The following is a 144,179-nucleotide window of genomic DNA, read 5'->3' as shown; positions in this document are numbered from 1 at the left end:
ACCAGAAATGTCCCCAGACTTTGCCAAATGCCCCTGAGGGTGACGAAATCATCCTTCATGAAACACAATAGATGCAAATCTAAAGGAAATAAGTCCTGAGTATTCACTGGAAAGACTGAGGCTGAAGCTGAGGCTCCAGTACTTTGGCCACCTGATGTGAAGAGCCAGCTCATTGGAAAGGACCCTGATGCTGGGAAAGATTGAAGGCAGGAGGAGAAGGGGGCGGCAGAGGATGAGATGGTTAGATATTATCACCAACTCAACGGACACGAATTTGAGCAAACTCCAGGAGAGAGTGAAGGACAGGCAGCCTGGAGTGCCACAGTCCACGGGGTCTCAAAGAGTCAGACATGACTTAGCAACGGAACAACAGCTATAAAAAAATTCTAGTTACAGTGAATATATTCTACTTTAATGTGTATGGAGAACATCAGTCTATGTCTAACATGTAACTCACCTCACCTCAGATCAATTGTAAGAAATATTCTGTCAAAAAAGAGAACCACTGGATGGTGGCTGTGGCCTGTGGCTTCTACAGAAAACATCCCAAAACAAACCAGAGAATCTGACCCCCAATGTAATACACTTGATAGCTTCCTGCCTCTATTTCCCCATCTGTCTTTTGGGACATAGGCTACAGGAATAAAGCAATACATTGTGGGAAGCAATTTGACATGCAAAGACTCATTGGCGTAAAAGTGAGGAGCAGACATTACGTCATAGACAGCACCACCCCGAAGCCGCATGTCGGGTTTTTGCCTAACCTTGCTGAGACCATACAGCTTTCTGATTGAACTGCCTCGAGTCCCGAAGATTGCTCAAACTCTTGTGTTCCCACCGGGCCTCTTTTTAATGTCAGCCTTGTTTAAGACCTTTCATTTTACTGTCACCGAGAGAACGTCCCATTTAATTCATACCAGATGCTGAGTGAGTCGTCATGAATCAATACAACATCATCCAAAACCCACCAAAATGAATCATAAGGACAAACAGGACTTTTTCTCCCCGCAAAACAGTGACTAAAATAGTGTTTTGCCCTTTTAGGAAAAAAAAAGAAAAAGGAACAAGGTTAAGACGAAGCTTTGGGCCCTGCTTGTGTAACACATGTGTCCGTGGGTGTGAAATGGTTAAACTGTGTGTCTCCAGCAAGGCAGCGTATGGGGCCTCCAGCTGAGCCAGACAGAGAGGGGGTGAGACTTGGACATCGGGGGCTCTAGACGGGGGTCCGGCGATGCCCAGAAACTCTTACGTAATCCTGTCTCCATCCAAGTGGCAAGGGTGTCTGAGACTCAGAGTTTAGGAATCTCTATCATGGAGGGGGGCTCTTGGGAACTGTGGAGGGTCTTTCAGGAAATGAGCATCTAGAATCTTCTCCTGGCAGAGCCGACAAGATCCCTAACCCTTGTTTACTCAGTCCTGCCTGTTCTCCAGATTCTGGGAACAGCAACTGGATTACCTACAGGAGTCAGAGATTGTGTCTGTCCTCCCCGGGATGGGAGGGGCTGGGCCCACCGAGGCACTCTCTCCTGGACTCTGACCTTTGAACGCAGAGAAGAGTTGGGGGCTGACACACCCCCGTAGTGGCTGGATGAGACTCTCAACTGGGTTCTGCTTCTGTCCCCAAGATGTCCCTGGTTCCTGTCCTTTGCAGATTAGGTTCTTCAAGTTTCCTCTTTATTATGGGTTGTCATTGTTCAGTAGCTAAGTCATGTCTGACTCTGTGACCCCATGGACAGTAGCCTGCCAGGCTCCTCCGTCCTTGAGATTTCCCAGGCAAGAACATTGGAGTGGGTTGCCATTTCCTTCTCCAGGGGATCCTCCTGACCCAGGGATTGAACCCGTGTCTTGTACACTGGCAGGAGGATTTTTTTTTACCACTGAGCCACCTGGGAAGCCCTGTATTATGGGAGGGACTCCTACCCTTCCAATGGATTTCCTTTGTGACAAGGTCAGTGTCTGTTGCTTAACCAGCACAGCACCACATCCCTGCTGTCAGAGGCACCGAGGGCCTTGTGTCCCACACCATATCCTGAAGACTCCCGCAGCAACCTGAACACACAGGCTGCAGAGCTGTGCTCAATGATATTCACAAGCTACAGTCAGAAGGTCTCCCCTCAGTGGAGGCAAAATGAGAGCAATGGAGGCCGAGAGCTCCCTGCAGTTACTGTATCAACACTGATCAAGGAAGTGAATCATCAAATGATATGACATATATGTGGAATCTAAAAGAAAAGTGAAAGTGAAGTCACTCAATCGTGTCCGACTCTTTGCGATCCCATGAACTGTAGCCTGCCAGACTCCTTTGTCCATGGGATTTTCCAGGCAAGCGTACTGGAGTGGGTTGCCATTTCCTTCTCCAGGAGATCTTCCCAACCCAGGGATTGAACCCGGGTCTCCCGCATTGTAGGCAGATGCTTTACTGTCTGAGCCACCAGGGAAGTATAAATATGGCATAAATGAGCCTATGTGCAAAACAGAAACAGACTCACAGACGTAGAGAACAGACCTGTGGTTGCCAAGGGAGAAGGGAGGAGGAAAGGGACAGACAGGAGGTTTGGGATTAGCAGACGTGAACCATTACATTTAGAATGGATAAACAACAAGGTCCTTACAGGGAACTGTATTCAACATGTGATAAACCATAACAGAAAAGGATGTAGAAAAAGAATGCATATTTGTGTGTAACTGAGTCACTTTGCTGTACAGCAGAGATTGGCACAAACATTGTAAATCAGCTATACTTCAATTAAAATAAATAAATAAGTAAAATTATATTTATCAAGATTTTTCTACTTAAAAAAATAAAGGAACTGAATCATTGATGCGGGTGGGTGAGGGACTCAGAGGTGGACCAGTGGACACCTGAGACCTGTGGCACCAGAAGAAGAGCAGAGAGCCCCTGGGGGCCCTCCAGGTGTCAGCAGTGCTCCATGGAGGGGCTGGGCATACAGGCTCTGTCCCAGGACCCCCAAGCCCGTGTGCCCCCCAGGGGTCTGTCTGGATTGTGCCTCTGGACCCAGGCATTCTCTGGTTGTTTGGCAACCGTACCAAGTGCCGCCTAGCTCCCCACTCCTACAAGGACTATCTCCATTCTTGATTCTTTCATATCTCCATGGCCCTCCCTTGCCTCTCACTCCCAGCAGAACGTGAATTTCTAATTCCGCAGAAATAGTTTAGACCATCATATGGGGACTCTTTCAACTTCCCAACACCAAACCTGCACGGTTCTGCACTTGAACTTGCCCTGACTTGTGCTTTTTGGATATGTAGCAGCATCCCTGGCCTTGTACTAGATGAGCCCTGCTTGTAGCGCCCCCAAGAGGTGTTGATCAGGCACGTCTCCAGACATTGCCAAATGTCCTAGGGGTATTAAGTCACCCAGGTGAGAAGGCTTTTTGTTTGTTAGTTTGTTTTTAAATATATATATATATATATATATATTTTTTTTTTTTTTTTGGCCGTGCTGTCTTAGTTGTAGCATGTGAACTCTTTGTTGTGGCATGTGGAATCTATTTCCCTGACCAGGGATCGAACTCGGGTTCTCTGCATCTGAAGCTCAAAATCTTAATCGATGGACCCCCAGGGGAAATCTCTAGGTGAGAACTCGACCCAGAACAACCTCTGGCTGCTCTGTCTTGAATTTGTAGCCCCCATCGGCCCCACAGGAAGTGCACACATAGAACCAACCTTCACCTACCTCTCATATAGAGCAGTTTGTAAAAGCCAGGCCACTGACAGACAGCCAAGCCCCCGATGTAGACTTCCTCCTCTGGTTCTAGACACCACACTTCAAGTTCTCCAGTTGGCCCCTTAGTTGATTTCAGAAAGCAAGAAGTGCACCCCCCCCCCCCCCCAGCTTCTCACCACAGTAAAAGCCTCTCCTCTAGAAATCTCCTTTGGAGGGTCTGGTCCTCCCTGGGGCTTTCCATCCATCCTCTTTATAAGCTGGAAGTGGGCGGTCAATATAGTGACTCAGAGCTAGTTCTCAGACATTTCCCCTTCCAGTCCTGCTGAGGTGGTCTAGCATCCCACGTAGGAACAGTGGAGCGGCTGCCTTCCTTGCAGGGACCTCAGCCAACAGAGAGGCAGAAAGAGCTTGTAATAGGTTTAATATTATTATTTAACATCCATGTGTTCCTTAGAAGTGCCCTCTCTCTTCCTCTCAGGATCCTTTCTCACTTCGATTTAGTCAACCTCTCCTTCCTGATTGGAACCTTCCCACTGACATTTAAACAGATTTAAGACACTGCCATTAAAAAAAAAAAAAAAAAATGCTTTGACCACAAAGCTCCTTGCAGCTACCACTCTAATTCTTCTCCCCTTCAAAGCCAAACTAGTGGAAAAGCTGTCTACACCCACTGTCTCCCTTTCCTCACCTCCCACTCTTTCCAGTCTGGCTTCCACCCTCATCAGTCCCCTGAAACAGCTCTCACCAGTGTGGTCAGCGATTTCTGCAGAGCTGAGCTGAGGCCCGAGTGCAGGAGGCCGACCCAACCCCACTCAGGACACTGGCCACAGGAACAGTGGCTGGGGATGGTTGATGGTTGGCATTACCTGGGGGGAACCACAGATGATAGAACGGAACTTCTGAGATGTTCCAGAAAGAACATTGGGCCTTGAGTCCTGGGAAAGTGCCCCCACCTCCTTGCCCTCTTTCATTCATTTGGTCTTGAATGAATCCGGCTTGAGTCAGGCCCTGAGGTAGGCACTTATGTTACACTTCGAAGGATCGAGGTGTGGTCTCTACCTTCACGGAGATACCCGTCTATTTAGAGGAGTGGGAATTAGTCAGAGTCATGAGAATACACCATGACAAACTGGGCATTTTATAGAGGAAAAGTGCACAGTGTTGAATGATAGGATCTGATCTCACTAGAAGGAAGACCTGAAAAGAGATTTCGAGGCTGAGATCAGACTGATGGGTAGGAATTAGCTAGTCCAGGCAGAAGGAGGAGGAAGACATTAAAAGCATTGGGAGAGACCAATACAACATGTAAAGCACTTATCTTCCCATTTAAAAATAATTAATCAATTAATTTTTAAAAAGGATTGGGAGAAAGGGACTTCCCTGGTGTTCTAGCAGCTAAGACTCTGCACTTTCGAGGCAAGGGGTGCGGGTTTGGTCCCTGTGTCAGGGAACTAGACCCCACATGCCATGAGGTTCATCCAAAACAGCGTTAAAAGAAAAAAAAAGTGTTGGAGGAAAGGAGTAAGAACAATATTCCCCCCAGAGACCAGGGAATCCCCTCCCCCAACCCAGAAACTTGAAGTGGGTGGGGGAAGAGGGGTGAGATACGTTGGATGGAAATTAGATTTTTGTCTCTGCCTCACAGTCTTCCTGCCATGACCTTCTCCTGCCTCATTCTGAGGGACATTGGCCCCCTGGGGACCCTATATGGTTAACCCCTTTTATTCCCTTTTAGCTCCCAAGGCTGTGTGTTCATGGCCTGGCTCCTGCCGGTTCTCCTATAACCTGAAAGAGGATGTTCCACAGAGTTCCACACAGGCCTTACTCTCATCCCTACCCACTTCTTCCATGACACTCTCTCCCAGTTTTATAGACTACCACTCCCACCACATCTCCAATCTCAGAAATCTCTCCCAGGTTTTCAGGGGGTGTTTTTATTTTGTTTGTGGCTGCATCACTCGGCACCAGGATTTGGCTCCCTGACCAGGGATCTAATCTGTGCCCTCTGCAGTGGAAGCTCATAAGCTATAAACACTAGACTGCCAGGGAAGTCCCAAGATCCAGGTTTATAGTCTCATTTGCTCAATGGTCAACTCCATGCAGACACCCTGCCACCATTTCAAACAGTAGATTGTGGTTTTAAAATGTAACCTTCACTTTTGTTGAAAGACAAATAGACAATAATGTAATGTCACCTTTTTTTCCCAACAGTGATTAATAAGAGATCAAGTAAGACAATCTTGAATACAGCTTGAGAATTTGACCCAGACCTACAGAAACTTGGTGCAGTTGTGAGTCATGAATAGTCTTTCTTTACCACGATAAAGAAGCTGAAATGAAACAAAGAGCTTTGATTAGCTGATTAATCAAGTTGGAGCAAGCTCCTAGTAAAGCTAAATTTAACTGTATCCCAAACTGCAGACTTCTTCCTTTATGATTTCTTCCAACTCAGTGTAATTGGATCGCTCATTCTGTGTGCTGGCTATGTGAGGGGGACCATTGTACTTTTCTGTGTATGTTTGAAATTTTTCATAATAAAAATCTGAAAAAGAAATAATCTCTCTCTCTTAAAAAAACAAAAACAAAAACTGGTCTTAACTGGCTGGTTAGCACTTATCTGAACATAATCCTTCACCTCCTGGTTTGAGAGAATTGCCTGGACTTTCATGAGTACGCTTTTTGCAGGAAACATAGGACTGTGCACTGAAGCTGCAAATGACATCATCAATGAATTATTTTTCCTTGTGCTCCTTTTCTTTGTTCTTCTAACCATATGTGTATATAAATGTGTGTGTGTGTGTGCGCTCTGAGAATTTCTGAGCAGGAGGAAGTGGTTCAATCTGCTTGTCTCTGAGCAGCTGTTGGCTTTCAGAATAAAGAAGTGACTGCCTCCTTTCTGATTCACATGCAATATGAAATTTGCTTTCATCCACATCTAAATTTAGATGCCTGTCTTCTCCCCCTCTAAAACTTAATCCTCTTCCCCATAACACTGCAGAAAAAAAATTGGCTTCACCATGGTGTTTAGGTTAAAGATACAAGAGGAGTTTAAGTGTTGAGTGCAAGAAACATCAAGGAGAGAATGCAAACTGGCATAAACCTGATGCGGAGAAAACTGCATGTGATGAAGACACTGTACAGCCTCTGTGGGCATGAGGGCTGGAATGGCAGAGCTCTACCGCCTAACAATTACGGGCACCATTGTGATGCATCTAAGAGCTCAGCCCTCCCATTTCTTCAACCATAACTTTTATTCTTTCCCACACCTTCCCCCCACCTAGCTTCATTTTCACAGAAAAAGACAATCTCTCTTGACCAAAATCTGAATTTTTTAATATTATCAGTTTGCACATTTCACCCACTTTGTTTAAATTTTTATTTTGACACAATTTGAAACGTACAGAAAACCTATGAGAACAGTGTTAAGGAACCATGATATAGCCTTTACCCTGGTCTTACTTTTACTTTTCCTCTATTTTTCTTTATTGCTAAGTCTTGCTGATTTTATCGATTTCATTAATCTTTACAAGGAAACAATTTTTGTTTTTCTCTTTTTTTTCATTGGCTTTCTGTTTCACTGACTTCTGCTCATTTTTATTAAATTTCCTTTCTTCCTGCTACTTTTTTTCTTAAAAAAATTTTTTATTGGAGTATAGTTGATTTACAATGTTGTGTTAGTTTCAGATGTACAGCAAAGCGAATCAGTTATACATACATATATATCCACTCATTTTTAGATTCTTTACCCATGTAGGCCATTACAGAGAACTGAGTAGAGTTCCCTATGCTATATAGTAGGTCCTCATTAGTTATTAATTTAGAAGGTAATGGTACCCCACTCCAGTACTCTTGCCCAGAAAATCCCGTGGGCGGAGAGCCTGATAGGCTGCAGTCCATGGGGTCTCGAAGAGTCGGACATGACTGAGCGACTTCACTTTCACTTTTCACTTTCATGCATTGGAGAAAGAAATGGCAACCCACTCCAGTGTTCTTGCCTGGAGAATCCCAGGGACAGGGGAGCCTGGTGGGCTGCCGTCTATGGGGTCGCACAGAGTCGGACACGACTGAAGCGACTTAGCAGCAGCAGCAGCAGTGTGTATATGTCAGTTTATTCCTGTTACTTTGGATTTAATTTGTTCTTTTTCTAGCTACTTAAAGTGGAAAGTTATTGTTCAAAACTTTTCTTCTTCTGTAATATAAGCATTTAAAGCTATAAATTTCCCTCTAGGCATAGCTTTAGCTATATCCCACATATTTTGATATGTTGTACTAGCTTCCAGTTTAAGATATCTTAAAATTTCTCCTATGATTTTTTGATTAGTAGTGTGTTATTTAATTTCCAAATACTTGGGGCCTTTCTAGATTTCTTTTATAACATATTCCATAAAATATCAGTGCTTTAATATTTATTTATGTTATCATCCAGCATATGGTCTATCTCAAGGAACATTCTATGTGTCCTTGAAAAGAAACATCTGTATTCTGCAGTTACCGGGTATAGTGTTCTAGACACAGACATGGACAGAAGAAAGATGATGTTAAGACACAGGGAAGACAGGCTCCAGAGGGAACTAACACAGCCAACACCCGGATATCACACTTCCAGCCTCCAGAACAATGAGAAAATAAACTTTTGTTGTGTAAGCCACACAGTCTGAGGTACTTTGTTACGGCCCTGTTAGCAAAGTTATATAGCTACTGAGTGCACGCATTTAGGATTATTAAATCTTCTTGATGGATTGAATCTTTAATCAATGTGAAATTTCTCTTTATATCCAGTAGTATGCCTCATCTTGAAGTCTGAATGTCTAATATTAACATGACTCTACTAGCTTGTTTTTTTAAGTTAATTTATTTTTTAACTGGAGGATAATTGCTTTATAATAGCGTGTTGGTTTCTGCCATATATCAACATGAATCAGCCATAGGTATACATATGTCCCCCATCTTCTTGTGTGTTCTTATTTTTGTTTCTATTTCATCTTATTATGTGTATTACATATGCATAATGTATTTTTCCATCCTTTTACTTTTGCTGTATCAGGGTCTGTATATTTAAAGTGTGTCTCTTTGGACAGCAGAGATTTGGGTCCTTTGTATCCAATTTGATAATCTCTGCCTTTTAATGGAAGCATTCAATTCATTTTACAACTAATGTAATTATTGACACAGTTTGGTTTAAATCTACCATCTTGCCATTTGTTTTATATTTGTCCTACCTGATTTTTGTTCTTCTGTCTTCAATTAGTTAAATATTTTTAGTAGTCTATTTTATTTCCTCTATTTGCTTTTTTAGCTCTACCTTTTTGTATAATATTATCAGTTTAGCTCTAGGGGATTACAATATATGCTCTTAATTCACTACATTCTGCAAAGCCAAAGACTTCTTTTCAGCAATGTTTCAGTGAAGTTTTTTGCTGGTAAACTTTGATGTGTATCTCAAGCTTCTGTGGCAACATGGTTTATCAGGGGTGGTTGCTTTCTTAAGTTGGGTTCCTAAAAGCACATGTTGAAACAGGAGGGAGGTACAAAAGATGTATTAAGGAAGTGTTGCCGTCCAAAACCTTGGCTTTCTCTGCCCACCGAAGCCGAATGAAAAATACAGAGAAAGAGTTTAGAGGAAATAGAAAGGTGGCTTTTATTCTCAGCCGGCAGAGAGGGGAATGCGGTAGGCCCATGACTTAAGAACTGTGCCCCGAGCTATGAGGGGTTTAGGGGCTTATATAAGGCAAGGGCTCGCAGTCAGGAGTTGGTGATGAGAAACAAAGGTGATAGGATCTTGATTTCTTCCTCTTGCATTGTTTCAAAGACAGTCATAAACTGGCTATCAGCTTACTCAGTTACAGCAGCCCAGTAATTGAGTCTGACAGTGGCTCAGTGGCTCTGCCACCTTCTTTCTGATATGTAACTACACAGGGAAGGGTGTTGTAAGGATAAACACCAGAAAAGGGGTGTATTTAGCAAAGAGTCAAGGGAAAAGAGGTGTGAAGTGTAGCTCCTGCAGAGTTAGGGGGCAGAAAAGCAAACTTAGTTACAGACATGCAGAGTTAGAAGCAGTTAAAGTAAAAAAAAAACCTAGGAATGTTCAGGCATGCTCACTGTTCTCTTATATTCTTTGTTCTCAGTAAAGGGAAAGAGAAAAACTCATTCCTCTTTTTTCCTTTTCACTGCAACAGAAGTGCTCCAGGGAAAACAAGGGAAGGAATGGGGAAAAGAGGTATAGAAAGGGAAGAAGACAGGAAGAGTATGATGTTGGCCAAGCTCCAACTTCAGACTGATCCAGGGGGTAGTTCTGAAGGGTAAATTATACCTCATGTAGTTCATCCTTCTTAAACAAGAGATCTGTACTTTCATACTCCTGAACCAATCAGTAGCATGGACCCAGTAGGGGGGAGAACACAAACTCCCAGGGAATTTCTGTTCCGTTTGTGTGACGGTGTTCAAAGTAGCCCCCACAGCCCAAGGGAGATCCTCTGAACGAAGTCTCAGTTGTAAGCCATTAGAAACCCAAGGCATGGAAGCTGGAGGATGACAAAATAGAAAGGGTCAAAGGAATTGATATTGTGATTTATAATAATAAATATATATTTGGGCTTTGACCCTGTTCCTGGCATAGGGCTCCTAAAATCCTTGGGACTTCCTATGTGATAAAAACACCATAAAGGTGTCTTTTCAAGTTGTGTTAATGAAGTGACTTGGGAAGCTGTTGGGTCACCTAAGGATGAGCTGGTTGCCAGGGGAACAAACCATGTGATTAGAGGTTTGGAACTTTGAGTTCCACCCCCTGACCTTCAGAGAGGGGAGAGGGGGTGGAGATTGAGTTCAGTCACCAATGGTCAATGATCTAATCAATCATGTCTAGGTAATGAAGGTTCCATAAAAACCCCCAAAGGACAGAATTTGGAGAGTTTCTGGGCTGTTGAACCTGTGGAAACTCAGGGAGAGGTGCTCAGATGGAAGCTCTGCACCCTGCCCACACACTTTGCCGTGTGCATCTCTTCTATTTGACTGTTTCTGAGTTATATCCTTTTATAAAACACTGGTAATCTACCAAGTAAAATATTTCTCTGTGTTCTAAGCTGCTCTAGCAAATTAATGAAATCCAAGAAGGGGTCATTGAAACCTCCGATCTTGAGTGGTTGGTCGGAAACCCAGGTGAAAACCTGGAATTATGATTGGCATCTGGGGTGGGGGAAAGTCTTGTAAGATTTAGCCTTAAACTATGGCTATCTATCTTTAGGCAGGTAGTATCAGAACTGAGTTGAATTGTAGGACACATAGCTGATATGGAAGAGTTGCTTGATATATGAGGGGAGAAAACACACATCAGAATTAGAATCAGAGGGACCCAAGGGGACGTAGGTGAAGCATCAACAGCATTTGCTGTGATAGGACAGTTATGAACAAAAAGCCCTGACAAAATTTCCCAAAAAAATGCTTTGCACAACTTCAGCAGAAAGTCAGTTAATACATGATTTCTTTTCAGTGTGTGCCTCTGGGAGCACAGTGGGAAGTTTCATGGGCCAACCCATTAATATATCAAGATGAGAAAATCTTGCCTCTTTGATAACCACTCATCTTATACTCCCAAGAACTAAGGGCAAGATCTAGGCCATCTGACTCAGGTTTCTGCGTATATATTGGCCAACATAGTTTTTAAGATACTATTTTGTCATTTTACCCCCTTGATGAATCTACAGTGAGAGTTGACAGTTAAATTCTTGCTGTTTCTGAAAGACTTCCAGTTTGACCTGAAGTGTGTGTTCCATTATAGTAAATAATAGTAGTATTTCAAATCTGAGTGTGGTAACTTTTCACAGCTCTTTGATGATGGGAGTATATTATATTTTGCACATGGTGATATTTTTGTATATCCCATGAATATGTGATCAGTATTTGTCCATCTGGATGAAACCAAACAGAATGATTCCGTTGTGGATTGTCCCCTCCCATTATATCCTTAAAAGTGGCTGACATGACAGTACTACCACTCACGAAACATGTTGGAACACACTGATAACTTCTATCAGACTTCCTTTATCATACCCACCACTTAATTCACGTGAGCCATCCCCACCGATCTTGCCAGTAAAGTGAAGATTCTTGGGCGCCATCAAGTGGCCATCTGGGGAATGAAGGTGAGCTGGTTGAAGACCATTTGGCCTCAACAGATTTCCCTGTAAACTTGGAGCCTGGTTTCAGAGCAGAGCAACATTCAAGAAAGTTAAAGTTTCAGAGGAGCCTAGTTGAAAGGTGAAGAAAATAAAGTCATGGCCTGAGAAGAGAGGAAATGGTTGCAGTAGCCATGGCATTTTGACTTGGAGCACCTCCTAAGACTTCTTTAGAAGACAGTTAGAAGGCAGGGAAAGTCATTAATCCAAAGATATTTGGAGACTTTTTTTCACTTTGTTGCTTTCCAGTTGGCCACAAATATGAGCAACCCCAAAGTCAGCTGGAACAAATAAAAATATTGGCAGATTTATATGAAGGGTGTGTGTTTTGAGGAAAGCAGTCAGTTCATCACCTACGCAGATGTCACACATTTAAGGAGAACATTGAAGGGGAACAAGCACTGAAACCGATGAACAGATCCATCTGTGTAAACGTCGACGGTCAGACGTCCTTCCATCTTTCTCCTCTGCCCTCGTCAGCCTAGATCACCATCACAAGAAGGTGGCTGCATTTCCAAAAGAAAGTGACTCCGTGGGGGTCTGTGAGGGGGAATGAAGAAACTTTTCTCAGAAGTTTCCCCAGGAGATTCCTCCCCATATCTCACTGGCAGAACTGTATCCATATTGAACCAATCCCCATTCAGGGGAATGGTACCCAATTAATCAAGATTTGCCCTGGAACTGGGAAGAGTGGCAATTTCTAAGGGAAGAGGGTTTTGTATAGAGACGTCTGCAAGAAATCAAGATTCTGTTACAAAAAAGAGGGGAGAAGGGTTGTGTAAAGACAAACAGGTGTGTTTTCAAAAACAATAAGACAAATACGAGGTTTTGAATATGTTGGAGTTGAAAGTGAAATTGCTGGATTTAGTTTGGGACAATGTGTAAGGGTAATATGACCAGCCAAGATGAGTGAAATTTAATACTAATATACCTGGACAGTAGATAGGAATCGTATTTTGGTTTTCAGAAGGAGTGCTGTACCTGAAGAGGAGCAGACCTCTCCCCATTTAGAGGTAGTCATGGACAGATATGAGAGTTGGCTCATAAAGAAGGTGGAATGCTGAAGAATTGATGCTTTCAAACTGCAGTGTTGGAGAAGACTCTTCAGAGTCCCTTGGACTGCAAGGAGATCAAACCAGTCAATACTGAAGGATATCAACACAGAATATTCATTGGAAGGACTGATGCTGAAGCTGAAGCTCCAGTACTTTGGCCACCTGATGGGAGGAGTTGACTCATTGGAAAAGATCCTGATGCTGAGAAAGTTTGAAGGCAAAAGAAGAGGGTGGTAAAGAATGAGATGGTTAGATAGCAACCCCAAGTCAGTGGACATGAATTTGAGCAAACTCCAGGAGATAGCGGAGGACGGAGGAAGCTGGTGGGGTACTGTCCCTGGGGTCACAGAGTCTGACATGACTTAATGACTGAACAATGAACAACACCAAAGACAAAAACAGAAGGAGACTCTAATGAGATAGATGGCCTAATCACTGTCTGTAGTTCTAGACAAAACACAGTTGAGAGGCACATCTGGTGCTACCAATTGTAAACAGAGGATTATAACAGCAACGGGAAATTGTCTCCATTAGTCTTTGTACAATAAACATAAATATTGCTTTTTAATGGCAGAAAAGAGTGAATTGTTTACTATAGAATCAGGGGTACCTAATGCATGGGCTGACAGCACTTGTTTAAGGGAAGAAAATCCATTTAGATTTTAAGACCTAGGTAATCATTTAATGTGGTTATCTTGAGTTAGATGCAGTAGAGGTTTTATATTTGAAGCATAATTTAATATTTACTGTCGGCAAAAGCCAGACATGTCCAAGAAGGTATGCATTTGTGAGACTGTGGTGAGCCCAGGTCACTTAAGGATGGCTACTTCCCTAGAAGAAAATAAACATCTCTTTTTTTATTTTTTTACTGATTTGTCATGTCCAACTAATGGGCTTGGGACAGGCATAATTGTAATTTATTTTAGAGTATTTGTGGCCCTTGACAGCACAAGAAGAAAGAGAATAAGAAATCTCATTTGGGCCTTCTAGTGAGGAGGAGGCCAACAGAAGGCTGTTAACTTATTGGATGAGAACAGTTTCCAGGAAACGTTACATTATTTAAAACACTTTTAAGAACTAATACAGGAGTTGCAGGCTGAAACTGCAGATTAAACATTCACATCTAGATTCATTCCCTCTAAAACTCCTGCTAAAATCATAGTAATTTTTTTAAACTACAATATATCTACAAAGATAAGAGAACAGAGAAGACAGCAGTAACAAAATTTTGGAAGTTAGACAGCAGAAGAGAAATGATGACTTTTAGCAGATCCAGGAAGAGACAGGTCCTGGACTAGTAGTGGGCAAAAGTGAAAACCAACCCAGTTAATATGGAATTCTGAAAAGACAGCCGCTGACAGAACCAGGTATCTCTGGAATTGGGAGTAAAGAAGTGTATAAATTAATGAGGATTGGGCAAAAGCAGTTTGAAAGATCCCTAGACCCCCCCTACCACACTGCATACATTTGGCCTGGATTCCCTATTACTTCACTCCTGATGACCATATTTTCTTTTAATTCCTTGAACACATTTTGTTTTAGGATTTTGAACACATTTATAATATTTCCTTAAAGTCTTTGCTAAATTCAGCATCTGGGCCATCTTGCAGTCAGTTTCTATCAACGCTTTTTTGTTGTTTTACCATGGTTCACATTTCCTTGTTTTTGTTTTTGACATATGTAGAAATTTTAGATAATTTCATTGACACCGTGGCTGGTACATTTTAGAGGCTCTAGATTCTGTTATCTGCTTGACTTCTAGCATCTATTTTACCCTCAACTTAGTAGCAGTCTCTCTCTGGAAAGCCTCAGGTAGTCTTCTCCTATACATGTGCATCCCAGACCTGAGCCAAGTATTCACAGGGGACCCCCCCCCCCCAACACACACATAGATTTTTGCCTCTCACACCTCATAGCAACATCTTTGTGAGTGCCATGACCTGTAGATTGTAGCTGTTTCAACAACCCTGAGCTCTGATCTGTCTCTTCAACTCGGCAAAGCATTCCTACTCTGCTAGGACTTCAGCTTGCTGTGCTATGGTTGAAAACTGTTCCCCAGCAGAGAACAAAAATGATTTGGGGGCACATCTAATGAGTTTCCCTTCTCTCAAGGGTCAGTGTCAGGTACTGTCTGTTGTCCAAGGCAAATGAGAATGGTTGCCCATATTTTTTTGTCCAGTTTATGGTTGTTTATGGGAGGGAGGCTAATCTGGTACCAAAGATTATATCATAGCTGGAACCCTTCCTGACCTGATTTACTTTTAAAAATATATTTATTTGGCTGCACTGGGTCTTAGTTGTGGCAAGCAACTTTACCAGTGACATGTGAACACTTAGTTGTGGCATGTGGGATCTAGTTCCTCAACCAGGGAGCAAACCCAAGCCCCCTGCATTGGGAACATGGGTTCTTAGTCACTGTACCCAGAAACGTCCCTTACCTGATACACTTTCATTTCTTTCTGTTATCGTCCCTTCCCCTCCTCTTCATCAGTTTAAGCCAGTTCTGTGTTTATTGGCTCAGAGGAAAGATGAAGTGGTAATGAAAGTAGGAAACAATAGTCCAAAAATATGGTTCAAAAAAACTAAGCCTATTGAGAAGGTAGGGTTCTCTAAGGAGATCAGATATCAGCCCCTTAAGCCTTAAGTAGGGAGAAAGAGAAATGAGAGATCGATTTCTAATGGCAATGGTGAAGTGGGTTCAAGAAAACAAAGTCCTGGGCTTCCCTGACAGCTCAGTGGTAAAGAATCTGCCTGCCAATGCAGGAGACACAGGTTCAATTCCTGGTCCGGGAAGATCCCACATGCCATAGAGCAACTAACCCCACATGCCACAACGATTGAGCCTGTGCCCCAGAGCCCGAGCTCTGCAACAAGAGAAGCCTGAGCACTGCAACAGAGAGTAGCCCCCTCTCGCTTCACCAAGAGAAAGCCAAGCGCAGCAATAAACACCCAGTGCAGCCAAAAAGAAAAAAATAGTAAAGAGCACCATTATATCTCTTTATGTAGAGCTTCACATCCCTGATTTCATTTAAGCTCATTTCATTTAATGAAAGTCCTTTACTTCATACTCCCTCTGATGCTTCTTCTGACATACTGATGTAGCTGCTTGAGGAAAAAATGCTATTAAAAGTATACATTTACTCCATGCCGGGCAGTATTATGCTAAGGGCTTTATGTCACTTAATCTTCATGCTAAAGCTGTGAGATATATACTATTACTTTCATTTTGCAAATGTGAAAACTGGATTTCAGAGTTAGACAATGAACGTGATTTTTAGATTCAAATCCACTAGAAGCTTTACTTTATATTACTTGCAATCTGTGGAAGAAAACTAGGTCCAAGAGTCTAATAGGAGTGTCTGTGATACGATTCACAAAGTGAGTTTACTTACAATTTAAGTAAACAAATTCCCTTGTATCTGCTACAACAAGCATTTGAAGATGAAATGAAGAATCTTCTTGGCTAAATATTGTATGCTGGGAAGACATCAAACAAAAACTTTGTAGTTAGCATTGTTCTTTCTATTCCTTTATCTTTCTGTACTTTAGTTTGGATATTTTCTATTGGCCTGTCTTCAAGTTTACTAATCTCTTACCTCTGCTGCATCTGGTCTGTTGCCCAGCGCATCTGAATGCTTCCTTTCAGATATTATTAATCCTAGAATGTTCATTTGGTTTTTATATATTTACATATTCTCTATTGAAATTTCATAGCTTGTCACCACTTGTTCATTGATCCTACTATTTTCTTTAACATATTTCAATGGTTATTTCATTGTTAAAATTTAGTTTATTGAAGTATAGTTGCTTTACAATGTGTTAATTTCTGCCATATGGCACAGTGATTCAGTTTTATGTATATACATTCTTTTTCACATTCTCTTCCATCATGGTTTATCACAGGACATTGAATATAGTTCCCTGTGCTATGCAGTAGGACCTTGCTGTTTATTCATTGTATAAATAATAATTTGCATCTGCTAATCCCAAACTCCCAATTCATCTCTCTCCTACCCTCCTCTACCCCTTGACAACCACACATCTATTCTCTATATCTGTGAGTCTGTTTCTATTTCATAAAAGTTTATTTGTGTCATATTTGAGGTTCTAAACATAGGTGACATCATATGGTATTTTCCTTTCTTTCTGACTTACTTCACTCAGTATGACAACTTCCTAGTCTATCCACGTTGTGGCAAATCGCGTCACTTCATTCTTCTTTATGGCTGAGTAGTATTCCAGTGTGTATATATGCCACATCTTTATCTGCTCATCTGTCAATGTGTGTTTGGTTGCTTCCATGTCTTAGCTATTGTACATAGTGCTGCAATGAACATTGGGGTACATATATGTTTTTGAATTATATTAATAGTTTTTTTCTGAATATGTGCCTAAGACTGTGATTGCAGGATCGTATGACAACTGTATTTTAGTTTTTGGAGAAGCCTCCATATTTTCTGTAGTAAAAATATGGCTGCACCAGTTTATGTTCCCTTAAATGGTTATTTTAAAGTCCTTGATATCCAGATCAGATATGGGTCTACTTCTATTGCCTCATTTTCCCTCTTGATTATCAGTTACATTGTCCAGTTATATTAGTTTCCCACTACTAGTTAATAAATTACTACAAATTTAGAAGTCTAAGACAACAGTGATTTATTATCTTATAGTTCTGTGGGTCAGAAATCTAAAATCAGTCTCACTGGGCTAGAGTCGAGGTGTCAGCAGGGTGGGACCCTTCTGGAAACTGTAGAGAAGAATCCTTTTCCTTGTCTTTTTCAACTCTGATGGCCACCTGCATCCTTAGGCTTGTGACCCCTTGTTCACATAACTCCAAACTCTCATTTCCATCCTTCCACCTACTACTGATTCTGACCTTGTGATTTTACTGGGCCCACCTGGATAAGCCACGATACTCTCTCCATCTCAAGATCCTGAATCCCATCAGCAGAGTCCCTACAGGTTCTAAGAATTAGGACAGACACATATTTGGGAGGACATTGCTCAGTCCACCATACTGAATTTTTCTATGAGTTGTAATTTTTTTTATCATATGCCAAATATTGTATATGAAAGAATCACAGACACTGAAGTTAACCATATTCCCCACTAGTGTGCGTGTGCTCAGTTGTGTCCAACCCTTTGCAACCCCATGAACTGTAGCCCGCCAGACTCCTCTGTCCATGGGGTTTTCCAGGCAAGAACACTGGAGTGGGTTGCCATTTCCTACTCCAGGAGATCTTTCCAACCCAGGGGTCAAACCCACGTCTCTTGCATCTCCTGCATTGGCAGGCAGATTCTTTACCAACTGGGCCAGCTGGGAAGCCCATTTCCCCCTAGAGGGTTGACTTATCCTCTGTTAGACAATATATCTTAAAGGGATGGATGTCTGAATGAAATCAGGAACTGAGCTGAGTTGGGGTGAGCTGCAGCTTTAGTTGGATTCAGTCCACCTCTGATTTTAGTTATCTTGACTGTGAGATCTATCTTGCGTTTTTGCAGGCTTTTCTCCCCAGACTCCACCCTCCAATTACCAAACGACTGTAGACCTTATGCTACCTTTCCAGCCCAGGTCCCCAGCCTGGTCTACCCCAGCCCCCAGCCTGGTCTACCCCAGCCCCACCATCATCACCCGCTAGTCTACCCTATCACTCAGCAAATATCCCATAGGAAAAAGAGCCTCGCATCTAGATTCTGGTCTATGATAGGAGCCTGAGTGGCCTCAACAGTTCAGTGTAAACCAAACCCAATCTTCAGCACGGCAGTGACTGAGGGGAAAAAATGACCAACAATCTCAGCTCATCTAGAATGAGATCTTCCTTCTCTGCTCCTACTGCTCTCTGAAGTCTTTTTTAAATTTTAGTTTATTTTATGTATTTTGGCTGTGCTGGGCTTCATTGCTGCTTGGGCTTTTCTCTAGTTGTGAGGAGCTGTGGCCACTTGCTAGTTGCAGTCACGGACTTCTCATTGCAGTGGTTTCTCTCGGTGTGGAGCACAGGCTCTAGGGCATGTGGGCTTCAGTAGTTGCCACAGGTGGGCTCAATAGTTTCTGCTCTTGGGCTCTAGAGCACAGGGTCGATAGTTGTGGTTCACAGGCTTAGTTACTCTGAGGCATGGGATCTTCCCGGCCCAGGGATCAAACCTGTCTCTCCTGCACTAGCAGGTGGATTCTTTACCGCTGAGTCACCAGAGAAACCCTCTGATGTCTTTTAAATTGTGAGTTTTGTAATTTATCCTTTTTTTTTTTTGCAAGTTGCCGCACAAATGAAGACCTACTGATACTGACTACATCCTACACAGAAGCAGAAGTTCTTTATGGATAACATTGGATATTCTGGGAAGAACTTTGCAGTTACCACTGGATATCTCAGAAAGCTTCTTGCATCTTCTTAGCAAACAGAACAAAAGACAGACTATGCATAACTTTAAATTTAATTAAGATCTTTCCCCATCTACTTGGTCTCTTGACTGTGTTATGTTTACTTTGCTCCCAAGTGGCTAGAAGTGTAAATATACTTATCTTACATAGTTTGAAAATTTAATGTATTTGGTATAATAGGATTTGTTCTTATTAAGGCTTATACAATACCACTGCAACCTCTAACTTTTTATTTTAAATTATGAAATTAATACTATTAAAAGGTAGCAATCCCAAATGTACAAGCATAAAAAGATATGAAAGGATAGAAAGTGAAGCTATGGAAGCTGCTATTTTATGCCTAACATGTGTAGCTGAGGCCACACATGGCCCCTAGCACTGGCTGCTTGGAAAACGCCCCTAGGTGGAGAGGGGTTGCTCTGTTTTCTTAGATTCTGCATTTGTCTATTGAATGTCTACTAATCACAAGGCCAAACTAACAGCCAAATTTGTCTAGCTCTCCTCTGGGATCTAAATCAAGGCCAGATACCAGACATTTAGGGACAGCTCCAAAGCCCTAAAGTTCAAAAGAATTCTTTAAACTAGCTGATCCTAAACTATTGGGTTGGAAGTTTCTTAGAACTTCTTGGCTAATCCAATACTTTCCTTGATATACCTGCCCTTTCCTGGAGAAACCCTGGGAAAGGCTTTGACTGAGGCATTCCCCTTGTTCCTTTCTGACTCCTGACCAAACCTGGTGCTTCCCCATATGGCCCCATGTGGTGTTTCTTGGGAAACATAAGTAATAAATTCTTCTTCGAATGGCATGACTTCTTTCCATGCCATCACTCAGTCACTTCCAAAATTTAAAATTCTGCAGTTATAGTTGAGACAAGAACTGCCACTGCTGAACCCCAGCCTTGTGCATGTGTGTGTGTCTGTGTGTGTGTGTTAAAGCATATGTGATATAAAATTTACTATCCTGACCATTTCTAAATATACAGTTCCACAGCATTAACTACATTTGCATTTTTGTGCACCCACCGCTACTGTCCAACTGAAAAACTTATCACCACCCAAAACAGAAACTCTGCCTATTAAACAGTAACTCCTCATGACATCTCCTCACCCCAAATCCTAGGAACCATTAATCTACTTTCTCTCTCTGAATTCTAAGTACCACATGTAAGAGGAAATCATAAAATATTTGTCCTTTGGTGACTGACATTTCATTTAGCATAATGTTTTTGAAGTTCATTCATGAGTTCAGTTCAGTTGTTGTCATGTCCGACTCTTTGTGACTCCATGGACTGCAGCATGCCAGGATTCCCTGTCCATCACCAACTCCCGGAGCTTATTTAAACTTATGTCCATCAAGTCGGTGATGCCATCCAACCATCCCATACTCTATCATCCCCTTCTCTTCCTGCATTCAATCTTTCCCAGCATCAGGGTCTTTTCCAATCAGTCACTTCTTCACATCAGGTGGCCAAAGTATTGGAAATTCAGCTTCAGCATCGGTACTTCCAATGAATATTCAGGACTGATTTCCTTTAGGATTGACTGGTTTGATCTCCTTGCAGTCCAAGGGACTCCCAAGAGTCTTCTCCAATGCCACAATTCAAAAGTATCAATTTTTTGGCACTCAGTTTTCTTTATAGTCCAACTCTCACATCCATACATGACTACTGGAAAAACCATAGCTTTGACTAGATGGACCTTTATTGGCAAAGTAATGTCTCTGCTTTTTAATATGCTGTCTAGGTTGTTCATAACTTTTCTTCCAAGGAACAAGCATATTTAAATTTCATGGCTGCAGTCACCATCTGCAGTGATTTTGGAGCCCCCAAAAATAAAGTCTGTCACTGTTTCCATTGTTTCCTCTTCTATTTGCCATGAAGTGAAAGCCGGGAGAAATATCAATAACCTCAGATATGCAGATGGCACCACCCTTATGGCAGAAAGTGAAAAAGAACTAAAAAGCCTCTTGATGAAAGTCAAAGAGGAGAGTAAAAAAGTTGGCTTAAAGCTCAACATTCAGAAAACTAAGATCATCGCAGCTGGTCCCATCACTTCATGGGAAATAGATGGGGAGACAGTGGAAACAGTGTCGGACTTTATTTTTTTGGGCTCCAGAATCACTGCAGATGGTGACTGCAGCCATGAAATTAAAAGACGCTTACTCCTTGGAAAGAAAGTTATGACCAACCTAGATATCATATTAAAAAGCAGAGACATTACTTTGCCAACAAAGGTCCGTCTGGTCAAGGCTATGGTTTTTCCAGTGGTCATGTATCGATGTGAGAGTTGGACTGTGAAGAAAGCTGAGCACCGAAAAATTGATGCTTTTGAACTGTGGTGTTGGAGAAGACTCTTGAGAGTCCCTTGGACTGCAAGGAGATCCAACCAGTCCATCCTAAAGGAGATCAGTCCTGGGTGTTCATTGGAAGGACTGATGCTGAAGCTGAAACTCCAATACTTTGGCCACCTCATGTGAAGAGTTGACTCATTGGAAAAGACCCTGATGCTGGGAGGGGTTGGGGGCAGGAGGAGAAGGGGACGACAGAGGATGAGATGGCTGGATGGCATCACCGACTCGATGGGCATGAGTTTGAGTAAACTCCGGGAGTTTGTGATGGACAGGGAGGCCTGGCATGCTGTGATTCATGGGGTCGCAAAGAGTCGAACATGACTGAGCGACTGAACTGATGGGACTGGATGCCATGATCTCAGTTTTCTGAATGCTGAGTTTTAAGCCAACGTTTTTCACTGTCCTCTTTCACTTTCATCAAGAAGCTCTTTAGTTCTTCTTCACTTTCTGCCATAAGGTTGGTGTCATCTGCATATCTGAAGTTATTGATATTTCTCCCTGCAATCTTGATTCCAGCTTGTGCTTCATCCAGCCCAGCATTTCTCAAGATGTACTCTGCATATAAGTTAAATAAGTAGGGTGACAATATACAGCCTTGACGTACTCCTTTCCCGATTTGGAACCAGTGTCTTGTTCCATGTCCAGTTCTAACTGTTGCTTCTTGGCCTGCATACAGATTTCTCAGGAGGCAGGTCAGGTGGTCTGGTGTTTCCATCTCTTGAAGAATTTTCCACAGTTTGTTGTGATCCACACAGTCAAAGGCTTTTGTGTAGTCAATAAAGCAGAAGTAGATGTTTTTCTGGAACTATCTTGCTTTTTCAATGATCCAACAGATATTGGCAATTTGATCTCTAGTTCCTCTACCTTTTCTAAATCCAGCTTGAACATCTGGAAGTTCACATTTCACATACTGTTGAAGCCTGGCTTGGAGATTTTGAGCATTACTTTGCTAACGTGTGAGATGAGTGCAATTGTGCGGTAGTTTGAGCATTCTTTAGCATTGCCTTTCTTTGGGATTGGAATGAAAACAGATCTTTTCCAGTCTTGTGGCCACTGCTGAGTTTTCCAAATTTGCTGGCATATTGAGTGCAGCACTTTCATGGCATCGTCTTTCAGGATTTGAAATAGCTCAACTGGAATTCCATCACCTCCACTAGCTTTGTTCATAGTGATGCTTCCTAAGGCCCACTTGATTTTGCATTCCAGGATGTCTGGCTCTGGGTGAGTGATCATGCCCTCATGGTTATCTGGGTCATGAAGATCTTTTTTGTATAGTTCTTCTGTGTATTCTTGCCACCTCTTCTGAATAGTTTCTGCTTCTGTTAGGTCCATACCATCTCTGTCCTTTATTGTGTCCATCTTTGCATGAAATGTTCCCTTGGTATCTCTAATTTTCTTGAAGAGATCTCTAGTCTTTCCCATTCTATTGTTTTCCTCTGTTTCTTTGCATTGATCACTGAAGAAGGCTTTCTTATCTCTCAGTGCTATTCTTTGGAACTCTGCATTCAAATGGGTGTATCTTCCCTTTTATCCTTTGCCTTTTGCATCTTTTATTTTCTCAGCTGTTTGTAAGGCCTCCTCAGACAACCATTTCCCCTTTTTGCATTTCTTTTTCTTGGGGATGGTCTTGATCCCTGTCTCCTGTACAATGTCATGAACCACCATCTACAGTTCTTCAGGTACTCTATCAGATCTAATCCCTTAAATCTATTTCTCACTTCCACTGTATAATCATAAGAGATTTGATTTAGGTCATACCTGAATGTTCTAGTGTTTTCCCCTACTTGTTTCAATTTAAGTCTGAATTTGGCAACAGGAGTTCATGATCTGAGCCACAGTCAGCTCCTGGTCTTGTTTTTGCTTACTGTATAGAGCTTCTCCATCTTTGGCTGCAAAGAATATAATCAATCTTATTTTGGTATTGACCATCTGGTGATGTCCATGTGTAGAATCTTCTCTTGTGTAGTTGGAAGAGAGTGTTTGCTATGACCAGTGTGTTCTCCTGACAAAACTCTGTTAGCCTTTGACCTGCTTTGTTTTGCACTCTGGGGCCAAATTTGCCTGTTACTCCAGGTATCTCTTGACTTCCTACTTTTGCATTCAAGTCCCCTATAATGAAAAGGACATCTTTTGGGGGTGTTAGTTCTAGAAGGTTTTATTGTTCTTCATAGAACCATTCAACTTCAGCTTCTTCAGCATTACTAGTCAAGACATAGGCTTGGATTATTGTGATATTGAATGGTTTGCCTAGGAAACGAACAGAGATCATTCTGTCGTTTTCGAGATTGCATCCAAGTACTACGTTTTGGACTCTTCTGTTGACTATGATGGCTACTCCATTTCTTCTAAGGGATTCTTGCCCACAGTAGTAGATATAACGGTCATCTGAGTTAAATTCACCCATTCCAGTGGAAGTCAAGAGATACCTGGAGTAACAGGCAAATTTGGCCTTGGAGTACAAAATGAAGCAGGTCAAAGGCTAACAGAGTTTGCCAAGAGAATGCACTGGTCATAGCAAACATCCTCACCCATCTTGCCTTTTGCGGTGGCAGAGTAGAAGGACATGTGCTCATCTCCTGGGAGAACTCCAAAATTACAACTCGCTGCTGAACATCCATAGAAAGGAGAATGTTGGATCACACCAAAAAAGATACCCCATGTCCAAGGGCAGAGGAGAAGCCCCAGTAAGACAGTACAAGGGGCAAAATTGCATTTAGAATCAAACCCCATACCCACCAGAGATGATTGGAGGGCTCTAATAAACCTGGTGAGCACCAGGACACAGACTGAGCCAGAACTGTGTTTGAGTGTCTCCTGTGGAGGTATAGGTCAGCAGTGGACTGCTGCAGAGGCAGGGGCTCTGGGTGCAGTAGTGGGTATGGCATAAGTCCTCTTGGAGGAGGTTGCTGTTAACCCCACCATAGAGCTGCCAGAACTTACACAGGACTGGGGAAACAGACTCGTGGAGGGCACAAAGAGAACCTTGTGTGCACCAGGACCCAAGAAAAGGGAGCAGTGCCCCCACAAGAGACTGACCCAGACTTGCCTGTGAGTGTTCAGGAGTCTCTAGTGGAGGCGTGGGTTGGCAGTGGCCTGCTGTGGGGTCAAGGGTACTGAGTGTGGCATTGCATGGACCTTTTGAAGGAGGTTGCCATTATCTTCATTACCTCCATCATAGTTTGGCCTCAGGTTGAACAACAGGGAGGGAACACAGCTCCACCCATCAACAGAAAATTGGACTGAAGATTTACTGAGCATGACCCTGCCCATCAGAACAAGACCTAGTTTCCCCCTCAGTCAGTCTCTCCCATCAGGAAGCTTCCATAAGCCTCTTATCCTTATCCATCAGAGGTCAGACAGAATGAAAACCACAATCACAGAAAACTAACCAATCTGATCATATGGACCACAGCCTTGTCTAACTCAATGAAATTATGAGCCATGCTATGTAGGGCCGCCCAAGACAGACGGGTCATTGTGGAGAGTTCTGACAAAACGTGGTCCACTGGAGGAGGGAATGGCAAACCACTTCAGTATTCTTGCCTTGAGAACCCCATGAACAGTATGAAAAGTTCATTCATGTTGTGGCATATATCAGAATTTCATTCCTTCTTAAGATCGAATAATATTCCTTTGCATGTATAGACCACATTTGTTTATCCATTCATCTGCCAATGGACACTTGAATTCTTTCCACATTTTGGCTATTGTGAATAATGCTGCTATGAGCTTTGGTGTACAAGTATCATTCTCTACATAAGAGCCAGAAAGAATTTTCTAAAATGTAAATTTATTCAGTCCCTTCCCTCATAAAAACCTTCTATGGTAATGGTGAATTAAACCACAATGAGATACCATAGAGTAACTACAGATAGCTAAAATGGAAAAGATTGACAATTCCCAGTGTTGGCAAGGATGCAGAAAGTAAGAAACTCATATGGTGTTGGTGGGAGTGTAAAATGGTACAATCACTTTGAAAACAAGTCCATTTTCACCAAAGTTACTCCATGACTCAGAAATTCCATTCCTAGGTACTTACCAAGAAAAATTAATGCACTTATTCACAAAAAGATTTATACAAAGGCATCCATAGCAGACTTATAATAGGCAAAGGGAAAAAATTAAAATGCCCATCAGCAGATGAATGGATAAATAAACTATACTGTGTTCATACAACTGCAGACTATTGTTAAAGAATAATTTTTAAAAATCTAGTTTAATCAAGGCTCTCACATAGATATAAAATGAATGTATCAAAGGTTTTATTAATATTTAAGACATTAATTATTGAGACTCAGGAAGATATTAATACAAAGTTCAAAGAAAAGTTCAAAGTACTGCAGGCAGGCACATAATAAATGAGGAATAATGAAATGCTTTACAAATAGATGCAAAACCTGGCAGGACTGATGAAACGCACAGTGCAGTAATAAAATACATTGCACTGAACACAATTTGCATTTCTATACACAATAATAGATCTTTAAAAAAACTAAGTTATTTCCATGACAATGAAAGGTATGGAACACTCATCAAGTCAGATATCCCAGAAGGGTGTGCAAGCAGCACCACGGTTTCACTGGATACTCAATTTTTAAACCATTTCAGAGCTCATGTTTTTAGACCATTTCAAAATTTTTGTTTTCCTCTACATTACACAGTAATAAAAGAGAATGAACTACTGGTACACAGACAGATGAAGCTTGAAGATACTATGTTCAGAAAGGAAAAGGGCAGAAATTAACTCCACAATGGAAGTTCCACAAGGGAATCTTATTGGGTGCTGGAAATGGTATATAACTTGAGTGGTGGAGATACATTTTTATGTATGTATGTATTTATGTATGTATGTATACATAAACATATTTTATATATGTATACATAGCTATATGCATATATATAAAAATCACTGATTTTACTTAAGAGTAGTACACAAACATCTCCCTATCTCACTTGCCCCCAAAACCAACAGTTGCTATTTGTCTTCAGAGTGAAGTCCAAACTGACGTGTGTCATCTGTTTCCTCTAATGTGTAATTTCTATTTCCCCCTTTTCGGGTAGTTTCTTAAAGCTGCCTTACATAGTTTTTCGTCTCCTGGCCTTTGCCTACAGATCATACATGCTATTTATCTCTCAGCCATCAGCACACCTTTTGAAATCCTCACCTAACCTGACAAATCTGCTCTCCTAGGTACCTCTGTAACATAGGTCAGCATTGTTACCGCTTGTGTTGTCGTCATAAAGTGTACAAGTGTCTGCCTCCTCAAAAGATGTCTAAATGAACGTAAGGACACTCTCCAGGGCCTGGCACAATGCCTGGCGCTGGACAAGAGCACGAAGTTGAAAGACAGTGAAGAAAAAACAAAAGGAGAATTCAGGCAGTGTGTGGTTTGGGCGATCTCACCTGAGCGTCAAACATTATTGACTTCTAGAGAGGATCCTACTTGTGGGTACCCTTTGAATTTAAAGGGTTACCGCTTTATTCTTTTGGTAAATTTGTCACTCTTTGTTCTTTATCCCTATCCTGCTTCCTGTCTGATCATTTTGCTATTAAAAGTCTGCTTAGCTGACTCTGCTGTTGCTTTTTTCCTACAGTAATTCAACAGGGATGTGTTCTGATTGTCCCATTCGGCTTTGTTTCCGAACATTTAAAAAACAGATTTAGATAGCTAATGGGAAGCTGCTGTAGAGCATAGTGAGCTCCACTCTGTTCTCTGTGATGACCTAGAGGGGTGCCATGGGGGTGGTGATGAAGGAGGGAGATTCAAGAGAGAGGGGATATATGTATACATACAGCTGCTTCACGCTGTTGTACAGAGGAAACTAACAACGTTTTCCTAGAAAAAGGAAATAAAAACCTAGCAGATTTCACTCACAAAATAGGACTGAAACAGATTTCTCAGGTTTTTTTTTTTTTTTTAAGGAGAAATAAATTCATTTCTTTAGGAAGTAAAGAAAATCTGGCATCAGAGGGCCCACAGTACCCTGATGGAAAAAATCACTTGGAACCTCAGTACCTACTGCACATGTCCCTGCATGCATCTGAGTTTGACACCCTTTTCTCCATCAGTGACAATTTCCAGTTGCTCACTTAGAAGACACTGTGTGGGGCAGAAGCCTGCATTACCAAGCAGGTGGAGAGAACAGGAGTCAAAGTCTCAGAGACAGAACCAGAAAGACCGGGGCTCAGAGCCTTGCCGGGGCCTATGGGAACTAAAAAATCTCAGGCTCCCCTTAAACGCGGGGGTTTTCAATTCAGCCACAGTCGAGCTCCAGGGGCCTTTCTCATCGACAGTCTTTTGCAACACACTCCGTAACTCACTAACAACAAAGGACTCTGCCAAGGCCGGAAGCCCGGGGGATTAACCGTAGTCACCTGACCTCGAATTCCGGGCTTTGATTGGGTTTTGCGAATACGTGCCCCTCTCGGCCCTGTACGCGGATCCCGCCCCAGCAGCCCACGGGGCGGGGGACAGGTGCCACCGAGGGACAGTATTGGTCGGCTTCTTCAGGACGCAGCCAATCGGAATCTGTCGGCTTCCGGCGCGAAATGAGCTGGCGCGCGGCGCCGGGGCTGTGGCAGCAACGCGGGTAGTTTAGATCCTGGTTCCGCCCGCTTCGACTTTCGGAGAGGTGAGTTCCCGCGCACGCTGACTTACCTGTTGTCCGCCTGGCCCAGCTCCGTTCCTGGCCATCCGGCCCAGGGATGGAGAGGGAGGCCTCTCCGGTTCCTCCCGTTGTCTCCCTTGGTTCGGCTAGGCCGGAGTCCGGAGTCCTCCAGCCCCGCGAGCGGCATGAGAGGAGCGAAGAGACGCACAGGGATCCTCAGATGCGGAAACAGAGGCCCGGGGGCCGGGGCTAACTTTACCAGGCTGTCCCAGGGCGTCGGGGGCAGAGCCAGCCTAGCACCCACTATATTCTTGTTCGTGTGCACCAGTGCCTGCCCTGATGCCTGGCCCAGAACAGTCACTGTCTAGGTTTCTGGCACTACCCCGTTTCTCTACCGAGGGAAAACAAAAACATTGTACTTTTCTAAATGGCCTTCCACAATCGTGAGCCAGGCAGTGGTGTTTTGAGTGTCTGCTGTGTACCACGTGCCCGACACCCCGTTATCTTAAAACTGTAGCTTACCCCCAGCAAAGGGAAATGGTTAAGGGCACAGACTGGATCAGATTTCCTGAGTTCAGATGCCGGCCCCTGCACATACGAGGTCTGTGACTCTCCCACTCTTACTTAAAGTGCCTCAGTTTCCTTCTCATATGAAGAAGATGACCTATTTTATATCTTGGAGTTGTTAGTATTGAACTGACTTAATGCTGTAGATGCCGGTAAATACTTCATAGAATACTTACTACTTAGTAAGGATTCTTTTATCACCACCCAGAGAACTAGATAGGATTGTTCTCGCTTTAGCCATTGAGACTAGAGCACAAACAAGTGTCTTTGTGAAAGGGCGTTTGGTGATTAAATGCTAGAGATAGGATTTAAATTAAGAACTGACAGACCCCAAAACACCTTGTACAACAGGGGGATTCCTCCTGTACCCCTTACTTGCCCTCAGGTTTCCTGGGACTTTGGGCGTCTAATAGCCTGAAATGGAGCAGGTACCTGACCGCTTGGGCTTCCCTGGTGGTGAAGAATCTTCCTGCCAATGCAGGAGACTTTTGATCCCGAGGTTAGGAAGATACCCTGGAGAAGGAAATGGCAACCCACTCCAGTATTCTTGCTTGGGAAATCCCATAGATGGAGGGGCTTAAGTTTGGCGGGCAGCAGTCCATGGGTTCCCAAAAGAGTCGGCCACAAGTTATGGAGAAAAACAACAGCCTGACAGCTCCTGGTGCCACCAGTGTGGATAAATAGCACTCCTGTGCCCCTGTCAAGACTAAGGAGCAATTTATGTAACTGATTCACTTTTATCTACAGCAGAAACTAACTCAACAGCAATTAGACTTCAATTAAAAAAAAAAAGGTTAAGGGACATAGTGAGAGAGGTTAGGTGAGAGAGCCGAAATTAGAGAAGGGAGAGGCAGAGTATTCTGTGTGAAATAATAAATAGAATTAAATTGAAACAACATTTAGTTAGCCAGGCTGCTAACTGTCAAAAAGTAACTTATAGTCTAGTAGGAGGAAAGGAAATTTCTGGATCTTGAATCATTTTCAGTGTCAGTCTCCATGATAGCCACCTTATGCATAGTATTTCTCATCCTCCCAGCAACTGGGAGCTATTGCCTTCATTTTACTGATGAGGAAACCCAGGATTTAAAAATTGGAGAAAGATGTTAGATGAGCAGTAAAAGAACAATGTGCAGGGAAATTATACACGTCCACTTTAGGATAGTCACAATCTCTGAAGAGGAAGATAGGGGAAGTGAATAGAATTTTAAATATATCTGAAATGTTTTATGCCTTTAAAAGAGAGATAGGATAGAGTTTGGACTTTCCTGATGGCTCTGTGGTAAAGAATTTGCCTGCCAATACAGGAAATGCAGGTTTGATCCCTGGTTCTGGAATATTCCCCTGGAGATACCCACTCCAGTATTGTCTGGGAAATCTCATGGACAGAGGAGCTTGGTGGGCTACAGTCCATGGGTTCTAAACAACAACAGGACAGAACTTAAATTCTTAAATTTGGTTGGTGGGTACATGGGAACTGTTCTATTTTCTGTACTTTTCTGTATGTTTGAAATATTTAAAATAAAAAATTTTAAAGGAAATATATAATATAAAATTAAATATAAACACTGTATTAAATATAGTAGTACTAGTTAATTATATATTTTAATATGTAATATTTTTCTTTGAAGTATAGTTGATTTATAGTATTGTGTTTGTTTCAGATATACAGCATAGCAATTCAGTATTTTTGCAGATTATACTCCATTAAATGTTATTGCAGGATAATGGTCTAAGTCCACCCATATTGCTGCAAATGGCGGAATTTCTTTTTTTTTTAATGACTGAGTATTATTTATGTCTGTGTGTGTGTGTGTGTGTGTGTATACACCACATCTTTTTCATTCATTCATCTGCTGATGCATTACTTCGATGTTTTGGCTGTTGTAAATAGTGCTTTTATGAACATTGGGATGCATGTATCTTTTTGAATTAGTATTTTCATTTTTTCTAGATATATGCCCAGAAGTGGAATTGCTGGATCATATGGTAGTTCAGTTTTTGAGGAACCTCCATATTGCTTTGCTTGATGGCTGCACCATTCCCATCGATAGTATACAAGGGTTTTCTTTTCTCCACTTTCTCTCCTATATTTATCATCTGTAGGCTTTTTGATGACAGCCATTCTGACTGATATCTTGAGTCAGATATCACTGATATAATGAGGTGTTATCTCATTGTTTTGACTTGCATTTTCTCTCATAATTAGGAGTATTGAGCATCTTTTCATGTACTCGTTAGCCATCTGTATGCCTTTGAAAAATGTCTGTTAAAGTCTTCTGCCCATTTTTTGATTGGGTTTTTTGTTTACTTAGCACCACTTGTTGAGGAGACTCTTCTCCATTGTATATTGTTGCCTTCTTTATTATAAATTAATTGATCACAGGTGTGTGGGTTTATTTCTGGGCCCTCTATCCTGCATTGATCTATGTGTCTGTTCTTATGCCAGTACTGTGCTGTTTTGATTTCTGTGGCTTTGCACTGTAGTCAGAAGTCTGGGCGAGCAATACTTCCAGCTTTGTTCTTTTTTCTCACAATTGCTTGGGCAGTTTGGGGTCTTTTATGATTCTGTATGAATTTTAGAATTATTTGTTCTAATTCTGTGAAAAATTTCATGGGATTGCATTGCAGCTGTATATTATTTGGGCTATATTTTGTATTTATTTCATTTAAGGGAAGAAAGGATAGAAAAAGAGGTCCATGGGTAACTGCAGAGTATTTTGGGGAGCAAAATGCCAAAAGCCATTGTGGGTCTCCATTGCTTGGAGCTTGATACATGAGGCCTTTCAACGGTCTCCTCTAATCCTTGTTAGTACACACCAGTCTTTGCACAAGTAGTGCATTGATTACTCCTCACAACTTCCACCCTGTCTGAAAGGTTCCAGTTGTCCTTCAGGATCCAATTCAGTATTCTTTGGAAAGCTGCTCTATGATTTTCCTGAATTTTACCTTCATCTGGGAAGTCATAAGACTTTTAAGAAAAGATTTTATTGTAGGACTTAACCCATTCCATTATAATTATTTATTGGCATGTCTGTTTCCTACTCGTCTAGAAGCTCATTGAGGGTAATAATTATGTCTTGCCTATCTCTGTCCTCTAGTGCCGCCTACAATCCCTGGCACAGAGTGAAAATACAGGTTGAAATCAGCTAGTGAAAGGTCTTGGCATTATGACATAGGGACTTTGTTCTTAAAGAATAGCAAGGAACTGTTGAGTTTACTTTATCTAAAAAGTCCTATATCTTAATGAACCATGTTCTCAATATCAAGAAAAATTTTGCAGTTATAATCCCATCTTTCACTCACTTCAGCTGTTTTTATTTTCTCATGAAATTTAAATTTTAAAATTTCTAAATAACCTTAGTGTATTCAAAATTTGCTGTTTTTTTCCACAGTTTTAAATTATTCCATGTAGCTTCTCAGTCTTTGTGGTTGTCATTTATCTTGTAAAATATCACAGTATTCGTTTCTCCTTCTTGTTTTAATAGGTGTGAAATGTTGCCTCATGCTATTAATTATTAGAAAAGTTGAACATTTTTCTGTAAGATTATTTTGTATGTGTATATTCTGGTTAACTGTGTATTTATACTCCCTGATCATTTGTTCTTCATAGCTTCATGTGTTTTTAATATTAATGCTTTATTTGTTATTTGTTGCTGTTTTTTCAAAAAAATTTGTGTGTGAAAGTAGATACATTTTTTTAAGTACATTGTGTGTGTGTGTGTATATGTATATGTATAAAGAATTTAGAGTTTAACTTTATATTAAAATTATGTAAATGTAAAGAGTAATTATAAAACTGTAATTACATGTAACTGTCACCCAGATGAAGAAATGTAACATTATCAGTACCCCCAGAAGTGTGCATCCCTCATCATAACATCCTCCCTACACTGGAGATAACTATTTTCCTGTTTTTTATAATAATAATTTTCTTATTAACTTATCCACGTATGAACCTGTAAGTTTTGTAGTTAATTCAGTTTTGCCTGGTTTTGAACTCAGTAAGTGACTTGATGGTTTATGTTTCTACTTTGTCTTTCTTCTTTGATTCAATATTATGTTTGTGAGATTCTTCCATATTGTAGATACAGGTTTTCCTTTTCTTCTTTAATTTTTTGGCCATGTCGTGTGGCATGAGGGTATTAGTTCCCCAACCAGGGATTGCACCTGTGCCCTCTGCATTGAAAACATTGAGTCTTTACCATTGGCCCACCAGGGAAGGCGCAGATATAGGTTTTCTAATTTTTTTTTAATAATTTAATGATTTGTAATAAAAGCTTATTTTGTTGCCATAGAATATTCTGCTATATGATTGTGCCTCAGTTTATCCACCTTGCTTTTGATGACGTTTGGGCTGGTTTCAGATTTTGGCTATTAATGTTGCTCTGAATGTTCTTGTATATACTCCCTGCTACACACATTCTTTAGTTTGTGTATAACTAATAGTAGAAGTACTGGGTCTAAGGATATGTATAGGTTTTACTTTTCGATCCGAAGCCAAATGGTCTTCAAAAGTGGTTGCACTCCTACCCGTGTATTAGACTTTTCATTGCCCCACATCCTTTCTAATATTTGATACTGTGATTTTGTTTTTTGCTTGTCGGGTAGGTGTATGTATTTTCTTATGGTTTTAGTTCCCTGGATTATTAATGAAGTTGAGCACCTTGTATTTATGGACTATTTCCTCTTTTTTAAGATGACTCTTCAAGTATTCTGTCTTTTCTGTGGAGTTGTCTTATTCTTGTTTTGTAAGAGTTATTTTTACATTCCAGATAGTTTTTATTTGTTATACGTATTGCTGATACCTTCTCATCTGTGGCTCTTAAAAGTGGATTTAATATAATTTTAGTCAACTATTTTTAAACATTTTTATTATGAAAATTTTTTGACTTTTTATTTTATATTGTAGTATAGTTGACTAGTGGAGGTGATGGAATTCCAGTTGAGCTATTTCAAATCCTGAAAGATGATGCTGTGAAAATGCTGCACTCAGTATGCCAGCAAATTGGGAAAACTCAGCAGTGGCCACAGGACTGGAAAAGGTCAATTTCATTCCAATCCCAAAGAAAGGCAATGCCAAAGAATGCTCAAACTACTGCACAGTTGCACTCATCTCACATGCTAGTAAAGTAATGCTCAAAATTCTTCAAGCCAGGCTTCAGCAATATGTGAACCGTGAACTTCCAGATGTTCAAGCTGGATTTAGAAAAGACAGAGGAACCAGAGATCAGATTGCCAACATCCGCTGGATTATCGAAAAAGCAAGAGAGTTCCAGAAAAACATCTATTTCTGCTTTATTGACTATGCCAAAGCCTTTGACTGTGTGGATCACAGTAAACTGTGGAAAATTCTGAAAGAGATGGGAATACCAGACCACCTGACCCACCTCTTGAGAAACCTATATGCAGGTCAGGAAGCAACAGTTACAACTGGACATGGAACAACAGACTGGTTCCAAATAGGAAAAGGAGTACATCAAGGCTGTATATTGTCACCCTGTTTATTTAACTTATATGCAGAGTACATCATGAGAAACGCTGGGCTGGATGAAGCACAAGCTGGAATCAAGATTGCCGGGAGAAGTATCAATAACCTCAGATATGCAGATGACCCCACCCTTATGGCAGAAAGTGAAGAGGAACTAAAAAGCCTCTTGATGAAAGTGAAAGAGGAGAGTGAAAAAGTTGGCTTAAAGCTCAGAAAACTAAGATCATGGCATCTGGTCCCATCACTTCATGGGACATAGATGGGGAAACAGTGAAAGCAGTGTTAGACTTTATTTTTTGGGGCTCCAAAATCACTGCAGATGGTGATTGCAGCCATAAAATTAAAAGACACTCCTTGGAAGGAAAGTTATGACCAACCTAGGTAGTATATTGAAAATCAGAGACATTACTTTGCCAACAAAGGCCCATCTAGTCAAGGCTATGGTTTTTCCAGTGGTCATGTATGGATGTGAGAGTTGGACTGTGAAGAAAGCTGAGTGCCGAAAAATTGATGCTTTTGAACTGTGGTGTTGGAGAAGACTCTTGAGAGTCCCTTGGACTGCAAGGAGATCCAACCAGTCCATCCTAAAGGAGATCAGTCCTGGGTGTTCATTGGACGGACCGATGCTGAAGCTGAAACTCCAATACTTTGGCCACCTCATGCGAAGAGTTGACTCATTGGGAAAGACCCTGATGCTGGGAGGGATTGGGGGCAGGAGGAGAAGGGGACGACAGAGGATGAGATGGCTGGATGGCATGTCCAACTCGATGGACATGAGTTTGAGTAAACTCTGGGAGTTGGTGATGGACAGGGAGGCCTGGCATGCTGTGATTCATGGGATTGCAAAGAGTCGGACATGACTGAGCGACTGAACTGAACTGAACTGAACTTTGATTAACAATGTTGAAAGTTGATTAACAATGTTGTGATAGTTTTAGTTGTTCAGTGAAGTGATTCAGTTATATATACACATGTATCTATTCTTTCTCAAATTCTTTCCCCATTTAGGTTGTTACATAACATTGAGCAGAGTTCCCTGTGTTACACAGTTTGTCCTTGATGATTATGCATTTTCAATATAGCAATGTGTACAATCCCAAACTCTTAAGTTTTCTCTCCTCCACCCTACTGTAAAATAATACATATTATATTTCATGGAAAAAAGTGCAGAAAACATCCAAATAAACTGTGTTGTTTGGTCGCTAAGTCACGTCCAGCTCTTTTTTGTGACCCCATGGACTGTAGCCTGCCAGGCACTATCTATGGGATTTCCCAGGCAAAAATACTGGAGTGGGTTGCCATTTCCTTCTCTAGGGGATCTTCACAACCCAGGGATCATATTCTTTACTGCTGAGCCACCAGGGAAGCGCATAAGCTTTGTAGAAATGAGTTAACATAGTAGGCCTCAGAATTATCCTTAGAAAGACCTGCATGCAAGATTGGCCCTTGACTGGTGTCTAGGAACTCGGCTTTTGGAACCTTTCCTAAGCTATTAAGGTCCTTTTGCCTACGTGGGGCATTAACACTTGCTTTCATTCTGAGAAGCTGATGTTTTGTGGTTAAAGGGTTCCTGTGTGACCAGCCCTAGATAAAGACCCTAACCATTGCATCTCTGGTGAGCTCCCTAGGGAAGAGCCATTGCGCACATGTAGCTACGCTTTCCTTGAGAGAGAGCATGCTGTCTGGGAGGGAGAGAGTGTGTAAAGCCAGCATGGATTCCTACGGACTCTCGTGTCTTTTCCCCTTGCTGATCTGATGGTGTGTCTTTACCGCTTGCTGTAATGAAACTTAGCTGTGTGTTGGGACTGTATGCCTGGGGGTCCTTCGTCACTGAACATGAGGGCGTGGTCTCTGGGGACCCCACCAATAGCAGCTTAATGACATGTATCAAAACAAACACCTCTGTACCCATGTCCCAGGTTAGAACATTGCTAGCACCTTCAAAAGCCTCCTCTCATCCTCATCCCCAAAGAGAACAATTATCCTAACTTGTGTGCTAATCAGGACCTTGCTTGCTTGCTTGTGTTCAGTCGTGTCCAACTCTTTGCAACCCCCTCTACTGTATCCCACCAGGCTCCTCTGTCCGTGGGATTTCCCAGGCAAGAACACTGGCGTGAGTTACCATTTCCTCCTCTAGAGGGTCTTCCCAACCCAGGTATCTAACCTGAGTCTCCTGCATCGCAGGTGGATTCTTGACCACTCTGCCACCTGGGAAGTTCAATCAGGATCTTATTTTTCTTTATATTCAGGTGTCAGGTCTTGAAAGTGCAAGTCGCTCAGTCATGTCCGACTCTGCAGCCCTATGGACTCTAACTTGCCAGGCTCCTCTGTCCATGGAATTCTCCAGGCCAGAATACTCAAGTGGGTTGGCATTCCCTTCTCCAGGAGATCTTCCCAACCCAGGGAGCAAACCCAGGTCTCACGTATCACAGGCAGATTCTTTACTGTCTGAGCCACCAAGCAAGTTATTTTAAACTAGTTGGCACACAGAAGATTCTTAATTAAAATGACAGTTCAGTTTTTCTTATCTTTATCTTTTTTGTTAGAGCTTTTTATATCTTGTTTGATAAATCTCTTGGTGATTATAGAATTATTCCATATTATTTTCCAGAAACTTTATTGTTTTGCCCTTTACATTTAGAGCTGCAATTCACTTGAAAATGATTTATGTCTGTGGATTGAAGTAGGGTTTAAATTTCATTTCTTCTCATGTAGATATCCAGTGCCCTGGCCCCATTTACTGAAAGACTCCTTCCCTAGTGTTCTGCAGTGCCACTTTTGTCATAAATTAAGTGTCTGTATATTGTGGACACTTATATTGTATATAAGTGTCTTGCTTGTGGATTCTTTAGTCTCTTTAGACCAGAGACTGGTCTATTTGCCTATCCTTGCATCAGTATCTCACTGTTTTTAAAGTAGGTTTTTAGTAAGTCCTCATATGTCTGCTGGCGCTAGTCTTCTGACCCTATAGGTCTCCAAGAGTGTCTTGGCTATTCTGGGAATTTTGCATCACCATATAAACTATACTCTCAGCTATTAAATTCCTTCAAGGGAAAAAAATAGAATTTTGATTAGAATTGCCTGAAGTTATACATCAGTTTGCGGAGAATGGGCATCTTGACAGTGTTGTCTTCCAGTCATGACTGTGATTCAAATGTTTGTTTACTCCTTGTGGGCTTCCTACGTAGCTCAAACGGTAAAGAGTCTGCCTGCAATGCAGGAGACCTGGGTTCGACCCCTGGGTCAGGAAGATTCCCTGGTGAAGGGCATGGCAACTCACCCCAGTATTCTTGCCTGGAGAATTCCACGGGGTCTCACAGAGTCCTTTGATTACTCCTTAATTTCTCTTAATAATTATTTATAATTTTCTGAACAGAATCATAGACATAGTTTGGTAGATTTATTTTTTGGACTTTAACATTTTTATGCCATTGTAAGTGGTAAGCTTTCTGAAATTTTCTGTTTATTGGTGGTATATATAAATAGAGTTAATTTTTGTATGCTGACATCATATCCAATAGTCTGCCTAAACTCACTGCATTTGTTTTCTGCTGTAACAAGTAACCACAAATTCAGTGGCTTGAAACAACACAGATTTATTATCTTACAGTCTGTAGTCCCAAAGTTGAATGGGTCTCGTTGGACTAAAATCAAGGTGTTGGCAAGGCTGTGTTCCTTTCTGGAATCCCTCGGGAAGAATCTGTTTCCTTGCCTTTTACATCTTCTTGAGGCTTTTCCCCTCCGTTAATCTGAAGATCTTCTAGTCGTTCTGTATACACACTTGTCTCATTTGTGAATGTTGATGTTCTGCTTCTTTCCCGTCCTCCTGTACCGTTTATTTACTGTTCTTGCTGTGCTGCTTTGGCCTAAACTTCCAGTGCCCATCATATGGAAGTAGTGAGAGTGGGCATCCCTGTAGTGTTCCTGATCTAACAGGAAAAGCTTTCTAAATTTCATCCCACTGGATGGAGACTTGTTTATTTTTTAATTGTATATCCCCTCTATAGGGTTAAGGAAGTTCCCTTTTATTCCTTCTTTGATAAGAGTTTTCATAAAGAATGGATCTCATTGTGAATGGATACTTATTTGATTTTATTGTATGCTTATTCTGCAGCTCTTGAGAAAAATCATAAGATTCTTCTGCTTTAATAATTTGATTTACTAACGTTGCCAACCATGCATTCCTGAAACAGTGCAACTTGGTCATAGTATATTTTATACATGACTGGATTTGGCTTGCTAACATATTGTTTGGGATTTTTTGAAGCTACATTCATGCATGAGAATTGACTTGTAATTTTTCTTGTTAACTGCCCTTGCAGAATTCTGTACCAAAATTATGCTAACTTCATAGAGTTGGGAGGTTCAGTCTTTCTGTACTTTTGAATCATTCATAAAATTTGGGATTTTAAATAAAGTATTTAAAAATTAGAATATTTTATTGTCATAAATGCTCAGAAGAATTCACCAGCTCTTGGATGTTGATAGTATCTTTATGGGTAGATTTTTAACCACAGATATTTCTTTAAAATAACTGTAAGGCTGTAGGCTTTCTGTCTTTTTGAGTGAATTTTGATAACTGTGTTTGTAAAGAAATTTGTCCCTTTCATCTAAATTTTAAATTTCACTGGCTCAAAGTTGTTCCTAACAATCTATTATTTATTTTAATGTCTATATTATATGTGATTGAGTTTCTTCTTTTAGTCCTGATAGTGAGTTATTCATCCTTTTTCTGTTGTTTTTGATAAGTCTTTTCACAGAACAAACCTTGTTTACTGATTCTATTATTTATTCATTATTTTGGCTCTTTATAATTTTCTTCTTTCTATGTTCATTGGACTTATTTTGTTTTTCACTTGTGAAAATGAAAAACATATGAGATAGAATAGTTAAGGCTGTGCATTTCCCTGTAATTGCATCTTTAGTTGCATAGCACAAGTTTTTTATATGTAAACTTTCATTATTGTTCAGTTAAAAAATATATACTAATGCCCACTTCGTTATCATATTTGATGCATGCTTTTTTAAGAAGTATATTCCTTTATTTCCAAACATAAGGATTTCCTGGATCTCTTTCCTCCTTTCTCTTTTTTTACTTTGAAAAACTAAAGTAATTTTTATGGAAAAATTGTAGGATTAGTCCAATAATAACATATCTACTCAAGTATGCATTTTACACTCATAAAAATAGTTCATGTTATCAACCTTAAAAATAAAATGGTTATTTTACTGGCAAAATGAACTTATTCAGGAATGGCAGAGGAATTGCAGTTTAGGACGTGCAAACTATGGCAAACCACAGGTAAGCCTGGAAAACATAGGAGAACAACCTCACTTTATATGGAAAAAGAAGTTGGAAAGGGATGCTCTGAACCCAAGACCATTGGAGGAAAGCAAGAGTTCAGAGTGGCTGAGTTGCAGATCTCATTGACTGTGCTGTTGCTTAACAAGGAGAAAATTGGGTGATAAAGTAAAAAATAAAGGAAAAATTGGGTGATAAAGCTTCCTGCCCAGGAACATAAAGCAAGCTGTGAAGGAAGGTACATGTGAGGAGAGCACCCCCTTCAAGACTTTGCAACTCTGTTTTCAGTGAAATTTCTCCTTTTTAAAATTTTTGCAATATGTTTGGTCACAAAGAAAACATTAGTATATTTGCAAAAGTACAAATATTTTGAACTGTTCTTATCATTGTACAACAAAACTAGAAATTTAGAATTTTTTTTTTTAAAGGCAAAGGCCCTTCATCTGGAAAATTAAAAACTTTCTATTAACGTACTGTCGGATACAAGGGAAATACAAATGGAAATAAAGGATTCTTGAAAATTAATGAAATGAAAACAACAAATCAGACTCTGTAAGACACATATAATGAAGTGATGAAGGGGGGAATTTATAACTTTAAAGCCATTATAAATGAAGGAAAGAAAATAGATGAACTAAATTGCAAGCTTGGAAAGTTAGAAAAAGGACAACAAAGTAAACCAAATGAAAGCACAGGAGGCAAAAATATAATAAAGACAGAAGCAGAAATTAATGAGATAGAGAACTGAAAAACATGATTAATCAATCAAAATCTTGTATCTTGAAAAATTTAGCAAACTAGTAAACTACTGCCTAACTTAAGAATATAGGCGGGGGGGGGATTGGGCTTCCCTCGTGGTCCAGTGGTTAAGAATCTGCCTGCCAATGCAGGAGACACAGGTTTGATCCTAGTCTGGGAAGATCCTACATGCCACAGAGCGACTAAGCAGTGCGCCACAACTACTGAGCCCAAGCACTGGAGCCACTACTACAGGCCTAGAGCCCACGCTCCACAGCAAGAGAAGCCACCAGTGAGAGGCCCACGCACTGCAACCAAGATAGCCTCTGTTCACCCCAACTGGAGAAAGCCCATCTGCTGCAACAAAGACCCAGGGCAGCCAAAATAAAGATTAAAAAATTAAAGAAAATAGGGGGAAGTTGCAAATACAAAGTGACAAATGGGGAAAAACCCACTGATAGAAATTTTTTAAATTATGAGATTAATTTGCATACCTCTAAACATATTTGAATATTTATATGAAATGGGTTCAGTTCAGTTCAGTTGTATTGTGTCCGACTCTTTGCAACCCCATGGACTGCAGCATGCCAGGTCTCCCTGTCCATCACCAACTCCCGGAGTTTACTCAAACTCATGTCCATCGAGTTGGTGGTGTCATCCAACCATCTCATCCTCTGTCGTCCCCTTCTTCTCCCACCTTCAATATTTCCCAGCATCAGGGTCTTTTCAGATGAGTCAGCTCTTCACATCAGGTGGCCAAAGTATTGGAGTTTCAACTTCAACATCAGTCCTTCCGATGAACACCCAGGACTGATCTACTTTAGGATGGACTGGTTGCATCTCCTTGCAGTCCAAGGGACTCTCAAGAATCTTCTCCAACACCACGGTTCAAAAGCATCAATTCTTCAGCACTCAGCTTTCTTTATAGTCCAGCTCTCACATCCATACATGACTACTGGGAAAACCATTGCTTTGACTAGATGAACCTTTGTGGCAAAGTAATGTCTCCGCTTTTTAATATGCTGTCTAGGTTGGTCATAACTTTTTTCCCAAGCAGTAAGCGTCTTTTAATTTCATAGCTGTAGTCACCATCTGAAATGGGTAAAGAAATACAATTTGACAAAATGGATCCTCATAAAGATTACAAGTTAAATAGCTCAATTTCCATAGGATAAACAAAGTTTTGTAAGAACCATTTCATTGAAAACAAAAAGCAGTAGGTCCAAATGGTTTCATAGGGAAAATTCTACTAAACTTCCAGAGTCTAGGTAACCACAATGCTAATAAATTGTTTCAGACCAATGAAGGGAAACTTCAAATAAACCTTGTTCGGCACTTCGTACTACAGTTACTGATCTAGTCATCTGCCTCTCGTGCTCACGCTCAGCTGTGTCCGACTCTTTGCAACCCCATGGACCGCAGGCCGCCAGGCCTTTCTGTCCATGGGATTTCCCAAGACAATACTGCCATTTCCTCCTCCAGGAGGTCTTCCCGAACCAGGGATCGAACCCTTGTCTCCTGCATCGCAGACAGATTCTTTTACCACTGAGCCACCAGGGAAGCCCCAAGTAATCTGTCTCTAGTTGTTATCAAACAGCTAGAGTGAAGTAAAATTTCCAAAACACTTCTCAGTCTTCTAGATGCTCCTTGAGTTTGCCTGTTTTGAAGCTGTTTTGTTGACCTATAATAAACTGCACATATTTGAGTTATGATTTGATCAGCTTTATATATAAGATATCATCACCACAATCGGGTTAGTGAACATACCCATCTCTCCCAAAAGTCTCCGCATGCCCCTGTGTCATGCCTCACTCCTGCTCCCTTTCCCCCAGTCCAGAATCTATAATATATATAGTCCATATGTGAAACAATTTGAGTGTCAACATAAATAATGACAGTGTAGATTACAACCCACTGAATAAATGAAGAGTCTTTACTGATAGAAAACAAATAGGGGAGACAGGAAAATTCTTGATAGTAGCATGCCAACTACTAAATGGTAATGCCAACTGCTAAAGAATGACTGGGATTAGAAAAACCTTCATTATATAATCATATTATTTCTTCAGGTATGAATCATCAATGGATATGAAAACAGGTTTTTTTTCCAATTATCTTTTTATTGCTGATTTCTGGCTTAATTACAACTGGTTGGAAGCATGTCATTATTATGTCAGTCCTTTGAAATTTGTTGAGACTTGTCTTGTGACCCAGTACAGGGTTGGTTTTTATAAATGTCTGTTCTTGAAAAGTGTACATGGTGTAGTTGTCAAGTTTGTGTTATTCAAATTTCTGGATTGTTACTGATTGTTTACTTACTTGTTCTGTCATTTATAAAGAGCTAATTTTAAATCTACTATAATTACAGGCTTTTTTCTGTTTCTTCTTGTCATTCTATCAGTTTTGCTACATGTATTTTTGCAGTTATTTTATGCGCCATACCAATTTAAAGTAGTGAATCTTCCTGGTGAATTGAATTCTTTATCATTATATTCTTTGTCTCTACTGAAGCTTTACGTCTTAAAATCTATTTTGTTTGATATGAATATAGCCATCAGCTTTTTTTGGTCAGTTTTTGTATATTTTTTCCATCTTCTTACTTTCAACCTTTACACCTAATTTTTTACATGTGACTAATAATCTGCAAATATTAGATACCGTTTAAAGAATTCAGATTGTAATCTTTTAATCAAGGCAGTCTGTTTACATTTATTATAAATAATAAATTTTTGGATTTAAGTCTATTACCTTTTTTTTTTCTTACAGGTGAAGTTTTTTGTTTGTTTCTTTGTTTTTAATCATTTTTCCCTTCTAAATTTTAAGTTACATACTCTGCTTTTGTTCTTTGGTAGTTACCCTAGAAAGTGCAAATGCATATTTATGCTCTCAAAGTTTTAAGCTTATCAACACCTTACACTCCTCACAGACAATACAAGGGCCTTGGAACACGTTCACTGTCTTTGCCTCCCTCATTTATGGGTCATCTATTGTTGGGTGTTTTAACTATTTTTTTAACCCCACTGGACATTGTTATTATTTTGTACAGTCAAGGTTTGCGTACATTTAACTGAATGTTCGCCACTTTCTTTGTCCTTCAGTTTAGCTGTTATCCATCCAGGCTCACTTCTCTGCTACATGAAAGTACATCCTTCGGAATTCCATCTAGTGAGAGTCTGCTGGTGGTGAACTCTTGGTTTTTGATTATCTGAAAATATCTTGATTTTGCCTTGATTATTTTTTAGTTTTTTTTTTTAATGTGGACCATTTTTTAAAAAAGTCTTTATTGAATTTGTTACAATATTGTTTCTGTTGTCTGTGTTCTAGTTTTTTGACCACAAGGCACATGGGATCTCAGATCCCCCTACATTGGAAGGCGAAGTTTTAACCACAGGACCACCAGGGAAGTTCCCTGGCTTGACTTTTTAAATAACTTTGTTAGATATAACTCACATACCATAAAATTCACCCATTTTAAGTATAGAATTCAGAGGCTTTTAGTATATTCACCTGTGCAGCAGTTGTCACACTGAATCTTAGAACAGCTTTGTCAGCCCAAAGAAAAACACCACACCCCTAGCCATCAAACCACGATCTAACCAGCACTCCTGCCCCAGGCAATCACTAATTACTCTATAGGTTTGCTTATTTTCAACATGTCTTGTAAATGGGATCATACTATATGTTGTTCCTTATGACTGTCTTCTTTCTCTTAGCATAGTATTTCAAGGTTCATCATTATTGTAGCATTTATCAGTACTACATTCCTTTGTACGCCCAAGTAATATTCCATTATATGGTTACCCACGTTTCCTTTATCCATTCATTCATCAGTTGATGGACATTTGGGTTGTTTCTAGTTTGGGTAGTTTGGGGCTATTATAAATAATGCCCCAATAAGCATTCAGATACAAGTATTTGTTTGAATACCTGTTTTCAGCTTTTTTTGAGTGTATATCTAGCAGTGGAGTTGCTGGATCATGTGGTAACTCGGTGTTTAACTTTTTGAGGAACTGCCAGACTGTTTTCTAAAGTAGCTGCACCATTTTACATTCCCACGACAGTGGATCAGGGTTTCACTTCACATCCTCACCAATACTCTGTTTCTTTCATTATGAAAAGTGAAAGTGAAGTTGCTCAGTTGTGCTCCTCTGTCCATGGGATTTTCCGGGCAAGAGTACTGGAGTGGGTTGCCAAATGGAGTGGGTTCCATTTCTTTCTTTCATTATAGCCAGTTTAAAATAACAGCCTTATTGTGATGTAATTTACAATTCAATCTCAATTTTTGAAGGATATTTTTGCTGGGAAAAGAGTCCTAGCTTACTTTCAGCAGATTGAAAGATACTAATCCATTGTTATTGTCTTTTTTTTTTTTTTTTTTTTTTTAGTGGAAGTATAGATGATTTATAATGTTGTGTTCTATTCCAGTGTCTTAGGATTTCCAATTTTACTGAAGGGAAATCTACCCAAAAGTCTATCCAAGTACTGCATGATTAGGGGAAGTCCCTGACAGTCCAGTGGTTGGGACTCTACACTTTCAATACCAGGGCCCAGGTTCATTCCCTGATTGCAGAACTAAGATCCCACAAGCTGCTTGGTATAGCCAAAAAAGGAAAGGAGGAAAAAAACACCCCACAAATTCTGCAGTTGATGTATTTTGGTATGGATTTCTTTTTATGTCTTGCTCAGAATATGTTTCCTTTCTTGAATCTGAAGATTTGTGTCTTTCATCCTGGAAATGTTCCAGCTGTTATGTTTTCAAATATTCTGCCCCAGTTTCTCCTCTTTCTGGAGCTAAATTTATGTTAGACTTTCTTACTCTATCTTCCATGCCTTTTAACTTCTCATATTTTCCATCTGTTTTCTTTATCATTCTGTGTATGCATCTATTAAGTCAGAAACTATAAAGGATCTTAAATTTTACCCCATTTTTCAGCTCACAAGTTAGCCAGACACATACAGAGATGCTTACACATGTACTGATGACTCAGGACACCTGGGTGAGGGATACAGATGATTTCTTATAGCAATACCTTGCATTCATTCCCTACACCCTAATTCCCACAAGGTGATGTGATAAGAGCTACATGATACCTGTGCATACAGTTGAGTGCATCCCAGGAAAGGAACCCCAAAATTCAGAGACTATGAGCACTTGAGGTTTTCTGGCATATCTTCCAGAGAAATTACTTTTTACCGTGAGATGTAGGGAAGTCTCCCCTGGCTGAGAGAGGAAGGGACCTTGAGTTTTATTGTCCTGAATGTAGGGAAACGTCTCCAGGGAGAGAAAAGAAAGGGCATTATCTTTGCTACTATGAGATGTCTCTGGGGAGTGTGTGACCCCAAATTGCTCCAGAGGAATACAGCCACCAAGGCCATTTGCTACTTAACATGTCCTTTGCTCAGAAGGCTTGGACCATATAGGAGGGTGAGAAATCTGTGGAGACAGATCCTGGACACTTTCTTCTGATTTTCCCCCCAGGTTACTAATTTCCTCTTCAGCTCTGTGTCATCTACTGAAACAGTGTACTGGTTCAAAATTGGGAAAGGAGTACATCAAGGCTGTATATTGTCATGCTACTTATTTAACTTATATACGGAGTGCATCATGTGAAGTGCTGGGCTGGATGACTCAAGCTGGAATCAAGATTGCTGGGAGAAATATCAGTAACTTTAGATGTGTAGATGATACCACTCTAACAGAAAGCAAAGAGGAACTAAAGAGCCTCTTAATGAGGGTGAAGAGGAGAGTGAAAAAGCTGGCTTGAAACTCAACATTCAAAAAACTAAGATCATGGCATCCGGTCCCATCAGTTCATGACAAATGGAAGGGGGAAAAGTGGAAGCAGTGACAGATTTTATTTTCTTGGGCTCCAAAATCATTGTGGACGGTGATTGCAGCCACAAAATTAAGCTGCTTGCTCTTTGGAAGGAAAGCTATGACAAACCTAGTGTATAGTCAAAGCTGTGGTTTTTCCAATAGTCATGTACAGATGTGAGAGCTGTACCATGAAGAAGGCTGATCACTGAAGAATCTATACTTCTGAATTGTGGTGTTGGAGAAGATTCTTGAGAGTCCCTTGGACTGCAAGGAGATCAAACTAGTCAATCCTAAAGGAGATCAACCCTGAATATTCATTGGAAAGACTGATGCTGAAGCTCCAATACTTTGGCCACCTGATGCTAAAAGCTGACTCACTGCAGAAGACCCTGATGCCGGGAAGGATAGAAAGCTCTAGGGTGTGGCAGAGGAGGAGACGGTTAGATAGCAATCACCAGCTCAGTGGCCGTGAATTTAAGCAAACTCTAGGAGATAGTGGAGGCCAGAGGAGCCTGTATACTGTAGTCCATGGGGTTGCACAGTCGGACACTACTGAGCAACTGAGCAGTCTCCTGTTCTGCGAAGTCTATCTGTTGAATTCTGAAGTTTGGTTATTGTATCTTTCATTCCTAAAAGTTCTGTTGACAAGGTCAATCTAACAGTTGTGTTTCCTGCAGATATTTTCAAGCTTGTCTTTTATTTTTGTAAACATAAGTTTAATAGCTTTATGCTGCTGTGTCTGATACTGTTTATTTCTGTTACAACTAATTCTCATTCCTGGCGCCTTGTTTCCATTTTATGCTTGACTATTTCTGTTCGCTACACATTGTCCTGTGGTAACTATTTAAGGCATAAGATAAAGGGCTTGTCCTCCAGAGACATTTTTGCATTTGTTTCTGCCAGGTGCTTTGGGGGTAGGATTGCTTTAGTCTAAATTCATGACTTGAATTTTCTTTTTAAATATGTGATTGATAAAAATTGGGTTGAAAAGATTTTCTTAGGCTTGTGGTTTCAGGGTCTCTCCCACTCAGCACCTCACCAATTGGCAACTTTATTTGTAGATACCTAGGGATAGAGGTGGGGTTTAATTTTAGTTTACCTTTGCCCAAATGATAGAGTGCTTTGGGGTGACGATATTATGGGGAAACAGTTCCCCCCATGGTTTTGCCCTGATTTTGATTCTGTCCATCTTTTCCCTCCAAGGCTAGCAAAACTGATATTCAAATTCTCAGAATTAGACAGCTGTCCTCAGGACAAAAACAGCTGTCAGTATTCTCCTTACCTCTCTGGATTCTCACTTTTGACTTGATCATTTTATCTTGTCAGAAATTTACTATATTTAATCATTTCTTTTTTTTTTTAACTTTATAAAAAATTATATTTTATATTGGAGCATAGTTGAATAACAATGTTATGTTAGTTTCATCTGTACAGCAAAGTGATTCAGTTATGCATACATACACATGTATCCTTTTTCAGATTCTTTTCCCTTTTAGGTTATTACAGAGTACTGAGCAGAGTTCCCTGTGCTATACAGTAGACCCTTGTTGGTTATTGGTTTTAAATAAAGTTGTGTGTCCATGTCAATCCCGAACTTCCAGTCTATTCCCCCCACCCCGTATTTAATAATTTCTTATTTTATCCAGCACTAATCTAGTAGGATCAATTGTCAATAAGCCTTTTCTGTAAGGGGCCAAATAGTAAATGTTTTAGGCTTTGTAGGCTAGACATTCTCTGTAGTAAGTTCCCAACCATGCAGTATGTGAATAAACAGGCATTGTGTTTCAGTAAAACTTTATTTAAGAAACACAGGCTGCAGGCCAGCTTTGGCCTGTAAGTCATAGTTTTTTCAACTCCTGATCTAGAATATATTGTGTGCTCATTATGTCAATAACATTTGTTAAATATTGGTTACTTTCCTTCTTTTGTTATGTTTCTCTCATTACACACTAAACATTATATTTTAGTTTTTTTTTTCAAAGTTGAGTACCATGCTGTTTAAATTAGTTACACTTAATATGATTATAATATTTCTAATTCTTGTTCCCATCCCATTGTTATTTTGTATTCTTGCCTCATGCTTTTGTCAAATGAAGTGTTTTTGTTGAGTTTTGTGAAATATTCTTGTGGTATTTTAATTGGAATTTTATTAAACTCACTAATATAGGAAGAAATATCTTTGCTATATTTAAACCTTTCTTTTAAGAATATGAAATATATTTCTTGATCCAAATCTTTCTTTATTCTTCCCAGTAATATTTGGTCATTTTCTTTATATCATGAAGATTTATGTCTTTTGTTAGGTTAATTGGTAGCTTAATTTTTCATGCTATTGTTAATTGAACACTTTTTAAAAATTATATTTTCTAGTTAGTTATTACTATTACATGAGAATACATTTGACTTTTGTAGATTTGTATTTATCTTTTATTTACCCATTTTGCTGAAGTTTTAATTGTCTATTGTTAATGACTGATTTTCTTTGGATTGAGTTAATATTTAATCAGATTGTCTACATGTAATGATATTCTCATCCTTTCTAGTATGTTCCTCTTTTTGCATATTTTTGCATTGGCCAGAATGTTCAGCATGAGAGTGAAAATAAGAAAACAGTCTCATTTTTGCCCCTATTTTTAATGGATTCACCTTTATTGTAAAATATAAGATATTGTGTTGGGTCTTGATTTTAAGTACTTCTAATTTTATGTTTTAGTGTACCTAATAGAAATGATTTAACAGACACCATTTCAAATATACATTGATAATACATACTGTATGAATCCATATATATGAATCAAGAAATTTAAGAGCAGGCAAAACTTATCTATGGTGATAAAGTCAGATAGTGGTTATATATAGGGTGTATTAACTGGGAAAGAGCATGGGAAAGCATACTAATGTGCTAGAAATGTTCTGTACCTGTTCTTAAAAGCATTACTGCTGAAGGCTGTGGAGTAGGAAAATTATGTCCTTGCTGCCATGCTTCAGAATATAACTGATGAGAGGATGCCACCCTGTGAGGAATAACCAAAGAGCAGTGTAGCTTGAAAGTAGGGAAGGACACATTAAGGTTGAGATGGTAAAGAATCTGCCTGCAATGCAGGAGACCTGGGTTCGATCACTGGGTTGGGAAGATCCCCTGGAGAAGGAAATGGCAACCCACTCCAGTATTCTTGCCTGGAGAATCCCATGGACAGAGAAGCCTGACAGGGCTGCAGTCCATGGGGTCGCAAAGAGTCAGACACAACCGAGTAACTAACACTACTACTGACTACGTGCTAACTGTGAGTCCACAGTGTATCACTGCAGTTACAAAACATTTAGTCAAACATGTGTACTATTGAGATGGTTAAATATACATATCCAATCATGCCGTGGAGTAATGTTAGAAATCTTTATTATAGACTCCTGTGGCTAGTTTTGATCAAAAAATAAAAAACGTATGAAAAATTTGCAGAAGGATGAGACAGGAACAGTAAAACCTGAGAAGGAATGTGAGGAAAGGTTATGTAATGATGCCGTGGACCCTTTTGTCCTGCTTTGTCTTAAGGCTGAAGGACTGTGTGCCTCTGCTTCCGGGTCATTGGTGGAGGTTGGTGGTGTGACTTCAGTCTTTTTATTCTGTGAAAAACTTCCATATTGGACCGGGCCTTGGAGAAAACATACTTCTGCAAAAGGCCAGTGCTTTTAAACTGGATGTAAAATGGGGAGGTGCCTTTGGATATGGGGGGAATGACGGTCATAAAATATTCTCCACTGGGACTTCCTTGGTTGCCTAGTGCTTAAGACTTCACCTTCCAATGTAGGGAGCGTAGGTTCAATCCCTGGTCAAGGACCTTAAGATCTCACGTGCCTTACAGCCAAAAACTCAAAACATAAAATGCAGAAGCAATATTGTAATAAATTCAATAAAGACTTTTTAAATGGTTCACATTTTTAAAAAATCTTTTAAAAATAAAAAAGTATGTACCTTCACCACTAAGAAAAAAATCAGGGTGGGGAATTCCCTGGTGGTCCAGTGGTTAAGACTCTCTGCTTCCACTGAGGAGGGCGAGGATTCAGTCCCTGGTTGGGGAACGAAGATCCTGTATGTTGTGCAGCATGGCGCACACACACACACACACACACACACACACACACACACATCATGGCTCTTTGGAGAGATGCCTGATAGTCTAAATTTATGTCAAAAGGACGGAAGAGACAGTCCTGGTGTCTGAGTGATCCCCTGGGCCCAGCAAAGGGAACGAAGATCCCGTATGTTGTGCAGCATGGCGCACACACACACACACACACACACACACACACATCATGGCTCTTTGGAGAGATGCCTGATAGTCTAAGTTTATGTCAAAAGGACGGAAGAGACAGTCCTGGTGTCTGAGTGATCCCCTGGGCCCAGCAAAGGGACCAAATTTCCAGAACCTTGAAGACAAGGGGTAACACCCCAAAATATGGATGCATTTTCCACTCTACCTTCATTGGCCAAGCAGCTGCCAAGAGCAAAGGCCGCATCTTCTGATAACCTGGCAAACAAATGCAGTATTGCCTCACAAATTGATTGCTTCTCTGAGGTACCGACTGGAGTATTTGGGGAGAAACTTCAAAAACAAGTTGAGGAGCGTCTGTCCTTCTGTGAGTTTAGAGAGATTCCACTAAAGAATCTGGGTGTCATGGTGGAGGCAATGGTTCAGGCAGAGGAAGCGGCTACTGAGATTACTAGGAAGCTAGAGAAACAGAAGAAACGCTTGAAGAAGGAAAAGAAAAGGCTGGCTGCGATTGCCCTGGCATCTTCAGAAAATAGTCGTGCCCCAGAGGGGTATGAGGAGACAAGTGAAAGACCCAAAAAGAGGAAAAAGCAAAAGCCCCAGAATCTGCTTGCAGTGCAGGAGACCCGGGTTTGATCCCTGGGTTGGGAAGATCCCCTGGAGAAGGGAATGGCTACCCACTCCAGTATTCTTGCCTGGAGAATTCCATGGACAGAGGAGCTGGCAGGCTACAGTCCATGGGATCACAAAGAATCAGACACGACTTAGCGACTAACGCTAACAGGAGACTCCTCTGAAGAGTGGAATGGAAGACCCGTCTCTCTTTTTTTAAACCCTAGAAAAATATTTTTCCAGAGAGGAGCTGGTCAGTAGTGATCTTGAAAAGAGGTGGCACTGGAAGGCTTCCCAAGAGAAAGAAATCTTTCCCCAAAAAAGGAACCAGTTAGTGACCCCAAGAGTCAGGAAACAAGAGGGTCCCCAAGAAAAAGAGGAAATTGTCCTCCAAGGAGGAGCCTCTCATAAGTGGATCTGAAGAGGCTACTGCCAGCAAGCTCAGCGGCTCCAAGAAAACAAAAATCCCAGGGAAATTAGAATGGACATCTCGCCCGTGGGGCGTAACATGTGGAGGTATTTCCTAGCCCATCCTCTAAAGCCCCCAAAAAATCAAAACTAAAGAAGCAAAAAGGACTAGAGAGTCAAACTGGAAAGGTTCCCCCTGGCCAGTTTTGAAACAGTTTGAGAATCAATAAGGGTGATAATTATATTGAATTGAAACATACCTAATGTTTAATCCATGAATTTATAATGATACTGAGAAAAAAATTGACCGATAGAGGTTACCAGAGAATTAACTCATTATTTTGAAAACTAATAAAGGGGAAAAAAATCCAACATTTATCCTGTCTTTCGTATGTGAACCCAGGCCCCCTACATTGGGAGCAGGGAGTCTTTTAAGATGGCTTAAGCTACCCATTGATGGTTAATGCTTATGGGGGTGGTGCTCTGTTCAATGTCCAATTCTTTGTGACCCTGTGGACTGTAGCCTGCCAGGTTCCTCTGTCCATGGGATTTCCCAGACAAGAATACTGAGGCAGGTTGCCATTTCCTCCTCCCGTAGATCTTCCCAACCTAGGGATTGAACCTGCATCTAAATTTCCTGCATTGACAGGTGCGTTCTTTACCGCTAGCACCACCTGGGAAGCCCCTAAGCTACATATTATCCCAGGAATTAGCTCAGCGGTGTCACAGTTTTTATGCTTGGTAAAAGTATTCTTTCAGGTTGAGACTAGATGATTCCAAAGCACAGCATCTTGCTGGTAAACCATTGCTCTCATTGACAGTGCTCGTCCTTCTTTTCCCAATTTCCCCTCGGGCAGAGAACTCAGTTATTCCTTTGTTCTTTGGATTTTCAGTGTGCTAAGATCATTTTCTCACACTTGTTTCCCCATTTGCCTTCCCTCTATTCTTCAGACCTAGGCCAGGTCCCCTTTTTCTGCAAGCCTTTTCCTAATAAGCCCTTCCCTAATAATATCTTTTGTGCTTCTTTTAGCATTGGGGGGAAACCAGGTCATTTTGCTATTTAAGTGAGCCTTCAGTTAGTTAAAGATTATGTATTTCAAATGTCACCTGTTTTAAATGTCAAAACAGTTTTTTGACCAAAAAAAGTCTCATTACTCTGGGCACAGTTGGAACGGTAAATATTGTGATTAATGCAAAGCATGTAATTCCACTGGTATTTTTCTCCCTCATTTTTTAGGATCATGGCTGCTGTTCCTCAAAATAATCTACAGGAACAACTGGAACGTCATTCGGCGAGAAAGCTTAACGATAAATCGAGTCTTTCAAAACCGAAATCTTCGTAAGTACTTTAGTTTGCTTTCATACAGGCACCAACACTCAAGTGAAAAGAAGCATCTCTTACAACTCTTTCATCGCAGAGATGAGAAAATGAAGCTGAGAGGGTCAATGGTTTTCCCACTTTACAAAATAATAATAAAGCATGTTTTAGCAACGCCAGGTAATGAATTTTTCAGCACCTTTGCACAGTTTCTAGCACATGATATTTGCTCAATAAATATTTATTGAATGAACAACGAATCTTGTAAATATGAGCAAATTGGTGTTTTTTATTTTTTAATTTTTATTTTTGGCAGTGCTGGGTCTTCATTGCTGTGTGGGCTTTTCTCTAGTTACAATGCTCGGGGGCTGCTCTCTAGTTGCAGTGCACGGGCTTCTCATTGTGGTGACTTCTCTTGTTGTGGTTCCTGGGCTCTAGAGTACAGAACCAGTAGTTGTGACAGACAGGCTTAGTTCCTCCCTGGCATGTGGGATCATCCCAGACCAGGGATCGAACCTATGTCTCCTGCATTAGTAGGTGGATTCTTTACCACTAAGCCAGCAGGGAAGACCCAAATCGGTATTTTTAATATCTTAATATAATTTTATGTCCTTTTCAAAAGCCATGTAATAAGAAAACTATAGCTCTTCAGTTCTGTTCTTTCCTTCAAGCTGTATTCCAAAGTCCTTCTAACAATACCTAATGATGTATAGCCCTCATTGTGCCCTTAGCAGGTTCTAGGCACATTCTTTGTACCTGACTTTAAAGTTACCATTGACCTTCGTGTCAGTAAATCCAGCAGATGTCCAGGGCCCTTGCCCCTTTCACTTGTCTTTCAGATTTCAACGTAGCTGAAAGTTTTTAATTCTTTTCCCCATAAAACTTTTATCAGAGTCACAACAAGTAGTCACATTTGTGTCTCTTCTCTTCTTTGCTTCTGCTTTCCCCACCTCTGGAGAGGTTGTTAATTAAGGACTATGAGCCTGAGAGACAAAGTAATGGGAATGGCCTGGATAGTCTCAAAGCTGAGTAATGAGCTCCTGAATTGGAAGGCTCAGAGCATACAAAGCATAATGTAAGTTACCTCACATATTTTAAAGTCAGAGAGGCATATAGATTCTTTGCTCATTTGGGATACAATGAAGGTTAAGTCATTATATAAATTAGTAAAAAAAAAAAAAAAAAAAAATCAGAGTTTTGTATACCTTCTGGGTTTGTTAAAATTAATCCATCTAATTCGGTTTTTCGATTCTTTTTCAGAGGTTTCACTTTTAAAAAGAAAGTGCCTTCAGCCAATGATGTCTCTGTAACAAGTGTGTCAGTGGCAAAAACACCTGTGTTGAGTGATAAAGATGTTAATATCACTGAGGCCTTTTCCTTCAGTGAACCTTTACCCCACACCACCCGTCAGCAGACGGGGATCAATGACTTTAAAAGTGCTCCATCCGGACCACAAACTAAGAGAGTTGGTTCAAAACCACTATTGCCAAGTTTGTCACAGGTTCCTCAGGAAGTTTCATATACAGCCCAGAACACACCGGTTATAAAGCAATCCTGCAATGCTACTTTCAAGAAATTAGAATTTAGTTCCTCATCAGATTCTCTTATTCCCTTCAGTGATTGGGATGATATAGATGACTTCGATACTTCTGGAAATTCTAAAGCATTTGTGACACCGTGCAAAAACCGCTTTGTAAGAGTAAGCACTGCTCAGAAATCAAAAAAGTCTAAGAGGAACTTAGTAAAAGCACAGCTTAATCAAACAAATGCAGGGAAGACTGGTTTGGCTCCCTCCTCCTCTGAGAGCAAGCAGGGACGTTCGGCTGAGAAACAGAAGGGTGACTCAGAGTGGTTAAGTAGTGATGTGATTTGCATTGATGATGACCCCAATTCCGAAGAGCTGATAAATGAAGATACTCAGGAAAATCACTCGTTAAAAACTCATTTGGGAGCGGAAAGAGGTAAAAATTATTATTTCATTTCAGTAGGTTAATTGTATTAGTTTATTCAAAGCTAGACATTGGGAAGAGTAGCAAATATGATTTAGCTTTTGTCCTTAGGATATATAGAGGTGCTTATTGAACCATCTGTTGGCCATGTTCTTGAGGCAGAGCATTCTAAGGAAATGGAAGATTTTATTCTGCTAATACAGTTTTTATATTAGCAAGGATAGCTCTGTGATTTTAAATATGAAGAAATATGTAGAGAATATACTGCTTAATGGAGTAAGTCAGAGAGAGAAAGAAAATTACTGTGATATCACATGTGGAATCTAAAAAATAATAAAAATAAATATACAAAATGGAAGCAGGGACATAGAAAACAAACATGGTTACCGAAGGGGAGAGGGACATGGGGGACAAATTAGGAATATGGAATTAATAGTTACAAACTGCTATACATAAAATAGATAAGCAATAGGGATTTACTGTATAGCACCGGGGGTTATACCCATTATCTGATAATGTCCTGTGATGAAATAAAATCTGCAGAAAACTGAATCCCTTGGCTGTACACCTGAAACTAACCCAATATTGTAAATCAACTAAACTTACATAAAAAGAAGAGAAGGTTCCATAGACGTTCAAATGCCTTCTTGATGGTGTGCTGACTAGTTGGTAGTAGAATTGGGATGTAAAACTAAGCCTTTGTGTTATAATTCTTTTATGATTTGCACTACCTAATATTGATGAATAATACAATATAATCATGCTATTCAAGTATTGCAAATTAAATTCAAATAGCTTTCTGTTTAGGTCTCATAGTTATTAGATGTCTAGAACTTAATAGCTGAGATCAGCCATATGTGGAGGTACCCACTTTATGAAATAATTGTAAATATGAGACTAATATTTTTAAACACCTGAATCCCATCAAGGTTACTGCAGGGTAAGAGGGGACTGAAAAGTGACTGATTATAAGAAAAACTATAGTCTAATCAAATGTGTTACTATTTATGAAGAGAAAATTTGGCCAAAGGTAAACTAGAGAGCAACGATTTGGCACTGTTTTCCCACATAGTTGAGAGAGAGACAATTATTCTGGGAGACTTAAATAACTACGATGCCTTTGGGATAAGGTAGACATAGTTTATCTGTATCAACAATGGTACTTGTGTAACCCTCAGGCTTACTTACTGTACTTTACCCTTATTTAAATGTGAATGAAAAATAGAGAAATGAAAGGACTGATACTAAATATGAGTTTCATAATTTAACTGGAGGCAATCATGAAAATCCTTAAGCAAATCATCAGCCTCAATCCAGCTTTTGTTGGACTTAATCCAGTTGATTCAGTCACCTTCCATGAAGAAACAAGCCAACATTAATGTGTGAAAGGAGAGAACTCATATAGTACAAAGTGCTACTAGCACTTTTATCTTATCCAAAGCACTCACTTTTAAATGCTCACACCCTGTTCTTTCTGGCTCGTTAATATTAAAATAACCTACACTTATCAACTATTTTACCTAATTTTTTAAACTTTTTATTTTGTATTGGGGTATAGCCAGTTAACAGTGTTGTGATGGTTTTAGACGAACAGTGCAGGGCCTCAGCGATACACATACGAGCACCCGCCCCCACCAGCTCCCCCCCGTCCAGCTGCCGCATCCCATTGAGCAGGGCCCCCTGTGCTGGACAGTCGGATCTTGCTGGTTGGGGAGTTTGGGGCGGCATGTACACTGCTATGTTTAAAGCGGATAACCATCAACTCTTTTACTTTAGGTAATTGGGAAAAGAAGAAAAACTCGGAAGAAACAGAATTACATTCAGTTGAGAAATCTTCATGTGTTGAGCTTGACGAAGATGATTATGACATAGATTTTGTCCCACCTTCTCCAGAAGAAGGAATGACTTCTACCTCTTCGTCCTCTTTAAAATGCTCCAGGTAAAATAGTTTTATTAATTAATAAACATTGTTTCTGAGATAGCTGAAATGATTTTAGTTGTGTAATGTCACCTCAAAACTAATTTCATGCTACTGCAGTTTGTTTTGTATTCAAATGAACACATCAAGAAATTCCTGTTTATATACATTTTATTTAATTGTTGGTATTCTAAAACTATATAGGCCCATTATCATTAATTACATGGCACCTCCAAATGGTTTTATGTAGTTGAGCTTGATATGTGGGATGTAGTCCCAAAGATACTGATTTCCTAGACCTGAAATGACCCAAAACTAATACCTTCTTTGCGAAGTGACTTTTACTAAGTAAAGTGTCCTTTCTTCTTCTTTTTAAAATTTTTCTTAATCCAAATATTAATAGAATTGGCCATTGGTATTTGTCATTCACTGAATTTTGATAAATTTGTGACATGATTATGATTAATTGATGGTGCTATGGGAAAATAGAAAATCCACATAGTTCATTAATAGCTTAAAATACTAACAGTCGTTGTTACTGCCATACTGACTCCAGCCTAAATCCACTCAGTTGAGAGGTCTGATATATTCTATGCTGCTAACCGTATTTTGATGAGAAACAAATCCCTCTAGTACATCACATGAAGGAAGGAAGGCAGACAGGAAGGAGGTGTTTGTCTACATAAGCTTGTTTCTCTGGGTTTTTGTTTTAACAGGTGGGTTGAGATGTTTACAGAGGTGGGAGAGGGTGAAGTGTGATTGCTATTTGACAACGAAACAGAAAAACTCCAAAAGTTCCCCTCTTTCATCTCCCCCATAAAAATGCAGACAGAGTTGTGGGGGAAAAACTCAGCAAGAGTTCACATAGCATTATTCAACAGCATTCTTATTTCTCAGGTGAAGGAGTTGAAGCCTAGAGAGGAACGGGATTGTCTTGAGATGGCGTAATTAATGGCAAATGGGCTAAGATACAGTGTAGGGTTATTTCAAGTGTGTATTGCACAGATAACATTGTAGCCACTTTAACAGGATATTGACTGATAGTCTTATAGTCCAACAAACCAAACATTTTTTTAAATTGCCGTATAGTTGATTTACAATATTGTGTTAGTTTCAGTGTACAGCATAGCGATTTCGGGTTTGTATTTTTCTTTTTCTGAGTATACTCCGTTATAGATTGTTACAAGATATTGAACATAATGCTCTGTGCTATACAGTAAATCCTTGTACCTTGTCTATTTTGTATATGAAAGTGAAAGTGTTAGTTGCTCAGTCATGTCCAATCCTTTGCGACCCCATGTACTGTAACTTGCCAGACTCTGTCCATGGAATTTTCCAGGCAAGAATACTGGAGTGGGCAGCCATTCTCTCCTCCAGGGGGTCTCCCCAACCCAGGGATCAAACCGAGGTCTCCTGAACTGCAGGCAGATTCTTCAGCATATGAGCCACCAGAGAAGCCCAGTTTGTGTTTGCATCCCGTCCTCCTGATTTGTTCTCTCTCTTCCCCGTCCACAGTGCTTTATTGCTTCTCTGTATGTGTGTGTGAGTTTTTTACATTGCCATAATCAGCATGTTGCTATCATTTTTCAATCTGCTTTTCTTTTGCTGTTATTTTTAAAACATCTTCCATATTGCTGGATAGTCATTATTTTTATTCCTCTTAATGGCTACATAATTTATTGAGTTGTCATACCACAATTTAGTATATTTTACCTAGATCTTCAACAGTTGGAAAATGGTTCTTTCGAAGGTTGTTTCCAAGATAAAGTCTCTCTATATATTTTCTACTGCAACCTTGTATACATATTTGTATATATTATAAAACTAAAAGAAGATTTTCACAAAAGCTTTATGTGCAGTGCGCACTTACATTTTCTGTTATATTTTATTACATTTTAAAATGCTGGTTGTGACTTTTGAACTTATTTCAGAGACGTAATGGTTAGAAAATATATAACAAAAAGGAAAACATGTTTTTCTATCTCTTGTATTCCTAAACCTCTTTAGCTGGCCCTCAAAATCCTCTCTCTGCAGACCCCAGATTACCTTTACAGTTTATCTCCAGTTATGTTCTTATGGTAACCCTAAGCCCCGTTGCCTAATCACAGTAAACTGACCTTCTCTCTCCTTCATAAGCGTTAGCTTTCTTTGGATTGCCATAGTATCCGCTCTTTAACACTTATTTAATACTAATTTATTTTGTTACTTTTAAAGTATTTTTTATATCCAGCCAGAATGACCATGTTTATGTGTGTTAATGTCAGGGCCAAAAGATGGCAAACTTTGAGGGCCAGCTAGGGCTTCCCAGGTGGATCAGTTGGTAAAGGATTCACCTGCAATGCAGGAGACGAGAGTTCGATCCCTGGACCGAGAAGATCCCTTAGAGAAGGAAACGGCCACCTGCTCCAGTATTTTTGCCTGGGAAATCGCATGGACAGAGGAACCTGGTGGGTTACCGTCCATGGAGTCACAAAAGAGTCTGGACATGACTTAGCAACTAAACCACCACCTAAGAGGTTTTATAATAGAGATACAGAGACATGTTTCTTTTTTCTGTTACATATTGTCTAACCAGTTGTGGAAAATATTAGAGGGAAAAGTATGCCTTTGGTCTAGTCTGTACTCTGATCAGTTTAATGTTTTTTTAATTTGTAGTATGTTGAAGGATCTTGACACTTCTGACAAAAAGGATAGTCTTAACACATCAGAAGACTTGTCAAAACCCAAGGAAATGGCCACACAGCAGCCTCATGGAGAAACCAGCACAAGCTGTGAAGGTACAGAAGTATTTTAGACATAATACATGTTGTAGCTGCTTACTTTTGAAAACAAAGTAAGGTTGTATTCTTAGCCTGTGACTGTATAGTATAAGATGATGAATCTATAGTTTCTTTTGACCTAATAGAGAATCATCCATAATAACCAACCACCAGCATTTGCTCAAATAACTTCGAAACTCAGAAACTTGTTTTCTCACCAGATGACTCTCTAACAAGTAGCGTTTTAGAATAGAGAAGGAATTTTTTTCTCATACTGAACCAAAATTTTGCCTTCCTGTAGCTTTAATCTTTGTGAGATAAATGTGAAGTGCCTAGAGCTAAATATTAGATCTTTTACCTCTTTTTTATAGCTACTGATTTCTAGACCTTTCCTAGTTCTCTGGGTTTGGTGTTCACTTAAAGTTTCATACTTTTTGTTTGCTTGATTTATTTCTAATTCATTTTTAAATTTTCTACTAAATATCTAGTATAAATAATCCAGTAGCACCTAAAGGCTTTGAAAAACTGCTGTGTCTCCTTCTCACTCCTGATTTCTGTTTCCCAAAGGCTTTTTCAGACTAGAAATTTGTTTCCTTCTAGTCTGAATTTTTCCTGGTGTTATTCCTTTTTGTTTTCTTTTTGTTTCCTCTTTTCTCTTTCACTCTCCCTGGAACTTCAGCTATTGGACCATTAGACCTCCGTTAATTAACTTCTCTGTTTTTTTATCTCTCGCCTTTTTTGCTTTCTGAGAGATGTCCTCAGTTTTTAAATTAATTATTGCATGGAATTTTTCATTTTTATCAGATTAATTCCCAACATTGTACTCTATGAGTATTTCTGTAATGTTTTCTATTCTTATTTTGTGGGTACTGTACTTAGAGGGTGTGTGAATGTGTGTTTGCACACATACATGTGTAGTGATCTCTTGGTGTGGTTCCTGTTTCCTCTGAATCTTTGTTTATTTTCGTCTCTGAATTTATTGTTAAAGATCCTCCTGAAATACCTGATGTAGGCACTCTTCTAAGTGCCTTACAATATTAATTAATTTAATCCTCACAATGATCCTTTAAGATAGTTTCTGTTATCCCATTTTACAAATAAGGAAGGCAAGGTACGAGGTACCAGAGAGCTAAATAATTACTCATGGTCATAGAGTTAGACAGCAGCAGAGCTAGGATTTGAAACCAGCAGTCTTGAGGCTCTTGAATTTGCACTGATAGCCACCGCACCATACTGTTCCTGCATCATCAAGTTTCACGGATGAAATGGTTGGCTAAGACGAGAGCAAGGACAGAGTCCTACACAATGTCCTTAGCAGCCTCCCTCTCAGCTGACAGCAGTCTATTCTTCACCACTTCATGTTCATCTTGTTACAAATCTGCCTTCAGACTGTGTTTCTCTCCCTTGTCCCTGGGGATGCAAAAGACTCACTCATTTGACTCCAGAATTTGAAGGTCTGAGGCAGCAAGAGGAAAAAGGTGGGCCATTCGCTCTAGAGCAATGCTGACCTGGTATGCAAGCCTCCCTCTTCCCACTCCTGGCCGGGTGACTGTGCCAAAGTAGTTCAGCTTCTTCGGACCTCAGTTTTTGTTCTTCTGTTAAATGAGAAGAATAGTATCTGCCTTGCCTGGTAGTCAGGATTCAAGGTAAAGTGCCCCTTGCACTGCAGGCCTTCAATAAATGGGGCTTTTGTTATCTGCCAGTCTAGTGATCCTTTCAAAAAGAACTACGTTGAGATGGCTGTTGTATCTTTATGAACTCTTGCGAACTCTGTAATTGTTTCCTCTTTTTCTTAGAGCTCACAAAGCAGCCATTTGATAACATGTTCTAGAATTTTGCCTTGAATTAACTTTAAGAACACCAGCCTGTAGCTTTTGGCATCCCTTTAGAATTTTTTTGAAAATTAGAACAATGTTTGACTGTCTTCACTCTCCCTTCAACCCTCCTATTAACTAGTCGCTTCATGTATTAGTGAGACTTTGTTTTGCAGGTTTCCTTTGTACACTGAGGTGTAATCTGTCTAGACAAAGACACTTGAGCTCCTTTCCAATAACTGTATCTCTGAGCCTGTCTTGGTTTTCATTTCCTTTGGACTGTTGTTTATCCTCCTCTTTCCAATCCAATGCCCATTCTCCTTCCAGAGAAAACAGATGTCTAACAGGAGCCCAGCGAGCGCACTTGTACCACTTCACACATCACGACCCTGTTTACGTCAGTCACGAGTGAAAGTCCTCACTCGCCGGTCGTTCTCACATGGACATGTGGGTCCCATCGTCGGGGTTGTGTCCACACCCCCACGCTCATCTGTCCTCTCTTCCTCTCCTTAGACCCTTCAGCTAGCTGCCCTCTCTCGATAATTTCCTAGCAGCCTCCTCCTCTTCTCTGATTGTCTCTGAGAATACTGTTGCCTCTAGCCACCTAAGCTGTTTACTTCACCTGAACACCTTAGGCCCCAGGGGTCAGTAGGTATGTTTCTTGCTTCCCATTGCTCCCCTAACCCATTTTTTTTCCTTTGCTTCATCTAAAGCCACCCCTCCTCTGACATCTATTTCTTAGTTATACAGCTGAAATGTAAAAGTATGGAGCGGGCTGGCTGGATTCACATGTCCATACAGGTGTTATCAGGAATTTCTCTCTCTCACACCTGCCTCTCACGTCTCCCCATCTCAATCTTCCATTTCCCTCCATCTCTGTTTTCTGCTTTCCCTTATGTTGGCCTTATTTTCACTCTTGTATTTTCCCTCAGGGTGGCAGAGTTGGCCACCTGCAGCCAGTCCAGCTGCAGAGAGAGATCCTCTTTTCCAGTCAGTCAAAAAACTCTAAGATCTAATTCTCATTGAACTGTCTCACGACATGCCCACTGAGGAAGTGGAGGGAGGGAGTGGTCTCCAAAAGGAAAGTGTAAAAGGGCGGTGCTGTTAGGAACCTCTGGTTGGCAGGCAGACGAGAGCAACAAGTGGAGTTCTTACCTGTCCAAACTGTATGACGTACTCTGTGTGGGCATGGTGAGATTTACATATGAAGTTAGTAAAAAAAAAAAAAAAAATCATAAAACTTTTCTATCTTATAGCAACCTTGGTTACCTCATAATAAGAATTAGCAGGAAATGAAACGATAACAGTTTTGAGCTCTCATGATACAGATTAGAGCCAGTCTGATTTCAGATGATTTCAGAGGCAGATAATGGGAGAATATATTATTGTTCAGAATCCTGTTTTTAAACTACTTCAGGTGTTACATGCAGGGCTTTCAAAATTTTAAGTCTTTTTTTGTTGTCGGTGAAAAATATTCACAGCATAATGACTTTTCAGCTAGACAGACAAGCTTACAGCAGCAGCTTGTCCGTGTGATGGACCGAATCTGTACATTAGTTGATGCTGTTCCTGATGATGAGCTGAAAACTTTGGATTGTGGGAATGAGCTGCTCCAGCAGCGGGACATAAGGTATCTTTGACTTCTCTCCTTCTGGATCTGATTGCGTTTCCACCGACACTGTAAGTGTCAAACATACAGGGCATCCAGGCATTCTGCCCCACAAACTGTGTAGCATACTTATCACTGTCTTTTTTTTTTTTTTTTTTTTAATTCTATGGTTGGAATATAGTTGATTTACAATGTTATGTTAGTTTCAGGTATATCAAAAAAACCACTTAGTTATACATGTACATATATCTATTCTTTTTCAGATTCTTTTCCCAAATACGTTATTACAGGGCTTCCCAGGTGGCACTAGTGGTAAAGAACCTGCTTGCCAATGCAGGAGATATAAGAGACATGGGTTCAATCCCTGGATCGGGAAGATCCCCTATAGGAAGAAATGGCAGCCCACCCCAGTACTCTTGCCTGGAAAATCCCGTGGACAGAGGAGCCTACTGGGCTACAGTCCATGAGTTCTCAAAAAGTCAAACATGCCTGAGCAACTGAGCACACACATAGGTTGTTACAGAGTATTGAGTAGAGTTCCCTGTGCTCTACATTCTATCTTAAATTAATTTACTTTTTCAAACTATTCCTTTAGCATTTGTATTCAGATTTTTAAGGTTGGAAATATTTTGCCAGTTTGGCATGAAAACTAAATATAAACTTGTGTGTACCCTACCATTGCCAGCTTGTTTTTTAGTTGCTAAGTAATGTCTGAATCTTTGCAACCCTATGGACTGTAGCCCACCAGGCTCCTCTGTCCATGGGATTCTCCAGGCTAGAATACTGGAGGAGATTACCATTTCCTCCTCCAGGGGATCTTCCCCACCTAGGGATCGCACTTGTATCTCCTGCATTGGCAGGCAGATTCTTTATCACTGAGCTATCAGGAAAGCCCACACCATTGCCAACTACTCATCGTTAATTTGGCATCCTGTGTTCTCTCTTCAGAAGGAAACTCCTAGCTGAAGCAGATTTTGATCCCAGTGATGCCAGTGTTCTTCGCTCCTTGTGGGGATGTAGGCCTGATCCCCTGGAGAGCCCTGTGGAGGACTCTGCCTCTGTTTCCTTACCTTACGCGTTTCCGAAGGGTGATTCCTGTCCTGCAGGGAATGCTGTGAAGGAGTTCACTCTTTCACACCTCCCCTCAAATTCCATGTCCACCCGGGAACGTTTACTGACTCCTCCCCTAGGAAAGACGGGAGTCTCAGCCACCACGAAGGGTCCCTTTGAAAGACCGCTATTCAGTTCCCATTTACAGAAGTCCTTTGTAAGTAGCAACTGGGCTGAAACACCGAGGGCAGAGAAAAGAAATGAAAGCCTTGATTTCCCAGGAAATGTTCTCACAAGCACGGCTGTGAAAGATCAGAATAAATATACCACCTCCATAAATGACTTGGAAAGAGAGCTCCAGGCTGCTTGCGAGATTGACAATTTTGACATAGATGACTTTGACGATGATGATGATGACTGGGAAAATCTGATGCAAAATTTAGCAGCCAGCAAATCTTCCACAGCTGCCTACCCACACATTAAGGAAGGTCGACCAGTTAAATCAGTGTCAGAAAGACCCTCTTCCGCCAAGACAGACTGCCTTCCAGGGGCATCTACCACTCAAAATAAAAACTTCTCAGAGTCAATTCTGAATTACCCTGGTAAGTTTACAATAAATGAAATGCTTATATTTTCTCTGACAACAAAACTGTCCAAAATAGGAATTGTACAAGAGAAACCATAGCAAATCATCATTGCCTGAGAATGGCATTGTTTCTATGCAAATTTCTGCTGATAATATGAATTACAAATCACAATTTCAGGAGCAAGTTGCTCTTTTGTCTGGGTACCAGCTGTAGTTTTATAAAATGTGTAATTATAACCTATTGTAGTAAAGCTCTAAAAGTCATTACAAATGTGCTTTGCCTTTAAATTAACATTTTTTAGTCCCTAAAACAATAAAGCTCATGAGGGCCAAGTTTTTAACAATTTGGGGGATGGATAAAAAGCAAAGCTGAATTTATATGTTAAAAATGTCATTGTGTGTATTTTTAGAATCCTGGATTGATAAGAAATGATGTTTATAAAGCAGTAGAACAGGTTTTATGTCAAAGTACTAAAATTTACGGCAACCTAAGAAACCTAAGAAGTCAGAAATTTCTTAAGTCAGTCAAATTATTTTTTTTGGTCTAGGATCATTTTAATTCACTCAGCAAATATTTCCTGAGTGGCCACCCATGTGCCATGTGTTATGCTCAGGTCCTAGTGATAGATGGATAATGAAGAGTTCCTGCCTGCTTGGAGCTCACAGTTTAGTGAGAGAACTTTTTGGAATAGTGAAATTAGCCACTGTAAAGGTTGCAGAGAGAAGCCAAAATTAATTTTAAAACCTTACATTAACCTTACAAAGTTATCAAAAGGTGGATTTTTTTTTTTAAGTTTATATGTGTAAGGTTTTGTAAAGTGCAGTCCTCCCTATTTTTGCCATTGATGACTTAATCCCACAGAGGTTGTTCTTGCAGCTATGCTGTTGACCTTTAAAATAACCATTAATGGATTTATTTCTGTGTCATGTTTGAGTGTGTCGTGCTTGGTATTCGCAGTTATCTTTGAGACGGTTGAGGGCTGGGGTGAGAGGAACTGCTAGAGCTGGAGTGAGCACCTCTCACACTGTGGGCAGCCGCCCAGAGTTGCGACCGCGAGGGGGCAGAAGAGGGGGCAGAGGCGAGTGACATGACGGAGGGAGATTCATGGGGAGCTAGGATTACTCTGAGCTTTCAGACCCGGTGACTGAGAAAGCCGTGACACCGTGAACAGAAAGAGAAGTCAGGAGGCAGAGGCACATTTGGAGCAGAGCTGAGGAGGGCTATTTTAAGGCTTGCTGAGCTTCAAGTGTTGGGAAGTCATTCAGGCGGAAGTATCTTGCAGACAGTTGGAGGTGCGTGCAGCCCTGGGACTTAGGAGGGCGTCAGTCTAGGCTTGAGAAAGAGATCTGGGCATTCTGTGCACATCAGCGATGTTTAAGGTCAAAGGACTAGGAAAATTCCAAAAAAGAATGTCTACTGAGCCCAGTCCCAAGTGTCAGAGACTCCCAAATTTCAGGGACAGGTGGAGGAAATGGAGCCAGGAAAAGGAAGTTAAAGTGAGTAGAAAACCCAGGACTGTCTTTTTTTTTTTTTTTTTTTTAATATGTATGTATGTATTTGACTGTTGTGGATCTTAGTGCCACATGCAAACTCTTAGTTGAGGCATGTGGGATCTAGTTCCCTGACCAGGGATAGAACCCCGACCCCCTGCATTGGGAGCACAGGGTCTTAGCCACTGGAACACCAGGGAAGTCCCCCCATGATTGTCTTGAAATTCAAAAGAGAAGGAGGAGAGAATATATAGGAGGGGTAGGTGCTGTAAAAAAAAAAATCAAGGAAAGATTTGAACTTGGCCCTTAGGAAGTCTCTGGTGGCCTTGACACTGGGCAGCAAGGAAACCCTGATAAACAGGTAAAGAAGGGTGTGCTATAGCAAACTGTACTCCAGTGATTCTGCAGGGCAATGGGTTAAAATGCTAAAGCTTATTGGTTACAATAACGCCCTGATTTCTCTTAACATTGATTATTTTCTTAGACAAGACGGAGCAGAATGTAGCATCCAGAAATCCGAAACACGAGCGTTTCCAAAGTCTTAATTTTCCTCATACAAAAGAAATGATGAAGATTTTTCATAAGAAATTTGGCCTGCATAATTTTAGAACTAATCAGCTAGAGGCGATCAATGCTGCACTGCTTGGCGAAGACTGTTTTATTTTAATGCCCACTGGTATGTATTTTTAGATATGAATTGGCAGGAATCCATTGGCCGATGTTAAATGAAAGCCCTTTAATAGAAATAAAAAGAACACCTACACCATATTTCTATCATTTAGGGGCCTCTAACCCTCCCATACCACAGTTGGGAAAGTATACTACTTCATATCCTCTGTTCTGGTTGTTGACATGATAACATTTATTGCCCTTTAAGATCCTCACCTCAAAGCTCATTGTGTTGAATTGATCGAGGATTTTCCTTTGGGAATTTTTCTTTTTTTCTAGTCTAAATTAGCCTGGAACAGGAACAAAAAAATTACTGTCAGAGACCACAGCCACTTCTGGCAGTTTATTTGGCACAACCTCGTGTGGCCTGGTGGTTGAAATCATTGGCTCTGGAGTGATGCCCTGAGCTCAAAGCACAGCTCTGCCACTTATTAACAATGTGGCCGTGAGCAAGGCACTTCACCCCCCAAACCCAGGCTCCTCGTTTGTGCAGTGGGAATAATACCAAAGCACCCACTTCACAGAGCGTCATGAGGATTAAGTGAAAAGCCTGGAACATAGTTCTTTCTTGTCTTCAGTTTTGAAGAGATCCAAGACTTCATTGTGCTGTTAAAGTGTATAACAGCTGATGAGTGATTTACAGTCATACAAGTAAGAATATTAAATCAGCCATTAGGATAAGAAGCAGGGGAACATTGTAAATCACCTATGCTTCAATTAAAGAAAAGAAAGCAAGCAGCAATGTGGGAAGTTAGGGTTTCATTACTTAGGTCTAGTCTTCCCTCTGCCTCTTACTCGCCTTTGTTGTGACCTCCAGCAATCAGTTGTCGCCATCGTCATTAAATAGTATTCACTGGGCATCTGAATTTTCTCAAACTGACCTTACATTTTAGATGGTGTTGGTTTGTTTAGTCAGCAGCTTTCCATACTTTATTAACTTGTTGTTCAGTCTGTGTCTTCTGTTTTGACTCCAGTTTGGCACTGCAAAACTAAAACTGGAGAGGGAGGGCCCTGGCATTTGTCTTGTCCAGCAATCTGAGGCACTGGCAATTCAGTGGTAGAATTCTCACCCTCCTCATCCAGCAGTTTTCATTCAAGGCTTTCCAAGACCCTCTAGGGTTTCAAGGGGGCATTTTTCAGGGCGTCCTTCTCAAGTAGACTTTTAAAGTATTTCTGATGCATTCAAGTTTCGTGCCCTGATTCTTGCTTTTGCTATCATGTGTACCTATGTAAGATTGTCCTAAAGATAATTTTTATGCATTTAAGTTGCCCACATACTTTGGCTCATTCAAATATGGCATATTTTGGCACCATGGAGAATATCACTTGGTGTCCTATTAGTTAATTACTTTAAACTTTATTTGTCATTTGCATTGTACATCTTGCCTTCATGCTCTCCACATAGAACTTGATGGATTTTTTTCTGGTCATTCTCTTTAGGAGGTGGTAAAAGCCTGTGTTACCAGCTCCCTGCCTGTGTTTCTCCTGGGGTCACTATTGTCATTTCTCCCTTGAGATCACTTATAGTGGATCAAGTCCAAAAGCTGACTTCCTTGGATGTAAGTTAAAACACTACCAGTTATAATAAAAATACTAAGAATAGCATAACTTAAAAACAGTTATATTTTAGTACTCTGGGTAACCTTTTTTATTAAATAGTTCATGAACTGTAAGACTAAAGCACAGCTGTTATATTAGGTTGTTACATTTAAGTACAAGTCTTTGGAAATTCTGGTACAGATGACTTTCTAGAGTTCAATCTGGTTTTACTATGGAAGAATGCATTTTAATAAGAACCTTTAACCTGTATTGCTGATGTAAATTTGTTTTTTCTAATATGGAAGGATTTTTTTTTTATACTACTGTCAGATTGGCTTAGTTCTCACTCCCTTAATATCTTTTTTTTTTTTTTTTCCTCCCTTAATATCTTAAAATGCACACACATGTGCATGCCCACACACACATGTCCTTTTTCCTCCTGGCTGAGGTTAAGAAAAGTTTATGAGTGCAGTCTTTTAAATCCTACAAACTGTGATCAAACAGAACTCTTCTTGGGGTTATGAACCATCACCCCTCAACAAGACCACTGGTTTGATTTTTCTTCCCAAAGATGTCTCAGTACAGAGATGGTAGCCATTGTTCAGCCATTCATGAGAGTTGTGATCCTTTCAGTGTCGTTGTCCATTAAAACCCAAAAGATGCATTTACCTGAAAAAAAAAATGTGGCCATACATTAGAATTGGAATCTCCTAGATGCTGAGTTCATATTTATCTTCCTTACAAATCTGAAAAGCTAAAAAAGTAAAGAAACAGGGAAAAAGAAAAGGAAATAAACAGTGAGAAGACCATTTGACTTATGGTTAACAAGGATTTTTTAAAAATATGTACTGATTATTATGTTGAGATTCTCTTTCCTTTGACAGGTTTGATATGACTTATTAAATATTTATAAAACCTAAAGATAGATGTAAGCTTGAGTCAGATTAATGTGTAAAATTTAAATTGTTTACTACTTTTATGCTTAGATCCCAGCTACATATCTGACAGGTGATAAGACGGACTCAGAAGCTACAAGTATTTACCTCCAGTTATCAAAAAAAGACCCAATTATAAAACTTCTGTATGTTACTCCAGAGAAGGTTTGTATTTCTATCATTATTTTAAAATATGATATTACCAACTGCCATATGACCCAGCAATCCCACTCCTGGGCATACACACTGAGGAAACCAGATCTGAAAGAGACACGTGCACCCCAATGTTCATCGCAGCACTGTTTATAATAGCCAGGACATGGAAGCAACCTAGATGCCCATCAGCAGATGAATGGATGAGGAAGCTATGGTACATATACACAATGGAATATTACTCAGCCATTAAAAAGAATTCATTTGAATCAGTTCTAATGAGATGGATGAAACTGGAGCCCATTTTACAGAGTGAAGTAAGCCGGAAAGATAAAGACCAATACAGTATACTAACGCATATATATGGAATTTTAAAAGATGGTAACGATAATCCTATATGCAAAACAGAAAGAGACACAGATGTACAAAAAAATAAATAAATAAAATAAAATATGATATTACAGCTATTTTAAAAAAACAAACAAGTTCTCCTTACCGAGTAAGGAAATACTGAGTCTTTCCCTCCTGTGTTTCTCTCCGTTACTTCTCACATAGAATATTATACGCTAGTCATCAAAAGTACGGAGGTCTTTGCTTCCATCAAGTGGTCCTCTGTGACACCAGCTAGGGGTCCTACAGTTTAACTCAAATTTGACACTACCTACCCAGAGATAATGTCAGACCCCACAGGTTAAGGGCTCAGTCCCTCGAGATTACCACCCTGCTCAAGGTGGCAAGCCACAGGTTACCCACAACTTCCGTCTGACTTGGCTGCAAATCAGGTTGCTGTGACCTCCTCCTGCTTGAATTCAGTGACTTGCAAGAGCAGCTCGCAGAACTCAGGGAGACACTTACCTACATTCACCAGTTTACTGAAGGCTGTGGTGAAGACCTTCAGATAAACAGCCAGATGAAGAGATATACGAGGCGAGTCCTGAGCACAGGAGCTTCTGTCCCTGTGGAGTTGCGGTCTGTCAGCCCCCAAGCACGTGGATGTGTTTGCCAACCTAGAACTTCTCTGACGCCCATACTTCTGGAATTTCGTGGAGGCTTCCTCACATAGGCATGATCAATTATAGTCTCCATTTCTACACTGACTCCCTTCTCTGAAGAATGGGAGAAGGACTCAAAATCCTAAGCTTTTTATCCTGGCGTAGTCTTTCTAGTGACCAGTTCCCACCCAGGAGCCCAACCAGAGTTGCCTGAATTGGACCAAAGGTGCTCCCAGTGCTCTTGTTTAGTCGCTAAGTCGTGTCCAACTCTCTGTGACCCCGTGGACTGTAGCCCGCCAGGCTCCTCTGTCCATGGCATTTTCCCAGGCAAGAGTACTGGAGTGGGTTGCCATTTCCTCCCCCAGGGGATCTTCCTGACCCAGGAATCGAACTCTTGTCTCCTGAATTGTAGACGGATTCTTTACCACTGCGCCACCAGGGGAACCCCAGTGCTCTAACCACGTAAGAATTTACAACGGTTTCAGGAACCCTGTTCCAGGAACTGGGGACAGGGACCAGTATATTTTTTCTGTTATCTCATTAAAGCCCACTAAAATACATATGTTTTTAAATTTTTGACATAATTTCTGATGCATTTAGTATAAGAATTCCTCTATAACTTTCATTGAGAAACCCACATGGTAACATTTTATTGTAACTGCTCTATCATTCTTTCTCAGTTTTTCCCTTAAACATTTCAGAGTAAGTTGCAGACATGATATCCTTTCAACCCTAAATACTTCATTGTATTTCCTAAAAACAAGGAATTCTCAGTACAATTAACAAAATTGGAAAATATTAATTGCTACAATACTGCTACTTTATGAAACTTTATTCTAATTTCACTAGTTATCCCAATAATATCCTTTATAGCAAAAGAGAATCCTAGATTATCCATTTTCTTCATGTCTCTTTAAATAATTTCTGTCTTTCATTATCTTGACAGCTGAGTGAAAGCCAGTTGTTTTGTGGACTGTCACACAATTTGATTTTATATTTCCTCTTGATTAGATTTGCATTGTTCATTTTCGGGGAATATCACAGAAGTGGTGATATGTTCTCAGTGCAGCCTATCAGGAGGCATTTGTCAATTCATTCCATTATTGGTATTTTGTTAACTTCGATCACTTGGATGATATGGTGTCTGCCAGATTTCTCCACTGTAAAATTACTTTTTTTGTTGTTAATTATTCATTACAAGAATAAATGTAATTTTTTTTGTAATTGTAGATCTCTTATTGTGGAATATTCTGAAACTGTAAATATCCTATGTCTCATGAGACTTTGACTTGAGTTTTACTGTCCCCACCCGTTGTTATTGTAGTGGGTGCCAAGTGATGATTCTTCTAATTTAATTGGTATTCTCCTGTAAGGACAAGCTTTCCATTTTACCCACATATTTATTTATAGCAATATGAAATTATGAATTCTTAAGTTAATCAGTGGGTTATAATCAGTTACCATTGTGTGTTTTGATGTTTTAATTGTCCTAGGTTTGGCCAGTGGAAAAACTCCATCACACTGGCTTCTGTGTCCTTCCAACATGTCTGTCAAGACGTGGGTGCCCGATATGGTCACTGCTACTGGGATGTCATTGTTTCTAGGCCCAGTTATGGATGGAGCTATGAAATACACGTACATACAGGCTTGTATGTACAAGCCATGTATATATAGGCTTCCCAGGTAGCACAGTGGTAAAGAATCCTCCTGCCAGTGCAGGAGACATGAGACGTAGTTTCAATCCCTGGGTCTCGAAGATCTCCTGGAGGAGGAAATGGCAACCCACTCCAGTATTCTTGCCTGGAAAATCCCATGGACAGAGGAGCCTGGTGGTCTACAGTCCATGGGGTCACAAGTTGGACTCGACTGAGCATGCACACATGTGTGTGTATATTGTACATATGTGTGTATATGATACCCCCAAACAACATGCACACATGTAACACGTCTGTAACCCTGTCACCAGTGTAAACGTGTGTGGCTCCCAGATACACTGAGGCAGAAAAATTGTTTTAGAAGCACTGACCTAATACGTAACTGTTTGCTAAATGTGGGTGAACATTCTAGAGTGTCTCATCTGCTATTTTCTATTACTTTTACTAATTCAGTTCGTAGATTGAAGTCAGAACCATTTTATGTGGTTTTAATGCAACTTAAGTCACAGTGGAACTTAAAGACAACCAGATCCTTACGGTGAAGTGTTTAAATGGTTTCAAATGTCTGACTAACATACTTCCCGTCTAGGTCTGTGCGAGCAACAGGCTGATCTCTACTCTGGAGAATCTATATGAGAGGAGGCTCTTGGCACGTTTCGTCATTGATGAAGCGCACTGTGTGAGTCAGGTAAGCACCGTTCTCTGCGTCTTGACATACCAGTAAATACATACCGCCGACAGTATCTAGATCTTGAGTGCCGAGAGGAAAAAACATTGATTGAATTATTCTGCTATTTCACTGAAGAATAATGTGATTCTTAATATGTGTATTAAGTGTATGCTTTATATAAAGAAGATCCAAGTAGTCTAAAAAGCAGTAGTATTTTTTTTTTTCCCAACTAGTGGGGACATGATTTTCGTCCAGATTACAAAAGAATGAATATTCTTCGCCAGAAGTTCCCTTCTGTTCCAATGATGGCTCTCACTGCCACAGCCAACCCCCGGGTACAGAAGGACATACTCACTCAGCTGAAGATTCTCAGGCCTCAAGTGTAAGTTGTCAAAAGTTATTCATTTTAAAACCTGGGGGCTGTGGTTCCCCAACTGTTGCACAATAGGATCATTTGTGGAGCCTTCAAAAATCCCAGTGCCCAGGGTGCGTGCGTAGTAAGTCACTTTAGTCATCTCCAACTCTTTGCGACCCTGTGGATTGTAGCCTGCCAAGCTCCTCTGTCCATGGGACTCCTCAGGCAAGAATACTGGAGTGGGCAGCCGTTTCCATCTCCAGAGTATATTTCCATCTCCGATGTCAATTACGTCAGGATTTGAGGAGCTGGGAGCCAGTATGTACTGTTGTTGTATTTTAAAAAATTTTTTAAATTCCCAGGTGATTCCAATGTGCATCAGACTTTGGGAACCAAGACCCTGGGGCTTTTATTCAGTCACTGAAATTAAAACTTATCCCAGTACCAATTTTGGAAGTAGGGATAAAGTGCATGCCATACCTGTTAAACCTTAGGATGGTCTCAGTAATAAATTAGCTTTTATTTATCCTATTTTGGCTCCTGTGTATCCTAAAACAGGGGACCCCAGCCCGGGACCGCAGACTGCTACTGGGCTGTGGCCTGTTAGGAACTAACAGGCTGCATAGCAGGAGGTGAACCGTGGGCAAACGAGCAAAGCTTCATCTGTATTTACAGCCACTCCCCATCGTTCCCTTTACCTTCTGGGCTCCACCCCCTGTCAGATCAGCAGCAGCATAATAAATGTAATGCACTTGAATCCTGAAACCATCCCCCACCCCCCAGCTCCTGTGGAAAAATCGTCTTCCAAGAAACCAGTCCCTGGTGCCAGAAAAGTTGGGTGGGGACTGCTGTCGTAGAGTGTATGTGATGAAAGGGACAGACGCTACTGCTCTGTCATTTGCCTCTGAAGTCCCAGCTCTATCCAGGATGTTGAAAATAGCCCAGAAAGTATATGCAGCAGCTTTGTTTTTACTTTGTGTTCATCTCAACAGCGAAGTGCTTCTTCTTGCCACCAAATCCATAACTATTCAATAACAAAAACTTCTATAAGAAAATATCCCCAGTATAGGTTGCACTGAGTTGTTTTGTACCTCTGTATGACTTTGTAAAGACAAGTACATTCCGTGACAGGTTCCATTTACTCAGCAAACCTTTACTTAAACAACTGTTGTCTACCAAGGTTGAAATATTTTTTCCTTCTAATTTATTAGTGGGTGCTTTGAGATTGAGGAATATCTCAGGGAATAATGGCTGCTAATGTATTGGGGTGAATTTTTAAAGCTTGGCTCACTTGGAAATAAAGAAAATAAGCTGACTCTATAAATATTATGATCAGTAAAGACAACAGCAGCATTTTGGTGGATTATGAGAAGAACTCTTTAATTGCCGTATGTGGGGACGGATGTAACGGTGGTATTAGTCACTCAGTCGTGTCCGATTCCTTGCAATTCCATGGACTGTAGCCGGCCAGGCTCCTCTGTCCTTGAAATTTTCCAGGCAAGAATACTGGAGTGGGTAGCATTCCCTTCTCCAGGGGATCTTCCCAACCCAAGGATCGAACCTAGGTCTCCTGCATAGCAGGCAGATTCTTCACCATCTGAGCCAAGAGGGAAGCCCTAGTGTGAAGGGATTTGAGATTAAGATAGCTTCGGAGACCTTTTGCAGATTAAACTGGCATCCATAAGCCCAAGAATTTTAGAGTCTTCAGAATTTTGTGCAGGTAATCACAAAAACTGGAATGCAATATTTTAGTTTCACTTGCAGAGGAGTGTTTATAAAATTTGGGAGAAAAAAGATCATTTCTTCCATAATTGAAGAAATTATTTTATATTTTATATTTATATTTATATTACAACATTTTATATTTATATTACAACATTTTATATTTATATTACAACATTTTATATTTAAGATGTCTTATAAGTCTAGGTTCTAGTGAAGAACCCACATGCTAGAAATTTGCTTCTGCGAGTCTTCCACTGGTTTATAAAATCCTTTTTAAAAAATAGGCAGTGTTTTTAGCATTTTTCCATCAATAGATACCAGATGCAATCTACTGTTCTTTTAAATCAGTAATATTAATTGCCAAATGCCCATAATTAAGAGAAGTGATGCAAATTCAATTCACCTTTTGAATAGCTTTTTGGAAGTATCGAATCTGTCTTTTTTGAGTAAGCATTGCATATATAGGCTCAGAGGCAGACACCTGTAATATGTTCTCCCAAGGATGTGCGGGAGAGATCTTAGAAAAGTCATGGATTGCACATTCCCTGAGTTTAGCGTGTGATGCCCTGTGTATACTTGGCACTCGGTAAGAATGAATAAATGAAACATATGGAAGAATTTTGGTAAATGTGGGTAAAATATGAAAATTTGGGCAGGTCTGTTGACTCCTCTAATATATTTGGTGCTTCTATATTTGGGAGAATTTAAATCCCTGAGTTGAAAGTAAAAGATTTTAACCAACACTTTCTGTTACTTTTTTTTTTTCGGATCTTCTTTTCTGCCTATAGACCCCTTGTTTGGATTAAATTTCCCCACTGCTGTGGTGCCATGGCCCTGGTGAAGACAGGTGCCCCTAGGGTTGAAGCCACGGTCGCTGCTCTTCTCTCCTACTGCCAGTCTATGATAACATTCTTCGTCTTTGGGAAATATGAGGAGGGAAATAAAATTGATGGGCTTTATTCCTTTTCTTCAGGGCCTTATAATATGAACTGAGAAAGAAAAATAAGAGATAAGCATTTATGTAGTTAGTATAACAAAGAATACTGTTTCTCTTTCAATTTCCCCATAGAATTTTACCCTAAGGTAATGTATTTTTATGCATGAAGTCTTATTGCTTACTCTGTCATATTTACCTGAAAGAAAAACATATATAAATTAATTGGTTTTTTAAAATTTCCTATAGTAAAATTTTTTTTTCCACTCTAAAATTTTCTTCCTAACAGAACAAATGAATTATATATAACATTAGTGGTACATGGCTGATCAGAACAGCTTTAAATACATTTTTGAAAATAATTCTTAGGGATAAATTTTGATGGGGAATGTGTAACTTAATGAGCTAGGACTTTTTCTCAGTACATTTATCTATGGATCAATCAAGTCAGTTCATATTTCTTATTTTTAGAGGTATATTTTATAGCATTGAGAAATGTTGCTCATATAAGCATGTAGATAGGAATGGAAAGCATTTTATTCTAGCATTAATGGTCAGTTATTTGAATTCCTTCTGATATATATGCCAAAATTATATAATGATATGTCATCAAAAATTATTTGTAATGATCTCTCAGCCGATATCTCAGTTAAGTCCTCCAAATTTTGTGAAAAGGAAAGAATTCGGAACCATCTGACTGGCAAAATAAGTCAGATCATTAGTTATTCACTTCACTTTTTCTGGGAAATACACCTTTAAAAATATGCTTTACCAAACTTTTCTAATGGCTGTTAGATATCCTTGTTACTCTTTTCATTCAAATGATTCATTTATCCAGGAGTTGGGGAAACCAAAATACTATAAGCTTCAGTACATCTTTTCTAGTATATTTTTGACATATGTTTTTATTCTGTGATATGCTTTTAAATAATAGTTTTGTCAGAACTTTACAGCTGCCAATTAGCTCTTTCAAACAACGAGACATGACAGCAGGAAACCTAATTGGCAAAGCCAGTTTTCATTGCCAAAACAATTGGCCAAATTAAACTTGTTTTCTTACATTAAAAAAAAAAAATTCTGACTTTGTGTTTCAAGTCACATAAACTACTTAGTACACATGCCCATGACGGTGCCTCAGTTCCAAAAGCAACAAGAGCTGAGCACAAATTGATTCCATTTGCTAATATCACTTAGAATGACTAGAGCTTGACACCCTTTACCTGATAATATTTACCATTTCAGTGTCAACACCAGTATTCCCTCGGTGGAAGATAATTTGGGATCCAAAGCTTTTTTAGAAAAAACTTTGAGACACATTTGACACACCACCGAATTCACCCATTTTAAGGCTAGAATTTCTGGTTGGTTGTACTTTCACAGGTTGAGCACCCATCCCCCAAATCTAAGTTTAGAACATTTTTATCACCCCAAAAAGAAACCTAGTGCTCAGTGTCACCACCCATTCTCTCCTTCCTGTTTCTGCCCTGCTTCTTTCACTTAACATGTTTTCAGGGTTCATCTATGTTGTAACATATATCAGAATTTCATTCCTTTAAAAAAAAAAATTATTTATTTAACTGCGCTGGCTCTTAGTTGCAGTATACTGCATCTAGTTCCCCAACCAGGGATCAAGCCCAGGCCCTCTGCATTGGGAGCATGGAGTTTTAGTCAGTAAACCACCTGAAATCCCTTCATTCCTTTTTATGGCTTAACAATCTTTGTTGAATAGGCATTTCACATTTATTTATCCACTTATCAATTGATGTGAACTCTAATTAGAATATCTGTTAATTCCAAACATCCCATTTCCTATAAGCCAAGTAAGATTTGTTATATGTAATGAACTCTTTAAGAGATTTAACTTTTTCATTATAACAAATTGTGTGAATACAGTGGACCCTTGAGCAACATGGGTTTGAACATAGGCATAGTAATCTTCCTATACATGTTTTTGTGTGTACCTGTGTTTTAATTTCTCTTGGGTATATCCCCAGGAGTGGAATTATTGGGTCATATTGTAACTATTTTTAACCTTTTGAGAGCTTTCCAAAGTGGCTGCACCATTTTTCATTCCCACCAGTGATATAGTGGATTCTGATTCCACCAGAATGTGCTTCTGTCTCCCCTTTTTTGACCCAAAACTTTTTTGTTTAATGCATAAAACACTGTTCTGAAATTAAAGTGTAGTGCAAAATGTAGGGGAAATCAGTAAGGCCATTCTTGTGTATAATCATTTCAGCATTCCTATCAGTAGGGAGACTCATGTACCATTCCCAGCTTAAGCCCAAATCATATCAAGTTTTTAAATTATCTACATCATTTGTATTCCTGGGTGATTCTTTTTATGCCTAAATTTTATCAGGACTGCTGTTTGCTATGCTGTGGCAGTGATTATAAATAATGAATTGAGAACAATCAAAATAGTCTATGGGTGTATCAAGTCTCTCATCTACCGTCTTGCTGCAGTCTGCCACACAGTCTTCTGCCATCTCAAGCACTAAAAGATCTCTTAGTGTTTGTACATATACATGATGTCTTAAGAGGGATGGTTTCACAGTATTGTTCAGCAGTCATCTCACAAGACGTTGTGCATAATGCATTTCATGACAATAGGAATGAAAGAAGCCAGTTTCATAAAGTGAGCATCAACTTCTCTCCCGCCACCTTCCTGTCAGTATATCTGAAATCAGATCATCCCAATAAAAGCCAGAATACTTTTTTCCTGATGTTGTACTTTACTCTTAACAGAAATGTGTAAAGCACTGAGAGACAGGAAGCCCTACCTGGGGTCTCTGGTACTGGATTAGAGAAAGTTGCACCTACACCCATACTACATTTCAGTCATTTTGTTTGGAGGTTTTTACATCTGGAACAATGCACATGGTAAAGTTTAGAATGGGTGAAAAGTAAAGTTTGTTTTTCAAAAGTGAGAGACAGTTGTAAAAGGGAAAAAATGGTGCAAGGAGTATCGAGCAGAAAGGGCTTCCCTAGTCGCTCAGCAGTAAAGACTCTGCCTGCCTTGCAGGAGATTTGGGTTCATCCCTGGGTCGGGAAGGTTCCCTGGACAAGGAAATGGTAACCCACTCCAGTATTCTTGCCTGGAGAATCCCATGGACAGAGGAGCGTGGTGGGCTACAGTCCATGGATTCACAAAAAGAGTCAGACACAATTTAGCAACTCAACAACAATGAGCAGAAAGTCCTGATTACCAGCATTCTCAGATCCATCTTTTCTTGTTTGTCTTTAATATTTGTTTATATATTTGACTGTGTCGGTCTTCGTTGTATCATGCAGCATCTTTTGTTGTGGTGTGCTGGGGCTCAGTAGTTGCAGCTCAAGGGCTTAGTTGCCCCACAGCATGTGGGATCTTAGTTCCCCCACCAGGGATTGAACCCATGTCCCCTGCATTGGAAGGCAAATTCTTAACCACTGGACCACCAGGGGGGTCCCTCAGATCCGTCTTTTAGGGGAAAATTCATACATGTGAAAACAGAATCTGGAAATTGATTCCTGGAAGATTATCTTCGCTCACGTACCTTTAGAAAGTCTTTGTGAACTCCTAGGGGTGTACGTACCCCAAATTTAGGCCACTGATTTGGAAGAAGTTGAACTGTGGTTTAGAACTCTGAGAAGAGGTCTAAGGTGGGAGTGGAGTTGGAACTCACAGGTATGATATTTGCATGCTGTTTAAAGCAGTGAGAGTGCAGTCCCTGAAGAGGATAATACAGGGCAAGAAGGAAAGAGCCAAGCGTTTTGGGAGCTGATTCTCCTGTAAGTGGGGAGAAACCCCACGGGTGTGAGAGCTGATAGAGGTTTTGGTAAGGCTAGCAAACAGCAGAGAGTGACCAGAAAAGGTAAGAGAATGAGATCTGACAGAAGACCAGGGCAGGTACCAGACGCAGTTGATTTCTGCCGCCTGCTGCGTGGGCACCTTATCTGCATAGCGGTCCCCTCAGGAACATGCCTACCTCACATGTGAAGCATTCTTTAGTCCTAAAATTAAGTGTTTATCTTGATGTCAATGGCAACCAAACCTGGACCCATCTAGCTTGAACTTAGATAGAAAGACAGAAAGGCAGTGGTTTTAGTCCCCATCTTTCCTTCCTCTGATCCCTACCCACTGTGTATAGACCACCTCCTTACCACAGGTTATTGAAGTTCATGATCTTCGTTCCCTTCCATCCACCCAGGCACTGAGATGTCTTCATTCTCTAACCATAACGCCTTAGTTCATTTTTTCTCTCCTTCCAGGGGCCATGTTGGAACCTGGTGCAGATTAAGGGTCTCCCCAGGGCCAAGGACCCTATAACAATTCCATCATCCTTCTCCAGTTTCTCAAAGCTCTGATAAAGCAATTTTGGTAGAATGGTAATGCCAAAAGCCAATTGGTTGGGCGAACAAGAGGGTTCTGAGAAACCTGCCTTTGGAGGGAGAGAACAAAGTGGGACACCAGCTGCAGTGGAACGTACCAAGGGTCAAGCGAAGCTTTTGTTGTTTTCAGGATTGGAAGGTCCAGGTACACACACAGAGATAAAAGGGAAGAGTTCACAGAAGAGACTAAAGCACAAGAAAGGAGATAATGGAGAGGTAGAGCTCACAAAGCAGATAGGGGACGTGGGGGACGAAGAGCGAAAGCCAGAGGATGAAGAGCATGTCCGTCTCAGAGTCAGTCATGTCCCCTCTGAGCACAGAGCCAAGGGCAGTGATCAGGGTCTGCAGACTTCACCTCCTGGGGCCTTGCAGCCAGCTCTCCACTCTTGGTATGTGCCTAGTCGCTTCAGTTGTGTCTGACTCTGCCACCCCATGGACTGTAGCCTCCCAGGCTCTTCTGTCCATGGGGTTCTCCAGGCAGGAATACTGAAGTGGGTTGCCATGCCCTCCTCCAGGAGATCTTCCTGACCCAGGGCTCAAACCCACGTCCCTTGGCATCCCCTTCACTGGCAGGCAGGTTCTCTGCCACTAGCACCACCTGGGAAGCCCCTACTCTTCTGTGCAGTTAGATTTGGGGGATGTTGGTAGCCTAAAGTTAGGTCTGGTTTCTCTATGAATTTCTTCATCTTTTAAATAATGTTTTAACCATCTCTGCTTTTAATCTACCTTGTTTTTGGAAACTGGGCTCCTGTCTTTTCTGCATATTTTTTTCTTTTGCCGTCCTTCTGATTGTCATCGACAACCATAGACACACCCTCCTTATCACCATTCTTAATCTTTAACCTAATTTCCAGCTGTGTTTTATTATGTAAGTTGCCAGTAGTTATATTCACTTTAAGACAACTTGATGATTAGGTTTGCATTGTAGAAAACCAGTGCTTAATTTTTTTTATAATTTTGTTCATTTACTTATTTTGGCTGTGCTGGGTCTTTGTTGCTGTGAGGACTTTTCTCTAGTTTTGGGGAGTGGGGGCAACTCTCTAGTTGTGGTATACAGGCTTCTCATTTCAGTGGCTTCTCGTGGAGCACGGGCTCTAGGACGCTTGAGCGTCAGTAGCTGCGGCTTCCAGGCCCTGGAGCATAGGCTCAGTAGCTGTGGCGCACAGGCTTGGTATCTCTGAAGCATGTGGAATCTTCTGGACCAGGGATCAAACCTGTGTTTCCTGCATTTTCAGGTAGATTCTTTACCACTGAGCCACCAGGGAAGCCCAGTCAGCGTTCAGTTTTTGAAGGTGTCTAAACCTATATTTTCTCATAATAGTGAAATTTTATGTTTCTGACTTCTTTTAGGTTTAGCATGAGCTTCAACAGACACAATCTAAAATACTACGTGTTACCCAAAAAACCTAAAAAGGTGGCATTTGATTGCTTAGAATGGATCAGAAAGCATCACCCATGTGAGTACAGCCTTGTGATGAATTATGTCTAGAAGTGATAAATAAATGTCTTTTTAGTACCACAGTTGAATATATAAAATCGCATATTAAGCATTTCTTTTCTCATCATGGTAGCACTAACTTACTGTTTATAGCACAAAATATTGCAGCTCTCTCAGTTCTGAAAATTAGAAAATCTCATTTGGCTTGCTAGCAATAACCCCTAATAAAAAGCATATTAAATACCCCCTCCTACACACCTGTATTCGTGGTTCCAGTCTTTTCTTCTGACTGCTATCAGTGTGTGGATTATGCAGCTCTCTTCTAGTGCCTTCTCCCAAGTGTGTCTGCCTTTGAGTCCTGTTAACTAAAATGAGATTCCAAAATTCATGGTAGTTTTCCATGTAACCTCTTAGCTACTTTTCCATGGAGCATTTTTTGTTGTTGTTGTTAAACATCTCTATTTTATTTTTTAAAATTAGTATACACATTTGTTTCAGTAAATCAAACAATACAGAGATAGGTCAAGGAAAAAGTAATTTCCTTTTCCATCCCACCCCCCACCACCCAGGGAGCTAATATAAATAGCCTTGTGTGTGTATCTGTATCTTTGGCTCTTCCACAGAGAGGTGTCTTTTTCTTTACTGCCTTTTATTTTCTGATTTTTAAAAATAATGTGTATACAAATGGCAGTAAATATAGTGAAGAGAATTTAGAAAGGAAGGAAAGAAAGAATCAAAAGACAAACCTTACCATGGGACAAGTTAAGGTACTCTTACCATTGTGGCTTATTTCCTCCCGATAATGTTTGTGTGTTTTTCTCTCCATTAGCCTACTGTATATACAGTGTTTGCTACCTCTTAAATCTTAAACATGTTCCCATGTCTTTTTAAAAAACTTAGAAAATACTGAATGGTTGCTTGTAATTTTCTTTCTTAATTATGTCCTATGTTGGCCCTTAAAATTTTTTTTTAATCTTAAAAACTATAGAGCCTTCCCTGGTGGTCCAGTGGTTAAGAGTCTGCACTTCCACCTGCAGGGGGCCAGTTTCAATCCCTGGTTGGGGAACTAAGATCCTGCTTGCTGCACAATGCGGCCAAAAATTGTAAACAAAACTTCTTAAATAAGTCCTTGGGTCACTTTATTTCTTCGATTTGTTTCCCAGAAGGAAGCTGAGTCAAAAGGAAGGAGAATTTCTAAGGCTCTTGATACATATTACCATATGCTTTCTACAAAGTCTGTGTAGGAGTGCCTTCCTATTGTATAGCCAGTGAGAAACAGAGCCAGGCTGCCTCAGGTCCATTTGGAGGAACAGGATTGCAAGTCAAATCTTGTCATTTAGAGCACATGTTATTCCTTGCTTGATTTATTCTACCTGTGTGATTCTCCTCTGCTGTCAGAAAACTGAAGGTCTATTTACAGTTCAGACAATTCTAAGAACATCATGTAAGTTACCTCGTTGTTTATGTTACATGTCCTCATTTCACAAGACTGTTTTGGTTTCTTGGCAGATGACTCAGGGATAATTTACTGCCTCTCCAGGCGAGAATGTGACACAATGGCTGAAACATTACAGAAGGATGGCCTTGCTGCCCTGGCTTATCACGCCGGCCTCAGTGACTCCGCCAGAGATGAAGTACAGCACAAGTGGATTAATCAGGATGGCTGCCAGGTAACATCTCTTAACATAAAGGAAACAATATTTTACAGTATATAAGCCACCTTGGATGGAAAATTGTTTTTACCTTAAAGGTGAAAGTGAAGTCGCTCAGTCATGTCCGACTCTTTGCGACCCCATGGACTATAGTCTGACAGGTTCCTTCGTCCTTAAGGGTAGTAAGCATCAAAATAAGGCGGATTTAAAAGGAGATCTTTGAGACATCTAAAGTTGCTTTTTCTTTCTTAAATTAAAAAAAAATTTTATTGGGATGTAATTCACATACTATAAAATTCTCCCTCCTAAAGTTTACAAGTCAGTGGTTTTTAGTATATTCACAAAGTTGTGCAACCATTACCACTGTCTAATTCCAGAACATTCCATCATCCCAGAAAGAAACCGCATATCCACTAGCCATCACTCCCCACACCCCCAACCCCCAGTTCACTAATCTATTAACTACTATTAATCTGTCTCTATAGAGTTTCCTATCCTGGACATTTCATACAAATGGAATCATACAGTATGCATTCTTCTGTGACAGATTTGTCTCACTTAGCATGTTTTCGAGATTTATCCACATTGTAGTATGTATCAGTACTTGACTCCTTTTTGTGTCTAGATAATATTCCATTGTATGAGGTACTGCATTTGTTATCTCTTCATCAGTTGGAAGATATCTGGGTTGTATCCACTGTGTAACTCTTGTGAATAATGCTTCTGTGCAAGTTTTTGTGTAAACATATGTTCAGTTCTGTTGGGTAAATACCTAGGAGTGGAGGGACTTCCCTGATGGTACAATGGATAACAATCCACCTGCCAGTCAGGGGACACGGGTTCCATCCTTGGTCTGGGAAGAGTACACATGCCTTGGAGCAGCTAAGCCCAGGCACCACAACTACTGAGCCTGTGCTCTAGGGCCCTCAAACTGCATCTCCTGAAGCCCTTGAGCCTAAACCTGGGCCCTACAACCACAGTGAGTAGCCCAAGCACCGCATCGAAGGCGAGCCCCTGCTCACCACAACTAGGGAACACCCGAGCACAGCAACAGGCCTAGCACAGCCGAAAGTAAATTATTTATTTATTTATTTATAAATAAATAAATACCTAGAAGTAGAATTGCTTACTTGTATGGAAATTCATTGTTTAACTCTTTAAGAAACTGTCTGTCTTCCAAAGCAGTTATAAAGTTATACATTCCTTGTGAAGTAATTAGCCTCCAACTAATAAAAAAAATAAAAAATGATTTGCTGAAAAAAAAAAAATAACAAAGTTATACATTCCAGCAATGTATGAGGTTCCAATGCCTCTACCTCACCAACACTAATTATTTTCCTTTTTTTTACTATATCCATCCTGGTGGATGTAAAGTGGTATCTCATTGTGATTTTATTTGCATCCCCTAATACTTAGTGATGCTGAGCATCTACTTCTGACAGATTTGTCACCCAAGTGGATCAAGAAAGAAGCCGAGAACACTCTAGGCATCCCATGCTGTCACTTGGATAGATCCCTCTAGACACAAGGATGAATCTGAGAATGACTAAACTTTTTCTTTTGGAGCCCATGAAATTTTCAGTTCATAGAAAAAGAAATCATTACCCTGAAGATTCAGAAAGAAAATAACTTTTGAAATTATTTTCTGAGGGAAAATAAAAGGAAGTCTTAGAGGATATCAACTTAATATCCTTAGGAAGATTTAAGAAGACTTGTATGAACTAGGAACAGTTTGCCATAAGAAGATGATATGAAAAGGCTGACATGAAGGGAAAAATTAAAATTCCATATATGCAAACAAAATGCAAGAAAAAACAAAACAAATAGAATGATATGTCAAGACACACATGGTTCAATTCAATGCAGACATTTGAATCAATGATGTAGTGAATAACTTGAGAGTGTAAAGGGGAAAAAAACATGAAAATTGAAGGAATATAAAACAAAAAAATGTGGGGTTTTTTTGCCAAACAGAAAAATGTTTAGCAACAGGGAGTAATGTTCAGCCTAAAAATAATAAGTATACCCAAGAATGAAATTGGGAGAGTTGAGATTGGTAGAATAGTCAAATGTATTATAAATAAATACATAATAAATATATAAGAAACTAAGAGTCATCTCAGAATCACTGGGGAAAAACTTAGATGTACACATAGTTCAGAATATTTGTTTGATTTACAAAGTTGTAAGAAATTGTGGGCCTTAGGAAACATCACTACGAACAAAGCTAATAGAGGTGATGGAATTCCAGTTGAGCTATTTCAAATCCTAAAAGATGATGCTGTTAAAGTCCTGCACTCAATATATCAGCAAATTTGGAAAACTCAGCAGTGGCCACAGGACTGGAAAAGGTCAGTTTTCATTCCAATCCCAAAGAAAGGCAATGCCAAACTACCACAAAATTGCACTCATCTCACACGCTAGCAAAATAATGCTCAAAATTCTCCAAACCAGGCTTCAGCAATACGTGAACCGTGAACTTCCAGATGTTCAAGCTGGTCTTAGAAAAGGCAGAGGAACCAGAGATCAAATTGCCAACTTTCACTGGATCATCGAAAAAGCAAGAGAGTTCCAGAAAAACATCTATTTCTGCTTTATTGACTATGCCAAAGCCTTTGACTTTGTGGATCACAGTAAACTGTGGAAAATTCTGAAAGAGATGGGAATACCAGACCACCTGACCTGCCTCTTGAGAAACCTGTATGCAGGTCAGGAAGCAACAGTTAGAACTGGACATGGAACAACAGACTGGTTCCAAATAGGAAAAGGAGTACGTCAAGGCTGTATATTGTCACCCTGTTTATTTAACTTATATGCAGAGTACATCATGAGAAATGCTGGGCTGGAAGAAGCCCAAGCTGGAATCAAGATTGCCGGGAGAAATAAAAATAACTTCAGATATGCAGATGACACCAGCCTTATGGCAGAAAGTGAAGAACTAAAGAGCCTCCTGATGAAAGTGAAAGAGGAGAGTAAAAAAATTGGCTTAAAGCTTAACATTCAGAAAACTAAGATCATGGCATCCGGTCCTGTCACTTCATGGCAAATAGATGGGGAAACAGTGGAAACAGTGGCTGACTTTATTTTTTGAGGCTCCAAAATCGCTGCAGATGGTGATTGCCGCCATGAAATTAAAAGACGCTTACTCCTTGGAGGAAAGTTGTGACCAACCTAGATAGCATATTAAAAAGCAGAGACATTACTTTGTCAACAAAGGTCCGTCTAGTCAAGGCTATGGTTTTTCCAGTAATGTACAGGGGTGGGGTGTGTGTGTGTGTGTGTGTGTGTGTGTGTGTTAGTCGCTTAGTCGTGTCCGACTCTTTGCGACCTCATGGACTGTAGCCCACCAGGCTCCTTTGTCCATGGGATTCTCTAGGCAAGAGTACTGGAGTGGGTTGCCATTTCCTTCTCCATTTACATCATTACTGGAAGAAAATGATATATGTTTCTCAGATTATAAAAGTATGGATGTGAGAGTTGGACTATAAAGAAAGCTGAGTGCTGAAGAATTGATGCTTTTGAACTGTGGTGTTGGAGAAGACTCTTGAGAGTCCCTTGGACTGAAAGGAGATCCAACCAGTCCACCCTAAAGGAGATCAGTCCTGGGTGTTCATTGGAAGAACTGATGTTGAAGCTGAAACTCCAATACTTTGGCCACCTGATGCGAAGATCTGACTCATTTGAAAAGACCTGATGCTGGGAAAGATTAAGGGCAGGAGGAGAAGGGGACGACAGGATGAAATGGTTGGATGGCATCACCGACTCAAAGGACATCAGTTTCAGTGGACTCCGGGAATTGGTGATGGACTGGGAGGCCTGGCGTGCTGTGGTTCATGGGGTCGCAAAGAGTTTGCCACAACTGAGCAACTGAACTGAACTGAAGAAATTGTATTCGTTAAGATAAAAAAATAGGTTACTCTATAAAGAATGAGAAACAGACTTGCCTGAGGCAGTGTCACTAAATTAAAAAAACAGAAACATACTATGTCTAGAAGGCTGGGACTGAGGGGTTTCATGCTCAGCTTATTGTTATATATGTTGAAAACAATAAAATGGCTTTTTCAGATATTTAGAAGTTGCAGAAAATACTGGTTTTTCTTCACTGACATAACTATAGATGACATTCTTTCCAAATTAATATTTAACTAATCAAAATTGCAATGTTTTTATTTCCTTTGATGAACTTTTTTGAAAGTTTGCCTGGATGAACATTCAAGTGAAAATAACCAAAAGAATTTGGCAAGAAAATGATAACGCATGAACACTACCTTTGCAATACATTATAGATCAATGAAACAGAAATCCAAAAATAGACTAGAAACATGTAAAAATCGTATATGATAAGGAAGGTATTTAAAATTAATTGGGGAGCTTCCCTGTTGGGTCAGTGGTAAAGAATCCGCCTGCCAGTGCAGAAGACATGGGTGGTCTGGGAAGACTGCACATGCCGCAGAACAACTCAGCCAGTGCATCACAGCTACTGAGTTCATGTGCTGCAGCTACTGAAGCCTGCGTGCCCTAGAGCCCATGCTCTGCAACAAGAGAAGTCACCACAATGAGAAGCCTGTGCACCGCAACTAGAGTAGCTCTCCACTCCACAGCTAAAGACAGCCAACAATAAATACATTAATTAAAATTTAAAATTAATTGGGAAGCCCCTGGAGAAGGAAATGGCAACTCACTCCAGGATTCTCACCTGGAGAATTCCATGGACAGAGGCCTGGTGGGCTATAATCCATGGGGTCACAAAGAGTCAGACACGACTAGGGTCACAGCACAATTGGGAAGGGAAGTTAACTTGTGGCACTGGTTACCTGATGGGGAGAATTATTCTGAGTCCTCATATCAAAATTAATTACAGGTAGGGACTTCCCTTGCTGTTCATGTTGAGACTCCACGCTTCCAAAGCAGGGAGCATGGGTTCAATCCCTAGTCCAAGAACAAAGATTCCACATACCACATGGCAAAAAAAAAATTACAGGTAAATACAAGTACTGATATTTTTTAATGTGGAAGAGAACCTAAACTTAAAAACAAACCCTACAGGAAGTAACTGCTCTTAATGATTGAAAACCTAAACAACTAAACAGTTCTGTATCTATAAACAAAACCAAAAGGCAACAGCAAACTGGGAATTATATCTTCAAAAATAAAACATAATGAAGACCTTGTAAAAATGTGATAAGAGAAGCATGAGTCTCAAATAGTCAATTACCTGAGGCTGTCAGGAGACTATTGGAAAGGAAGAAACTACAGAGGGCTAAATACAAATTTATTTTAAGTGCAACTTTACTAATAATCAAATTAACATTTAAAACAGAGATTTTTACCTTCCGTATCTGCAAACTTTTATTAACTGGCGGGAACAGTGTTGTGAGAGGCAATTTCCTATAGTAGTCCTGAGATCCTTCCTGGAAAACAGTATGATGGACTGTACTCAAATCTGAAACAGGTGTGGAAGTTACTTTAGTGTTATTTTTAATAATAAATGTTCTGAGACCATGATTGGTTATATTGCAGTACATTCTTGCCATTAAAAATGGATTATGAAGAATTTTTTAATGGTATGAAAATGTTGGAATGTTAACGATAGATGAATGCAGGAAAAAATGTGATTCAAGTGTGTAATCTCAACCATAAAAAAATCGGATAGAAAACTGATAAGAAAAAAGAAGCAAGTCAATTTGTTTAACTTCTTTAATTCTTTATATATATGTACGTGCTCAATTGCTCAGTCATTTCCAAGTCTTTGTGACCCCATGGACTGTAGCCTGCCAGGCTTCTCTGTCCATGGAATTTTCTAGCCAGGAATACTGAAGGGGCTTGTCATTTCCTACTCCAGGGGATCTTCCCAACCTAGGGATCGAACCTGCGTCTTCAGCATTGCAGGCGGATTCTTTACTACTGCACTACCTGGGAAGCCCATTTATATATAGTATATTCTACAATATACATATTTTTATATATAAAACACTTTGATCAATTAATTCAGTTTTTTTAATCTAATTGTTTCTGCCTCAGAGCAGCTAATCCTCACAGTCAAGGTGTAATAACCAACTGGGCAGCCTTGATCTTATTAGATTTGTGAGATAGAATAAAACTTGGTTGGTTTTCTTCACGAAGAAATGATGGTTCCCTGAAACTTTGAAAGCCACACAGATATAAGAAGGAATTATCAGTTCAGCAAAGCCAGTGTTCCCAGTTAGGAGAAGTAGAGAGGCTCAGGAGGAGTTGGTGTCATTGTCACCTCATGAGCCTGCGGGCTCCCTGGAGGGGCTGTGCTCAGCAGACCCTGGGAGGTGCACCCAGGCTTCCTGGAGACCTGTGGGCTGGCACAGCTCGCTCCACAACTCTCCACCTGCTCTCCCACCTCTCAAGGCTGCGGTAGACCTTCCCTTTCCAGGGAGATTCTCCTTTGATCACAGTGCCGTAAATTTCATTGGATGGATGACCTAAAGTACAGGCCATCGGTGTTCCCAGTGTGGATGAGCGCTCTATCTGCCATCCATGTGCTCCGTGCTGTGCAGTTCCTGGGTCTGGTACTAACAGTGACTGAAATCATGTCATTAGCCTCAGCCTGGCTGCCACATTGTCCAATTGTTTTTTGAAATACTCTTCTTGAAGTAGCAATTCATCTTTCTAGGTCCTAAAAAAAGACTTGCAGCTTTATTTGTGTAAGGTAATTTTGCCTGGAGATACAGTGTCTTCGGCTAGGTTATAAGTCCTCAATTTGCCACTGAAACAGATAGGCTTGAAGATGATTTTTTACTAAAAACTGATTTATCAGGCTCCTGAAATTTAAGTGCCACTTTGCTTCCACTGAGTAACTTGCATAGGCCAAGATCCACAGTCTCTAGTCTTTTTTTCTTTTCTAGTATAAACAGCTCTCATGCTTTTTGCTCATCTGAGTTTCAATAAAAAAATTCACAAATTTTGATTCTGAAACCAGCTGATGAATAAAAGGAACTGGTGTGTGATCAGCTGGAAAAACGGTTAGTAAGCCCTGGAGCAGGTGAGAGCACCACTGTTCCTGAGCCATTGGAAAAACTAGCAGCAGTGACCCCGACAGCAACAGCCCTGGGAACACCCAGAGCTTCAGAGCAACACGGTTATCAGGGCATTATGGATATCATGGCCGTGTGAGCATCACTCTTGCACATCCACATCAAAAAAATGAGAGTGCAAATAGTGGCAACACATCGGGAGGACCTTGGCTCCCGTGGTGGCAACACTTAGTCACGCAAGCAAGGGCCTGCCACACCAAGTTTCTCCCTGCCTTCTTGGGTCTGAACAGGGTTGCAAATTAACAGCACGAAAATCTCTAATTAGTCACGCTCAGTAATGAAACCAAGTTATTAGAATCTTGTATAGAGTACATTTCAAAGTAAAAGAGAGGAAGACTTCCCTGGTGGTCCAGTGTTTAAGGATCCACCTGCCAATCTGAGGGACATGGATTTGATCCCTGATCTGGGAAGATTCTGTGGGGCGGCTAAGCCCATGCACAACTACTGAGCCCGCATTCTAGAGCCCAAGAGTGGCAACTAGAAAAAGCCCAAGCCCAGCCATGAAGACCCAGGGCAGCCAAAAATGAATAACAAAATTACTTTTTAAAAAATTAAGTAAAATGGAGGATGAAGCTTTTCAAAGCATCTATTATTAAAATGTTCCTTCAGATGCATTAAGAGCCTCACTGGCTTTTGCTTTTACATCAGGTAATCTGTGCGACAATTGCCTTTGGAATGGGCATTGACAAACCGGATGTGCGCTTTGTGATCCACGCCTCCCTCCCGAAGTCTGTGGAGGGTTACTACCAAGAGTCTGGCCGAGCCGGAAGAGACGGGGAGATCTCTCACTGCATACTCTTCTACACCTACCACGACGTGACCCGGCTGAAGAGGCTTATCCTGAGTAAGCTGAGCTCCCTGGGGGACCTGTGCTATCCCACTCAGTCCCATGACTGTCGTCCACCCCTGCAGTCATGGTGCTTTTGGTCCAGTGATCCTTAAAATAGAGGCACTTACGTAGATATGGAAGTTTTATTTTAGGTCATCTTTATGATAAAGATGTTGTTCAACCTGTTGAAGATGAAAATTTCCAAACCAGGCCTTGTATACAGTCCAATCCTAAGAAATAACTCCAGTTACTAATTTCCTTTGTATCATTCCGGGCCCATTTTCTGTCTGGATCCTTGTATATAACGTTTATTTCAGACATGCAGAAAGGTAAAATGGAAAAACTAATGAGCTATCATGTACCCCCATCCAGGTTAGGAAATAAACCCCCTATAGAGCCCTCTCATATCCCATATCTTGACTTCCCCACTGGAGTTAAACAGTATCTTTTTATTTTTAATAATTTTTTTTAAATTGGGGTGTAAAAAAATTGGGGTGTAATTGCTTTACGTTTTAGGCAGTAACTTATGTTTGATATTTACGTTCCCAAATGCACGTATTTCACAGTGTAAATGCTATTATATTATTCGTGTTTCCCCCCCACCCCCACCCGAAGTATTGTTGAGTTATTCAGATGTACAACATAGTGATTTAAAGGTTATACTCTAGTTATAGTGAAAGAAAGTGAAGTCGCTCAGTCATGTCTGACTCTGTGACCCTATGGACTGTAGCCTACCAGGCTCCTCTGTCCATGGGATTTTCCAGGCAAGGGTACTGGAGTGGGTTGCCGTTTCCTTCTCCGGGGGATCTTCCCGACTCAGGAATCGAACCCGGGTTTCCCGTATTGCAGGCAGACGCCTTACCCTCTGAGCTACCAGGGAAGCCCACTCTATTTATAGTTATTATATAAATGTGCTTTTTTTTAATATATATGTATATTGACCAGATTTTTTTCTAGTCAACACTAGGGTGTAACTATGACTCCAACTAGTACACATAGCTTGACTATATAGAATACTATAGAATCATACGCCTTGTTTATTGAACCAGTCCCCTTTTAATAGATAAATAAGTAAACTTGCCTGTTTTGAGACTACTTTTGAAGGAACTCTGGCAAAGAAAACTGAGTGTGTGAAATGATGCTTACCAAGCTCTGTGCCAAATAATGTTGACCTGTTTTGCTCATAACCAGTAGCAAGGGCAGGGTCCTAACCATTGGACTGCCAGGGAATTCCCAACCACCGACTTTAGAGATAGAGTTAGTCCCAAGAGAAAAGTGAACTTCAGAAAGGTTTTGTAACTTGCTTCCAACAGCGGCAGCAGCAGTAGTAGGGAGGGTAGTCACAGTGATGATGTTTCCTTAGCACTTACTTCCTGTATACCACTGTCTTGAACGCTTTACGTACATCACTGAATGTTCACAAGACCCCTAAAAGACACTACTCTTACTCTCCTCATTTTACAGAAGAGCTTCCTCGAAATACAGAGCTAGATAAGTGGCAGAGCCCTGATGGAATCCAGGTTCATCTGAATCCAAGATTCACCTCCCTTGCACTATACCAAGGTCATTCTCAGTGAAAAAATGAAACTCTTAAACTCTAGTGTGTTTTTGAAAAGAACCTATATTAAGTTAGGTCCAAATAATTTAGTAAGTATTTAAACCCTAAATACTTAGAAGCCATCTGAAAAAAATAATACTCATAAAGCAGAAAAATTTTTTTATTTCCTTTTTAACAAACCACAGTTGCTTATGAATGAAAACTATGTACATGTTGTTCTCAAACCTTAGAATCAGAATGGATGCTACCACCCTCATTTCCTGTTTCAGGTTGATTTTTTTGGAGGTAATTGTGTTCATGACAGCAACTGCCAGAACTTCAGTTTCACAGTGTTGTTTAGAGGGACTCCCTTGGTGGCCCAGTAGTTAAGACTCTGCGCTTCCAATGCAGAAAGTGAGAGTTCAGTCCCTGGTCAGGGAACGGAGATCCCACATGCTGCCTGGCATGGCCAGGAAAACAAAAAATTTAATTTAAATAAAAAACAGTAACAATGTCATCAGAAGGAACGTAGCACATCGTGAGAGCTTCCCTGGTGGCTTAGTGGTAAAGAACCCACGTACCAACGTAGGAGAGGCAGGTTCAATCTCTGGGTCGGAAAGATCCTCTGGAGAAGGCAATGGCAACCCACTCCAGTATCCTTGCCTGGGAAATCCATGGACAGAGGAGCCTGACGTACTACAGTCTGTAGGGTCACAAGAGTTGGACACGACTTAGTGACTAAACAACAAGTTCATTGTGAACTACCCCAAACTGGTTGAGTATGTGGAGTTCAACAGATGTTAGGTGTTGCTGTGTTTCCCTTAAATTTAAAGTACCAACCAGCAGCCCTGTGCATTCGTTGCAGCACCCACCCTGGCCCAGGAGGTCCTTCACACACAGTTTCAGAACCAGTGGCTTCACCACTTTGATCCCAAATACTCCAGAAGATGCACGGCCCAATGCCATGGCCCCAGTCTCTGCTCACTCTGGATGCTAGGTGTAGTTCATACCTGTCTTGATAAATGTAGTAGATATAGTTCAGATAGTTATCGTTGGGAATAATGAAGAGTTGCAGAATGTTTTCAGCTACTCCTGACAACCTGTGTTTATTCCTGTAAAACTAAATTCTTGGTGGTGGTTGTTCATTCCCTCAGACGTGTTTGACTCTTTGCAACCCCATGGACTGCAGCATGCCCGGGTTCCCTGTCCTTCACCATCTCCCAGAGTTTGCTCAAACTCAGGTCCAGTGAGTCAGTGATGCCATCCAGCCATCTCATCCTCTGTCGTCCCCTTCTCCTGCCTTCAGTCTTGCCCAGCATCAGGGTGTTTTCCAGTGAATCACTTCTTCGCATCCGGTGGCCAAAGTATTGGAGCTTCTCTTTAGCATCAGTCTTTCCAATGAATATTCAGGGTTGATTTCCTTTAGGACTGACTGGTTTGATCTTGCTGTCCAAGGAACTTTTAAGAGTCTTCTCTTGAGATAAATCTTGGATGTGAAGTAATTAGCCTCCAACTAATAAAAAAAAAAAAAAAGAGAGAGATGAATCTTGGAGATGAACATAAACATTCAGTTATTTATAATATAAATATTTAGAATTATAGGAACCTATTTTAAATATGTTTGTGGTATATTCAATTTTTCTATTTTAATAAGTATGTTTTACTATGTTCTTCATCTCTTTTAGTGGAAAAAGATGGAAATCGTCATACACGAGAGACCCACTTCAATAATTTGTATAGCATGGTACATTACTGTGAAAATATAACAGAATGTAGGAGAATACAGCTTTTGGCTTACTTTGGTGAAAATGAATTTAATCCTCATTTTTGTAAGAAATACCCAGATGTTTCATGTGATAACTGCTGTAAAACAAAGGTAAAATAAGCAAGTTTTAAATTCTTTATAATAAGGAAATTACCAAGATTTTTTTTTTTTCTTCTCTTAATTTAGAAAAGTTAGATACAAGTTAGATTGCAATAAGGTCAGCCCTAAGGAGTTTAACAAGGGAACAGTGGCTTCCTCCCCATGTTAATTGAAATAGAAACATTTTGATAATAGTTCTGTGACATACCCTTAGAATTCGAAGCCTGTTTAAAAAGTATATACTGTACCTGTTTCAGTGATTATAGAATATTTTAGAAATGTCATTAATCTATAAATTTCCAAAAAGATCCAATATGGGCAGCTAGAATAACTTCCATTCGATTGTAATTACATTTAAACATCCCATTCTCAAAAGGGTTATAACTAGTATACTTATGTGTTTGAATTCAGGTCAATTAGATTACTGTGTAAATTGGTTTTAAAAAACTGTAAAGAATAATGGCAATTGCATCGAGATGAGTTTACTATCATCTCTCTTAAAAATAACCTTGGGAGGTGGTTAAATTCAATCCTTGTCTTCTCTACTTCACAGTTTATGGAGCATTTTCTTGTTTTATATATTACTTGAAATGTCTGTGCAAGGTGCTAGGGATTCACAGACAGGAGAGACAGACATGTTTGTATTCATATCGTTGTGATGCCGTGTTATAAATCCAGTTACAGATAGGCAGCACTAGCCGAGCAGAGGGCAGTTTACTCTGTCTCTCTGGATTCCTGGCCATCTCCACCCACTATGTAGATGTGACTAATCTGTTCACTCCTTCAACAAATATTTGTTGAGTGCCTGCTCTGTGATAGACACTGTTCTAGGAGTTTGGGATATGTCACCGAACAGCATATGAAGATCCCTACTCTTGTGGAGCTCACTTTCAAGCAGAGGAAGGCTGAATAAAGACAATATACGTTATAAGTACATGTGAAGAGGGAAATTGTTGCTGTTCAGTTGCTCAGTCATGTCCGACTCTTTGAGACCATGAACTGCAGCATGCCAAGCTTCCCTGTCCTTCATCTCCTGTAGTTTGCTCAAACTTATGTCCATTGAGTTGATGGTGCCATCCAACCATCTCATCCTCTGTTGCCCCCTTCTCCTCCTGCCCTCCATCTTTCCCAGCATCAGGGTCTTTTGAAGAGGGAAGAGCCTTGGTGAAAAGTACAGCAGCGTAAAGAGTCAGGAATGATAAATGGGATTCAGGAGGCAGTGGCCCTAGGAAGTCCTATTACAGATGAGACCTCAGCAAAAACTTGAAGGGAGTTTAGGTGAGCAGCTCTCAAATATGGGTATTCTTGGCAGAAGCCAAGACGAAAGACCCTGAGGTGGGGATGTGCCTGTATGTTTGAGAGATAGCAAGGGAACTCACAAGCCTGTCGGGGGTTAAGAGTTAGTCAGGGGAAAGGTAACAACCAGCCAGAGCATTATCTGGAGGGCAGAGAGATTGGCCAAGTGGAGCAACCCTCATCAGAGGAGACCTACTCGCAGGGAGGATCAGGAGTTCGGCCTGGGGCACAGTGAGTTAGATACTCTTATCTTAGATTGAAGAATTCTGAAAAGAAACTGGTGATACTGTAACTGGGAGTGGTTGGCCTGGGGGTTGAATTGAAAGTCGTGAAAGCAGATGAAATCTTCAGTGGTTTCCATTTGCATGGAAGAGAAGAAAATTAAAGACTGAGCCTTGGTACTTCAGGAGCCTGAGGAGAAGAGGAAGAATTAGGAAAGGAGACCAGGAAAGAGAGCAAGTGAGGTAGGAAGAAGAGCAAGGCAAATAAGTGTGGAAGAGCTTCAGGGAAAAGGGACTGCTACCAGGTCATGCACTGCTGCCAAGCCCCGTATCATAAGGACCAAGCCGTCCCCATGAACATAGCCCCCAGAAATACGGGACCTGGACGTGACCAGTTTCAGTGGAGAGGGGCAAAGCTGGAGGCAGTGTGCTTATGGAAAATTCCTTCAAGTTTTGTTTCAGGGATGAACAGAGAAACAGTAGCTCCAGGGGAGCTGGAGTCAGGAAAAGACAGAAGTGCTGTAGTTGTGTGCTGAAAGGAACGTACCTACAGAGGATGGAAACTGATGTGTGAGGACAGGAAGGTGTGCTGAAGCAGGGTCCCTGGGTTGGCGAGGGGGGCTGGGAGCTTGTCTAGGGTACCAAGATGGGCTCAGACAGGAGCCTGGATAGTTCATCTGTAATAACAGGAAGGAAGAAGAGAAAATGTGGGAGAGGCACTGGAGACAGATGTAGTAGAGGGAGTTTGCGAAAGCTTTCTTCCCATCGATTCATTTTTCTCAGCAAAGTAGGAAACAAGGTGAATGCAGGAAACAAGAGTGTGAAATCAGACAGGTCCACAGACTTATCTTAAAGGGCCAGAGAGTAAATGTTCCAGGCTTCGTGGGCAGTCTCTGTCCCAACTACTCAACTCTGCAGTTTTAGCCCAAAAGGGGATGTAAAGCACAATAAATACATCAATTTTCCATGGTCCTTTTTGATAAAATTTTATTTACAAAAGCAGGTGTATAGCGCAAAGGCTATAACTTGCTGACTCCTGTTCTAAGAGAATGGAGGAAGGATAGACCACACACATGTCATGATCACCAAAGGGAGCCCTTGATGTCTGTGGCCCTGTGTTGAAAGTGAAAGTCAGTTCAGTTCAGTAGTCGTGTCCGACTCTTTGTGACCCCATGGACTGCAGCACACCTGGCTTCCCTGTCCATCACCAACTCCTGGAGCTTGCTCAAACTCATGTCCATCAAGTCGGTGATGCCATGAAATCGAAAGTGAAAACAGCACAGTTGTCTGTGTGTTTCTCCAGCCAGGTGTAGCTACAAAGATACAGGCATGAAGAGGTGGAGAATGGGATGTAATGTGTTTGTCAAACTAGGAGACATAAGGGCAAGGGAGTTGAAGGTGTTATGTGAAAGGTGGTGTTATAATTAAACAAAAGAAAGAGAGAGATTGGCTCTGGGATATCAACTGAATACCTTAGTACTTAGAGAACATCTAAGGGTGTGGATCAATGGCTAGGCAGTCCCAGTGGATTGTTGTAGTCAGCATACTAGCTGGCCTGAGTTTGAAAGGTAGGAAGTGATGGTCAGAGAACAGAGGGTTGCTGGTATTAGTAAGACTAAGGTAGTGGATGTGACCATTAGAGTGAGTGGCTGGAGTGGCTGACATTTGTGGAGGATGGGATCACCAGAGCACAGGAGATCACGTTGCCCAAGGCCAAGATGAGGGAGAATCATTTCTGTGCACTAAGTCACCAAGAATTAAGGCAGGAGTCAGGTTGGAGAGAGCGATGGGGGCACTCTCTCGTGACAATGCCAGATAGAGCCTCAGAATCACTACCAGGTCTTAGTGTAGGATGAAAAACCCACCTGTCTTCAGGACTGCGGGGGTTGAGCAAGGATTAGCAGGTAGAGGGGCTATATATACAGAGGCACAGAAGCACAATGCCACTTCTGAGAACTGTGGGTGCTCAGCATTGCTGTGATGTGATGATAGTAAAACATCACATAGTAATGGGGACTTCAGGAGGAAGGCAGAGGGACTTCCCTGGTGGTCCAATGGATGAGTTCACCTGCCAGTGCAGACTCGAGTTCAGTCCCTGGTCCAAGAAGATCCCACATGCTGCAGATCAGCTAAGCCCATGCTCCACAACCACTGAGCCCTTGTGCTGCAACTACCGAAGCCCACGCACCTAGAGCCCATGCTCTGCGACAAGAGGAGCCAGTGCAGTGAGAAGCCAGCACACTGCAATGGAGAGGAGCCACCTCCTCACCAAGCGCATCTGGAGAAGACACAGCAGAGCCAAAAAAGAAACTAAAAATAAATAAAATTCAAAGAGCAAAGAAAAAACAATGGTTGGCAGAGTTTGGAGACAACTGAGGGCTGTGAGAAGGGGAACTGACTAGAAATAACAAAAAGGATTTACTGTGGCACCAAAGACCCAAAGGACATCAGAACTCATACATTTGCATGGTTAGACAATGTTTTTCGTTCCAGAGGTCATCATACAGTAAGTGACAGAGAAAGTATGAAGGATTTTGGAAAAAAAGAATATTTTTACCCACAGACTGCTCTCTGGTAACTCTCTGTGAAACTAACGAAATAGATATAGTAGACTGCTCATTGTTCTAGACACAAGATTAATATAAAAACTTAGAAAAGAAGGAACATTCGCAACTTCCTTAGTTTTTGGCCTTGGTTTTAGTATGGAAATTGCATATTGTGGGACTGTTTCAGTTAGTATTAAACCCTAGCAATCTAGGTATTGTTATCTTAATTATAAAGATAACAGTAAAAGATAATAAATAAATATTAAAAGGTAATCTCTTTTTATTCATAGGATTTTAAGACAAAAGATGTGACTGATGATGTGAAAAATATTGTAAGATTTGTTCAAGAACACAATTCATCTCAGGGAATAAGAAATATAAAGCATATAGGTCCTTCTGGGAGGTTTACTATGAACATGCTGGTCGACATTTTCTTGGGTAAGTCAGCTGTTTTATCGTTTGAATTACATCAATTAAAAGTGAACATTAAAGAAATCATTACAGCTACATAGAAACACCTCTATTGTCTTTTCTTCAAGAATTTAAGGGCTTCAGAATAAAAACCTTTTAGAGTAGCGAAAGAAAAGCCATTTTATGCATTTTAACAGTATTTTTATATAATTTACATAAGTCACTAAAATGAGTTTTCACAAATGAAAAAGAAAATAAGGAAGCTCGTGCAGTTTCATCTGAGTGAGTGGAGTATAACTTCACTGGGCTTCTAGTTTGGGACGGCAGCTTGAGCATTAACTATCTGTCTTCTTTTTTCTTCCTTGAGGCCCTTTTAAAATAGTAGCAAAGAAATAGAAGGAGGATTCAATCCATAGCAGCATAGAGAACCAGAAAGAGACCATCATCAGATTAGAAGTTTTAAAAATCTTTTACAAAATGAATGGAAGCATATTGATAAATGGAATGAAATTCGATATATCACAGAGCAAATAAATATAGAAGAAAGTTACAGCCAAGGGACTGTCAACCAGGTGGAATGCCATTGTCACCAGGCCCCAAACCTGGGGTCTTAGAGGCCTAGGGGTAGAAGTGAAAGCAGGGGAACTCCAAATAGGAGGGGACAGTTGGAAGAAAGTCTGCTCACAGAAGAACTGCATGGAATACCAGCCTGCAACTAATTCTAGAACAAAGATAAACAAACTGCTTGAGGAGCAGAAAGACAGCCAAGTTGGGGGCCACCCAGCACATTTACCCTAAAGCAAACCTGATAACTGGACATCCCATTTTAAGGGAGGAATTTGGGGGGAAATAGATGTAGATACAAAATAATAAGAAATCCACTTAAAAAGTTTAATTTGGTCCCTGGAGAGTAAATATAAATAGACAATCAAGTAAAGACCAGAGACTTCTTTGGTGGTCCAGTGGCTAAGACTCCGTGTTCCCAGTGCAGGGAATCTGGGTTCGATCCCTGGTCAGGGAACTAGAGCCCACATGCCCTAAGTAAGAGTTTGCATGCCACAAAGAAAAAAGAGAAAGGCCAAAGAAGTAACATATTTGATCCTGGGGATAGAGATAATTTAGAAAATTATTTAGAAAATAGGCAGTACTTCTGGGGAGACAGGAAGGAGAACTCCTCCTTAGTATCTTCACAAAGACAAATAATAATAGAATATTATGGTGTCTTGGATGGTAAAGAACCCACCTGCAATGCGGGAGACCTGGGTTCGATCCCTGGGTTGGGAAGATCCCCTGGAGGAGGGCATGGCAACCCACCCCGGTATTCTTGCCTGGAGAATTCCATGGACAGAGGAGCCTGGTGGGTTGCAGTCCGTGGAGTCAGAGAGTCGGACATGACTGAGTATGGAACAGAAACAAAGACAGAGAAAGAGCTGTTAAAATTTTTAAATGATTGACAAAGTAAATTTAGTAGAAATGCTGGAAGACAACATCAAGAAAATTTTCTCAAGACCTCAGCAAAAATATATGGAAAATGTGAGAGAGAAAATACAGATCAATTCTTAGGAAATGTAAAATCTGACAAAATTTTGAAATAGGAAATAATCAAACCAACAGTAAAAGGAAATTTCTCAGAAAAGGAAAAAAGCCTTAATTAAAATGCCCACTGAGGGAGTTCCCTGGTGGTTAGGATTCGGCACTTTCACTTCCATGGTCTGGGTTCAATCCCTGGTCAGGGAACTGAGGTCCTGCAAGCTGTGTGGTGTGCCAAAATTTAAATTAAAAAAGAAAAGAAAAGCCTGCTTAATGCCGAATAAATGCTTTATAAGATGAGATTTAAGAATACCAAGAGTAAAGAGATGTTAGGGAGGAAAAGCCTTTTCTCCATTCTGTTGTAGTTAGGGAGGCAGATTAGCAAGAGAAAGGACAGATTTAATCAGATATGTAATGGGAGTTCATGGAAAATGTGACTCAAAGGAGCCGTTAGAATCAGACATAGCTACCATTTTAATAGGGGAAGGAGAGGCAGGAAGGGTTAGGAGGAAACAAATTATGGGGAGAGATAAACGGGCCCTTAGGAGAAAGATGGGGAGGTGGGGAATGTGGTCATTTTTGCAGCAATGTCTGGGTGTTGTATGGAAAGTTCTCATCTCTGATGATGAGAGTCAGTCTTCTCTGGTTGCTCCGGGGCAGGGAGGGGAGGGGGGATTTAAGACAGTTGAGTTCTTTGGGGAGTGTCTGCTTTTTGGCAGATAGATTTCAGGAACTCAGATGCCGTCTGCTCAGAATAGTTTTGATGCCATTGTGGCATATTCTGAACCTCTTCAGAGATACTCCCAAAAGCTTCAGAAAGAAAAAAACAACCAAAACCAAAAGGACATCAGATTAATGCCAGCAACCCTGGAGACTCGCAGGCAAAGAAGATGATGTGATGTATACCATAAACAGGAACAGACCCATGGGTCCAGGGAGAAGAAATCCCAGAGTCACAGTAAGCAGTCTTTACATGCGTGCTCAGTCAGTCAGTTGTGTCCAACTCTTTTCGACCCTGTGGACTGTAGCCCACCAGGCTCCTCTGTCCGTGGGATTCTCCAGGCAAGAATACTGGAGTGAGTTGCCATGCCCTTCTCCAGGGGAGCGTCCTGAAGCAGTCTGTACAGATTGTTAACAGAAAGTTGGAAAAATAAGCCCCAAGCAATATAGAGAAAGAACAAGAAATGATTTTTTTTTTTTTTTGGTTTTGATGACAGAAAAGGCCACAAATGTTACTTCTCAACAACAAAACAAGAAAGGCACTTGGAAACTCCGGGAGAAAGATTATACAAGAGAGCAGAGGTCAACTAGAAAATGAAGGAAGTGGCTGCACTTTGTGTAATTGATAAAATGTACAAAATAATCTGTCTGGGTACAGTGAACATGCTCCTTAGTTGCACAAGAGTCGGGAGTTCTAAGTGGGAAAGGAAGCTTGTCCTAATCTAAACACTGCTGATAAGTGGCAGAGTCAAGGTATAGACTTAAACAGTGGTTAGAGAACAGGACAGGATATAGTTGTTAATCCTGGTGGTGTAAGAATGAAAGTACAATAAATAAAAATAAGGACTTCCCTGATGGTACAGTGGGTAAGAATCTGCCCGCCATGGCAATGCAGGGGACATGAGTTTGATACCCGATCCAAGTAGATTCCACAATGCTGTGGAGCAGCTAAGCTCAAGCGCCACAACTAAACCTGTGCTTTAGAGCCCTCAAGCTGCAATTACTGATCCCATGTTCGCTAGAGCCTGCTCGGACCTGTTAGGGCGTAGGTTCAACCCTAGAGCCTGTGCTCCACAAGAGAAGTCACCACAATGAGAAGGCCATGCACTGCAACAAAGAGTAGCTCCGGCTTGCCGCAACTAGAGAACGCCTTCGCACCGCAGTGAAGACCAAGCAAAACCAATAAACAGATAAAAATAAAAGAGGAATGTACGGATGGCTTGGAATGACAGCAGAAGTGTGGGTTCCATGAGTGGTAACCACCAGAAGAGCTGAAAACAAGCCATTTAAAAAGTGATTGCAAAAAAAAAATAAATAAAAAGTGATTGCCTTGGGATTTCCCTGGGAGTCCAGTGGTTAAGACTCCATGCTTCCATTGCAGGGGGCAGGGGTTCAACCAGGGATTGGAGAACTAAGATCCTACATGTTGCATGGCACGGCCAAAAAAAAATTAAAAATTAAATTTTTAAAAAGTGATTGACTTGGAAAAGAGTGAGACTAGAGAGGGGAAGGGTAGAATAGAGGAATGTTGCTTTTAATTACAAACCCTCCTGTACTGTATTTTTTCCTATGTACATGTATTACTTTTAATTTAAAATCTATAAAGCAATTAAAATGAATAGCCTCCACTGGAGAAGGGAGATGGTTTGCTCAGTTTCTAAGCTGTTTCTTCTGGATCCACACATTTCTCAGGACAAAGCAGCTTTTAATGCTGGACCCCCTTTCTGGATTCTTGCCTTCTAGTTTGGGAGCATAAAGGGTTGTAGATTAAACAGTTTATTATCAGAATGATACATAATCATTCTACATTATTACATGTAGAAAACTGAAAAATACAAACTCCAGGAAAAAACTACTAATATTTTAATGTGTTTGCTCACAATCACATATTTATCATATTGAATGTATAGTTTCTATCATTTTTATTTAACAATATAAGCATTTTTAAATTTTTTTACTCTCCTGAAGTAGCTTTTAGTTTTTATTTTATCATATTGATGAAATATATTTAAACAGTTTTATTTTAGAACATATTGTGTTGGTGAAAAAGTCTGTTAGGGGTTTTCCATAACATCTTACAGAAAACCCCAAGTGAATTTTTTGGCCAACGCAGTGATTTTCTAGTGTACGTAATGCTGTGATAAATAGCCTTTTAAATGCACCTTCACCTGCATCTCTGTTTGTACCTCTCATGTAGGTTCCTAGAAAGATTGCTAAGTCAGACATTTTTCTGACACATGCTTCAGTTTCTCATCAGCTCTTGTATATTTTTAAGAAAATTGTTTATGTTTCATCCAGCTTTCTTAGTTACCCTCAGCACTAGTACTGGGTCCACATCACCCAGTCCTTTACCAGAGCAGTAGTCCTTTATGTCCAGATCACTTGGAGAAGTAAAACTTGGATCATTCAACATTTGTGACCAGAAGCCATCTGAAATTTACAGTAACATAATTATTTGAAGCTCTTAAAATAGAGCTAAAGCCTTACAAAGTATAGCTATTAATTCCAATTACAATCAATGTCACCAGCCTTCTTAACTGGTGGTGGTTTAGTTGCTAAGTCGTGTCTGACTCTTGTGATCCCATGGAACTGTAGCCCATCAGACTCCTCTGTCCATAGATTTTCCAGGCAAGAGTACTGGAGTGGGTTGCCATTTCCTTCTCCAACCTTCTTAAGTAGATTGTTATTAAAGAAAAAATAACTGTGCTTATGATTTAAAAAAAAAAAAAAGACACTTGTCATTATAGCAGCTGGGATGTAAAACCAAGTATCCAGCCTGGTATAGAGCTCTCAGTCAGCCCCCTGGGGGAGGCGGGAAGTACGTGTCCTCGTGGAATGCTATGCTCTTGGTTTGGAGTTAATATAGGTTTCATCTCTAAGGATGACAGAATGTGTAGACTTAAATACTTTGATTATAAAGGAGTAGCACTTTCATCACAGGACCAGAGATAATACTTATAAGTTGATTGTCAAAAAAATTTTTTGGAACTAGATCAACAATGCATAGTTATCCTAATATAGCAATGGTGATGTGAAGCTATTAAAGTTGACATAAACTTTGTCTTTGATTTGTTTGCTGTCATATAATTTTATAAGCTGTACATGCAACATCCTAAAATGACCAACTTAATTTTGTTGCTGTGTTTGGTCAATGCCTGTTACATAAAGAGAAGTACATGAAATTATTTTAAAATTCTACTCAAATATTCTTACTTTATGGAAATGAGTGTCTGTTTGTGCCATAGGTTTTCCTGAAGAAGAGTTATCTATCCCTTTATCCAGACCTGTCCATAAATGACTTTTATATATATATATATATATATATATACTTGACTGCGTTGGGTCTTAGTTGTGGCATGCAGGCTCTTCATTGTGGCTCATGGGCTTCGTTGCCCCATGCCGTGTGGGATCTTAGTTCCCCAAGCAGGGATTGAACCCATGTCCCCTGCACTGGAAGGCAGCTTCTTAACCACTGGACCACCAGGGAAGTCCCCATAAATGACTTTTTTTAGCTTCTTTTGTTACAGTTATGGTGAAAGGGAATGTTGCTCAATCATGTCTGTCTCTTTGGGACCCCATGGACTGTAGCCCGCCAGGCTCCTCTGTCCATGGAATTCTCCAGGCAAGAATACTGGAGTAGGTTGCCGTTGCCTTCTGTAGGGGATCTTCCCAACCCAGGGATCAAACTCGGGTCTCCTGCCTTGCAGGCAGATTCTTTTCCATCTGAGCCACCAGGGAAGCCCTCAGTTATGATATACCTATATTTACTAATGTAACTTCTTGTACCTTCTTGCCAGGGAGTAAGAGTGCAAAAATTCAGTCAGGAATATTTGGAAAAGGATCTACTTATTCAAGACACAACGCCGAAAGACTTTTTAAAAAACTGATACTTGACAGGATTTTGGATGAAGACTTGTACATCAATGCCAACGATCAGCCAATTGCCTATGTGATGCTCGGAAGTAAAGCACAAACCATACTAAATGGGCATTTAAAGGTATGATTTTTTAAATGTTGGTTTTATTATCTCCCAAAGAGTAGATAGAAATATTTCACTGTGAGTTAAAGTGTCTTTTCCTAAACTGATGAGCTGATGGACATTGAACTTATATGTACCGCCCTATATGAACATATTCTGTGCTTCTTGGTTTGGAAAGAGATCTTAAACTTGAGCCTAAGTAATGTCATACCTGCCAAAATGAATCATATGGGCTGTCAGATCATTAGATCATCATATATTCATTAAATAAACATTTATTAAAAAGCTTTTCTGTGCTCTCACTGGAAATGCAAAGATGGAGAATGGACAGCCCCTGTTCCCAAGAGACTTACTATCTACCAGACGTAACAGAAATACCCACCCCCAAGAAATGCATCTGAGCATTAAGTGAAGCCTCTGTTCGGCCACAAGCGTGCACACATCCACTGCGCTCTGTGTTTCTCTCACGAAGGTAGACTTCATGGAAACGGAAAATTCCAGCAGTGTGAAAAAACAAAAAGCATTAGTAGCAAAGGTGTCTCAGAGGGAAGAGGTGGTTAAGAAATGTCTTGGAGAACTTACAGAAGTCTGCAAATCTCTGGGGAAAGTTTTTGGCGTCCACTACTTCAATATTTTTAATACCGTCACTCTCAAGAAGCTTGCAGGTTGGTATGTGTGCGTCTCCTGTTGCACAGCATAAATGAATGGGCCAAAAGTTAATCTTGATAAAGAACTCATCAAGAGCATAAATATATCTCAGTCTTTTCCATCTCTGAATGGAAAGCTCAAACAATTTAAACTCATTCTTGAAATAAAATATATTCTTGAAGATAAACACAGTACTTTGTTCTTCAGACATATGGTATTAATATAATTTTAATCTTCTACTTTGGTTTAATGCTGCATGTTAAGATATGGATAATTGTAATTGCTGATACCAGGTGTCTCTTACTGACTTTGTGTGCATTACTTGCCTGCCTTATGTTTAACAAATTGTGCACACAGTTTTGTTCTGTTTTCATAAGGACCTTAGCTTCACATTCCTAAAACATAAGTTCCTTATGAAAAGAGATTTTGTTTTATGCTTCTCCGAATCCAGACCTAGCACATGGCTGTATCTTAAGTATTTTGTGATAAATACTTGCTGACCTGAATTATCCCCATGGCTTCAGATAGCTCCACCCAGAATTCTCTTAGTAAAGTCCCTGGAAAATAAGTTAGCCAGTAGTTGACTGACAGTGAGAGTACATTTCCTTCCATGCTCATCCTTTATAAAAACCCGTAATCACCACCTTCCCTCTCTCCCATTCCCACTCTGGCCACCATAGGTCATTATAGTATCTCATCAACTCTAAGATGCCACGTTGTTATTTTATGGACTATTGAGAAAGAAAAAAATTCTGCTAATTAAACTGTGACACAGTACTTTTATTGAAAGAGTTGTATTCTACTTTATAACATACATAACTGTGCCTCTGTGGAAAAATGCGTAAATCAAAGTAGGTTGATTTAAGTACTTGTAAAAATTCACATTCAAAGCCTGACTCTTCTGAATCTTTTTTTTGACTCAGCTGTCCTTGTCATTGTTTTTCCCTCATGTCATCAGGGATGTTAGTGATACAGCCTTTTTAGCATGTTCCACTATATCCCCCAAATGTTATCAAAATCCCCATCACCCCTTCCAGTGTGATGGTGGTATTTTCTTAATTATACCAGAAAGTTGTCCACAGACGGGCACACATCTCTTAGCAACACAAGTCATGTAAAGCATTTGGTTGTTGCCTACAAGAAACTACGAAATTGTCATCTCCTCCAGAACAAATCATTTGCTTTGTTAATGCCACATTTATTCCCCATTACTCCATGTCTGAGCTTTTTTACATTCACAGTCGTTTTCTTTTTTTAATTTTTTTTTTTTTTTTTAGCTGCACGGGGTCTTTGTTGTGGCTCAACCCCGCAGCATATGGGATCTTAGTTCCCTGACCAGGGATCAAACCCGTGTCCCCTGCCTGGGACGGCGGATTCTTAACCCCTGGATCACCAGGGAAGTCCCCACATTATTTTCTCAGTGCTCATCCCAGTCTAGTCTTTTTGAAGACGTTTCATGTGCAGTTAAACTCAACATGTGAGGGACCAGCACTGCAGTGGTGCTGTTGACTGAGGCCGCGACTACGTTCTCACGTGCGTAGCGGTGACAGCTGCTGGACAGCTGCCACCTGGCCATCTGCACTGGTAAGAAGCAGCTTGACCTCAGGAATGCCAAAATGCAAAAAAAAAGTGTGTATCTTTGAATCAATAAAATACTGTACTTTGTTCCCAGGGTCTCAGTGAAGTTTCTTAACTGGACTCCTTAACTCCATATGTAAACATGATACTCGTTTTAATCTTCTAAGTACTCTTTAAAGCTCCAGCAGTTCTTCAGATAAAGTACAAACTCTATCAGGGATTTGCATTTCTTTGTTTTTTGTTTTTTTTTTTTGCCACACCCCGAGGCATATAGGACCCTAGTTCCCTGACTAGGGATCAAACACTCACCTGCTGCAGTAGAAACACAGAGTCTTAACCACTGAACCACCAGGGAACCTGCAGGGATCGGCATTTCTCCTTGCCTCCCTTTCTCTTCTACTAACCCCCTGGTCTGTCCCACAGGTCTGTTCTTTTTCCTCTAAATGTAGAAATGATGTGAGAATCACGGATTTGAAATCCACCCTTTGCTCAGCTCCAATATGTGGGGATTACTCACTTGCTCCCCATAGCCAGCGCATCAATAAATCCTGCAGACCTAGCCTCCAAAACATGTCCGAATCTGCTTCTTCTCTCCATCTAGTTTGAAGCATGCTCACTTGCACCTGCAGCAGCTTCCTCGAGGCTCCAATTTCTCCTCTTTCCCTTACAGTCCATTTTGCATACAGCAGCCAGAGTGGTATTTACAACGACAAACATGTCTAGCTGTAAGACTCATGTGCCTTCTGTGCTCAGAGGACTCTTAACAGCCTACTTGCCTCGCCCACGTGCAGAAAGGCTGGAGGAAGGACAGGTTTGGGTTGAGGGGGAAGTGAAAATTCATTTGAGGCCTTCCTGAGCAGGGGATGCAAGTCAGGAGTGCAGGGGAGAAGTCTGAAGTGGAAGGAAGCACAAATGTGGACCTTCTCTACAAACAAAGGATCCCCATAATTGCAACTAGACTCATCTTTGTAATGCAAACAGTGGGTGAGAGCAAAGACCGGATACCCCCCTCCACTCTGCTCCCCTCAACGTCCTAGACCCCCTCCCGTTCTCTGCCCTGACCAGCACCTTTGCTGCTGGAATGCGATGGTGGGCTCCTCCCCTCTGGGCCTGTCTGCTGCCTCCATTGGCACTAGCTGCCTTTTTAGAAAATTGGCCTGTGTACCCAGCACTCTGCAGTCAGTTGGCACTTAACACACAGGCGCTGAATGGGTGAATGAGTATAAATCCAGTGGGTTTTCTCTGGGTGGTAATTTAAATTTCTAATTTTATGTCCATGTACAGAATCTTTATCTTCTGATCCTGAGGTTTTGCTTCAAATTGATGGTGTTACCGAAGACAAACTGGAAAAATATGGTGCTGAAGTGATTCCAATATTACAGAAATACTCTGAGTGGACATTGCCAGGTTCGGTATACAGCCAAATATGTGTTTTTCCAAAAGCCTCTTTTAATGTTAAGCAATGCCTCTCACTGGATTAGAGTTGTGTGGTTTCTGGGTTGTGTCAGTGCTTCCTACACCTCCTCACACTGACATCCAAGTGCTCCGAGCAGACCCCACTGGGGTGCCAGGCACTTCATAGAGAGCACGGTGCTTAGGTCCCCGGGGGTCCAGTTAGCAGACCTGTGATAGGACCCAATGGAAGGCCTGCGGGCCCAGCATTTGTTGATCTGTTAGAGCAAGCGCCTGAGGACCCTGGAGCCCCCGGGTGCCGGTTGCGGGTTGGTCAGCGTCCGCCTCTGATCCTTGGCAGGCCACGAGTATCCGTTCCATGTTTCACTTTCCTTATCTGAGGAAGGAACTTGTTATCCGACAAGCATGTCTAAAGATTAAGTTGAAATGTTTTGGAAAATGAACATGTAACTGGAACGCCTGAGCCTCCAACTGTCTCTAGCGCTGAAGGGCTGCCCAAGCGAGTGCATCCTTAATGGACGCTCCCAGAGGCTGCGTGAGGCCTGTCGTGTAGCACCTCTAATTACGGAGCTCATCACTTGTACTTCTCACTACAAGCCATAGGAAGCGTGGATGCAGGGAAAATCGAGAACAAAGACTGTGTTGTGGGCGATAGGTCAGGTGCAGAAGTCGGGTGCCTGCCTCCAGGGTATTGTGATGCATACGAGCCAAGTGAACCGTTCTGTGACTCCACAGAAGTCCTTCCCAGGGCTGAGGGAAATGGTAGTGGGGTGAGACATGAGCGAGTCGCGTTCTGTCTCTCCACAGTCATTTTTATCCCTTGGCACGATGCAGAAGAGTCAGGTTCTTGTTGATTCTTCTGTACGGTAATTATTCTATAAAAGCCTTACTCCAGACACATTGAACTCTTGGTGGGAACTTAACGCTTGGTTAGTGTAGCATCTTGTTTGGAAGGGTATTTTACCCACATCAGACAGGGCAGCTCTGCAGAAATCACCAGTGATGACCACTCCCACCTACTGAGGGAGAGATGCTGAGCCAAGAGCTTTGCCCATTTTGTGTCATTCAATCCTTCCTTATACACCTGTTTTATTTTTGACCATGCCATGCAGCTTATGGAATCTTAGTTCCCTAACCAGGGACTGAACCCAGACCCATGGGCAGTGAAAGGGCAGAGTGGTAACCACTGGACCACCAGGGACTTCCCCACGCCCATTTTGGAGGTGGAAATGGGCAAGGCTTTTCATTTTCCTGAAGTCCCACAGCTGGAATGACTGCGCTCTTCACCCTTCCTACTATGCCCTTCCTACCATTCAGTGAGGCAGGGTAGCCTGAGGGTAAACCAGGCCAGCCAGGAAATACCTTCAGAAAATGAAGACCCGTTTGAGATCACTGTTGGTGGGGAGATTTCAGGCTCTGGGAATTCTTTGGGTTGCAAATACCTATGGAAATTACCATCTTCTTTGCAAATGTGTGCTTTGTACAGGCCCATTTCCTGCATAATATGTGAACTGTTCACAGCTGTTATGCAAAGAAAAGTAAAATACAGTCTAGAATTTTCTGACACTCACTACTAAGTAATTATCACTCTAAAGATGAGGTGCGAAGATAGTCATGTTTTCCTTACATTGGGCTTGTCTTTTTCAGCATATGTAAACTAATAAATTGTCTTTTAGTTAGCACTTTTACTTTTCAGAGAGCTTAACAGGATTAATGGCACAAACAATAGCAGGGACTTAGGCTGCAGAGAGTGAGCTAATAAACCTGATGTCTCTAGTTAAGTTAGAGAGCATCACACATTTTCTTAATGAATTCCAACCCCCATTCTTTAAAACTGAATTGCCATTGACGACTTTGGGGCTTTGTGAAATAAAAGAAGAGCACGGTTCTTGTGGGATGGTTGAACCCAAGTGGCGGGATGCTCCAGGAAAGCAGCAGGGCCTCAGCTGCACTGCACCCTGTACTGTGTGTCTGCACGCAGACTGTCATCAGCATGGCATCATCAATACATGTCTGCATTGTCCGTTTGTAGCTGAGGACTCCTCCCCACGGAGAAGCCCCTCCAGCAGCAGAGGCACTGGAAAAAACACCCCTGAGGAGTCGGATGAGGAAGCACCCATATCTTCTCACTACTTTGCAAATAAAACCAGAAACGAAAGAAAGAGGAAAAGGATGCCAGCCTCCCAAAGAGCCAAGAGGAGAAGAACTGGTTTCAGTGGTTCCAGGACGAAAGGGTAAGTTCTACCACCTTGTCTGCAGTGTCAGGTGGAAGGGAGAAGGATAGAAGGGAGCAGGGCTGCCCTGCTTTGCCTTGAGGTGTTCATTAAAATAAGCCATTGTTCAGTGTTGCCTGGTCCAACTCGTGGAGTCAGGATTAAGCTTTCATTCAAAACAAAAATTTTTTTTTGTTTCAGATTTTTATCATATCTGCTCCTAGGTTGACTATCACTGAAGTTTTCTAGTTTGTAAAAAAGCTTCTCCAATTTTGACCTTACGTTCAAGGGGGGAAAAAAAGGTTTTTTATTTTTGACACTTGCACTGAAGAAACTTTTCCACCTAAAATACCGTAAACCGTATTGTTGTTGTTTAGCTGCTAAGTCATGTCCGACTCTTTGCAACACGATGGGCTGTAGCCCACCAGGCTCCTCTGTCCATGGAATTCTCCAGGCAAGAATACTGGAGGTGGGTTGCCATTTCCTTCTCCAGGGGATCTTTCTGACCCAGGGATCAACCCACATCTCCTGCTTGGCAGGCAAATTCTTTACCACTGAGCCACCAGGGAAGCCCGTAAGTCACACACTAGCTGAATAAACAAAAGGGTTTTGTTTCCTCACGACTCTTATGATCCCGCCAGTACTTGCTACACCGCTTTTATTGCTGTAGCATCTGCAGGGCGTCCACCTGGAGGCCCCGCACAACCCCTGTCATTCAGTAACAGCCAGGAGGCCAGCCTCCTGAGCTTAGCAGGGCAGCAGAGAAGAGGTGACGACTAGAACCCCCCCAGAGGTCAGTCCAGCCCTGCCATCTCCCTGTCCCCATGTCTGCCTGGCCCCCGGGCTGGGACGCCCCAGCGTTGGGGTGCTCCCTGCTCACCAAGGCGGAACACAGCCTCGCCTTCAGGTCCGGGGTGACGATCTGAACAGCATTTGTATTTCTTCATCATTGCCCTGCTCTTTCCCGTCTTCTGCCGTCACCTTCTAGGTCAGGTCTGGTGGGCTGGCGACCGTCCCGTCGGTGTTAACAGAAACATCGGAAAAGGGAACTCAGTAAACTTATGCAGGCTATCGTGTTTTCCTCTTGCAGTTTTTCTACCTCTTTTCCTTCCGGGTTAATAAAGACCAAAAATTGAGTGGGGAAGAGAAAAGAAAGCAGTGTTAGCAAGCTGTCATTTTCTCCTTAAGTCGACAAACATCTTGTATGTGCTAATCCTTCTGTCGGGGGACAGAAATTAAAGACATTGGTAAATATTAGTTTAACTTTGTGGGTTTTATTTATCTATTTTAATTCTATTTAAACTTTAAACTTCACCCATTTATCCTACACCCCACCCCATCCATGCCTCTTGCAACCACCACACCAGTCTGTTCTCTGCATCTATGAACTTGGTTTAAATATTCATATGTATTTAGGTTCCATCCATGAGAGAGATCATAGAGTATTTGATTTATTTCATTTAGCCTCACGTCCTTGAGGTCCACACATATTGTCGCAACTAGCAGGATTTCATTCATTTTTATGGCTAAATAATTTCTGTGGGTTTTGATGTGCAAGTGACCCACCAATGCCCTTCTGTGGGGACGTTTTCTTGATTTCTTCACTTATTTCCCCATTTTGGGAAAGACTTCTTTCCTCAGGCGATCGCACAGGGTAGAAGACCTTACGAGGCCTCTGTCCCACTTCCTGGGACTTACGCTGAGGACACTGGGGCTTCCTGACGCTTCCCCCGGGGAAGGCGTGTGCAGCCCTGGCCTGGTCCCCATCTCACCGATGGGGCCGGACACAGGCTCACCCGGGCCTGCCCGGAGCACTTTCACTGCTGCACATGGTCCACGGAGATTCCATCGTGACCTCCTCCTGCTGCCCTTTAGAACAAAGCAGAGCACTGTCTCCCTTAGTGTTGCCGCAGCTGTTGTTTTTCAGAGGGAAGCACTTTGCCCTGTGGCCTGGAACCTAAGCTACTAAGGGCCTTCCCTGGTGGCTCAGTAGTAAAGAACCGGCCTCCAGTGCAAGAAATGCAGGTTGGATCCCTGGGTCGGGAAGATCCCCTGGAGAAGGGAATGGCAACTCACTTCAGTATTCTTGCCTGGAGAATCCCATGGACAGAGAAGCCTGGTGGGCTACAACCTGTGGGGTGTCGCAAATACGCCTTAGTGACTGAACACAGCAGCACAGAGAAACTCACACTTGTCCCAAAGCCAGCACAGTTTCGATGCTGGTTTTTAATTAGCCTGTGTGTTTACGGCAGGATTCTTTTTAGTCCCTGCTGGCGAAAAGCAGCCAGTTGTGTCATACTGCTTTACCCCGTAGCAGCCTCGCTGTCTCCTTGCCCAGTTCTCCACATTTCCACTGACCCCCTCTGCAAGGTGGTGGCTCCCCACGTGTCCGGGCCGCTCACCTGCCTGGGGCCCCGAGCGGCCACGGGATCAGCGTGGCTTCCTGCCAGTGCCCTCACCTCCCCACCCTGCCCTCAGAGTTTCACATCTTCTGAACAACACACAATGAACTGGTTGTGTTCTGGGCCCTGAGTGGGAGTGAAATGGATGGCTCTGGTGAAAATGGAGGCTGCTGTTGGCAGATTCATTCTGTAAATCAATATCAACAACAGGTTTTCTCTCGGGGCTTAATTTCTCAGCAGGAAATCAGCATAGGGAGATGTAAGGCTGCTTCTCTGCTAGTTTTAGCAGATCTTTACCAGTTCTGCAGTAGAACTGCCCTCGAGCAAGAGTTTTAAAATGTTGAAAAACCACTTTTCACTCAGCCCCACTGAAATATCATCAGCAGACTGATGGCCCTGATACCAGGCCCTCTGAGGCCACTTGGGTGCCCTGATGACCAGGAATTAACACGGGGCAGGAATTCAGCCTGGCTGCAAAGCGACGGGAAATACTGGTTTAGGGACAGGCTTCTATGGCAAATGCTGCCTGCTGTTAGCCTTGTAAACACACTGGCCCTGTGATTTTTTTTTTTTTAACAGTTTATCCGGTGGGGAGAGAAAAGCTGTTATCTTCAGATCAGTGGGGGAAGTGAGGAGCTGGAAGGCCTCTGTAGTAGACTGTGGCAGGGGCTCCCCAACCTGTTTTAAAGGCAGCGAGTGTGAGCTGAGAGCAGGCGGACCTTGGAGTGTAGACAAGCGAGCGAGCCGCTGGCAGCGGGGTCCGATGAAGACACGGCGGCCCCAAGCTGCTCCCGCCCGGGAACCGCGTCTGCAGCCTGCCCAAGACTGGCGGGCTGTGGGAGTGCAGTGATTCCACCACACCCGTTGTCCAGGCACTGGGGCCTTAAGACGAGGTGCTGCCACTTTTCTGTGTGGTTGGAGTAGCTGGGGAATGTGAGTCTCAGCTCAGATGTCTGGAGGGATGGGTGGAAAGAAGGGAGAGGAGAGAGAAGGCACCTGGGGTTGGGCTCAAGTCAGAGAGTCCTTGACATGTTAGGAAGACACGTCTAGGACAGGTTTGTGTAAAAGGCAGCAGTCCTTTATTCCTTGAATTGTAAAGGAAACTTACCTCACCCCAGGGCCATCATAGGCCAAAAATGCAGAGACATGTCATACCAAGGAAAAGTTTGGATTATAAAGTGCATGCAGGTTAAAGGGCTTCCCTGAGGGCTCAGTGGTGAAGAACCTGCCTGACAAGCAGGAGAAACGGGTTCGATCCCTGGGTCGGGAAGATCCCCTGGAGAAGGAAATAGCATCCCACTCCAGTATTCTTCCCTGGAGAATCCCATGGACAGAGGAGCCCGGTGGGCTACAGTCCATAGGGTTGCAAAGAGCTGGGACACGACTGAGCAATTAAACCACAATAATGCAGGTTAGGAGAAAAATGACTGTTCACTTTTGGTTTTATTTGACATTTTAATTTTCTTTTCTTTGTCACATTTTAGGGGGTCCAGCACATGCCGAAGGATGCCTTCTAAAACTAAACCCTCCAACATAATCGGACCCAGTTCCACTTTGCATGCTTCTCAAGCAGCATCAGGAGTCAGTAGGAAATTGGGCATTATGGCTCCACCAAAGCCTATAAATAGACCGTTTCTGAAGCCTTCATATGCATTTTCATAACAACCAAATCTCAATGTACATAGATCTCATTTCTTGTTTGTCAGCATCTGACCATCTGTGAATATAAAGCTGTTAGTTTCGTTATACCATTTGTAAATTTTTACCCGTATCTATTAATATTTAAATAAATGCTCGGGGTGACAGTTCTGGTTTTTAAAATAAACATTTTCTTATTTTTTTTTGAAACACATGCACAGTTTGCTGCCGCTGCAAATGCTGTGGCCATTGTTTCTCAGAATGTCTGTCCCAGCAGCTGAATCATCTCAGTGAGAGAAATCTTAAGCACGACATGAAACACAGAAGCCAGAGGGAAAGATTCAAACGGGACAGCATGAAACTATAAAACTTTATGTAGAAGACAACATAAGCAACATTAAAATATAAATGACAGAGAAAAAAGGGAAGAAAATGCATGACACAGGGTTCATATCCATAATATATAAAGAGTACCTGTAAATCATTAAGAGAAAAAAAGACGAGCTAGTAGAAAAATGAGAAAGGATGTGAATAAGCTGTTCTCGGAAGAGGAAATGCAAACAGCCCACAAATATGTGAAAAATGCTCAATCACTCGTGTTTAAAATATCAATTAGAACAATAAGTTGCCATTCGTTTGCCTATGAAATTGTCAGCCCTAGATGATAAACCTGGGGTCTGCAAGAGAAGGGTCAGAAGTTCTCTGTGAAAACATGTATTAATACTGGTGTCTTCCTTTAGCATCAAAGAAGCCTTACTTGTCAGGACCCTCCCTGAACTGGCTGATCAGCCAGAAAGTCTTACAGCAGGATTTTGACACCTCTTTTCTCAGTTCCAGCCCTTTATTTTTGGAGACATCTTTTCTCAGCTATCATGTAACTTTGGTGACACCTGTTGGGTACCTCACTTCTTGACCTCTGTTAAGAGGATAGCTGGGGAACCCTTCCCTGGGCCAAACTTGTTGAAGAAGGAGTTGGCTGGGAGTCTGTGGCCTTGGCCTGGAGACGATGCTGAGGCCGACCCTGCCCTGCACCCACCTGAGGGGTCACCCTCAGAGCTGCATGCCTACCCCCTGCCACTAAGGCCTTGGGCCTTCAGTTAATGGAGGAGACTGGAAGGCAGAAGTCTGCTGAGGGCCATGCCCTGTTAGCTCCAGATGCCTCCCGGAGCTGACCTTTTTCAGAAACCACTTTTCGGGCAAGTCCTGACTCAGTTGGCCAGAAGAGCCTCCTCGGGGTGAGAGGAGGAAGTGGAGAACAAAGCAGCCAGTGGTCTGGACTGCAGGGTTCATGTTGCTGGCCTGAGGCCTCCATGGAGAGCTGGCTGTGCACGTGGGCATCTGGCAGTGGTGGCACCTTCCACCTGCAGCAGCTCTGGCTTCGGGGACAGAGGGGATGAGGGGGCAGCCTCCATGTGGAGTGTGCCACACACTGGGCTGCTTCCCAGCTGACTTCACTCACTCATTCAGTCCTCTACTGGGCACCTCTGTCCGAACTCTGAGCTAATTGTCCCCTCCGCAGTGCCCACTCTGCCTTCAGGGGCTCCCAGGGCAGTGGTGGGGAGGGAACAGGGGAAGGTGGTTGCCTGGGGGTGCCAGGGTCAGTGCAGAGGCTTTGAGCACCACCCACACCTGTCACCAAGCTCAGAGGAGGAACTCCCTGCAGGAACCTGGGGCCTAGGGACCTCAGGCTAGCCTGGGGTCGAGGGGCAGAGGCAGGTCCCACACCCACCTCGCCACCTCGTTCAAAATGCTGGGTTGGCACAGGTTCTGGTCAATTTCTCAGTCCCCAGGAGCAGCCACAGGAGATGCAGGCAGCCTCCTTAAATTCTTCCTGGACCTCCCAGAAAACAGCTGTGTTCATACAGGGCAACCTCAGAACAGAAGCACACAGGCTTTCTCTGAACCAAAACTGGGACCTCTGGCAGAAAGCAAAGCTGCTTCAGGCCAGGTGCTGGGAGGGGTCCTCCATGAGGTCCTCCCACCACCTGGGAGGAGGGGAGCGGACAAGTCCACAAAGGAGTTGCAGCCTCGGACCCTTCCCCGGCCCACCCTCCCCAGGTACAGGTGGGCCTGAGGGTGGGGGGCCAGTGCTGGGGCCTCATCATCACCCTGCGGGAAGGCACAGGACAGACTGGAATCTGACTGCCCCGCTGTGTACATACCTTCCCTGGCCCCTCCCCAGGAGCACTCCCTCCAGAGAGCTGACAGGTCCTTGCTTCCCTCCAAGGACAGGAGCCCTCTTCCTCACTGAAAGAGAACAAATGTGGAGAGCCCAGTCTATGCTGAGGGCTGTTCAGGCATTTTCACACAATTTAATGGTCTCCTTTAATCCCTCAGCTCTGACACTTTGGCCCCCTGAGGTGAAAGGCTAATTCCTTGGAAAAGAGCCTGATGCTGAGAAAGAGCGAGGGCAAGAGGAAAAGCGGACAACAGAGGACGAGATGGTTGGAAGCATCACCAACCCAATGGACATGAGTTTGAGCAAACTCCAGGAGATGGTGAAGGACAGGGAAGCCTGGTGTGCTGCAGCTCATGGGGCCGCAAAGAGTTGGACAGGACTGAGTGACTGAACAACAACATTCCCTCCACCAGCCCTGGGAGGCAGGCACACAGGATCAGCCTTTTTTATGCAGAAATTGGAATTCAGAGAGGTTATGTAATTGCCCAAATGCACACAGCTCAGAAATGCTAGTAAGTAGGGTAGCATACGTCTCGGCTTGCCCTGAGGAGTCCCAATTGGTATCTGCTGCTCTGGTGTAATAATTAAGACAACTCCCTTTCAATTCTTGAAAGTGCTCTAGTTTCTATGCTAAATTATAAGGAATCCAGGTCTGTGCTCTTTCCCTGGACAATCCAGCCTCCTCTCCCAGCCCGTTTTCCCTCCCAAAGCCGCAGGGACCACCCTAACACTCAAAACTTCAGAACCTTGGGGCAGGCTCGAGGCACAGAAGCAGCAGAGCTTATCAGCCAGCACAGCTGAACTGTGGTTTTCCTCCAGAAGAGGAAGCAGAGGCTGTGATCCAGGCCCCCTTGCTCTGCTCCCCTCTCTTCCTACAGCCTGGAGCTGCTCGGAGCCCCCAGGGCCCACCCTGTGCCGAGAGGCTTGCTGGGTCCCCAACCCAGCTCTCCTATGAGCAGCAATCTGGGTTGATGGTGGGGTGAATCTCAGTGAACTCTGGGGCTCCCACCCTGGTGGAGGCCTCTGAGCAGGGGGCCATTGACCTGAGCCTTCAGCGGAGACCCCAAGAGGCATCACTTTTCCCTCAGGACAGCAGTCGTGTCCCCCGCTTAGCTGCACAGACAGGACTTGGAGAAGCAGGCTGGTGGGACACTCTCGGGGTCCCCAGTCTCAACCGGCCCCTGCTAGGTTCCCCAGGCCGTGGACCCAGCCCCCACTGGCTGGTCATCAAGGGCTGTTTCTACAGCTGTGCCAGGCATCACCAGAGCTGCTGGAACCAGCACCCTTGGCCTTTAGAAAGCTCCTGTTTTTCAAAAAGCACTTATTCTCCTGTCCTCTCCACCCCCAGAACAGCTTTCCTCAGCCAGACCTATGTTCCCTGTCGGCAAGAGAGAAAGGAAGGAGGGAACAAAATCCCATCAAGGCTGGAGTGGGCCACGGGGACTCTGTTCTGGGCAGAGGACAGAGGACAGGATGAGAGGCTGGACAGAAGCTGGATCTTGAGTCCGCAGACCCTCGAGGAGGAAGGTGTTTCCCAAGCAGGGAGGAGGGTCTGAGGCTCGTCCTTGCTGCTCAGAGGTGTGGGTGATGGGGTTTTGGTGTCATCACAGCTCAGCTGCGTGGGTGCCCCATCTCACAGAGGCTGCGGTGACCGCCAGTGACAGGTGGGCCCTCAGCCTACTCCGGATATGGGAGCCCCGCAGCGGGCCTCCGTCTGTCCCCCTGGGTCCCCCACACACAGCCTCTCCTGGCCCCAGGGACTCGGCCGCTGGCAGGACCCTCAAGCCCCCACAGAGGTTGGGGTCCCCGGCCCAGCTCCGGGCGGGAACAGAGCACGCAGGAACCCTCTGAGGGGCAGGAATGAGCCACACACCTCTGGGCAGGCGACTGGGCTTTGGAACCTGGTGGTCTTCGCTGCTCTCAGGAGAGGTCTGGAACCCTAGCCTGGAAGGAGGCATGTCTGCGAAATGAGCCCTGTGGCTGGAGTCCCACTCACACTCAGCACCCGTCCCCAGCAGGGGTCCCAAGCATCTTGTGACCCGAGGGACAGGGAACCCTGTCAACCTCAAGACGGAAGTGTGAACGTCTGTGGCGGCCGTGGTTTGACAGTTACAGTCGAGAGCAGGCCGCCCTTGCCAGCCCCACGGGCCCGCCATCTGCAGCTGCACGCTCTCTGCCACGGGGGACCACGGCGGGGGGGTGGGGGTGGGGGGGAACCACCATCCACTCGTCACCGCCAGTCCCGGCTCCCAACCCCTCGGCCCTGCTCGTTTCACACTCGCTGAATGCCCTTTGTGAGCCCCCTGGCCTTCCTGAGCCTCAGCTTCTTATCTGCACGGGAATTGTTAACAGCCTGCCCTGCCGTCCGAGGTGTTGATGGTGTCCTCTGGTCAAAGGTCCCGCAAATGTTTGCCAGTCTGAAACCGGAGACCCCGGTGTGGCCGTGGCTTTCAGCAATTTCACAATCAGAGAGGGAAGCCATGATCACTCGCCCCTGGGGAAGGGGAGGAGAAGCACACTGGGCAATCGGGGTGCTACGGGAGCCCCAGGGGAGACCGAGTCCAGCCTGGAGGGCTCAGGAAGTGAAGTTCGAGCCTTGGAGAATGAGTAGGAATTCAGAACAGGAGGAGGAGACCCCAGGGAGCCGCAGAGGTAAAGGCTGGAGCTGTGCCGGAGCCTGGCCTGAGAGGGGACCGCCCTGGGGTGACAGACAGCCAACCAAGGGAGGGAGGCGGACGAGCCAGCCGCGATGGTCCTGGCCGAGGAGTGGGGACCTATCCCCGGGGAAGGCTCTGAAGCCGGAGAGACACGATCCAGTTTGTGTTTGAAAAGTGACTCTGATCACAGGGCCGGGAAAGGATTGAGGCGGGTGAGGCCAGACGCCAGCAGAGAGGCAGGAGGCTCGTGCTTGTCCAGGAAGAGAAGCAGCAGTTCTCGGGGTAACAGGTGGCAGGAGAAGCCAGATGCCACTGACAGGAAGGGACATGGGGTGGGGAAAGGGGTGACATCCCAGAGAGATGGCACTCCCACAAAGGGACGCCAACAGACACTGCCCTTCCCAGGCAGGAAGAGGCTTTGCTACCCGAGGGGTCAGTTTGGGAGCCCCTGGTCCACCATCTCCTGCGATGTACGGGGGTGTGCATGGGTGTGCATGTGATGGTGGTCTGTGCAGCCCACGAGGCCTCCTCCGAGCTTGGCAAGTAATCCTCAAAGGCCACACCAGCACCCCACCAACAAAGCCAGCTCTGTGCTAATTTATTTTTTATATTTAAGAGCACGTAATGAATGCTCTGCTGATTGACCTAGAAAATCATCCACAGCACGTGTCTGAGGAGCCAAACAGGGTCCCGTTGCTTTGCTGTAAGTCCCTGCCCCCACTGCCCAGCCCGGGACCCCGGGTCCCTCATGGTCTGCAGGAAGGGCCAGGTCGTAAGGCATAGCCTGCTTGGCGTTGACACCTTAAAATCGTTTTGTTTTTGTTACTTTTTTTAAAAGCAAGCTATAGAACAACATGGCTAGTAAAGATTTTGTCACTTTATCTGTGTGTGTGTTTAGATAAAGGGCTGCTCACCAAAATATTAACAGTTGGTGGGATTGAGATTATTTTTACTTCTCTGAATTGCCTGACTTTTTACAAAAAAGCTCTGTATCTTTTTTTTTTTTTTTAATTTTGAGACTTCCTTATTTATTTATTTATGGCTGGGCTGGGTCTTTGTTGCTGCACAGGCTTTTCTCTAGTTGTAGCGAGCAGGGGCTACTCTCTACTTGCGGGGGCTTCTCAAGCTGGGTCGTCTGCTGTTGCAGAGCACAGGCTCTAGGCGCATGGGCTTTACTAGCTGCAGCGCATGGGCTCAGCACCCGGGCTCGAGAGCACAGGCTCAGAAGTCGTGGTGCACGGGCTTAGTTGCTCCACAGACTGCGGGTTCTTCTGGCACCAGAGATTGAATTGTGTCTCCTGCCTTGGCATGACGGATTCTTTACCACTGAGTGCCACCAGGGAAGCCCTGTGTCATTTTTATCATCAGGAGAAAGCAAGGGACACTTTGGGGTTCAGTCACTCTGGGGTTCAGTTTTGCTCAGGAGGACTGGGGGCAGTGGGGTTGAAACCTCCGGTGGACTAGGAACAGGCCATGGGGCCAGGAATGACCACCCCCCTGCCCAGGGCCGGCACCAGCCAGGACCAAGCAAAGCCAGCAGATGTCAGTGAACTTTAACTTGCATAAGGTGCTGAGGCTGGAGTGGCCCTGTGGCCTCCAGGCTGGGGAGCCCAGGGTCTGGCCATCGCCAGTGGGGCCACCCTGCCCATTCCTGAACAGAAAGCAACACTTCCCCACCTGGCCACCCTCCTCGCTTCAGGGAGACAAGTGCCCTGGGCTGGATCTCCTGACTAGGTGACAACCGGGAGCACAGTGGGACTCTGGCTTAAGGAGAGGGTGCTGCCCAGGGGCAAGGAGAAGGGGGCCCTGGATGGCCTAAAAGGACCCCCACCCTACAAGTCCTGCCACTCCCCCGATAGTCCTTAGCCAAAGGCTGTGCTTTGCCCCAGACCAGGGTCCCGCTGAGAAGACCTGGCACACAGCAGGCACCAGATAATATTCATGGATGAGTGAGCAAAAGGGCCAATACGAAGGCACCTGCCCAGGCTGCCCTCCCCGTGGGGCGATGAGATAGGAGTCTGGGGACGGGGCCCGGGGCCTGCTGGATCTTAGAATCTGCTGCCCACTTGGCACCGCCAGGCCTATGGGGACGCTCCCCCGTCACCACTTTCGTTGGCTTCACCAAGTGAAAGTTGCCTTCCAGTTGGCCTCAGTGGCTTCTCTGGTGGCTCAGACAGTAAAGAATCCACCTGCAATGCGGGAGATCTGGGTTTGATCCCTGGGTTGGGAAGATCCCCTGGAGGAGGGCATGGTAACCCACTCCACTATCCTTTCCTGGAGAATTCCACGGACAGAGGAGCCTGGCAGGCTATGGTCCATGGAATCGCAAAGAGTCAGACACGACTGAACAACTAACGCTTTCAACTTTTCTCAACTTTCTCTGCCTTGGTATTTCACTTAACTTCCTTTTGTGTGCGTGCGTTGTTGTTTCTGGCTCTCAGTGTCTTGCTTGTTCTCAGAAAACTAGCTGATTTCCCTTTTATTGATTCAGAGGTGCACCACGCACTGCTTGCTAAGATTAGTACAACCACCGCGTCTGCTTCTAGCTCCCCGTTCGAGCCTCTGCATGTGGAGTTTTCACTGTCTTGTGGGGAAGGCTTTGGGGACGACCACGATGCAGGGAGGGCTTGGAATTCAACCTTCAATCACTGATACTTGTGCAGAGCTTCATCCCAGAGGAGAAGGTGGAAGCCCAGGGCAGCGGTTCTCAAAGCTTCAGCATCCCTGGAGGGCGGGGTAAACATCTTCTGATGCAGAAGATCTGGGCTGAGGCCAAAGAGTCTGCAATTCTAACAAGCTCCCTGGTGATGCTGAGGCCATCAGTCTCCCTGGGGCCCACATTTTGAGAACCGCTGGCCTTGGGCAGAGGGAAGAGCTCTGGGGGTTCGCCCTCAGGGTGAATACAAACTTCGGCTGCCTGGGAATGTAGCTTTGGGCCGTGGGCAAAGCAACCTCTTTCTTATTTATTTATTTAGGCTGTGCCGGGCCTTCACTGCTGCTCCTGAGCTTTCTCTAGTTGTGGTGAGCCGGGGTGGGGGGGGGGGGCGGGGGGCTGCTCTCTGGTCGCGGTGCACAGGTTTCTCACGTTTCAAAGCACAGGCTCCAGGTGCACAAGCTCGGTAGTTACAGCATGTAGGCTTAGTCGCTCTGCGGCATGTGGCATCTTCCCGGACCAGGGGTCAAACCTGTGTCTTCTACACTGGCAAGCGGACTCTTATCCACAGTACCACCAGGGAAGCCCAAGGCAACCTCTTTCAGCCTTGATTTCCCCCACAATGTCAGCTGAGCCTGTCGGGTGGGCCGGAAGCCTCTGGAGGGTGTTTAGGAATGCATGGGTGGGAAAGCCATTTGCAGGAAGTGGTCTGGCACCATGAAAAAGCTCCTCCAGCACCCAAGTCTGCCTTCACCAAGGAGGCAGAGACAGGAACGTGGTTTCCCACAGGCACTTTGCAGAGAGCACTGGAGGTAAAGGGAAACTTAAAAGCAGTAGAAAGGAGTGTAGGCTGATGTTCCGCAGGCTTTGCCAGCCTGTGAGGTCAAATGGGGTCACATCACCACCCAAATTTGCGGGGGGAAGTGGAGTTTTCTCTCCCTGCCAAGCCAGGCAAACACTACTTCATGATACAGGGCTGGGGGCGCCAACGTGCTACAGAGGCTTTCCAGAACACTACCATTTCAGCATCCACTTAGAGCCTGCTCTCCTTGCCTTGACCCCACAACATCCAAAGCCACGTCTCAGGAGAGGATAGGGCCAGTGCCCCCGCCCCCAGCCCTCCACCCCACTGGCTGTGTTTCACCACCCGCTATGAAGTCTGGCTCAGACGGTAAAGAATCTGCCTGCAATCTGGGAGACCTGGGTTCAACCCCTGGGTCAGAGATCCCCTGGAGAAGGGAATTGACAACCCACTCCAGTATTTGTACCTGGGAAATCCCGTTGACAGAGGAGCCTGGCGGGCTACAGCCCATGGGGGTCACAAAGAGTCAGACACGACTGAGGGTCTAACACTTTCACTTTCATAAACGCACGAGGACCATCAGACGGTTCTGGAGTCAAGAGTGCTTGAGGTCAGAGGCCAACTGAAACAATTTACTGTGTGACCTTGAGTCAATTCCTTTACTTCTTTGTGCCTCAGAGTGATCATAAGAACATGACCCCTGTGAGATTTACTCTGATGAGTGTTTAATAAGATAACGCGTGGTCAGCAGGTAGTGCCGTGCCTGGCGCTCACTGAGCATGAACTATCGTCACTGGGGCACGGGCCCACCGATGTTTGTACTTCCTGTTGCACATATCTGTGCAGAAGTTGACTGGTGAACATGCCGGACTTAGCTCTCACTCACTCCAGTCCTCTTGCCTGGAAAATCCCATGGATGGAGGAGCTTGGTAGGCTGCAGTCCATGGGGTCGCTAACAGTCAGACACAACTGAGCGACTTCCCTTTCACTTTTCACTTTCATGCATTGGAGAAGGAAACGGCAACCCACTCCAGTGTTCTTGCCTGGAGAATCCCAGGGACGGGGGAGCCTGGTCGGCTGCCGCCTATGGGGTCGCACAGAGTCGGACACGACTGAAGTGACTTAGCAGCAGCAGCAGCAGTGGGCTCAGCCATTCTCAACCTGATTCTTTTTTTTTTTCTTGGCTATGCTGGGTCTTTGTTGCAGAGTTCAGGTTTCTCATTGAAGTGGTGTCTCTTGTTGTGGATCTGGGGCTGTAGGGCTCAGGCTAAGTAGTGCGGTGCACTGGCTTTGTCACTCTGAGGCATGTGGGATCTGCCCGGACCAGAGATCCAGCCCGTGTCCCCTGCACTGGCGGGTGGATTCTTACCCACCGGACCACCAGGGAAGGCCCCCCTCAACCTGTTCTTTTTTTGAAATTGCTCTCTCAAAAAAAGAAGCCTCCTTCAGGTGTGGACGCATCCAGTCCTCTAACCATCATAAGCAGCCAGGTTCTGGGTTCTGGAGATTGGTAGACAGTGCCTGCTAACATAAGAGGTCTCCATGCAGACTCTAGGAGCCCTTGGAAGATCCAGGGATCGGTGGCAGAGGGTTTATAAACCCCTAAAGTGTATGTACTATTTCTGTATGTCTGTGCAGATTTCTGGGAGAGGGGCCAAGGCCTTCATCAGATGGTCAAAGAGGCCAGCACATCTGGAAGGTCAAGAGACCCTGCCTCAGGCTGAAGAAGTCCTCAGCATGCTCCCTGGACAGTATAGTCCCTCCAAGGAACACATAGGGAGTCCCTGAAACCAAGACCCAGGAAGAATATGGGAGCAGCTCAGCTCTGCATCTGCTTCCCTGAGAACCAAGCCTTCTTCAAAGTGAGGAGAGGACTCACCACTATAAAATGATGAGAGCGGGACTTTCCTGGTGGTTTGGTGCTTAAGACTCCGCACTTCCAATGCAGGGGGCGTGGGTTTGATCCCTGGTCAGAGAACTAAGATCCAACGTGCTGTTGTAGTTTAGTCGCTAAGTCACGTCCAACTCTTTGTGACTCCATGGACTGCAGCCCGCCAGGCTCCACTGTCCATGGAATTCTCCATACAAGAATACTGGAGTGGATTGCCATTTCCTTCTCCAGGGGATCTTTCTGACCCAGAGACTGAACCTGTGTCTCCTGCTTGGCAGGCAGATTCTTTACCACTGAGTCACCTCCGAAGCCCTAGGATACTGCTATTATATAGGATACTCCTATTTTACAGAGGAGAACACTGGGGCTCAGGGGCTTAGTCACTAGCCACTGGCGCACAGCATGCTGCGGCTCAGCCAAAAAATTAAAAATGAGCACAAATTAGGAAGTGTAAAACCCTGGGCAAAGATGTCTGATGACAACTGGGCATAATGACCAGCTGCCTGTGATGTCCAGGAGGAGAGGAAGCCTTGGAGAAGAGGAAGTGGAGCTGCCCTGTCACAAACCCAGCGAATGGTAGGCAGGGTTTCTGGGACAGCTGGGAGGGTAGGGTGTGGAGAGGTGCTCAGAGTCCGTGGTGCAGTCTGACTAAAACCGCCCAAGGAGTTGCAGAGCGGGGTGCACACAGTCTCTGGGGTGTCTCAGCCACATGAGCCCTCAGCTTCTCTGAGCCTCACTCCCTCATCTGAAAGATGGGACTTGGGGGACGCTGATAGACACCTGGCCTGTCTCCCCCTGGGCTTGCAGTAGAGCCAGGGAGCCCATGCACATGCTGATGTGGTCAAGGCTGCTGCAGCAGCAGCTGGGTGTGCATCCCGAGTTGGCACCTCCTCCCCGGGCGCCCTGTGTCTGATGGAGTCACGGTGGTCCTGCCTCGGGGTCACTTCCCTGTACTTCCCAGAGAGTGGTGAGCACCGTGCAAGCCCCGGCCACCCTCGTGATTCATACACTCCCCGGGGCACCTGTGGGGGCCGCTGTCAGCCCCCTGCCAGTTGTGGTAAGAGCTGTGCAAACAGAGGGCTGAGGCTGAACAGTAGAGGGGACCCCAGGTCAGGTGGGAGTGGGAGAGGACAGGATGGGAGACGTGTTGAGCAAGGAAACAGCAGAGACATCACAGAGAGAAATTCAGTTGCAGCTTCATTATGGTGAATGGCGAGAATCCTTTTCAACTCCTTGCAAAAAATACTCCAGTGAAGCATTTCCTGTTTCCCTGTGGAGTGGATCTGTTCTGAGCTCAGGAGCTCTGTTGCCTTGAGCCCGTGCATCCAGCACCTTTACAGGAATCTGCCCTCCCCACCACCTGGGAGAGGGTCCTTCTTGTCCCTGAGGCAGGCGGCAGAGCCTTCAAACCAGGCAGGGTTGGGTCCAGATTCTCCCCAGGCTGCCCAATGTCATCAGGCTGGCCAGAGTCCCAGGGAGCATGCGAATGTCCCATGGAGCGTGTGAATCACAAGGGAGGCCAGGGCTTGCATGGCGCTCGCTGCACTCTGGGAAGTCCAGGGAGCAACCCCGTGGCAGGACCACCGTGACTCCATCAGACACAGGGCGCCTGGGGAGGAGGTGCCGACTTGGGATGCACACTCAGCTGCTGCTGCAGCAGCCTTGACCACATCAGCATGTGCATGGGCTTCCTGGCTCTACAGCTAGCCAGGAGGAGACAGGCCGGGGGCTAACACCCAGGACACCCAGTGTGGCTGATCTAACTGCCTGAGGGTCCTGACCCATCCTTTTTTTTTTTCCCCCGGCCAAGCCACTCAGCAGGCAGGAGCCTTCCCTGCCCAGAAATCAAACCTGTGCCCTCTCCAGTAGAAGCACATAGTCTTAACCACTGGGCTGCCAGGCAGGTCCCGGGCCCATCCATAGTCAAGCTGTGTTGCCTGGTCATGGCCCAACTGCGCCGGCAGCCCCTTCCCTGGGCAAGCAGGCATCCCTCCCAGAAAGGCCTGACCAACCTCTCTCCAGCCCTCATCCCAGGTTCCCCATCTCTTCTGAGGCTGCTTTCTCACCAGGACAGCTCAACCTGCCCCCGGCCCATGGTCCTGACCAGATCTGGGGCTCAGGCGGAGAGCATGGCTTTAGGGCAGTGGGTGATGGGGTGAGGCAGGCAGGAGGGGAAGTGGGGTCACTCTTCCTGGACTGGTGGTGTGCCTCCTGGCCTGGCCACCCTCCCCAGCGATGCCCCTGGGGAAGGGCCACACCCATATCCTCTCTCCTAGGCCCTGAGGTGGGAAAGAAGCTGCTCTTGCTACAGGCAGAGACCTTCCTGCCCTCGGAGGTGGGCTACCCTGATCCCGAGGCCCCACAACTGGGACTGGCACTTCCATGTCCTCAAACCTGTCTGTTCAGTCCTGCAAACCTCTTGCTGACACACTGGGTGACCTTGGGCAAGTCACTTCCCCTCTCTGGGCCTCAGTGGCCTCATCATTGAAACGAATGATCCAATATGCCCCATCTGTTAGGACATTCCAAAACTGTGAAATGTTTGTAGATATGTGATTTTACATAATCAGAGCCACATTCTTTTAACTTGACAAAAACGCAAATGACCCTGGTAGATGACTCAGCAGTCCTCAACCTTGGCCTGTCCACCCATTTCACTCGGAGTGGAGAGGGAGAGGTCCCACCCAGACTCACAGAATCTGAGGCTGTGGGCCTCTGGGTGAGCAGGACCTGGAGATTTGCATTTTCAAGAGGCTGCCTAGGGATCTCCCTTGTGGTCCAGTGGCTAAGACTCCTTGCTCCCAACACAGGGGACCCATCCCTGGTCAGGGAACTAGATTCTGCATGATGAAACTAAGACCCGAGGCAGCCAGAAAAATAAATAAATAAAATAACGGTGTCAGTCGCTCAGTCATGTCCAACACTTTGCAACCCCATGGACTGTAGCCCGCCAGGCTCCTCTGTCCTTGGGATTTCCCAGACAAGAGTACTGGAGTGGGTTGCCATTCCCTTCTCCAGGGGATCTTCCCGACCCAGGGATCAAACCCAGGTCTCCTGCATTGCAGGCGGATTCTTTTCCATCTGAAGTTTCCCTGGTGGCTCAGATGGTAAAGAATAAAATAAAAATAAATATTTTTTTTAAATTGCTTTTAAAGAGACCGCCTAGGAGAAGAGTTCAGGCTTTAGACAGCAGAGTGAGGGAACACAGACTCTCCCGTGTGTTTTTTTTTTTGGTTGACAACCTCAGATTCTTCCACAGCAACGTTCAAGACCAGAAGACAAGAGAGCTGAGTGTTCACAGTGGTATGGAGAGGGGAAACCAAGAATATTACACCCGCTGGGGTTGTTTGGGTTCATAGACTCCATGGAAATAGCATCCCTGAGCCTTTTTTTTTTTTTAAAACCAAACAAAACCATAGTCATGAATCCAGCTAACTGTTAGAAGTGTTCATTTTGGGGAATTCCCTGGCGGGAACTAAGATCCTATCAGCCATGCAGAGCGATATCCCCCACCCAGAAAAAGTGTCCATTTTTTCCAAAGATAAAATCAAGGATTTCCCTTGTGGTCCAGTGGTTAAGAATCTGCCTTGCAATGCAGGGCACGCTGGTTTGATCCCTGGTCGGGGAACTGAGATCCCAGGTGCCAACCAAGCCCCCACACCACAACTAGAGTCAGTGCGCCACCACTAAGACCAGACACGGCCAAATAAATAAATATTTTTTTTTAAAAAGGTAAAATCGTGACTCTCAGACAATATAAAATGAACACATGTCAAAATTTTTATTAAACTCCTTAAGTAATGAAGGAACAAGTAATATTTTCCAACTAGTCCAAAGGAAAATTGGAACAACACACACACATATATAGGCAGATAAATACTGAAATGAATATACATGTACGAGCAAGAACTGTTCAGTGGCCACAGACAGCAGTCAATCGCATTCCACTGGACAAAACCAATTTGCATTTCTAGATACAGGACACCCACGATGCTTTTGTTGTTTTTGTTGGTCCAAATTCAAAGTCTTTCACAGGTTTTACTGATTCAACAGAGAGATGACTCCAAACGCAAAATTCAGGGACACGATGTGCTCAAAAGAAAGAATGAAATCTATTTAAGTACAGAAGCAAGGCGAAACACTAGGAGAATTATAGATGCAGAACAGAGTATAAGTGTTATAAACCTTGACAAAGTGAAAATATTAACATCAAAATCAGGAGCTGTGGGGAGTGGGAAAGGAGGATGTACACAGGAAGTGATCCCAAGAAATATTGAGCCTGCCCAAAGTGAAGGGTTTATTCTTTTATTCTTTTTCCCCAAGTCTCCAATCTCTTAATGGGTTTCATGATTTTTTTCTTAATGTTTCATAAATTCATTATGAACGAATATCTCTGTGGAAAATAAAAGTTTATTTAAGATTCAGCAATTTTTTCATTTTCTTTCTATTAAACTCAATAAAAATTAAATACTTTTTGTTTAAAATAGAGCAGGTGTGATATAATCCCATGTTTTAAAATTATTTCGGCTTCCCAGGTGGCTCAGTGGTGAAGAATCTGCCTGCAATGCAAGAAACATAAGGTTCGATCCCTGAAGGAGTATATGGCAACCCACTCCAATATTCTTGTCTGGAGAATCCCATGGACAGAGAACCCTGATGGGTTACAGTTTATGGGGTCACAAAGAGTCGGACTCGACTTAGCCACTAAATGACCACCACCGATTTACCTTTCTACCTGTATCTCATTATCTCCCCCAAGCTCTCTGTGTACAGTTGACATTCATCAAATGTTAGCAGCGGATAATTGGCTGTATTAAGCGTCTACTCTGTGCCAGAAAGTTCTAGGATCTGGGAACACAGTACAGAACAGAAGAGATAAAGCTCCTGCGCTCAGGAAGTTGGCGTTCTAGCGAGGGGATTTATGGCTTCCTTCTTTGTACTTTTCTAACTTGCTTGTTTTATCTGAGAACGAGCATGTATCATTCTTATAAAAACAACAGTCATTACCTTCACACACACCTCAGATGACTTTTCTGAACAGTCAGAGTTGAGAACCACTACCTTGTGGGCAATATGAGTCATTAACACCTTAGTGTAAATAAGGTTTTTAGAAAGTCAGCCTGAGGACCCAGAGTCTCTGCAGATCCTGACCCGGGGAACCTGAATCCTGGGAAGAACCGAAGAGGGGAGGTGGCCCCGAGGTCTTCAGACCCCCTCAGCTGAAAGAACCTCTGAGCTTGTCTCCTGAGCCCCTCAGCCAGAGGTTCCCTCCCCGCCCTGGGATCCTAAGCCTGTGAGACAGACATCCACTCTAGCAGGCACCTGATCCAGGCAGCTGGGGGCCCAGCCCAGTCTTGCCAAGTGTCTGGGACGTGCCCGGTCAGGGTTCTCCTCCCTCAGCCCTGGGGACGCCTGAGCCCCATCTGATTCCCCTGCCCTCACCTCCCATCCCACCTCTTTTTTTTTTTTTTTTTTTAAATTTTTGGCCACACTTCGAGGCATGCAGGATCTTAGCTCCCCGACCAGGAATCAAATCCATGTCCCTGCATTGGAAAGGGGATTCTTCTTTTTTTTTCTTAATTTTATTTATTTATTTTTGGTTGTGCTGGGTTTTTGTTGCTGCACAGGCTTTTCTCTAGTTGCAGGGAGTGGGGGTTACTTGTAGTGTGGTGCATGGGTTTCTCACTGCAGTGGTTTCTCTTGTGGAGCTCAGGCTCTAGGGTGGCTTCAGTAGTTGCGGCTCCTGGGCTCTAGAACACAGGCTCAGTAGCTGTAGTGAAGGGGCTTAGTTGCTCCGAGGCATGTGGAATCTTCCTGGACCAGGGATCGGACCTGTGTCCTCTTCACTGTCAGGCAGACTCTCTACCACTGAGCCACCAGGGAAGCCTGGAAGGTGGATTCTTAGTCACTGGACCACCAAGGAAGTTCCCCATTTCCACCTCTTGAGCGGAGCCCTGACCCCACCCTTCTCCGTTCTTCCACTCATGCTAGCCACCCCAACCTAAGTCCACCCTCCCCACACCACCCTGCCTTTGCACACAGTATTTTCCTACACCAGAACCCTCTTCCTGCCTCCTTCCCTTGCCCCTAGATCCCCAGACCCTTTCCTCTGGAAGCCTCCCTGACATACCTCCCAACCCCTCAGGTCAGGCCCCAGCCCTCTGGCTGTGGGCTGAGCGCCCCCTGGGACAGCCCAGTGCCAGCTGGGCCTGGTGTCCGGGAGGCAGGAAGGCATGTGGGTGAGACTGGGCCTTGGCCTGTTACCACCAGGGCGACCTCAGCGAGGTCCCTTGTCCTCGCTGACTGTTTCCTCACCTGAAAAACAGGACATTGTCAAGGCTTCCTCAAGGGGCCCTTGAAGGGAATAAAGAAGATAATTCGTATTGTTTTATTTTAAGGTCTGTTGCAAGAATAGCAATGAGATATGCACTTAAAGGAGGAGGGGAAAGTGAAAGGTGGAAATAAATCATCAAGTCAGAAAGGTTTAATTGGGAAAAAAAGTCTAACTTTCTAGAGGGGATAGAGAATCTCTCCAAAGCCCACTGACAGTCTGCAGGTCCAGGGATTGGACGCCGTCAGGCTCACGGAAGATCACAGGCAGGGCTGGACGCTCCCGCCTGCAGGCCCGGTGGGAACTTCATTCTCAGACCCCCATCTTTTCCAGCTCAGCCCCGCTGAGAGCCCTTGGAATGATCACACCACACTATGTCCACCAGCTCCCCCAGAAGTTCCCTAAAACCGTTGTCTCTATTCATGCAGCGAGCTTGTTGAGCAAACGTGGCTCTAGGACAAGCCCCCAGCGCCCGTGGGTGAATTGAGGTCTCCCCGCTCCAGCAGTGCGGGGTGAATCTTGGAGCAGGTGGGGGGTGGGGGGGAGAGCTGGGGCTGTCAGCCTGTGTCGCCTGATGTGCCTCCTCCCCCCTCCATCAGGAAACAGTGGCGTGAACTCTTTCCCTTGTCTGCTGTGGGGGCGGCCCAAGGAGCTGGGCTCAGCACCCCTGACATGCACGCGGAGCATGTGACAGGCAAAGCCGCCGTCTGAGCCCCTGCCCCACCCCCGCCCACAGCTCCCCAACCTTCCCGATCCCACCCATGTTCTGGTCTCCACCCCCATAGTTCCCAGTGAGCAAAACTTAAGTCACATTCATCCCTATTGGATGCCTCCTCTGTGAACCAAGTGCTCATCTCACCTGCGAGCTGGGGAAATTGCCCCCATTCTACAGGTAGGGAGACTGAGGCAAAGAGCAGGGTCTGGGTTGCCCTAGGTCACTCAGCTGAGCTTGGCAGGCCTACCCGGCTCTGAGCTCTTCTGTCTCACTCTTCTGCCCCAGTCCCAGTGCTGGGCTGAGACAGGGTCATGTGACACAGGGAACCCTGAGTGAGGCTGCAGGGGGAGGGGGTGTCTCTGAGGGACATGGGAGCCCGGCTACAGGGTTTATGGCAGCCTCTGAGGAAATGGGGGGCTCCCCAGGTGGCTCAGTGGTAAAGAATCCACCTGCCAATGCAGGAGATGCAAGAGATGCAGGTTCTATCCCTGAGTCAGGAAGATCCCCTGGAGGAGGAAATGGCAACACACTCCAGTGTTCTTGCCTGGAGAATCTCATGGACAGAGGAGCCTAGCGGGCTATAGTCCACGGGGTCACAAAGGGTTGGGCAGGACTGAGCCGCTGAGGGCACTGAGGCGATGGGCATGGAGAAGCTACCCTCTCCCCTTGTGAGCACACTCTGGAGACCCTCATTCCTTTTCTGGGCTTGCAGTACTCCACAGAAACATGTGCTTGTGAGCTCCATCATGTTCCACTCTTTGCGACCCCATGGACTGTATGTAGCCCACCAGGCTCCTCTGTCTATGGAATTTTCCTGCAAAAATACTGGAGTGGGTTGCCATTTCCTTCTCCAGGGCATCTTCCCTACAGGAGTCGAACTTACATCTCCTGCGTTGGCCAGGGGATTCTTTACCACTGAGTCGCCAGGAAAGCCCAGAATCCCTGATCCCCTCCCCCACTCTTGGACACGGAGGAGGTTATTTCTAGTCTTGCTAAGACAGGCAGTGCTGTGATGACATTCTTCTCCGTGCCTCTGTGTGTGTCTGCCTCTGTGTGTGTGTGTGTGTGTGTGTGTGTGTGTGTGTGTGTGTGTGACAGATTCTCCCAGGGCTCCCTCCGGCCCCACAGATGGGATGGTGGGCCTCTCGCCAGGAGGACGCAGTTTCCAGGAGGGCCCCTCACTTGGGACTGACCCAAGCTTACTCCAGAGCCAGCCATTCCCCAGGAGGCAGCTCCCCAGAAAGACTGCCCAGGAACCACCGATAGCCTGTCCTTACACCAGAGATTTGTTTGTTTGGCTGGTTGGGGTTTTTTGGCCAAAGGGCAGTGCTGGGCTCTGGCCCTGGGTGCACAATGGACAGAGCTGGTCTGGGCAGATTGTTATGCAAATCAGATGAGGAAGCCAAGCTTGGGGATCAGGGGCACGTTCCTGCTGGGTTGCCTGCCAGGGAGGACGGGGACCTTAGGGACCCCGCCCCTGCAGGAGTCCTGAGGGGCCCAAGGAAGGCACAGTGAGCACCTGGTCCCAGGGAAGAGGGTCCCGCCATCGCCCCAGCTCCTGTGTTCCTGGAGTCCCTCCAGAGAGCTCAGATGCCAGTCTGGGCAGGTACTGAGGCTGTGCGGCTGTTTCCTTGCCCTTTGCCAATTCTGGTTCCTCAGACGCCTACACAGTGTCCCTGGGTGTTGCAGGAATATTTGATGGAGGCAAGCCTGTGCCCACAGCCCTGACCCTTCTGCACAGTGAATGGGTCTAGGTCCTGGGCACCCAGCACAGAGCCTGGGTACATCATATAGGCCCACTGCTCTGGCCCCATGGGAAACCCTCCCAGTCCCACGCTGACAGGGAGTGGGGCAAAGTCGTGTCTGGCCGAGAGCGCCCAAGCAGGACCCAGCCCCAGGGAGGACAAGAAACGGGGCTCCATCAGCTCTCCGGCCAGAGCTACTATCAACAAATGAACAAGAGGGAGGAGGAAGAGAAATGAAGAAATCCTTTCCTGGAGCCCGAGGCCGTGTGGGGCGAGGCTGAAAGAGCCCAGGCCAGCTTCCTTCAAATGGTGCATACATTACATGACATTCCTAGATAGACAGTCCAGTTTCTCTCACCTTCTTTGGCTCATTTCGGGAATTGTTTTTTAGCTAATTATCTTAAGGGCTCTGGTGCCTAGGATTGGCGATTCTAAGCCTCGTTTCAGACACAGGCTTCAGGTGTCCCCGCTCACCTCTGTTCTTGGTGAGTTGTGCCTGTGTCTGTGTGCAGGGCGAGCTCATTAAACAAATTAGCTGTGCCTGTTGTCTGCTCCCTGACTGTCGTTGAGGAATGGCAGCGTTGAGGTGCTATGGATCTCACCAGAGAAGAGTCATATATTCAGCTCCTCTGTAGACGCGCCAATCGGGAGGTGACATGGAGCCAAGCAATATTCGGTTTCTATGCACATCGATGCCTGTCAATTGATCGTTAGCATGTTTTTTGTTCTGGGCTTCCCTGGTGGCTCAGTGGTAAAGAATCCACCGCAATGCAGGAGACCTGGATGCAATCCCTGGGTTGGGAAGATTTGCCGGAGAAGGAAATAGCAATCCTTTCCAGTGTTCTTGCCTGGAGAATTCCATGGACAGAGGAGCCTGGCGGGCTACAGTCCATGGGGTCACAAAAGAGTCGGACACAACTTAGTGACAAAATAACAACAATGTTTTTGTTTTATTCTAGCTGCCCCACAGAGTCGGTCACGACTGAAGCGACTTAGCATGCATGCATTCACTGGAGAAGGAAATGGCAACCCACTCCACTGTTCTTGCCTGGAGAATCCCAGGGACTGAGCAGCCTGGTGGGCTGCTGTCTATGGGGTCACACAGAGTCGGACACGACTGAAGCGACTTAGCAGCAGAAGCAGCAGCTGCCCCCATGGCTTCCCTGGTGGCTCAGACGGTACAGAATCTGCCTGCAATGCAGGAGACCCGGGGTGGTGGTGGGGACTTCTGCAGTGGAATCTCTTGTTGCAGAGTATGGGCTCTAGGGCACGTGGGCTCAGTAGCTGTGGTTCCCGGGCCCTGAACACAGGCTCACTAGTTGTGGCCCACAGGCTTAGTTGCTCCAAGGTATGTGGGATCTTCCTGGACCAGGGATGGGACCCCTTATTTTTTGCATTGGCAGGAGGACTCTACTACTGAGCCACCAGGGAAGCCCATCCCTGCGACTTCTGGTCGCACATCTCCTCCATCAGACCATGAGACTCTCAAGAGAGAAGTTACATACATCTTCTCCTCCTCTCAATGTGCCTATGAGAATTCGAGATACATTTGTTGAATGAATAAGTAAAATGAATGAGAGAACAAAGCAAAAAGACAGGGTCCTAAAATCAGGGTGGGCTTCCCTGGTGGCTGGCTCAGTGGTAAAGAATCCACCTGCCAATGTGGGAGACCCGGGTTTGATCCCTGAGTCAGGAAGATCCCCTGGAGGAGGAAATGGCAACCCACTTCAGTATTCTTGCCTGGGAAATCCCATGGACGGAGGAATTTGGCAGGCCACAGTCCATGAGGGTGGCAAAAGAGTCAGACACAACTGAGCAACTAAACAACAACAAAAACCAGGTGGTCCACAGGATGCCCCCCCACCCCTTTAAGAAAGTAAAAGACTCCTGATGCAGCAGGTGAAAGTCAGCTGTGCCTCATGAAAATGTGTAAGTCTCCAGCTTGATCTTAGTAAGGGCATCTCAGAAGTAAGACTCCAACAGCGAACAAGCTTCGAAATGCTGGATTGCACGTAAACACATTCTTTGCTTTTTCCTTTTTTGTCACATGTCTGAGCGCCTTTGATATATCAGAGTGCCGGAGAATGCAATGTTCCAGCATTTTTCATGCTTATCAGATAGTGAAGCAAATTTTTTAGATGGGGCAAAGGTGAGGGTTCTGGAGAATTCACACTGAGAAACACCAATTTAATTCAACTGGCTTAATGTATTGAGTAAGATATAAGTCATTATCACCTGGGTCAGAATTCTGGCTCCACCGTTAGTGTTCCTGTGACCTTGGACAAGTTAATGTCTCTATACTTTGATGTTTTCATCTGTACAATGGGACTAAACTCACCTTAAAGTTGCATCAACGGGGTGAGTTAAATGATTTTACTGCAAGGAAAACACTTAGCATGGATCCTGGACAGGGTGTACCCAATAAATGTGAACTGTGTCATTATTATTTATAAAACCACAAAGGGCCATTTATTGATTATGCCTTTGCATTGCCTCACTTGAGCCTCGCAACAAGCCTGAGGTCAGATGAGAAAGATGAGGCAGATGAGGTAAAAGACTTGAGGGGTGAAGTCCCTGGCCCAGGACCTTGCAGCCCGCAAGCCACCAGCGCTCCTGGACCAGGCACGAGACCTTAAGAACAAGCTTAGACAAGGACTTGGCATGAAGCAGTTGCTTAAGAAAGACTGGTTTCTCCTCTCCTGCCTTCCTTCCTCCTTCCGTACCAGCCAAGAGTCATACCAGGCCCCAGTGTCTAGGTCATCCCTGGCCAGGGTTGTGGTGGAGTGGACAGTGCTCAGGCCAAGTGCTCCACAGGACCCAGGCTAAGCCTAGGCTTCCTCCCCACCCCCAACTGAGATGCTCCCTTCACTTTCTCTTCCTCATCCTGCCCGCACCCCTTGACACACCCCTGAAGTTATCTGGAGACTTGAGAACCCCCAGGGGTCCCTCCATGCTCTTCCCCATCTTGGTGACACAGCTTCACTCTCAATACACACAAAGGGTTTAAAATCATTCTCGACTCAATGAATGAGTGAAGCCTGTGTGCTGCAGCTTGAGCTGGCTGACGGGACCACCGGGGGCTGCCCACAGGCTAAACATAGACCCAGGGACTTTCCTGGTGGTCCACAGGCTAAGACTCCATGTGCCCAATGCAGGGGGCCTGGGTTCGATCCCTGGTCTGGGAACTATATCCACATGCCAAAACGTAAAAGATCCCATGAGCCGCAACTAAGACCTGGCCCAGCCAAATAAATAAGTAATTTTTTAAGAAATGAATAAAAAAAATTTAAAGAAAAAATTATAAACACAGACCCACACAGAGGCCCCACCCTGGGCCTGGCCTCAAGAAAGCTGTCCTGGCTGAATACATGCTTAGAGAAATGACTCAGCATGAGTGCTCAGATGCAATTTTCCACGTCTTATGGACTAAAGGTATTTTCACAACAGCCAGTGTTGATGAATCAATAGCAGGCTGTAAATAGAGCTAAAAAAAAAAAAATGGCCCTGGTCTGAGGCCCCACCCACACAAGGGCCTCCCAGGCTGTAAGCTTCTCCTCCATCCTGGCAAATAATAGCACAAACTCCCCACCCCCACACCCCCAAAAATTACATGGAGACTCATCCAGGCCACTTCCTTAACTGAGGAGGGAGGTGAGTAACAAAGTTGGTCCTCCAGCCTCAGAAGCAGCTCGGTCCTTCACCGGGTGCCTCTGTTCTCCAATGAGTCTGGAAGCCAGTATCCTGGGACCAAGAATCGAAGAGGCCTGCGCTGAGCCAGGATGGGGGTGGAGAGGAAGATGACCTCCCCCCCCGCCCCTCACCCCAGCAATGAGAGTCCTGCTTGCAGGGAATGACACACGTACTTAAAACACTTGTTTAGTCACTCAGTCGTGTCCAAATCGTTGCAATACCATGGACTACAGCATGCCAGGCTTCCCTGTCCTTCACTGTCTTCTGAAGTTTGCTCAGACTCAAGTCCATTGAGGCCGTATGCCATCCAGCCATCTCATCCTGTGACCTCCCCTTCTTCTCCTGCCCTCAATATTTTCCCAGCCTCAGGGTCTTGGTAGCCAAAGCATGTGAAAAACAAAGAGGGTGGTGCTTCACCCTCCCCAAGGAATCCGATGGGAAGGCTGTAGCAGGTGGGGTGGCCCTGCCAGCTCACACCTCCTACCTGCCCCCACTCATTCATTCATTCAGTCAATTATCAAGGACTTTCTAAGGACCCACCTCTCAGCTGCACCTCAGACCTCCCCATCTCGGCCAATGACATCACCAGCCACTGTGGCCAAAAAACAAGGAGTCGTCTTGGATCCCCAATTCTTCTTACCTGTCGGCAAATCCCGTCCTCTTTATGTCCATCACAGATCCAATATCAGTCCATTCCTTAGCCATGCTGCTCTCCTCTGGCTTGGACACTGCAGCAGCCACCAACTGGACTCCTGACCCCTTGGCCTTGGCCTAAAATCCATTCTCCACTCCTCAGAGTGACCTCAACAAAACATCGTTCTGACTCCACCATTTTCTGCCCTCAAACCTTCTGAGGGGTCCTACTGCATAACCTTTTAAAGTAAATTAAGGACACCAGATTTGGCATCGGGCTATAAAGAGATGAAATGAACAGAAGAAGGGCCCAGAGGCTGGATTGTGCATAAATGAGAACTTGCTATATGACAAGGAGACATCACCAGCCAGAGGGGGAAAAGACAGACTCTTTTATAAATGGTGTTGGGACAAGTGGTGATCCATATGGAAAAAGTAAAATTAGATCCCCAACTAACACCACACACACAACTCCAGGTGGATTCCAGGCTTACATGTGAAAAACAAAATGTTTAACACATTTAGGAGAAAATCTAGGAGAATATTTTTATGACCTAAGGGTAAGGAAAGATTTCTTTTTTAAACAAACCTTTTGTTAATTACAATATGCATTTTGAAAGTGCACATTATAATTGTGCCGCTCCATAAAATTTCACATAGTGAACCTGGCTTTGTACCCCGCACCCACGCCAAGAAATAAGATGCAACCAGCAACTCAGAAAAAGCCTCCCTGTGCTTCTTGACAGGGAAGAACATCTTAGGTGCAAAAAAGCATCCATCAGCTGTGAAGGAAAATATAATAAGTCTGATGACATTAACATTCAAATCTTCAGTTCAACAAAAAATATCATAAAGAAGATTAAAAGATATGCCACAATCTGGGAGGAGATATTTGCAACATACACGACCAGCAGATTTGTTTCCCGAATATATGAAGGACTTCTGCAAATCAAGAAGACAACCAACCCAACAGAAAATTCAGCAGAAGTTGTCAACAAATACCTCCTAGGAAAAGAAACCTGTATGGCCAATAAGTGTTAGTCATTCAGTTGTGTCTGACTCTTTGTGACCCCACAGACTATAGTCAGCCAGGCTCCTCTGTCCATGTAATTCTCCAGGCAAGAATACTGAAGTGGGTGCCATTCCCTCCTCCAGGGAATCTTCCTGACCCAGGGAGGGAATCCAGGTCAATCTGCACTGCAGGCAGATTCTTTACCATCTGAGCAACCAGAGAAGCACAATAATCATATAAGAAAAGAAGTGCTACCTTGCCAGTATCAGAGAAATGTGGATTAAAACAACAATGAGATATTGCCTTCAAACTGGCAAAAATTAAAATTAAAAAAAAGCTGGTGCTACCCAAAGCAGACCCCATGGCTGGTAGAAGAACAGATAAGGCCACTTGACACTTGCATGATGTGGCATCTCGCCAGATTGAGGGCAAGCATATCTATGACCTAGCCCTTCCTCCCCAGAGTACACACTCTACAGTAAGCTCTCATCTGAGTGTCCCGGGAGGGAAACTGGGAACATCATCAAAGGAGGAGACAGTCATACCAGTAGAAATGGCCCTGGGCAATACTTTTTTTTAATAATTTTTATTTTTACTTTTATTTATTTATTAATTCATTTTGCCACACCATGCAGTTTGTGAAATCTTAGTTCCCGGACCAAAGACTGAAACCAGGTCCTCCATAGTGAGAGTGCAGAGTCCTAATTTCTGGATTAACAGGAATTCCCTGGCCTGGCAATTAAAATAAAAGAAGTAAAATAGAAGTGAATGATCAGTTAGACACAGCAAACAGGACGTGTGCAAGGTGAGACATCAGAAGTGAGACCAAAACCAAAGCCTTTGGGAGGAGAGATAGAGAGAGGCTACCTGAAGGAATTGACCCGGAAGGAGAAGTGAGACACAGGCTGGGCCTCACCCACTGGGGAGAATTTGCACACAAATTTGTCTCACTCATTCTACAAGGATGTGCATGCTAAGTCGCTTCAGTCATGTTCGACTCTATGTAACCCTGAGGACTACAGCCCTTCAGGCTCCTCTGTCCATGGAATTCTCCAGGCAAGAATACTGGAGTGGGTTGCCATTTCCTCCTCCAGGGGATCTTCCTGACTCAGGGATGGAACCCTCATCTCCTGCATTGGCAGGCAGATTCTGCACCACTGAGCCACCAGGGTTCCTGTGCCATAACTAAAAAAGATCCTACATGCCACAGTGAAGATCAAGGATCTTGAGTGCTGCCGCCAAGACCTGGCACAGCCAAACAAATGAATGAATAAACACTGAAATAAAAAGAGAGAGAGAGGCAGAAGATTTACCACTTTTTATGACCTCACCTTGGAGGCCACATCACATTGCTTCTGCTGTTTTCTTCATCAAAGTATCTACAAAGGTCTGTAGCTCAAGGAGAGGAGAAATGGACTCCACCTCCTGGGAGGAAGCAGCAAGGTTTTAGAAGACCATGTGGGACCAGAAATATTTCTGTGGCCTTTTTTGATAGTAGGTAGAGGAAATTATGAGCATTTAGAGCTGAGAGTCACAGCAGATCTTGAATGGGACCCCCTTAGGCCATGAGCAGAGTGGAGACAAGAGGCAGGGAGGCCAACGTGGAGGCTGCTGCACAGGTTCTGGTCTCTGTGAGGCGGCCGTAAAGGTTGGGAGGAGGGTGGGGAGAGGGGCAACAGACAAGGCACAGAATTGCAGGTAAAGCTGTCAGCTACAAGGCGGCACTTGCCTCCGGCACTTTCTACTTCTACAAGGATTATAAACCACGTGTTGCTGCAGCTGCTGGCCTTCAACACCACCTGAAAGGAGTTCAGGATGGAGAGCAGAAACGAGGCACTCTGAGGTCAGCAGGGGTGGGGGTGGGGGACTAGCCGAACAGGTCTCCAGATAGACATTTTCAGGAGTCAATTTTATGAGCCCAGTTCTTGTATCTGCTCATATCTAGAAGATCACTGAAATCCTTAACGGTGATGACTGTTCCTCGTGACTAGTGAAGGTTTCTCAAGACTAGCAGAAACCTAGTGGAAAAATATGTGCTTGATTGTATATGGTCTCCCTTCACCGAAATCACATCTGTACTGACCTTTCCCTCCTGCCTCTTCAGAGTAGTCTCTCGGAGCTCTGTGAGGTGCTAAATCCTGGGCTGCAGTCCTCATTTTGCCCCAAATAAAACTTAACTCACACCTCTCATGTTGTGCATTTTTTTTTAAGTCATGAAACGCAGTTACCTTCTCAGCTTGATTGCCAACATGGCAAGCCATTCCCCTTTATGGAGTTTACCTTTATAACCTGTAAAATAAGCAAACACAAGGAAGAGATCTCTTATTCACATCATGGACCCTTTGAGAATCTGATGAATGGAATGGATTCTCTCCTCAGGGAAAGAAAAACACTCAGGCACCTGTCTGTGAAACTGAGCGGCATGTCTGCGGGGCTCAGAGTCAGCCAGCTCAGTGGATAAGGTGGGGCTGCTGGACCCAGAATGTGTGGATGTAAATCCTGCCTCCACTCCTCACCAGGGGAGAGAACCTGGGTGAGTGACCCGAACTCTGCCTCTGCTTCTCCGTCTGCAGCAGTTGGAAATGCGTTTGACAGTAAATAACTGAGGACCCCAATGTTCAGTGCTTTTGGCAAAATGGAGGCTCCGTTTCTCTCATCTGGGAAAACCTGGATGTGTGGTGGTGGTGGTTGTTTGAGGAGCTCAGACAGAAAGTTTCTGTCCCTTAGAAAGTCTCAGGGGAGAGGAGGGATAAATTAGGACTATGGGATTACCAGATACACACCACTATATATAAAATAAATAAACAGCAAGGATGTACTATATAGCACGGGGAACTATATTCACTATCTTGTAATAACCTACAATAGAAAAGACTTTGAGGGATTTCCTGGTGGTCCGGTGGTTAAGGGGCTTCCTGGGTGGCACAGTGGTAAAGAATCCACCTGCCAAAACAGGAGACACTGGAGACTTGGGTTCGATTCCTGGGTCAGGAAGATCCTCTGGAAGAGGAAATGGCAACCCCCTCCAGTATTCTTGCCTGGAGAATCCCATGGAAAGAAGAGCCTGGTGGGCTACTGTCCATAGGGTCACGAAGAGTTGGATGCGACTGGGCATGCATGCACACTAGTGATTAAGATTCCACACTCCAATGCAGGGGGCACCGTCAAGGAACTAGTCAAGGAACTAAGTCCCTAGTCAAGGAGCTAAGATCCCACACGTAGCACAGCATGGCCAAAAAGAAAGAATCTGAAAAAAAAAATATGTATATATAATTGAATCACTTTGCGTACACCTGAAACTAACACAATATTGTAAATCAACTCTGTGGAATGTGAGGTGTGCTCAGTCGTGCCCAACTCTTTTTAACCCCATAGACTGTAGCCTACCGGGCTCCTCTCCCCATGGAATTCTCCAGGCAAGAATACTGGAGAGGGTTGCCATTTCCTCCTCCAGGGGATCTTCCTGACCCAGGGATCAAACCTGAGAGTTTTGCATCTCATGCACTGGCAGGCAGATTCTTTATCACTAGCATCACATGAGAAGCCCTGTAAATCAACTATACCTCAATTTTTAAAAAATCCCTCTGCCCTGAAGACCTACCCTTGATTTCGTTGTCCAGAATGGAGCCACGTGAGCCCCTCCCTACTTGAGTGAGGGTGATGGATGGAGCATCAGCTCAGTGGTTTTCAGCCTGAAGGGACGTTTGGAGACATGGGGGGACATTTCGGGTGCCCACCGTGATTGCACATCTGCATTGCATGGAGCATTTTACATGAAGAATTGTTCCCCATCCTGTGCCAGAAACATTCCCCTTTGAAAAACTCAGAAGCTCCTCTGGTCTCTATTGCAAAGGCAAGGAAGAAGGGCGGCTGGGGAATGCAGGCGGGTCACCCGGCACAGGGCACTGGCCACCACTCACTCCCACCTTGTAGGCTGCCATGAGGCACATAGGTAAGTGCTCAGGTCAAGGCACAAATGTTGGGGTCCCCTGAGGGCTGAGAGACTGCAGATAAAGCCCTGTGAGACCAGAGTGGCAGGGGCCAAGAGACTATGCAGAGAACCCACCACAGGACCAGGAGGCGCACACACGTGGGAACACAGAGCTGCTTGGCTCAAGCTCTCTGATTTCCCTCGGAGCTCCTGGCTTTTCTCTGAAGCCCGCCTGGCCCTCGGGGGCCCACCCAGAGCCTCCCGCCACATCCTACTGTGTCACGCCACATCCCACCATCGGTCCCCAAAGGGACCCTGACTCAGCAGCAGACGCAGCAGGGCAGGTAAAAGGAAGTGGGGGGAAACGTCACTGCTGCCTGTCACCACGTCCGTCCGCTGGCCTAGTTCCCGGCAGGCAGGGAGTCAGCAGGCCCCTGGTGGGCGTGTGCCAAAGCCACAGCCCTGCTGCCAGTGGGCCAGGATTGGCAGGACACACGCTGCCTTCAGGACGGGACGGGGGTGGGGAGGTGGGGGGATGGAGAGGTCTGGGGAGGAGGCTGTGTCCCCTCCGGCCTCCCCCCACCCCACCCCTGCCTCCGCACCCCGAGGGCCAGATCTTACCATTCCTGGGGACTGGACCTGGCCCCACCCCAGCCTGGGGGTCACCATCCTGGGGCGCGGGTCAGGAAGTCGGCCCAATGTGCACAGCTGGAGCCCAAACCCTTAGGCTTTGTGTACCTTTGTTTAAAGATAGTGGACTTTGTTGTCGCTATTCTGATGATGATAAAAGCAAGTCCAAATCTTGCTGCTGTGGAAAAGTTTGAAAGGCACAGAGAAGAAAGTGAAAAATCCAGCCTCCAGTCCATGGGTTACCTAAGACAACAATTCTCAGCCTGGTGGTATATTTCCTTCCAATTTTTTCTGTGTGAGTGTTAGCTTCATTTCACATACTATTTTATAGTTAGCTCCTTTTTAAAATTTAAAACTACGCTATTTTTATTTTAAAACACTAGATT

General features: G+C 43.2%; 1 protein-coding gene across 4 annotated transcripts; it reads left to right on the top strand.

Moving 5' to 3' along the window:
• Positions 1–28,172: 28,172 nt before the first annotated feature.
• On the top strand, positions 28,173–115,089 carry BLM (BLM RecQ like helicase). Of its 4 annotated transcripts, none has more exons than XM_061158758.1 (22): positions 28,173–28,276; positions 52,691–52,792; positions 54,389–54,732; positions 56,497–56,659; positions 59,294–59,415; positions 62,709–62,841; positions 63,769–64,472; positions 66,432–66,623; positions 68,057–68,175; positions 69,142–69,255; positions 72,480–72,578; positions 72,794–72,942; positions 81,296–81,402; positions 82,893–83,053; positions 90,748–90,943; positions 94,151–94,341; positions 98,683–98,830; positions 104,851–105,050; positions 105,505–105,697; positions 108,543–108,665; positions 110,704–110,905; positions 114,771–115,089. In XM_061158758.1, exons 2-22 carry the CDS (start codon positions 52,695–52,697, stop codon positions 114,946–114,948), a joined length of 3,936 nt encoding a protein of 1,311 aa, XP_061014741.1. In that variant the 5' UTR covers positions 28,173–28,276; positions 52,691–52,694; the 3' UTR covers positions 114,949–115,089. The 4 variants fall into 4 exon arrangements, with proteins under 4 accessions (XP_061014741.1, XP_061014740.1, XP_061014743.1 ...); XM_061158757.1 differs by having other exon boundaries at positions 54,032–54,732; XM_061158760.1 differs by lacking the exons at positions 105,505–105,697; positions 114,771–115,089 and having other exon boundaries at positions 54,032–54,732; positions 110,704–110,841.
• The last annotated feature ends 29,090 nt before the right edge of the window (positions 115,090–144,179 follow it).

This window comes from Dama dama, chromosome 13 (genome assembly GCF_033118175.1).
Source record: "Dama dama isolate Ldn47 chromosome 13, ASM3311817v1, whole genome shotgun sequence".
Classification (NCBI taxonomy): Eukaryota; Metazoa; Chordata; class Mammalia; order Artiodactyla; family Cervidae; genus Dama; species Dama dama.
The sequence above is the reverse complement of the archived record's forward strand: the minus strand, read 5'-3'. Positions and strand labels throughout refer to the sequence as shown.

What these genes read in the sequence shown, in the direction of transcription:
- BLM (XM_061158757.1), top strand. Translation starts at nt 52,695, where the DNA reads ATGGCTGCTGTTCCTCAAAATAATCTACAGGAACAACTGGAACGTCAT. An exon ending in CTCCAGCAGCGGGACATAAG is followed by an intron (nt 62,842 to 63,768) that starts GTATCTTTGACT and finishes TTCTCTCTTCAG; the next exon opens with AAGGAAACTCCTAGCTGAAG. An exon ending in TTTTATTTTAATGCCCACTG is followed by an intron (nt 66,624 to 68,056) that starts GTATGTATTTTT and finishes CATTCTCTTTAG; the next exon opens with GAGGTGGTAAAAGCCTGTGT.